General features: G+C 46.0%; 4 protein-coding genes and 1 pseudogene across 6 annotated transcripts; 3 read left to right on the top strand and 2 right to left on the bottom strand.

Moving 5' to 3' along the window:
* The first annotated feature begins 16,187 nt into the window (after positions 1 to 16,187).
* Positions 16,188 to 26,548, top strand: LOC136527152 (uncharacterized). Of its 2 annotated transcripts, none has more exons than XM_066519772.1 (14): positions 16,188 to 16,581; positions 17,673 to 17,990; positions 18,394 to 18,632; positions 18,979 to 19,135; positions 20,131 to 20,208; positions 20,547 to 20,618; positions 21,001 to 21,120; positions 22,698 to 22,862; positions 23,070 to 23,595; positions 23,669 to 23,825; positions 23,951 to 24,060; positions 24,572 to 24,684; positions 25,385 to 25,748; positions 25,953 to 26,548. In XM_066519772.1, exons 2-14 carry the CDS (start codon positions 17,682 to 17,684, stop codon positions 26,273 to 26,275), a joined length of 2,733 nt encoding a protein of 910 aa, XP_066375869.1. In that variant the 5' UTR covers positions 16,188 to 16,581; positions 17,673 to 17,681; the 3' UTR covers positions 26,276 to 26,548. The 2 variants fall into 2 exon arrangements, with proteins under 2 accessions (XP_066375869.1, XP_066375868.1); XM_066519771.1 differs by having other exon boundaries at positions 16,189 to 16,581; positions 17,666 to 17,990.
* Positions 26,549 to 27,228: 680 nt separating this feature from the next.
* LOC136527181 (cyclin-dependent kinase F-4-like) lies at positions 27,229 to 33,216 on the bottom strand. Its single transcript, XM_066519799.1, has 17 exons — positions 33,053 to 33,216; positions 31,928 to 32,133; positions 31,021 to 31,099; positions 30,846 to 30,914; positions 30,678 to 30,767; positions 30,447 to 30,585; positions 29,661 to 29,763; positions 29,530 to 29,582; positions 29,372 to 29,438; positions 28,882 to 28,990; positions 28,738 to 28,803; positions 28,553 to 28,621; positions 28,408 to 28,474; positions 28,179 to 28,298; positions 28,044 to 28,078; positions 27,881 to 27,962; positions 27,229 to 27,785 (listed from the first exon to the last, which is right to left on the bottom strand). The coding sequence occupies exons 1-17, from the start codon at positions 33,068 to 33,070 to the stop codon at positions 27,523 to 27,525; spliced, it is 1,635 nt and encodes a 544-aa protein (XP_066375896.1). The 5' UTR covers positions 33,071 to 33,216; the 3' UTR covers positions 27,229 to 27,522.
* A 35,491-nt stretch (positions 33,217 to 68,707) lies between these two features.
* Positions 68,708 to 71,968, bottom strand: LOC136525307 (protein CYCLOPS-like; annotated as a pseudogene).
* Positions 71,969 to 74,156: 2,188 nt separating this feature from the next.
* Positions 74,157 to 76,908, top strand: LOC136529192 (superoxide dismutase [Fe] 1, chloroplastic-like). Of its 2 annotated transcripts, none has more exons than XM_066522287.1 (8): positions 74,157 to 74,370; positions 74,859 to 75,080; positions 75,152 to 75,346; positions 75,427 to 75,598; positions 75,701 to 75,819; positions 75,908 to 75,934; positions 76,019 to 76,042; positions 76,130 to 76,908. In XM_066522287.1, exons 1-8 carry the CDS (start codon positions 74,215 to 74,217, stop codon positions 76,379 to 76,381), a joined length of 1,167 nt encoding a protein of 388 aa, XP_066378384.1. In that variant the 5' UTR covers positions 74,157 to 74,214; the 3' UTR covers positions 76,382 to 76,908. The 2 variants fall into 2 exon arrangements, with proteins under 2 accessions (XP_066378384.1, XP_066378383.1); XM_066522286.1 differs by having other exon boundaries at positions 74,853 to 75,080.
* A 3,511-nt stretch (positions 76,909 to 80,419) lies between these two features.
* LOC136527865 (uncharacterized membrane protein At1g75140-like) lies at positions 80,420 to 82,606 on the top strand. Its single transcript, XM_066520719.1, has one exon. The coding sequence runs from the start codon at positions 80,491 to 80,493 to the stop codon at positions 82,411 to 82,413; it is 1,923 nt and encodes a 640-aa protein (XP_066376816.1). The 5' UTR covers positions 80,420 to 80,490; the 3' UTR covers positions 82,414 to 82,606.
* The last annotated feature ends 28,548 nt before the right edge of the window (positions 82,607 to 111,154 follow it).

Genomic DNA, 111,154 nt, shown 5'->3' with positions numbered 1-111,154 from the left:
TCTTCATCATTCACTTGCCTAGGTCTCAATTCACCAACATCCATATTCTTTATGGTATTTGAAAGTTGAATGCCTCTAACATCTTCTAAGTTCTTATTCTCATCTTATGAACCCTTGGTTTTATCAAATTCAACATCATGTACTTCCTCAAGAGTACCACTTGCCAAATTCTAAACTCTATATGCTTTGCTTGTAGTGGAGTATCCAAGTAAGAAACCTTCATCACACTTCTTGTCAAACTTGCCTAATTTAGTGCTTTTCTTCAAGATATAGCATTTACAACCAAAGACCCAAAAATATACAGTGTTGGGCTTTCTACCATTCAAAAGCTCATAGGGTGTCTTCTCTTTCAATGGATGACAATATAAGCAGTTGCTACAATAGTAAGCCATGTTGATAGCTTTGGCTCAAAAGGATCGACTCACATTGTACTCACTAAGCATAGACCTTGCCATATCAATCAAGGTTCTATTATTTCTCTCAACAAGGCCATTTGATTGTGGAGTGTACTTGGCTGAAAATTGATGTTTAATTCCAAATTTATCATATAACTCATCAATTCTAGTGTTTTTGAACTCACTTCCATTGTCACTTCTAACTCTCTTGATGGTTGTTTTGAATTCATTGTGAATGCCCTTGGCAAATGATTTAAAAGTTGCAAATACATCACTCTTGTTCACTAGAAAGAATACCCAATTGTATCTTGTATAGTCATCCATTATCATAAAGCCATATTTGTTTCCACCGATGCTAGTGTATTGTGTTGGCCTAAACAAATCATGTGTAATAACTCAAATGCCTTGCTAGTGCTCATTATAATTTTCTTAGGATGGGTGTTTCCAACTTGTTTTCTGGCTTGACAAGAGCTACAAAGTTTATCCTTCTCAAACACAACATCTTTCATACCTTTAACCAAGTCATGCTTAACCAATCTATTCAATTATTTCATTCCAACATGACCAAGCCTTCTATGCCATAACCAACCTATACTAGATTTAGTGAACAAGCATATTGACAATTAAGCTTCACTAGCATTGAAATTAACTAAGTATAGATTCTCATATCTAAATCATTTGAAGATCAAATTAGAGCCATCTACACTTATGATCTCTACATCATCTATCCCAAATATGAATTTGAATCCAAGATCACATAATTGAGCCATGGATAGCAAATTGAAGTTCAAGCTCTCAACTAGCAACACATTAGATATGCTCATGTCATTGGATATTGCAATCTTACCAAGCCCTTTGACCTTGCCTTTGCCATTGTCACCAAATGTGATACTATCATAACCATCATTGCCATTGGTATTAATTGAGTTGAATATTCTTGCATCACCGATCATGTATTGAGTGCACCCACTATCAAGTACCCAATGCCTTTCTCTGGCTTTGTAATTAACCTACAAAAGAAGATCAATTCTTTTTAGGTACCCAAATTTACTTAGGTCCTTGAAGGTTAGTGACCAAGCTCTTTGGCACTCAAATAACTTTCTTCTTTGAGCCCATCCATGGTGCACCAATAAACTTTGCCTTCTCACTATTTATACCCTTAGTAAGCACATAGAAAAAATCAAGCTTAATAGAGGATACATTGGCTTGAGGCTTCTTTTTCATGCACTTTTGCTCTACATGACCAACTTGCTTGCAACTAGTGCAAAACTGACCATTGTTCTTCACAAAAGTAGTCTTGTGAGGAGCAAAGGCCGCCTTGCCTTTCTTTGGGGTATAGCCCAATCCCTCTTTGTAGAGAGACTCTTTGGCTACCCAAGCACATAGTAAGTAAGCGGTCCTCACCACCATAGGCCTTATCCAAGGTGTGATTGAGCTCTTTTAACTCCTTCTTGAGTGTCTCATTCTCAACCTTTAGTGAGACATCACAAGTGAAACCATCACTACTAGATGAGGTAGAAGTGGATATGCTACAAGAAGTGCTAGTGGGAGCAACAATGATATACTTATAGAATGATTCATCAATTATATCACAAGTTAAGCCTTTGTCACATGTTACAATATGCTCCTTCTCATTTTGCTCATCAAGTAGAGAGGAATCAACTTTTTCAAGCTTCTTGTGAGCCTTGCCAAGCTTCTCATGGGCTTCCTCTACCCTCTCATGATATGCATTGAGCTCATCAAAGGCTTGCTTAAGGGATTTTAGTTCCTTACGCAAGCTTTTGTATTCCCTTCTCTTAATGTTGAAATGTTCCTTAGCATCATCTAACATGTCAAGTAGTTCATCTTTAGTAGGTTCATCATCATCACTATCACTTTCATTTTCATTTTCGTGATCATGTTCCTCATCACATTCATCATCACAAGTTTGTACCTTAGTGGCCTTAGCCATGAAGCATGATTTAGTGTCAAAGAGGGAAGGCTTCTCATTTATAGCAATGCTTGCAAGGGCCTTCTTCTTGGTGGTCTTGTTATCATCACTATCATCATCACTTGAGGAGGTATCACTATCCCAAGTGACCACATATGAACCACCCTTCTTCTTCTTCTTCTTGATGGTCACTTGTTCTTCCTCTCTTTCTTTTCCTTCTTGTCCTTCTTCTTGCTCTTCTTGTCATCATCATCAATATTGCTATTGTATGGGCATTGAGCAGCAAGATGATCCTTGCTTTCATACTTGAAGCACCTTCTTGATTCTTCCTTGTTCTTAGATGAAGACTTCCTCCTTGCATGGTAGCCCTTCTTCACCATGAACTTGTCAAATCTCTTGACAAAGAGAGCTATCTTCTCATCATCATCATCATCATCATCATCCCATGAACCATCATCTTCATTTGATGTGTCTTGCTTGCCCTTGCCCTTAGATGATGAACCGGCCTTGAATGCCACACTCTTCTTCTTCTCATCCTTCTTCTCATTGTTCTTGATTTACTTTGGCCTTGCCCTTGGATGATGAATCGGTCATGATATCTCCTAAGATTTGGTTTAGTGTCATTGTGTCCAAATTGGTCCTCACTAGCAAGGTGACCAACATGCCAAATCTTATGGGTAAGCATCTCAAGAACTTATGAAAGGAGTCCTTATCCTCCACCTTCTCACCAAATGCTTTGAGATCATTGACAAGAACTTCTATCCGATGAACGCATGTCTAGCACACTCGCATCTTCCTTCATCTTGAAGCTAGCAAATTTTCCTTGAGAATATATGCATTTGCACTCTTTATTGCCTTGGTGCCCTCAAATAATTCTTCTAACTTCTTCCCAGCTTCATGAGCCATCTCAATGTTTTTTATTTACTCAAATGTTCTCTCATCAATAGCATCATGAATAGCACTAAGAGCAATGTCATTGTTTTGAAGAAGCACTTCTTCGTCCGCGGTGGGATTCTCTAGATCGGCTATCTCAATTTTGGTCTCCACCACCTTCCACACTCTTCTATCAATTGACTTAATATGAGTGGTCATCTTTGACTTCCAGTATGTATAATTTATGCCATCAAATTGGGGTGGCTTCTTGGTGTTGTTGATTTGAGCCATTTTGACACCGAAGGTTGTTAAGCCTCAAATCATGGTGACTACAGCTCCAATACCACTTGAAAGGTCCTAATGGCTAGAGAAGGGGGTGAATAGCCTATTAAAAATTTTCTACAATAACACTTAGCAAATATGTTAGACAATTAAATGGCGAAGCGAGTGTTGTGCTAGCCTACTAAAAGCAAGCCACATACCATAATTCTAATGTCTATGATCTCTAAGCACACAATGGCTATGTTACTACACTAAGTTAGTGTGCTCTCAAAAGACTGACTAAAGAGCCACACTAACCACTAGATTCGACACAAGCTTGCTTTTAAAACTAATTACACTAAAGAGCGAAGCAACACTAGAAATGTAAATGCAAGTTAGGGGATGTGATGATTATACCTCCATGTAGAATAATTGAGCCAATCAATCACAATGAATACCAAGAAATCCTTGTACAATATGACACAAGATTTTTTATCGAGGTTCACTTGCTTGCCGGCGAGCTAGTCCTCGTTGTGGCAATACACTCACTTGGAGGTTTACGCGCTAATTGGCATCACACGCCAAACCTTCTATAGGGTGCCACACAACCAACATAAGATGAGGATCACACAAGCCACGAGCAATCCACTAGAGCACCTTTTGACTCTCCGTCGGGGAAAGGTCAAGAACCCCTCACAATCACCACGATCAGAGCCAGAGACAATCACCTTCCTCTGCTTGACGATCCTTGCTGCACCAAGCCATCTTGGTGTTTGTGTTTCGCTATGGGTTTTGCTTGTTACTCTTGGTGGTTGCCGCCACCTAGATGGCTTGGTGTAGTGAGGAAGGTGATTGTCTCCGGCTCCAATCGCGGTAATTGTAAGGGGTTCTTGACCTTTCCCCGACGGAGAGCCAAAAGGTACTCTAGTAAATTGCTCGTGGCTTATGTAATCCTTATCTTGTGTTGGTTGTGCGGTACCCTATAGAGGGTTTGGCGTGTGAACCTCCAAGTGAGTGTATTGCCACAATGAGGACTAGCTTACCGGCAAGCAAGTGAACATCGGTAAAAAATCTTATGTCATCTTATCTGAGGATTTCTTGGTATTCATTGTGATTGATTGGCTTCATCATTATGATTGGATCAATTCTTCTACACGGTGGTATAATCATCACATCCCCTATCTTTCATTTACATTTCTAGTGTTGCTTTGCTCTTTAGTGTAATTAGTTTTGAGAGCAAACTTGTGTCGGGTCTAGTGGTTAGTATGGCTCTTTAGTTAGTCTTTGAGAGCACACTAACTTAGTGTACTGACATAGCCATTGTGTGCTTAGAGATCATAGACACTAGAATTGTGGTAGGTGGCTTGCTCTTATTAGGCTAGCGCAACACTCGATTCACCGTTTAATTGTCTAACATATTTGCTAAGTGTTGTTGTAAAAAAAATTTAATAGGCTATTCACCCTCCTCTAGCCATTAGGACCTTTCAACAATGCTTCTAGAGCAGCTCCCATGGATCGGTGACGTGGCAAGGCCACTTGGGGGGTCGATGAAAGCCCTAGTTTGGTTTTGGCTAATTGATGAAACCTATTTGGACTAATCATTGTATCTAAGTGTGTGACTAGATAGGATGGTCCAACCCAAGTAAAGGGGTTGGGTGGCACTCATGGATGGAGATGACCACATTAAATGAAGTCCATGTTAGTGGCATGGAAATGTGATGATGATCAAGCTCCGGGACTTGGAAAAGAAGAAAGAGAAAAACAAAATGGGCTCAAGGCAAAGCTGATATCAATAGGGCCATTTTTGTTTTCGTGATCAAGACACTATAAAGAGTGTGATCACATTTTGGATAGATGGTCATACTATTAAGAAGGGAGCTCTTATCAGACAACTCGATCATCTAGTGCCACTAGGTGTTGAAATACTTGCATTGCATTTTAGGCCTAGTGCACAATTGGTGAGAAGTGATTAGCTTTTGAAAAATGATTGTGAAAATGCTAACACACTTGCACATGATGGTGAAACACTTCAGAGTGTTAGCACATTTGTAAAGTGGAAGGTCCTAATGGCTAGAGGGGGGGTGAATAGCCTAATAAAAATTTCTACAACAACACTTAACCAAATGGTTAGACAATTATGAGGCGAAGCGAGTGTTGCACTAGCCTACTTAAAATGTAAGCCACCTACCACAATTCTAGTTTAGATAGTGTCTATTTACACAATAGCAAAGACACTATCCTATGTTAGTGTGCTCTCAAAGACTAACTAAAGAGCCACACCAACCAAGCAAGCAAGCTCTCACAACTAGCTACACTAAAGAGCTTGTCAACTAGTTTGCGGTAAAGTAAAGAGAGTGGTTAGGATAGTTATACCGCCGTGTAGATGAAGAACCAATCAATCACAAAGATGAATAACAATGAAGACCAATCACCTCGGAATCAATGATGAAGACAATGATTTTTTACCGAGGTTCACTTGCTTGCCGGCAAGTTAGTCCTCGTTGTGGCGATTCACTCACTTGGAGGTTCACGCGCTAATTGGCTTCACACGCCAAACCCTCAATAGGGTGCCGCACAACCAACACAAGATGAGGATCACACAAGCCACGAGCAATCCACTAGAGTACCTTTTGGTGCTCCGCCGGGGAAAGGTCAAGAACCCCTCATAATCACCACGATCGGAGCCGGAGACAATCACCACCTCCGCTCGACGATCCTCGCTGCTCCAAGCCGTCTAGGTGGCGGCAACCACCAAGAGTAACAAGCGAAATCCGCAGCGAAACACGATCACTAAGTGCCTCTAGATGCAATCACTCAAGCAATGCACTTGGATCACTCCCAATCTCACTATGATGATGAATCAATGATGTAGATGAGTGGGAGTCCTTTGGCTAGGCTCACAAGGTTGCTATGTCAATGAAAATGGCCAAAAGATATGAGCCACAGCCGGCCATGGGGCTATAAATAGAGCCCCCATCAAATAGAGCCGTTATACCCCTTCACTGGGCAAAACGCGCTCTGACTGGACGCTCCGGTCATACTGACCGGACGCTGGCCCTCAGCGTCCGGTCGCCCAATGGACGCCACGCGTCACCGGCTTCGAACGCTGTTCGTCAGATTTCAACGGCTACAAAGCTGTCCGGACGCTCCGGTAAAACTGACCGGACGCTGAAGCCCCAGCGTCCGGTCGTTTCCAGTAAGCTCCCCGAGGCATGTTTTTTCGACCGGACGCGTCCGGTCCACCTTGACCGGACGCAGACCAGCGTCCGGTGCTCAACCCCAGCGACTGTGCAGACCCGTTAGTTTGACCGGACGCAGAAATCAGCGTCCGGTGCATCTCAGGTCCAGCGTCCGGTGTAACACCGAAACTGGCGACCTCTCTGCCAGCTCGACCGGACGCAGCCTTTCAGCGTCCGGTCGCTGAGTGACCCAGCGTCCGGTCAGTAGACCGACGCCAGCATCATCTCGACTAACTCCATTTCAACTCTAACTTCATCATCCTTACTCAAATGTGCCAACCACCAAGAATTTTGCATCCGGCGCAATAGAAAATAGACATTTCATTTTTCCAAAAAACGCCGAATCCCGCCTCGCAAGCTCGGCGGGAGGGAGAGAGGGACCCAAACCCATCTCAACCCTGCAAACACCTTGCGCACATGTGTTAGCCTTTTTTTCACAAATATTTTCAAGGGTGTTAGCACTCCACTAGATCCTAAATGCATATGCAATGAGTTAGAGCATCTAGTGGCACTTTGATAACCGCATTCCGATATGAGTTTCACTCCTCTTAATAGTATGGCTATCTATCCTAAATGTGATCACACTCACTAAGTGTCTTGATCACTAAAACAAAATGGCTCCTACATTTTATACCTTTGCCTTGAGCCTTTTGTTTTTCTCTTTCTTCTTTTCCAAGTTCAAGCATTTGATCATCACCATGCTATCACCATTGTCATGATCTTCGTCATTGCCTCATCACTTGGAGTAGTGCTACCTATCTCATAATCACTTTGATAAACTAGGTTAGCACTTAGGGTTTCATCAATTTACCAAAACCAAACTAGAGCTTTCACAAAGGTGGTGAGAAAGGTAAAGAAAAGGAGGCAAAACTTGGCTTGGGGTGCTGCCATGGGGGCACCGCCACCCCTATGGTGGTGACCGGCTAGGAGGTCAAGAGCGGCGAGTTGCCTTGGGGGCACCACCACTGTGTGTATGGAGGCACCGCCACCCCTACGGCGGTGCCCACCTAGACATGGCTGAGACTCAGGAGAAGTAAAGCGAGCACCGGTGAGTCCGATGTGCACCGCCGCCCTGAGGACGGTGCATCGCCCGGTCACCGCCACGAGGAGGGCGGTGCCACCACCATTTTCTTCTAGAGACTGGTGAAATGGGTTGGTCACCACCGTGGGCACCCTTGCCCTAAGGGCGGTGCATCGCCATAAAAATCTAGAGAGGGGGTTTTCGGGCAGTCGACCGGGTGGTCACCGCCAGCCTAGGGGCGGTGCCACCGCCTCTCTATCTAGTGACCACGACTAGTCAAACTAGCAGTTGGATTTGACCGTTTGGGGGCACCACCATGTTTGGTGCCCTCGCAGAGGCTGGCTCCAAAGGGTAATGGCTTTATTTGCCTGTGGGCTTATAAATAGAACTAGTGGCCGGCCTTAGCCACTCTCTTAGCACTTCTAACAGCTACATACATCCTTTGAGAGCCAAGCACACCACTCCACTCACTTGCACACTTGATTTCATCATCTTGAGTGAGATTGGAGAGCCTCTAGTGCATTGCTTAGTGTTCTAGCATCTTGTGGCACTAGTTGGGCGATTTGGGCCGGTGGAGATCTTGTTACTCTTGGTGTTTGCCGACACCTAGATGGCTCAATGATTGGTGGATCATCGAGCGAAGAAAGGTGATTGTCTCTATCTCCGATCATTATGATTGTGAGGGGTTCTTGTGCCTTCCCCGGTGGAGCACCAAAGGCAACTCTAGTAGACTGCGCATGGCTTGTGGATCTTCATCTTGTGTTGGTTGCACGGCACCCGGTTGTGAATTAGGCGTGTGCTGCCTATTAGCTCGTGAACCACCAAGTCAGTGAATCGTCACAACGAGGACTAGCTTGCCGACAAGCAAGTGAACCTCAGAGGAAAAATTATTATGTCTTGATTGTCTCCTCAGTATTCATTGATCGATCACTTGCCATGGCGGTATATCACTTCTACCCTTCTCCCTCATTACTTTGTATTCACCTTGTGTAGTGCTTGTAGCTTGTGTAGCTCTTTAGTTGTAGTTATCTAGCTAGCTTTGTTCACCTAGGTGTAATTTAGCGACATAGCTCTTGTGTGACATACTAGAGATCATAGAAATTAGAATTGGGTAGGTGGCTTGCAACCCCAAGTGTAGTGCTAGTGCAAAATTCGCTTCACCGTCTTATTGACTAATCACTTTGTCTTAGTGTTGTTGTAGAGATTTTTAATAGGTTATTCACCCTCCTCTAGCCATTACGACCTTTCAGCCAGGTGGCGTGGCATGTGGGCCCCCTGTCATGTCCACTTGACTCCCAAGTCCTTATTTGTCACCAATTTGGCCTATTTTTGCTTAAATTTCTTGCATACAAATAATCCTACAAGCACAAGTGGAACTAGGTGAATTATAAATAAAATGCAACATGTATGATGATGATTTACCTCACTTTATCATGCTTTTGAGTGAAATATTGATGGTCAAAATGAGTGTTAGTGACCGTCAACACACACGATATTTCATCATCTCAAGACCCAAAAGCTTACCTATGTATGGAGAAAGGTGTAGTTTGTATACCCAACACCCAGGTCTGATTTAATCTCTATAGCTTTCTTCATGTCAGCCCTAAGCCTTGTTTGTCTGTAGAAGAGTGAGATCAAAGATATCGCGCCTTCTCTATCTTGCACAGTGATGGTATATGAATAGAAGGTGTAGATATTGAGTATATTTTTCTTGTGGAGAAGGACATGATATTTCATCATCTTGTGAGCCAAAATTTCCACAAAAAGAGTAAGTGTATGCTAATCACAGGAAGAGGAGTACCAGATGTGTTCACACGGATTATGTTACGGAAATACAATGACCTCCTTAGTGTTCCTATTTATGCTCTGATGGATGGGAGCCCAAGTGGTGCTCAAATATTTAGAACCTATTGCTTCAGATCTAACGAGAAGGTCCATGAGAATTTATTTCTGCTAGTTCAAGGACTTGGTCTTTTTGTGAGAGTTGTTTTTCTAGACAACATAAGTGCCTTGACTAATAATGATCAGAACACTCTTTTCCTAAAGATGAAGTATATTGATAGAATTGTAGGTTTGAGGGAGAACCTAGTATTCATGGATGAAACAAAGTCTAAGGCGCATATTGAGATGATGATAAGGTAACAAAGCCAAGAGTCTTACATTCTAAAAAGTGTACATGCAGCCAAGAACAGAAGGAAAGTGTTAGAAATCGAGTTCTTGGTACACACAATGATATACATGATTGGCAGAATAAGTACACAGAGGAACAACAGAACACAAAATGAGAGGGAAATGGGATCTCTTGTATTTAGTTTCTTGCTTGGGTTACATATGAGAAAAGGATATCCTATTTATAGTGAAGGAGGCTGAGATCAATCCAAGCTACAGAGTGTGAATCTCCTATTTTTTCTCCCCCTCTCTTCATTGATTTGGCCACCATTTTTTACTATGATTAACAACACTGCCCCTTGTCCAAATCTATGCTATGTGTATGCCTTGTTAAAAACTCCCCCAAAAACCCAGCGGGGAAAAAGGGTAGGAGAAAAGGGTACATCACATGCATCACCTATGTTGCACCTGTTGCCTCGTTAAAACCTTGCATTAGAAAACCTAGTGGGAAAAAACTCATCAAGGGAAAAAGAGTACAACAGTTGATGTTTGGATCAGTTCGTCAGGACCGACTTGTGATGTTCAGGACCATGATGATGAGCTATGGCTTGGGGCTAGTCTCCACCTAAACCCTGCAACTCTCTAAGTCATCTCATGCCAATTTCCTAGACACACCTGTGGAAGCTAGAGGCTAGCAAAGATTTTGTGAATAAATCTGCTAGATTTTCACACGACTGATCTCGCAAGATGTTTATCTCATAGCTCTTCTAGAACTCGTGGGGGATAAAAGAACTTTGGAGCAATCTGCTTTGTGAGATTGCTCCTCACATAGCCCATATGTATTAGTGCAACACAAGTAATGATATCTTTCCAGATGTAATGGGGGAAGTATCAAGACCTAGGCCACACGACTTCTGGATGTGACCGATCATCCATGTAAGCCAAACACATTCCTATGTGGGCTCATAAAGTGCAATTTTCTCTGATTGGTTGGTTGATGCAACAACCAAGGTCCGCTTCACAGACCACCATGAAATGGCTGCACCACCACAGAGAAACACGAAACCAGTCTGTGATCTGGTATTATACGAGCCAGACATATAGCCAACATCCATATACCTGTATCGCTAATTGAAATGACAAGAATTAAATCCACCAAATCAATTGGTCGAAATTTCCTTATAGCCACTTTGATGAGAGGAATTTTACTTTGCATGTGCAATATTTCTTAAAAAATCTAACCTTTTCATATGAGTTCAGATGGACATACATTGAATAAGATAATTATAGAGCTTGACCATATGCACACATCTTCATAGTTCAGAACCTTTTCTTTCTAAGCCATCTTCGTGTTAAAATAATTAATATAATGTATATATATGAAGTTGTATTGATTATTGATTTATTTATGCAACAATATGGTTTCACATGAAAATTTTATGAACTACAAAGTCATGTATCCTGTCGACTCTACAACTTTAATGTAGATCCACCTTCATTTGAGCTAATATTATTAACTTTTACACATGATCTAATATTAAAATAAACTTACATGGAAATTGTAGTGCTTGAGGAAATCTACATCTTTGTATCTCAAGAAATCATGGATGCAATGTTCAAATCTCCATTTGAGCTCATTTCAAAAAGTTTTGATATTTCTGAGAAATGCTATGCAGAAAGGAAATACCACCGAGCACCGAGTCAAACAACTGTAGGTGAAATCACCGCCAATTGAATTGGAGAAATTTAAATATAACCATTTCAATACATCTCACCATTTTTTATTGCATTAATTATTTTAAAAAATTAATTGATATTTTTTGAGCAAAAAAAATAATTGATATAATAAATTAAAAAAGATCCTCACAACATGTATGGCCGTGTGACCATGTGAGGCGAGGTTTAGGCCTGGCCCAATTAGAGCCCAACCGAATGAATGCAGAGTTGCCTTCCCCGGCACCGTCAGGCACTCAGGCGTCAGCAGTGCTTCCGAGAGAAGAAAAGATTTTGGCAGTGAAGGACCTCCACCAGACCACCACCTCTCGCTGAATCGGACCCTGCGGGCCCGCCTCGATGCCGCGCTCCATGACCATGAGCCCCAATCCCTCGCGCCCGCCGCCGCCGCCGCCGCCGTCACCGTGGCGGACAGCATCCCCGTCATTGCACCGTCAGTCCGTCACTGAATTGAGTCATTGAGTGGTAGGTTGATATTCGGCCTGTACAATCTAGGTTTTGTGAATTCATTGCTCGAGCCGTCAGTGTGAAAATGCAGTGTGTCCAGGTAGGACTGCTGTTTGCAGTGTGTAGTTGGCACTTGGCCGTGACATTTTGAGGTGCGCAAGTTCATGCATGCTTTCTGTCAATGTGTGGACTCCCTTCTGATTTATCTAAAATGGGCTTGTCATGATAATTTTGTTGCCATCATAGGATGCTCTACACTTCATGGGCTTAGATACTAATATGAATATGAATCCTAGAACGATATTACTGTTTTATAACATGCAGATATGAGAATGCATTCCCCTGATTCTGCATAGATTGAACTTATTTTACCTGCATTTTTTATTGATTTTGTAGCTCTGACTAATTCTAGGCATTTTAAGTTTGAATCTTTTAGTACTCATGTTTGTCACCAAGTTAGAATAGAACAGTATTTACTTTATGGTGCAAACAGCACACTACATTTCAGACCACAACTAATTGGTTTTTGTTTCTCAATGTTTCTCCTAAGCGCTGGAGGCTAGAGATAAATTTTATCCAAGATGCTGTTCTGATGCATGCTTTCTTCTATGAAGTTGCGCGATGGTATTCAGGTATTCTTTTCTGCATATTTGCCCTACACATTCTAAAATTGGACAGGCAATAGAAGGGGTTTGTTTGATATTCCATTCTGGAGGATAAATAATGATACCTGCTCAGCAGTCAGCAGTAAGCACCATGTCAGTGCATAGGAAAGTTTTGAGCACAGAACAATCTCTACCATCGATAGTGTAACACATTAGACACCAGGAAATCATTTTATTTTCCTTGTTTGCTAGAAATTATGTACTGCAAACAGTTACCATGCGAGTTGGGACTAGAGTAGTAGGCTTATAAAGAATGAATGAAATAGGGCAGTTACCACAGTTATTCTACTCTACATACACCATTGATCGTTCACCTCGCTCTGTGGACATGTTTGCACACCTACACTACATCAATCCACTGGAAAAAGGACTGTCTGATCTGTTGACAAAGGGGGGCGTTGATTTTGATTAGGTTGAACAATCCATGGAGAGTCTTACCGCCTGTGACCGGAAGGTCCCGGGTTCGAGTCGCGGTCTCCTCGCATTGTACAGGTGAGGGTAAGGCTTGCCACTAACACCCTTCCCCAGACCCCGCACAGAGCGGGAGCTCTCTGCACTGGGTACGCCTTTTTTTTTTTTGAACAATCCATGGAGACATTTTGAGTGAACACCAGTCTCAGACTCCCAGTGTTGTGTCTTTCATTTTTAAATCTTGAACATTTTCCTTATTTGCATAGAAGCAATTGTTTTTTGTGAATTCATATGAAGGGACTTCTTTTGTGCTTTGCTCACCTCGATCTCTTCCCTCACGATAACAAGTTGCAATGCTTTTTCCCACTCATTTCTTAATTCTCCCCCAAGGAAAACTTCTGTGACCTCTATCCTTTTATAGTTTGAACTGTTGCACGATCTGTTTTTTTGTTCACTGTTATCATGAGAACTGTTTAAAATAATATGCTGCTACTCTGAGTGTAGTTAGTTATCAGGCTGAAGTTCGTGGTTTCCAGCATGACGGATCTCTGCACCTACAAGCAAGGAGTGAAAAGTATGGAAAGGTACATGCCACGTCAACTACTCTACAGTTTTATCTTTAATGTGAAGTTCGCTGTTTCTTTTCAATGCCTCCAATTTAGGTTTGTGCCATCTGTAAAAGATAGAGGCTACCTTTAATGTGAGTGCAAAAGTTGGTCCTTGTAGATCAATCGGTGCAATAATGCAATGCAGACTTATGGTGGATGTTTGGAGCCTGCCTTAAAGCTCCATTCCTAGTTTTCCTTATGTTGATGATATCTTAAGTAGGCCTATGATTTTTTCGTGTCTGGTCTAGTTAAACTCTTCGTCTTACCAAAAATTTGCCATTGCTACCTGAGACAACATTCAGCTATCGCTGATACGGTTTGAGTTTTTTTTTTTTAATTTATGTAGCTGGAGAGGGGTCAATTGCTGACGGTACCTCCATAATTGGTTAATGAAACGAAAGAAGCAGCATCCTCATCATCCGCGGAGAAAATCTTGAGCACTACAATCTCGATTTGAGTCTTGGTTGCAACGGATTCATCTGGATTGGTGAGCATGAGCATGCTATGCCTGGTGTCTCGTTGACAAAACAAAAACGACAATGCCTATGATTAATGACGCAAGTGCATCATCAAATTCAAATGTTGAGATTAATGACGCTTTCCAGACAGCAGAGAGAGAGAGGGGCATGGGGGCAAGGTAAGTAGGTAGCGCCTGGCTGATTCTGGCTGCCTGATCTGTTGACGATACCTTCGAGGCAAAATACACAAGTGAAGCGGCTGGGCCCTGTTCTGGTTGAATTATTATGAGAGAAAAACATCGTTCCGACTGAAAAAACAAGCTGAATAGCGCGGATTATAAGGTAAGCGGAACGAAGCCCAATGTAGTTCTGGCTTAACTGAGTAAAAGATGTACAGTACGTGCTTCGCTCCAGTCTGGGGCTGTACATGCATTTGATGATGGTGGCGGCAATGCGGTTCCAGGCAGTTATTTGAGCCGTCTGTTGCTAGCTCACTGCTCTTTTTGGTCCTGTGAAATATAATAAATATATACTAAATCCGTTCTAAATTATAGTTCGTTTGATTTTTTTTACTTTAAGTTTGACCACTTGTCTTATTTAAAAATTTGTGCTAAATATCACTTTTTTTTTTTTTGTTGTGGCTTGCTTTATTAACAAAAGTTCTTCGAGAATGACTAAAATTTGACTATGTTTGTATAAATTTTTTGAATAAGATGAGTGGTCAAATTTAGGGTAAAAAAAGTCAAACGAATTATAATTTGGAACGGGGAGGCTTTTGTGTCTGAATTGTGCAGGGGAGGTTTTTGTGTTGCCTGGGAGATTTGCATGTACTGTGGTACTACTCCCTGTCATAAAATGCGTATCTGATGACGACTAGAGTAAAAGTCATAGAAAGTTAATTTTAACCACATTTTTCTCTTTATAATATATTTGCTAGAAATGAATATTATCTCATAGGTACTCTGGACAAAAATCTACTGATGCAAGTCTTATGCTCTGAACTTGTATATAATTTGACCTTTTCACATCTGGTCAAACACGATTGCCGTTTCTGGACGGGGCAGTGTTTATTTGGCTTGTTCGGCTGGTATTAAAGCCGGCTAATAAGCTGGCTGAAGCTGTTTTGTTGTGAGAAAAAAATACTGTAGATTCTAGCTGATAAGCCGACTGATAAGTTCAAGCGAACAGTTTGTTCTTTTTTTTTTCTCTGTTTTGCTGTGAACTGATAGCGGTGTAGCACAAATTTAATACTGCTGGTGTTCATTGCAGTTGAGCGTAAGTGCAAATTCAGGTATATCGTATATTCATATATACCCAGGGGTTATGTGCTCCGGGATCTTTGATTTGATACAGCTGAGTAAACGCGTCAGCGCCTTTTCAGTTAATAATAACTAACAAATTAGGATAAAGTGAACTTTTACAGTGCACTGCTTTGGACTTTGTAGGTGGCATTTGGTTTGTGATCAGCTCAGTGGTAATTAATAAATAAACCTCGTTCGTTTCGTTGAAAAAAACCGAAATACTATTCCGACTAATTTGTTGTAAGAGAAAAATATTATTCTAAGTAAAAAAACAAGCTAAAAAATATGAATTATAAGAGAAACGAACATGGCTAAAGTTGTACTCCTAAAACAAGCACATAAAAGTTTTCAAGCCACCGCCCCGAGCCGAACAAAAAAAAAAAAACCTCGTGGCATGTCTGATCCAGCTCGGCTCGTTGGTTTTGTTAATAATTACATAAATCGAGCCAGACTTTTTACTCGTTACTATAGTATACATTTTCTTTTTCTCCTTCTCCAACTGAGTTATTATGCCCTATTCATTTGACTTATAAGCGAAATTATTTTTTCTTTAACAACAAATCAGTTGATACTTTTAATCGTGACTTATCAGTCAAACGAATATGACATTAATCAACAGCAAGCAACAGTTGACTAACTCTAGGACCTAGTATTTGGATCGCGATGTGGAAGGCAGCGATCCTAGCCGTCAGCCGAGTCAAGCCAGCACGGAATCACGAGCTGATCGTCGTGCTGGCAGCATCCCATCCCCATCCCAACCGATAAATTCTCTCATCTCCGTCTTCTTCCCCTCCCCTATGCAAATCCTCGGCGGACGGCGGGACTCGGGGGTCGGGAGGAGCGAGCGGGTCGACGACGACTAGCACGCGCGTCCAGCCCAACTGCATCACGGAACCCTCGCCTCGCTCGCTAACGGTCTCCCGAGACTCCATCCCATCCCTGCCACTGCCAGGTCTCCACCACGGGAAACTCTCATCTCATCCGCCAAGTCGTCTTCCTCTCCTCCGCAGTGCACCGACCTGCCTTCAGTTGATTCCTTCATCTTCGTCCGCCTAAGTGCACCGGCGTCGCCGTCGCCGTCGCGTTGGGTGGACCTGCCTTCGATTGATTCCTTCGTCTTCGTCTGCTGGTAAGGAATTCAATTTCCGGATGGATTTTTTCTACGATCGAGTGTGCTTCCGTTTTGTAGTATGCTTATTAGTATACTTTGCTTGCTCTGAGGTCTCAACTACCACACCCAAATCCAAATCCTGCCTACTAGATGGATGGACTGCCATCCGGTTTGTTGCGGATTTGTTCCCTTTGGGGGTGGGATTTTTTTTCCGGGTTAACTGAGTACCAATTCTCCTCCTCGATGCTGCTGGCGCTGGCGCTGGGTCTGGGCTGGGCTTTCTAGATCTAATTCCCAGGAATCACACGCTGTTGCCGCTCCTCAATGCCGAGGATCACGGGGATGGAGGAGATTGCGTGCTAAGTCTCGCACGGAGTACTAGCTAAACCAACCTTACTTTCGTCAGTTACTATGTGAATGAATTACCCTATGATGACGACTGTCGAAGTTAAATTACCCTACGATGACGACTGTCGAAGTTGGGAGTTTTAACTGGGCCGAGGTAGGTAGGGGCCACGCCGCGTCCTTTCTCCTCCTGATTTCTGCGTGTGGAAGTGAAACTGAAAAATGATGATGGGGTTATAAAATCCCTGCGGTGACCTGCCACTTTTCTGGTATGGAGAGAGAGTCATCTATTGTCCTGATCCAGACCAGCTTCTTTAAAGCCTGCAGCAGCATTGGGACCTTTATTGATTGATTTCTTGTACTGGTCAGTTTGGTGATCCTGTCATGACTTTGTGTTGTGATTGTGAACCCATGGCCATGGATGTCAGTACAACTGTGCTTGAGTAAAACGACTTTGTGTTGTGATTGTGAACCCATGGCCATGGATGTCAGTACAACTGTGCTTGAGTAAAACTGTAGTCACTTTATGGAATGAAGTGAGGAAAGTCGCACCAATTTACATTTTGTGCCTTATTCATGTTGTATTTTGCCTGGATTCATGGAACTTATCCTGTTGTCAACAAAAAAAAGGTAAACATTTTTTCTTTTAAAAAATGTACTCCTGAAGAAAAAAAACTGAGCTAGTTGTTGATCAATTGTCTATTGGCAGTGGTACTTGTGAAGACAACTCTTATCTTTCTTTTGTTTGCATTATTAGAATTCAGATTATCAGGATGCCTCGAGGGCAAGGCTCTTCTGTGTCAACCAGTGAGAAGCCCAAAGTTGATCAGGCAGTTGATTCAAATGATGACAGGCGCAAACATAGGAGGGGTGCTTACTTGTTACTGGGATTGTTGATAATATTCCTTCATGGATCATGGTCTGTTTATCAGATCCAGTTTGGAAGCCTTCCTTTGCCCCTTGATGCTGAGCAGGCTGGCAAGAGGGGGTTCTCTGAAGCTTCGGCGCTTAAGCATGTTAAATATTTGACAGGCTTGGGTCCTCACCCAGTTGGTTCAGATTCCCTCGATCGTGCTATCCAGGTTGTTCATTCATGCAGCCTACTTTCACAGTTCCAATCAACACTTGGGTCTTCTAGTTTCTGCAGCGTAGAATTAGTTTCATTAAATCCACCATGAAATGTCTGAATTGTACCTTTGTTTGGTTTTGTAGATGTTAATATATTTTTCTATAAACTTAGTCAAAATTAGACTAACTAATGGCTGCTAAGCTGCTGTGAACTGGTAACAAGAAAATGCAAATTGAAGTTAGGATTCACCCATTTAATTCTGCCGGTCTCTTCTTACATGTTCATAATTTGTCATTTTCTTTCTTACCTGCAGTAGTGTTGTCTATGCACCTTATAATAACATGATCAGTAACATTATTGAAGCTGAGCATTTTTTGTGGAACTTTGTATCCTATTTTGATATGCCCATGCAATAGTATGTATATGCAGTAGCAGAAAAAATAAAGAAGACAGCTCATTGGGAGGTTGATGTTCAATTGGAGTTGTTTCACACAGATATAGGCGCAAATTGTCTATCCGGTGGTCTTTTCAAGGGAAAAACTCTCTTGTATTCAGACTTAAAGCATGTGCTATTGAGAGTTACTCCCAAATATTTACCAGAAGCTAAGGAAAACTTGATTCTGGTTTCTTCGCATATTGACACTGTTTCGACAACGTAAGGCTCAATACCCTCTTCATTAATATGTAGGAAATAAATTAACAACAAATAACTTGACATTGACTATTGGGTCTGAGTTCAAGAGTATCTAATGATAAGACATTTACAATATGTTTTGAAGGAACCATACGAATAATGGTGTATGATTCACAGTGCCATATTTTTTACCTGGTTGTTTCATTGAGCAGATTTCACTAATAATTTAGATAGCTATCCATGTAGGCATTGTGGTAACAGTAAAACATCATTACATTTTTCTTTGTACATTAATTGATCTAATTGTAGTGACATCCACATATTTTGTCCATTTTTTCAGATATTAAATGTGTTTTTGAATTTTCAGGGAAGGTGCTGGGGATTGCAGTTCATGTGTGGGAGTCATGTTAGAGCTTGCACGGGGAGTGGCTCAGTGGGCACATGGGTTTAAGAGTGGTATCTTGTTTTTATTCAATACTGGAGAAGAAGAGGGTCTTGATGGTGCCCATAGTTTTATAATTCAGGTTAGTATCTTTAAACTTCATACACATATTACACATATGTGCCGTTAGATTGCCATAGCTACCACCTGTTCAATCCAGGTCAATGTTTTCAAATCACCTAGTTGTATGGGCACCGATCTGCCGAATAATCGTGATTAGTAAATAGTCATCAATTAGGTCCGATTAGTCAGTGGCTAGTCGGCTAGTCGAGTAGTATAGTCGTCCTGCCTGCTTGTGGCTTGTGCTGCTACCCTGGATGTATATAGTATTACTGTATATGTATTAAGTAGTTAAGTACTGCTACTAGACTATAATAGCACCTGTCATTCTCTTGTAACAATTGTTGCAATAGAGGACCTCATTAAGTTGCGCTATGCATGGGTGAAAACTGTTGAGTTCTATTAACTACTGAACTGTTCCGTGTCTGGCAAACTCCTCACTCCTAAATTGTCCCACTGTGTCAATGTAAGCATTGGTATTCGTGAATGCGTTGTTTTGGGGGTTGCAGGAATTTTGGCAGGGGTCTACATTGGTAGCTGCCTTGTTAAGGGTTATCCGAGTGTTCGGCTGGCTGGCCGGCTGAGGCTGGGCTGGCCAGCCCACACACAAAACACTGTTCACCTGCACAGTATTTTCAGATAGAACAGTATTTTCCTCTCACAACAATCAGCCGGGACAGTATTTTGGCTTATTTTTCAGTCCTGCCGAACAGCGCCTATAATGCTAGTGTTTCTCATAATTTAGCGCTTGCAGGAGTAGGAGCATATGGGATCGAAGAAGTATATACTACTCAAGATGTTACCTTTCTTCTCCCCAACTTGTTCACTAAAGGAGTCCCTTTACCTTCTATTAGTGTCCTAAACAGTCCCCTCGTGACACTTCTTAAAGTGTAATAAAATTGACCAATTGTTATTCTGTTATTTTAAACAAGTCATTGAAAGCCATGTTTCACATTCATGCTGTCACCATGCATGCTATGTGTAATTTCCTGAATCCTGATGTTAACTTTTATGCAGCACCACTGGAGAAATTCAGTAAGTTTTGCGGTTGATCTGGAAGCTATGGGTATCGGTGGGAAATCCACACTCTTCCAGGTCTGTTTTAGTTCTGTAATGTTCCCCATGTGGATGTTGAGATTATATTTGTACTTGCGTCTGTACCAAAGGTTTAGACTCCTGGTGTTTAAAATTTTCTTTGTTGCTGACTGCCTGATCCTAATAAAAGGTCTTCCTGGAAAATTGGGCGAATGGGAGGTTTAGTTAGATTTGCACATGGAAGAAAATAAGAAAAATATAAGCATGAAGGTGTATGTGGCTACTTTGGTTTATAACTATTCGTTGTTTTGAGTGCTGTGGATTACAATTTACTTTGGGTCAACTTACAATCAAAAGGAGAATTACATACTTAGCCTAAAGTTTTTAATGTATGACAGGGTACTGACCATTGGGCGTTGGAAAGCTTTGCAGCTGTAGCCAAATACCCATCTGCTCAGATAGCTTCACAGGTAGCACCTCCCTCCCTCCAACTTTCTTGTGCTGACTTCTTTTTTCCCCTCTGGCCAGATTTTGCTCAATTTCGGTTGCTGTTTTTTTTTGGGGTTCAATGTGCATGGTCATGCCTGAGTTAACTGAAATCTAACAGCCCAGAGCATTTGTTAATTTTCATTTGTCCTGTTTGATTATAGAAACAATCTATTAATAAATTAGGTATATACAATTGTTTGCCATCCTCAAACCAATGTATTTGGTGCTAAAAAAGAGCTTGAAGAAAAAGGGAGTTTTTTGTTGCTTGGGTGAAAGAAGATAGTTCCAGATCTGTCAGTTTGGTGCTGCATGATAGATTAATATTGGTTGTTTTCCCAGGGGATTGATGTTTTGTAATTGCAGGATGTTTTTCATTCTGGAGCAATAAAATCTGCTACCGATTTTCAAATATATGAGGAAGTTGGCCGTCTTCCTGGACTTGATTTTGCATATACCGATACGACATCTGTGTATCATACGAAGGTTGGTTCTCTTGGCTTATCATTATTAATGCCAAACTTATCTGAGTTTTTTTCTCTTTCCGACATGTTTATGACTTTATACATATATATAAGGTTGTGGATAAAAGTTCTGACATATTGTCCATTGATAATTCTTTGTGTACTTCTGTTTTTTTAAAAATGGAAAGTAATTTTTTTATGAAGCCTCACTCAATGACTAAGCTTCTTTAATAATGTTGCTTGATGAACATTAAGAGTTTAAACTGAAATTTTGGTTCCAAATCAAAAGTAACAGTTTTAACAAAAAGGAGAAATAGATTGCAGATCAAGTTGCTTCACAAGTATTAACTGAGCTGTTTAATTCTAGAAGATATATGATGTGGCAGTGTTGAGGTTCGAGGGTAAGACACTTGCTCTTGATCAACCAGCCTTATCAGCTTCTGAGCTGCTAAGCTACTCTTGCATTGCATATAGGCATACATATTGGAAGCATCGGAACCACTGCGTTTTCCTTTTTTTTGGAACTGGGAATACAGTAGGGTAGTCCCCACTGTAATGGCTGTGTCCCTGACGTCCGAGCAGTGGTACAGGAGATTAGCGAGCAGGCAGTGTTGTGTGTTTTGTCCAGTGCTAAGGCCCTCGGGGAGATTTTGGGTTAGGAAGATGGATATGGCTGCTCTATCTTTCAAGGGCATGAATGTGTTAAAAAACTAACCCTTGCTGTGGAATTGGCTTGTAATCGGATTGTTTTTCTATCTTAATGCAATGACGTGCAGTTCTCTTGCGTGTTCGAGAAAAAAAAAAACTACTAGTTAAGCAAAAGATTAACAAAAGGATTACACTAGCAGTTGCCACAATGGCTCCGAGGCCTTGTTGGAGGGAGGGAGGGAGAGGGAGGGAATGGGGGGCTTACACCTAACAATGCTACTAGGTTTGTTCTCTTTAAAGGAGCAGCTAACTAGATCAAACCAGATTAAGTAAGGGCATATTATATCTAATAGACTAATACATAATTGACTAAAAAACTACACGTTCAAAGGAATGCTGGGCTATGCAACTTGCATATTCTTTGTACTCTTTCTCCAAGAACTGTTTTCCCAATGGGTTTTTGGATCGAACTTTTACCAAAAACATGGACTCCTAGTAGCACACCTTCGCACCAGGACTCTATATATGGGAGGAGAGGAGAGAGATTTCATTGTACAGATCGTTATTTGAACAATAAAGAAAGAGAGCCTCTCCAGTCTTGTGTATACTTGTGTTTGCATCTATTATGTGATGTGTTATAGTGATAGATGGAGAGGGAAAGGTCCTAGTCGTCGATAATATTAGTTAATATGCTGCCAGCAGATGTAAATGCCTACTTCTCTTGTTGCTGCAGCCTCACAAGGTGGCTAAGAATATATGCAACCATTTAGTTCTTAGTGATATCTAATTATTTGAATGCTTGTCATGTACCAATAGATCTGGAATGGAACATGGCCTCAATTAATATGGTAAAAATATTACAGGGTCAAAAGAATATTTGATAATCCACTTTGTTGAATCCTAAACATGTTAACTTCTGGTTTGTGATTGTTTCTATTATCTACTTTGTAGAATGACAAGATGACGCTTCTGAAACCGGGGTCTCTTCAGCATAATGGAGATAACATGCTTGCTTTCCTACTCCATTCTGCAGCATCTCCAAAATTTTTGAAAGATGCACAACAACGGAAGCAAGGAAACACAGAGCAGGATAAAGCTGTTTACTTCGATATCCTGGTATTGCAGTAAATTCTTTCCCCATTATGTGCTGCCAATGATCTTGATTGTGTGTCATGAAATCTGTCCTTGTTGGTTACTGGAAAATTCCACCAATATTAGATGAAACAGGAAATTGTTAAAACTATTTAATTTTAGATTTTGTGAAGTTCATATTGCAGTCAACTTATTTTTCCCCCTCTTCTGCCTATTTGTTCAACCTTGCAGGGAAAGTACATGGTGGTCTATCCACAGCGACTTGCTACCATGTTTCACAACTCAATCATATTGCAGTCACTTCTAATATGGGGAACATCATTGCTTATGGGTGGACACCCTGCACTGGTGTCCTTTGCAATATCATGTTTGAGCATCATTCTAATGTTGATATTTTCTATCTGCTTACCAGTTGTGGTAGCATTTGCTCTGCCCTACATATGTCTGTTTCCTGTTCCATATGTTGCGAACCCATGGTTAATTATTGGCTTATTTGGTTCACCTGCACTGCTTGGAGCATTTATTGGTCAGCATATTGGATTTATTCTCCTGAAGAGGCATCTTCGACGTGTGTATTCCAGAACAAAACCAGGCTTAACTCTTAGCACGATGGAAAATGTTATTGACCTGGAAGCTGAGAGGTGGATTTTTAAATCTGGTTTTGTCCAATGGCTAATAGCTTTGATACTAGGAACTTATTTCAAGGTTGGATCATCATATATAGCACTCATCTGGCTTGTTTCGCCTGCTTTTGCATGTAAGTTGCTGATACTGTCTATGTTAATAGCTTGATATCGCCTTGAGTGTTTATGGCTGTTGTTTATTTGTAGATGGTTTTTTGGAAGCTACTCTCTCCCCTGTTCGGCTACCTAAACAACTTAAGGTTGTCACATTGGTTCTGGGTTTGGCTGCACCAGTTGTGTCCTCTGCTGGTTTGGCTGTTCGCATGGTCAATGTAATTGTTGGAAGTATTGTAGGCATTGACAGGTAATATGTAGACACCTTGCAGTTTATCATCTCTTCGGTTAATGTTTGATGTTCTTTGAAACATAAAGTATGCTATCTAAAGCAACTAAATTTTTTTCTTAACCTCATTTTGCATTGATACACAGGAATCCTGGCGGACTACCAGACTGGCTTGGAAATGTAATAGTTTCGGTTGCCATTGCTGTTGTCGTCTGTTCCACATTTGTGTATCTTCTTTCATACATTCATATCTCAGGTAAATCATGACGTGCTAGATATAGTTACATTTCCTTTAATGCTAAAGTTATGTTCTCATTAATATTTGTGTTCTTGTTTACATTTCATTTTTTTGACTTTCCTCTTCCATTTAGAATGAAAGGGTGTGGGTTTATCTGCTAGTCTTGCACTGTACAGCATTTTCAGTTTTGTTCTTCACTGCATAGTCAGTAATAATTTAGTAATGTATAAGTATTTGCACTGCCAAGTTGCCAACAGACACTTCTGTGTTCTCAGGACACCAACATGTTGATGTATATTGCAGTTATATAACTAATGCCTGTTAAATAACCATAGTGTTGCATTTCCTGGTATTTCTTCACCTGTCAGAAAAGGGTTCCTACTTTTTCTATTTAATGTTCACTGTACTGCTATCTGGCCATGCTTGAAATTCTTAAACTAATTCACATTTTGTAGATTTATTTTTATGCATTTGCCTTTTCAGTTACCTTCCCAAAAGAAGCTTTTGTATACTGTTGTGCTTTTCTTAGGTGATAAAAGAATTCTGGGTTTACTATTATTCGTATCCTTTGGTCTTTCACTTTTTTTGGCGTCAAGTGGCATTGTGCCAGCATTTACGGAGGATGTCGCTCGATCTGTAAACGTAAGCACTTCTTATGCTACTGTTATACTACAGTGCCTCTAGCTGGGTTTATCATGATATTTGTTTATGCATACCTGTGAAATTTCGATAACAAATTTCTCCCTTGGTACCCAAACCAAAACAAGTACTCATCAGTTATGTTTTGGTAATTGGGAGCAATGCTACTTGCACCATATCCTCACTGCATCTCAAAACTAGTTATCAATGGTTTGGATGCCATCTCATTCTTTTTATTTGTGTAAGGAACATGATGAATCCTTTTGAGGGACGAGTTGAAAGTAACCATATGTGGCCCCATGATTCATTTTGTTGGGGATAGTCGCTACAACATGATGGTTTGTTGCATATTTGAGTTCCTAAATGCTTGTTCATACTCCCTCCGTCCTAGTATTTAACGTAACCACCTCTGGTACAAAGACCAAGGACACATTTAATTCTCTCTCTCAATACTAGTACTACTGCATTGATGTATGTGAGAGAGCACGCCTTATATTATGAGACATAAACAAAAAGTGGTTACGCCTTATATATTAGGACGGAGGGAGTATCTCCAATGGAATCCTGCTTGCCTGGATTTATCACAATATCCCACTATTTGGCATTAATCAAGATCATTTTAGTATTGATACCTAATCAATGGTAGTAGCTCCTTTTTGCGAATCAACAGAATATAGTAACTTGATGATCTGTATCTTCTCAGGTTGTACATGTCGTCGATACCACAGGAATAGATGACGGAAATAGAGAACCAGTATCCTATATTTCTTTGTTTTCCAATACACCTGGAAAGTTGACAAATGAATTAGTGGACCTTGGAGATGAAGAATTTTCTTGTGGAAGAAATATGACTACTGACTTTGTAACATTTACAATGAAGTACGGTTGTCGGAGTTACAAAGAGAGTAATACTGGATGGAGCAAGTCTGAAGTTCCTGTGCTCCTTGTAGAAAGTGATTCAGTTGCAGGTGGTGCTCGACAGACAGTAGTATCAGTTGATAGCAAGTCATCGACACGTTGGACGCTTGGAATCAACAAAGAGGAAATCGATGACTTCACGGTTCAAGGTGAGTTGAACCATTAAATAAATATATAATTCTGAAAAAAACAGGAAACTTTATAACTAGAGTTCATTGCTTGAGCTTGTCAGCTAGTACTGATAAATATCAGTATAAATCAGTACCAGTAGGCTTTGAACATGCTTGAAAGTACTGACTGTAGCTGATTTCCCTATCCACATCATTTGACATTTTTTCATGTATTCTGTTCAGTGGATTCAGAGAAAATAGTCCTACTTGGCGATAAGAGCGAGATAGATGGGTGGCATACAATCCAGTTTGCAGGCGGCAAAAACTCGCCGACAAAATTCCAGCTAACCCTATACTGGTCGAACAAGGCTACCGAAACATCTCAAAGAGAAGCTAAACAAGCGGCGGATGTTCCTTTCCTGATAAAACTAAGAACAGATGTGAATAGAGTCACACCACAGGTGGCAAGGGTTCTCGAGAAGCTGCCACGGTGGTGCACGCCCTTCGGCAAGTCCACTTCTCCTTACACGCTAGCTTTCTTGACGGCCCTTCGTGTCGATATTTAGTCAGCAACATTTGTTTGTTTCCCATACATAGGTGCCCACAGCTTTCGGTTGTCCTGTATTTTAGCTGTGCCTATTAGTTTTCCATCCAAAGATAGCAAGTTATATAGGCCCCACAGAATGTACACTGAAGCTGCCAGAAGTCAACAGGAGTTAGGGATAGGCATCAAATAAACGTACAATTACAGGGCAGCCTGGTGGAAACGTGCTTTGCGTTTGTATTAGTTTGTCTTATATTCTTATAAATGTAAAAGGTTTCAGATTAGTTTGTGGATATCTGTTCCTGCTCCTATTGTTCAAGGTTTTGGATTTCTTGTCCGGTTGACCCAGGCTCCATATAAATTATTTATGATCGTGAGATGCAAATTACGTGTACGGAGTCATTGCTCAGTCCAAAATTAGAATTAGGGGCCGTGGTTTCTCCCAAGAATACCGAAAAGGCCTGTGGGTTTGGTTCCCTCCTGTGCATCGTGCTTGATCAAGTTTGATTACGAGCAGTGTTTGGTTCCCTTCGGCCTGTTCGCTTAGTCGTAAACGATAGTAAATTTTTAGTTAGAACAGTATTTTTCTCTCGTACCAAACCAGCCAGCAGTAATAATCCACAACCATATACGATCGTTTCAGGTATCAAGATGTTCCTGTGGGAGAGCCAAAACAAGATGTTCGAATATCGAGATGGTGGTGTGGGAGAGCCAAGACAGCTCGCCCGCCTGGGCGAGATTGCGTGGGAACTAACCAAACGTGTACTAGGTTGTTTTTGCCTCTTATAATCCACCTTTTTTAGCTTGTTTCTTCAACCGAAACAGTATTTTTCTCTCAAAACAAATTCGCCGGAACAATGTTTTGGCTTGTTTTCTCAGCGAAGCGAACGGGACCCAAAACTGATGTTTCGCTGATTTTGAATTGTTCCTTAATGATAAATAAGTTTGCTTGAGCAAAAAACAAAAACCATGCAGTAAACAACTGAAACCAGTCACACATCGCAAAGCATAAAACACAATGTCACATGAAGACACATTCGGCCATGCGCCCAACCACCCAGGAGCCCTCGGACCCAGGGACCAGGGCGATGGGTGCATGAACCAGGACGCCTCTTATTCTCATCACTCACAAGCACGGTACTGCTGGGAAACATACACTGCTGCAAAGGAGATTGGTGGTTTATTCTGAGGTAAGTAGCCGGGAAAGAGTAGCGGTGACACTCGGGAGGGCAAGCGTTGGAGATGTTTCTTGGAGCCTCAGCTTCAGCTTCAGCTTACGAGCTTCCTTGGAAGGAGAGCCCTATCACCTGGCATCTCGTATGGGCGCCGGAAGGGGTCGGCTGGGCCATGCCATGCCCTGGATCCCACGGGCAAGGGGCGCTTGACAGTGTTCCCATGGGTTCGATATTTCAGGTCTGTAGCAAACCTCTCAGAACCCAAACCCGACACCCTGTTGGGGCCCATTGACAGCTGAGACAACTTCTCGGCAAGGTCAGGTGCACGGGGGTTCTGATCCTTGGCAGGGTAATTCCCTGCCCAGAAACCAAAGCTTGCAATGTTAGTTCAAAGTAACTAGACAAGATCCTTTCAGGTATACGTCCACAGAATGATCAGCAACAGTACTCACCATTGCTCCTTACTGCTGCTGGTCTGGACCAAGACTGATTCATCACGTTCGCCTTTGTCGCCTTATGGTTAGTGTCTGGGAGCTGCAAAAGATAATGACAAATATTGAGTTGCTGAAAATGTAAAGCAACCAGCTATATGAACAGCTAAGAAATTATATTCACCTGATGATCCAACTCCAATTTCCTTTGCACACCAGCTGCAACGTGGACAAGGCAGAAAAGTAAGAACCTCCAGAGGCAAAAGCCACAAAATCCTTTAATAAGAACTGAGTAGCCCATGCCAGCCCAAACACATACCTGCTCTTGCTGGAGCGTTATTGCTCAAGTACGAGTAATTAACTGTTGGCCTCGCATTGGGTACAGTCCCCATGGAGTATCTCCTAATGTTCTTCTGATCCACAGCTCCTTTAGCCCCAGCTACAGAAGTAGAGATCAATTATGTGAATGTGAACTTGTTCAACAAGGATGTAGTGATGTACTAATGAAAAAGAACATGAGTATGCATATCCCAAGGATATTGAGGTACCTGATGGTGGCGTTGATGCATATCCGGTGGATTTGAAGCGAAGTGAAGGAGGGACATAGAAGCATGGCTGCAAAACACAATGATGGTAAGGTTGTGAAGCAGGTTAACTCATCAACCAGTATGTAAACCTTGTCAGAAGAATGACCTGAAAGAAGGGATGCTGCAAAACCTCCACTGCTGTTGGCCTTCTTCGTGGGTCCCATGAGCAAAGCCACTGTGGCAGATAGTAATTTGTTATCCATCAGTTAATGGGACGCGTTTACAAACAGAAGGGAGGAAGGAACACTTTAAGCAGGAAAAAAAAAGGGAGTGTTGAACATTGACACTTACCGAAATAAGGCTGATTGCATCTTCGCTTGCTAAGGGAACCACTTCCGAAAGATGTATGCTTTCACACTGAAACATGACATAGCACAGTTATACCACTAACAGTCACTAATATGAAAGTATCTTACAAGAGGTATATCTCTATACCTTAGGGAACTGAAAACCTATAGATGCTGCTAGCTGCAGTCCTTCAGGCCAAGTGCGCTGATTCGGAGTGCCAAGAATGCTACAGATTTTGTAGAGTTCATCTGGTTCACTGAAGAAGATAAAACATGGAGTTACAGATAGCCTTTTCTATACAAAATAACTTCTAAGAAAGCCAGTTGCTTCCTAGGATCACTTATTCAAAATCGCCCTTCTGTAAAGTAACTTGATTGCTATTTCTGATAGAAGCTAAGCTGACTATTGTCAATTTTTCCATTGTATAAAAAATAAATATTAAAAAGGAAATACCGAAATACTCCTATCATATTTTATTAAAATGGTCAACACTAAATTCTTTCACCTATGTGGCATGCTTTTCTTAGTATAAGCAACCTCAGTTCAAATAGAGAGTGAAACTAAATATGTTCTAATGATTGACACACGCCAACCGAAACAGAGGGGCAACCAATTTGGTTTGAAGAACCATGCGTACCTTGAGCCAGGAAAAAGTGGTCGCAGTGAAAAAAGCTCAGCGATAATGGCACCCATTGCCCACATGTCTTGAAATATGATAGAAAATAAACATATTAATAAAATGGCACCAATTTACTCTCCGACTTTCAGGTAAAGCCACAAATATTTTTCACTTACCAACTGCTGCATTGTAAACAGTAGCCTGTAGAAGAACTTCAGGGGCACGATACCTAGTCAATAGTAAGCATTAGATTATTCTATTATTTTGTACACTTTAAACAAATATAAGACTTCAAACATTAACCTACCAACGAGTGGACACATATTCCGTATATGGTGGCTCAGAAGAAATTTCACGAGCAAGCCCAAAATCCGCTATCTTGATGAGCTCCTTTGTAACAAGCAAATTTTCTGAAATTGCACAAGTTATATAATAGGATCAATTATGATTGTTGCCATTAGCTAACAACATTGAACACATTCCCAGATGGAACACAGTACATGTAACAAGTTAAATAAAGAACAGTACTGCAAGATTTCGTTACTTTTATTCTCTTTTTTCCTCTTATATGATCTTATGTCCACAGCTACTATGAAAAGAACTAGAATCCATTACCCACTACCATGTATACATTTTCTGGTTCTGAAAGTGAATCACTCTGCAACTACATCATACACAGGGAATGAACAGACAACATTTACTACTGTTGCAAAGTTTCATCAGTGTATAATGATAGATAAACTACTCAACAAATTTAAAAATAACCACAGAGGGCAACCACATCATGAATACTTATTCACCTACAGCAATTTATAACTAACAAAAGGTTTCTTGAACTTTTTGTAACCTCAAGACGCAGTTCATACAGAAAATTGCAAGGCAGCTGTTCCTGAGCTTATAAGTGATAGTCCCTCCAGTCAGTCAAATATATATGGTGTTTTAGACATCAAGATTGAACTGCGTGTAGAACTATTTTGTTGTCCAAAATGTCATGTGAAAATCACTGGAGCTAGTAACTTGTTTCGTAACAAACAGGAACCATAGACCAACCATTGCAACATTAAATGTAAAAAACAAATGCAAAATCACATACCAGGCTTAAGGTCACGGTGAAAATATCCACGCTGATGCATGTGACTCAGAGCTTGAAATATTTGAAAGCACCAGTTTCGGATTTCAGTCTCTGAGAAGGGCTTCCCTTTGCTCTTCATCAGCTGATAAAGACTACATTCCTAAAACAACAACAAAGAACGTAAACTTTAGTAACCTTACAGAGTACAAGCACAGAAACGACACATGAATAAGGGCTATGATATGTCCATACCATGTACTCAAAAACAAAGAACAACATATCATTCTCTCTTATGACTTCTTTGAGCTTCACAATGTTTGGATGGTTCATCCTTCGCAAGGACTGATTAAAAAAAATAAGTAACTCAAAAGAATGCCACAGAACATTATAAAGATTAGACAGATTGAAAGCAACAATCACCTTCACTTCGCGGAGGTTTATGCACTCTTCCCAAGAATAATATTTTTTCTTCATCTTCTTGATCGCAACCTATCAGACCAGGTATCTTAATGAGGTGAAAAAGCTAACAATGGGAAACTAAACTGTGTAGCTGCTGAAAAAGTTGAGCAACAAATGGGCAAGCCTAATGACATACCACTTCACCACTTTCCTTATTGGTTGCACGCCAAACACTCCCAAATGTTCCATCACCAACTTCCTTGATGATCGTATACCTGGAACACAATGCCAAAACGAGGTAAGCAGACATCCAAAACAGCTTAGACAGGATTATAAGTTCTTATAATCATCTGGTTATAGAGGATCTTCACCTCTCCATTTTATTAGCTGGTGGTGCACAGAACTGCCCTTATTTCAGAACAGTTGTATAGTAACAAACAGGACTCATATATGTATCACAGGAGCATCTTTGGATGTTACAACACCAAAGTCACTGGAGACTCCTCTCAAAGTTATGTATGCTATTCCCATGCTTTGCGCAACAAAATCTTGAACGCCTCTGCTCTGAAATTAGCACATAATGGATCTGGTATCAGTTAATTAAGTAAAACTACGTTTTCTAATGCTACATAATGATGAATCATGAATGGACCATGTCTACATTAGAGAGTGCACACGTACCTAATGTCACGCCATCCAAAGTGAAGGCTGGTGAAAGATAGCGTAACCAATACACACCGAACTTTGGACTGACCAGACTGAAAACTTACAGCGATAAGGTAGAAGAAAGCTAGCAGAGAACAAAACCAGAACCTGTCGGGGGGGAATATGTGTGAGAACTGGAATAGGCAGGATACAGAATATGTAATGCTAGTAGCTTAGCTATTGGTGAAAGGATACCTAGAGCCTATATGCGACGGCAAAGCTCTAAGCGTTAGATTCAAGTGTCCAGAGATGTCTTGATGGTAATTTTTGCTGGCTGATTAGCACCAAGACAAAGATTACCGAAATGTTGCCAGAGAAACAGATCCACCATGCTCAAATAAGTGTGCTACAGCTGCACTGTAATCACTAGGCAACTCTAATGTCTGACAGCATGGGACCAGGCAAGGCAGTCGCTAGACGCGGGGTGATCCTCAGGTGGAGTTGACAAAAGAGATGACCAGGAAGTCTCCGTAAAGACAAAACCTCCAGCCAAGAACTTCCTCGAGCAGCGAGATGTGGGATACAGAGGAACTTGCTGCGTAGGGGGTGTACTCCATATCCTTGCTGAAAATGCTAAAACTCCAGCAGAGCACGGTGATGAAACCTGCATAATAAGTATTGAGAGTGGTAATTAGGCAACAAATTGGCAGTCTATGAGTGTGCGAAAATGAAGTAACACGGTAGGTCACGCAGAATCTGAATGCATGATCTACCTACCTAAGTTCTAATTAATTGGAGCCTAGCAAAGTAGATCACGCACAACGCATAGGTGCAAAGGAATCAGAATCAAATAAAAGAGCACAAGCATGCATCGATGCGTTGAAAATCCCAATGGATTCTTCTACAGTAAACAATATTGTATATATCAATTGGATCTAAGCTCAAAGGTCCCAACAATTCGAATTAATTGGTGTTTTCCTATCTCTCCCAAATTAGCACTAAAAGTTTGGATACAGCAAGAGCACAAGAGCTGGATTTACAGAATTACACCCACACGCTATCCACGAGTACAGCACAGACACATCTATTACAATTTACAAACCATGCAGCCCCAAAAAACAAACCAATTAGATATCTAGAGTTCACAGCAGCAGCACACACAATTTGAGCATAGACCAGTATGATGATTCACCGCTGCGTGATTGAGCATGAACCAGCACGATAACGCCCCTGAACCATGACGAGACCCGGCGGCGCAGACACACAGCTACCCCTGCCTAATTTCACAAATCAAGCACCCACGCGACCGCCAGGCACACGAATTAGTGGAATTACCCACGGCGGACCAACCACCACCCCCAATTTGAATGAAAACAGACGGGATCCGAACACGCGAAACACGCCCCCACGTCCCGTACCCGGATCTCACCGGTCGGCCACCCGCCGCACGATCCCCGTACCCCCGACCAAGACCACGCCGAATTCCCCACCCGGATGCAGCCCCAAGCCGATCCCTCGACGTCCCCGCCACCAATTCTGCATCCACAAATTCGGAAGAGCTCGGGCCGGGACGAACGACGCACCTGGGAGCCTCTCGGCATAACCGCGCGCCGCCGCCGCCGCCGAAGGGTCCGGGGGACTTTCGCACCGCCGCCTCCAGCGCTGATGGGGTGGGGGAGGAACGGGTGGGTGGGTCAACACCGCCGCGCGCGCGGTGTGGAGGAGGACGACGACGACGAGGAGGTGGGGGGACACGGGGACGAGAGGGTGGGTTGCTTCGAGGATTTTTCTGCCGCCCTCCCGGCCTCGCCTTTATTTATCTGCCCCTGTCCGGCCGCGGTCCAATGTGGCGCGTGTTTTGCGCCCAGGTCCCTGTACGACTCTGGTATCGCAGAACAGTCCTCCCTATCCCCGCGGTTTCACGCCGACCACACCTCGTGTTCAACGCTCCAATTGTACACGTTCTTGCGAGTTTTTTATAGGAAGATACAGATACTAGAGATTTTTGTACCGAGACAAATTCTCTTCAATTTGGCTAAAATTTCCAAAAAATAATTACTCTGAAAAAATATGTTTTCGTAATCTCATTATTCTTGTTCTATATTAAATTCTATATATTTGATTAAGTTCAAAATTGTGTTGCTCCTTAACATGATAATTGTTTTTTTAACCGAGGGAGTATTCTTTTTATGGGTGGTAACGTTATTTCTACTGTACTTTTTTGAGTAGTGTGTTGGAATTATGTGATCTCTGACTCGGGCCGTTACGCCCCTGGCTGAATTAGTCTAGGAAAAACCCCATACGCGCAATGATCGTAGCGTCCAAACCAAACAATGGTTATGGCCTCGGATCCTTAGGTGAGTAGTAATCTTTTAAAATGAAATGCCTCCACGAGGCGCAATAGTTTAATCACATTCACATGGTGGTTTACAAGTACATCGGTCAATAATCTAACTTCAAAGGGCTGGAAATGCAAATAATTGATATAACAGTTGTTTATAATTTAGATTAGAAACTGCTAATTACACCGCCTTTGGTGGTGGTTAGCCTCTGTTAGCTTTTTAATAATTTCATTTCATTACAGCGTTGTAGTGGATGAATGTGAGGTGATGGGCTGTGGATTGCAACATTATTAATGCTAGTGTGGATACGAATGATTTGTTTAGGTGACATGCACGATTACCTCGACTAAGTATAGTGTCCGTGCTAACGCTACGGCAACATTCGGATATATACAAATTTAAACTGAAATATATACAAACTAAAAAATCAATCTACCAATAAGTATTGATCCAATATTGATATAATTATCGAAAAGAATAATTAGTTGATATACCATAAAAATCAATCTACCAACAAGTAAATCTACTGCTGCTCGTTGTTTCCTATCAGCAGCATAAAACCTCTGCAGTAAAGCCTAACTTGTGTTGATGTAGCTGTTCGCATATTCAACTGAAGGTTATAGTTGGGCTAAAATGTTCTCATTCCATGTATCAGGAACGCCAGGAAGGCACCAGCGCAAGCAATCTTGAACGCCTAGCGTGGCCTTGATACTATTACCGTGATATATGCCCGTCTCTCAGACGTGACAGGGCAGTTACACCCACAAGCTTGATCCTAGTTCCTCTCACTGCACCCTCGGCATCACCATCCTCAGAATGGTTGAGGTGAATGCCACTTCCCTTGGCCAAAGGGTTTGTGTTATCACAGCCAGTGGCGAATCTAGAATTTTAATTTAGGGTATGCCGTCCTAAAATTTTCATATACAATTTAGTAAATGCATTTTAGCAATTCGGTAATAATTGTAAGTTTTGTAACATGATTCGGTAAATTCAAGGATCAAGTTGAAATCATCCACTAAATACATTATAAATAGTTCAAATATAGGCATAAAAGAGTACTAGAGACTTACAATGTTATTTTTCTGAATGTTTTATTTGACGCTTTCGAAGAGACATGAATGTATTGAGTATATCATCTTCATCAACTTCAAAGAAAATATATCTTGAGTTGGAAGGATTGAAAGCCGACATACAAAACAACAACTCCATATTACTCTGCCAAGAGTCTACTCTTCCAGCATAGGTTCGACCGGATCAAGGGAACGTTTAGAAGTAAGCCAGACTAAAAAGTACTGTTCGCTCATTTGTTGTGAGAGAAAAACACTCTACCATGGCTGATAAGCCAGGCTGATAAGTTAAGCGAACATGGCCGCAACATCCGAGTTTCTCTTCATAAGAGCACAAATATTAAACACAATACTAAATAATTAAGCGATTTATTATTTGTGATGTTTGAAAATTGCTATTGAGGTACACAATATTTTTTTTTAAATACGAATAGCACAAGAGACCGAATAACAAATTTTGGATTTCATCTAAACAAAATAACGAATCAAGAATCAAGACGAGTAGATGACGAACCTCCATGAGACTGTGACTATCTGATAATCTAATTAGTGCGGCCGTTCAGACGGCACGGCATGAGGCGGCGTGTTCGATCACTTCGATGTTCCATCCTCTCGCTCTATCGCCTCCGACGGCGGCACCAAGTGACCAGGCCAGGGCGTTTCATGGTCCTTTGGTGGACTTACCGCGTGGGCCGCCTCACGTGGGCCTTTCTTGGTGGCGTGATCGGGATTCCACCAGGTAGTCATTTTCTTTTCTTTTTTTACAATATAGATATTTATACATTATACGATATACCTATATATATATAATACTATGCTTGCGGGTACTGCAGGGTATGCCAGTGCATACCTGGCATACCCTGTGGCTCCGCCACTGATCACAGCTGCCTCCAATGTTCCACCAGTGACCATACACATCATTGATTGAGACATCTGCCTTCCTAAAGAATCACCCACATAAGCAATGGTTTAATTCTGCATGTAGCCAAACATGTAGCCAAACAGTGCAGCATACACCTTCTCAAAGAAATTGGGCTTCAACTTTGTAGCTATTTGCACAGAGCATGTCTTGCAACATAGAGGCCTCCACTGACCTGGTGCATAGGATAATCAATAGAGTACTGTTTACACTAAAAATTTGGGAAGAGGAACGCGGGAACTCAAAGCTTTCAGGATTGTGTCATCAAGGAATCGATTAGACGTGAATCGGTATCAGCTGATTTAGATGTGATATCAGAATCGGTTATTTTATGAATGATGTCAGCAGACGGCGTCAATAAGCTATGCTTGAGTGGCGCCAAGAAGATGTGTCGGACTCTACAAATAAGAAAAATTGGGTCCAGGTTATTATTAAGTTAGAAAGTTTTCTTTTATTGCAAGAATTGTAATGAATCGTATTTGAATAGGATTCATATTTAGGTTCCGGGTATAAATATTAGACCCTGGTTATTGTAAAAAAATGAACACTCAATCAATACAATCTTTTCGGCTTTCGCCATCGCATTAGGAGTATGAGTACTGTAGATCTCGACAAGTTCTTCAGCAAACAGGACAGCATCGACTGATCGACCTCTAGCTTGCTTGTGAGTACCGTCACGACTTGTATTGTGCTTGTAAAGCTGCATCAGCTGATTGATCTTTTATGAGCCATAATATAAGTTGGTTATCGATCTGTATCGTAGTTTGTAAGGCTGCATCAGCTGATTGATCTCTTACGAATCATAATATAGATTAAAGTTATTAATCTTGTGTTAAATAACTTGTTGTTTAATACAATATCACCCGTTATCGAATCTGTAAGATTAGTAAGATTTTCCTGGTTGTTTTTGGTTGATTCACCAGTTATCGATCTTGCTATAATTAATATTTTATTGATTATAACAAAATCACCCGATTGAGATAGAGATAGATCGGTATCATATCATCTTAATTGGTCGTCCTTTCATCTGGTCATGCTTTAAATCTTATAATTGATGGCTTAATTCCGCTAGATTGGCTGTTTTATTTCTATTTCAGTCAAACATAGTATGCATCCAAAGACATGTTTCAATCTTGAATAAACCCACTAGTTAATGAGATCTAATCTAATGACACTACCATAGCTGCATCGATCCGATCGAACCTCACTGGTAAGACTTGAGATTAGAAATTATCGATTAGTGGTCTTGTTTATGATCAAGATATGTACTATGTTCGTTTGCTATGACTGCATCGGCTATTTTAGCCGATTTGCCTATACTCTCACGCATATAGCATATTTTCATGAATCTATCAATATATAGATGGTTTTATAGATTCTTTGGCTTTAGTTTATTATCATTAGCATAGCTGCATCGATCCGATCGAACCTCACTGTTGATGATAATAGATTACACTCAAAACTATTTGTAGATTCATTTATATTAGACAGTCGATTTGTTTGCATGTTATACTCTTTTCATCAGACTTATCGGCTCGACGCTTTATATCAACCATGTTCCATTTAGCCGATGATGTTTTTCTGATGTTTCATGAGCATCGGTTATTTTGATTCATATCATTATCATTTAATATTAGCCGATAACCATTGATTTAAAGATCTTCATTTCATAGATACGCTGGATATCGACTATTTAGTTGATAGCTTTATTGAATCGGCTATTTAGCCATACATTTGGAACTGTTTGGTGCCACACCGACATGTTCCACCTTAAATTACTGATAAGATTTTCTTTCCTTGTCAATTATAGAAGCTAAGCAGATCTCTGGTCTCGTTCCACTTAGATCTTCCAGCTTGCTATGTGTTGCTCACATCGCTATATTTTTGTGTCAACAAGTACTCAAATCGATATAATAAAAACTTGCTATAGCATAGCTGCAAAAGGGTCTTATAAAAATGAAGAACATCAAGTCCAAATATACACCTGAACCATCTCTTCACCTTCAGCTTCTACTTTTGGAACATTTTCTTTTGAATGAATGCGTATATTTGACCTTGCTTTTAAGTAACCAACCGAAATTCTAAGAGTAGTAGTGTCTAAGTGTCGGGTTCATAAACCCAGGGTTCCTTGGGCCTCGGGGATTGGCTTCTACGCTAAGGCTCGCCCTAAGAGTCTAAAAACAACAGGACAAAGGGGCGGTCCAGCAACTGATCGGAAGGCCAGGCCCAAGAAGAGCAGCACCCACTTGTCAGCTACTTCGGCTCACCTATCCGACTGGAGCGCTCGATTCAGGCTCTAGCCATCTTCGGACGGCCTCTTCGATCGGAAGGCCTGCCCTGAGCCCTACTTTCGACTCTGACCCCGCGTCCCTCCGACTGAGGCTCGTAAGAACCCTGCTCACCGCTCTTCTTCGACCGATGCCCTCAGAGCCGATTGGAGCCATCCGACCGGAGACGTCCGCTCGGTAGGAACCAAAAGATGTGCGGAGAAAGGCAAGGCAAGGCTCACAAGTCAAAACCACTGTACCAGGAACCATACCCTGCACAGAACAGTACTCTACAGCCACCTAACACAAACAATATTGTAGGTGCCGACATCTTCCTCTACGGTATTGTAGGGGCCGCTAAAACTCCTATACGGTGAGACCCCCGTGTGTCTCTGGACATCGATAGCGGTATGTGCACCAGGATTTACCGTACCGGGTGAACATAGCGAGACTCCTCACATGCCTCTAGGCATCAAATAGTATTTGTAGGTACCGACGTCCACCATCCCTAAAAAAGGCAGCACAACCTCCCGTGTGCATCTAACATTTCTACAGTGACAGCAACAGTGTTGTAGGCGCCTACCACTATCTTGTGCCCGTCGGTGTGAGCAACAAGGCTCGATAGGCGTAGGCAACAAGGCTCGGCAGCATACGTACCCTCACCCTCTCACTTGTAAAGCTATCCCCTTCATCTATAAAAGGGGGTGCGCTTCCTCCAACAAAGGGGAGCGAATGATCCAAGCTCAGTTCCTTTAGATTCATTAGTCCAATAGCTCACAACCATAGAACCACCAGGTTTAGACCTCAAGCTCATAGCGGAGTCCCCATCGCTCTCGACCCTTCCGACCGGAGCCAACCAGGCCTCTTGTACATCCCATCTTTCTCCTTCTCGTTTGTAACCCCACAGTAAACTTCGAGCATCTGGGTTCAGGAATAAAGTCACCAACCGACCCTGACTGGACGTAGGGCACGTTGCCTGAACCAGTATAAATCCTGTGCCATTGAGTGCTAGGCCACCTTCGATCACAACGTACAGCAAAACTACAAATATTCACTAGTTGGTCACTTTCCGTACCGACACTAAGATACAAATGATTTACATTGTCAGGAGACTTCTCCAAAAGAGAATAAGAACACAGGCAAGTAAAACAAACCTGATTTACAAAAGGACAACCTAAAACACATACAGAATACAGCAAGCATCACTTTACAAAATTTCAAATTATTGTATACCAACATAGCAAAAAAGATTTTAGGGATATCAAAATTTCATATAAGCACCAAACTCAACTTGAAAAAAGCACCTCGTTTAAATTGCTTTTTCATCTTCCTTTCATTTTTTTGCTTAGTCATCTTTTTTATAGATGGAGTACATGATGTAGAAACATGATATAAAATTGTAGGACCTACTTGAGAGTCCTAGTTCCAAAACGATCCGTGATCAGTAACAAAAGGAGTAGAGGAATTTAGTCCTAAATCAGGTTCAGACATAAGATGAATGACTGGAAAAAGGTAAAGATTGAGAATAAAAACTCCTGCTCGAGCTCGGTAACCCTTCCTTTCCACTTTCCAAGTGGCACCGACGCATCAGGCGCGCCACCATCGCTCTGATGGTATCTGCCGCCACCAAGGACACCATGCAGAGTAAACATCACGCCTTTGTGCTCCTAGTTCCTTCACAGCTCATCCAAGAACCAAAGCTCCTGTCGACACAGAATTTTGTCCCGTACCAAGAACACACGCAGCAAGCCGGAAGGGTCCACTCGATGGAGCAGATCCGCCTAGCATCAGCGCAAGGGTGGTCGATCCTACGCAATTCTTCCGAGGCGTGCCAGTCAATTTGACCATGCAATTGACAAGGAGAGAAAGTTCATCAGTAATTAAGGGTGGAACTTGCCGGTGTTGCCAGACAGTTCCGAAAGTACGGATGTGAGAGCCGATATAGAAGGAAATCGGCTAAATAGCCGATCCCAGTATATTCATGAGAATAAGTCAGTTAGAGCTTATGGGGTTGTGTAAGAAGAATCGGTTATCATTCAGAATAAATAGCATTTAAGCAAACATTAATCAATGGCAATAAGATATCGATGATGGTCGGTTTATATTGAGCCAATGATTACAAGTAACCGAACTCCTGTTTATGTAAAGAAATAATTCAACACCACCCAACCATCTAATAAAGATAAATCTAATGAACATGTTAGATCTCATTTATCGCTATTACCAGTGGGGCATGAGGCAGAATCATGCAGGCCGTAGAAACAACAATAGACTCGACAACCCTAACTCATTACTAATATCAGTGGGGCATGAGGCAGAATCATGCAGGTCGTGATACAATAACAAGATCATAGGGCTAACATATCTTTCAACTTATCTCTACTTCAATGGTCTCGCAATGTGATCTGTTCGTGAGAGCGCTCGATATCGGCTAAACAGCCGATTCAGGCATAGCGCACAGTTAAGGTCATACATTCTCAGGAACGGATCTATCAACTAACGATCCCTACTCCACGGTGCTAACAGTGGGGTGAGAGGCAGAATCCCACAGGCCGTGATAACGGGTCATGGAATGGTTCTCGCTAATCAATAGATCTACTCAAGATCGAACATGCCTTAACCGCACACTATGCACGATTAAGATTGATATAAAACAACCGATAAAAACATAACTCATCGTTTAAGACATAGATTAGATCAGTTTTAGATTAGCAAACGATGGGTTAAATAAAATATAAGGTCGATCTAGATCAATCTCAACTGGGCAGAGTGATATTGCTATAATTAGATAAACAATGAAAGCAATAAACAATATTGGTAACTTAATAAATCTACAAAAGACTGCCATTCAAAGGTAGAGCCGATAACTTGACCTCGATCTAGTTCAAGCAGTGGGATGTGAGGCAGAATCACATAGGTCATACTTGAACTAGGCAAGAGTCGATAACTAGCATATACTAGAGTCACAGTGGGGGTTGACTGGATCGATGCAGCCATACAGACAGAGGTATAAACCATGATGGTACTTACAGACAAGCAGTGGAGGTTGACCGAATTGATATAGCCATACTCGCTGAAGAACTCACCGAGATCTACTCTACTCCTACTCCTAAGGGGTGGCTGGAGCCGAAAAAAGTAAATTGACTTTTATTTGATTGATTGGTTGTCCCTTACAATAGTCGGGGTTTGGTATTTATACCCGGAGCCTAAACATGAATCCTATTTGAGCACGATTTATTACAGACTTTGGCATAAAAATGAAAATATTCTTAATTTAAGATAACTTGGACTCTAATCTTTCCCTTTTTGTAGAGTCCAACATGTTTTCATCCTAGCGTCGAGCGTAGCCTTGTCATTATCTGCTAGCGCTGTCCGAAGAAAGCCGATTTCTAGATTTCGCGTCTAAATCAGCTGTTTCTAATCCGCTCACAGCTGATCCCTTGATGATACGATCCTGGGAACTTCTGGGTCCCTATGACTCTCCTTCCAAATTTTAGTGTAAACAGCTCCTCTCCCTCCCTACAACTCCAGAAGGCAAGAGAACACGCGGGTAGCAGCGCCGTCGGTCGTGGCAGCTGTGCTCGCGGCCAAGGGAGGCACGCCCCCCAGCTAGGCCCGCGGCAGCCGCCGCTCCAGCTGTAACACCCTAAAATTTGCATGATTTTGAAATAGGAGAATTTGATTTATTATACATTTTTGTGGGCATTCAAATTTAAAAAAATAATAACTTTATTAAAAATAAAATCAAATATAGGTCTACATACATGTATGTGCATATATGATGTTGCATATTTATTTTGTGATGCTTTGGTTTGATTGAAATTTACAAAAGAATTGAATTTGAGTTTAAATTGGAGTTGAAAATGTGTTTAAGAAAAAGAAAAGGATTTTTTTCTCTTCTATTCCTCTCTTGGAATTCTAGCCCGTTGGCCCTGTTTTCTCTTGCGGCCTTGTTTTCTCTTGCAGTCCATTCCAGCAGGCCACGTTGCAGCAGGCCAGCCTAGTCAAGTCACGCCCATGCCGTTCCCGTTCCCGCTCCCGCGTCGCCAGCCCAGCCCAGCGCAAGCCGCGCCGCCCGTGCTCTCTCGCCTCTCGCTGACACGACGGGCCTACTTGTCAGCCACGCTGTCATCACCTATCTCCCGCTCGTGTCTGAACCAGACACCAAGCTCGTCTCTACCTCCGCTACGCCGTGCCTGGCGTGACCCGCAAGCCAGGCCCGCTCATCAATAGCGCCCCTACGTTTCGTCGCCCTCACATAACCCTAAAGCGCCAGCCGCTGCCCTCGCATTGCTCTAGCCACCGCAACCCTAAGAGCGCCGCTGTTGCCGTCCGCCCCATGGAGCCGCACGTCGCTGTAGACCCGCCCTCGTCCACGTAAAGCTCCTAGGTGAGTTCGTCATCATACCCTCTCTCTCCCCGTGGTCTTCCCGTGTCCGTTGATGGCCAGAATCGTCGTATCGACGAACTCTGGCGAGGGCCAGACGAGTCCGGCAATGGCGCCGCCGCTTTGCTCGCGGCCAGCGTCTCTCTTCCCCTCCCATCTGATCTGCTCCGTCCATTTGTGATCCAACGGTGGAAATCAACCCGTACCGATTCGACAGACCGTTTTACAAAAGAGCCCCTGAAGTTTTCTAGTATAGAACCCGCCATCCCTGCACTTTTTCTAAAGAACCCCTATACTCTTTCTTTATCATGTCGTCGTCCCCGGTTCAGTTTAAAATCCGATTTTATTAATTTAAATTATAAAATCAAGTTCCATCTATTTACAGTTTTACCACTAATTTTGTTTTAGCCATAAAATCTTCGTTTTAACTCCGATTTGATCCGTTCAAGTTGTGTTAGGTTCATAATTGAGTAATCTACATGTCCATACTACTGTTAAGTATATTTTCAACTTTTAAAATCCGATGTTAGATTTAATCTATTATTTTAATAAAGAAAATCTTGTTTAATTCATGACTTCTTCGTTTAGCTTCGATTTTTGTTATCTTCGCGTATGTGTGTTCATAGCGAGATGTAGATTCATTTTACAAATATTTCATCTTGATTTTATGCTGTTGGTGTACTGTTCTAATCTATAGCCTTTGTTTGCTATGCATGATTGCTTATAGATGCTTGTATGTTGCTGTGATTTTTCGAGTATAGACGATGAGCAATTCGTGGGTGATCAAGAGTACTACTTTGACGAGCAGGATCAGCAGAAACACTTTGTTCAAGGCAAGTATAGCTTGGGATTATCCTTATTTCCTATCAACTTTAATACATTTAATTCATATTTGCATGTGTCATCTTGATAGAGATTCTCTAGAATTGAACCGATACCTTGTCTCTCATGGGATATCCATTGGGTAGCTTTGCTAGTGCTCAACTAAACCATGATCTTATAACTTGACTAATGGTATATGCAATAAACATTAAAACATGACTTTTTAGTAACTTGGAAATAGAGGGCTGGAGTATTTAGCTACTTTCTAAATGCTTTAGATTCCTCTCCCTAAGGACTTATCTGTAAGCGAACTTTTGGGACTTACAGTATAGCTGTGAGGGCTACATGGCTCTGACTTTAGCTCAGTATGAGGACCTTTTCTAGCTTGTTAGAGGTTACCTTTATTGGCGTAAGAATGGCTTGCCAAATCGGGTATAGTGTGGCCTCTGTCCCCATGTGTATAGGCTACGCGTCATTGTGCCATCGGGAAGGGGGGCTCTAAATCTGTTTACCGAGTGAATCTAATGGCCCTAACTTATTAGACGAATCTTTGAAAGGCTTCATAGTGAACCCTGCCGACCTTCCTTGGAAGTGGATCAAAAGATTAGCTACCTCGGGCGAAAGGGTAAATCACGACTCACAGTGAAAGTGTACAACCTCTGTAGAGTGTAAAACTGGTATATCAGCCGTGCTCACGGTCACGAGCGGCCTTGGACCCTTATGAAATAGATGATCACTAAGAATTATCCGTTTATGCTATTCATTATTAATGTTTACATTGATCATGTGTTTTACTTTGGGATTAAAACAACTTGCTGCTACTCTTATGCTAAAATTGTGACAATTAAAAGCTAAATGATGTTAAACCTATGTCAAGCCTTTTGAGCCCATAGACCCTATGTTACACTTGTTGAGTACGACACGTACTTACGCTTGTTTATTATCATTATTTGGATAAAAATCCAGGATGGGTAACAGATGACTATGGTAATGACGACTTTCCTGAGGATTATTAGACTTGTGGTCAACCAGTTGACGTCCCTGTGATATGGAGCTTCCGCGAGAGATTTTTTTTATACTTTCGCTACATTTATGTGAAGATTATGTCTTATTATTCGTGATGTAATAAACACTTGTGATGATACTATTTATAATTTATCGGCTTATATGTGTGACTGATCTCTAGACGCACATAAAATTATGTATCCTATTTTATCCTTAAGATCGGGTGTGACATCAGCTTTGGAAAAAATGAGAACTAACGCATCAAGCTAAATAAAAGGCACATCATAATTTACTGGATATATACCTCAGCAAGTCAGCATCATATGATAGTCATCATGTCTTGCAGGCAATAGACACAGAAAGGGCCTGACTACCACTCTTCCTCCTGTTCTTTTTTAATGAATGCCTAATCTTAGTTGATGCATCTATTGTTTTTTCTTCTTCAAAGAGCCCATTCTTGCCTTCTTTTCTTCTCCAGAGACTTCAAAGTCTGACTTATGATCTCTACGTTCATCATGACACGAGCACCCTTCAAAACCTGAAATGTTGCAATGAAAATAACTAAATAAATAAGCCATGAAACTGAATCAGAAATTGCTCCTTATTTTACCCAGGAAAAAAAAACTTCCAAGTCAACTCCTCGAAACTAATATTTCATTCTTTGAGATATTAGTTCAGTTGAATTGCCTTGTAGTTATGAGATCTGAAATGACACACCGAAAAAAGGGTGCATGTCAGCTTCTCGTGTATCAACAATTTGTCAAAGATTGCAAAATCGAGCTGCACTCACCCCTATTGAATTTAGGGTCTGCTTTAATCACTGTCCTTGCTAAGAAGAGAGATATATAAACTGATAAAAATGTGACAGTGTAAGTAGGCTGGATAAACAATACATTTAACAATTTATTTAGCAACAATATTAAAAATATTACAGTATAAGTAGGCCGTTAAAAATACATTTGACAATTTATTTAGCAACAATATCAAGATGGTAGACTTGACAACAAGTATATGATACATTCGCCCGGGAGCGTACAATCTTCTTGGATATTTAAATTTTCTCTTGTCTTGTCTAAATGTATCTCTCAAGCAGATGAGGAAAAGCAAGCGGGGCTAGCTATCCAAAGCATAAAGGCCCGGTGAAAAACTCAATCATACGTGCAGCTTTTTTTTCTGAACAAGAGCACAAATACATAAGAATCTGGTGAAAGTGAACGTGATCCAGTTACCAGAAGATAGACCAAAAAATGTACTCTAGCGGTGGCGGCATTCTTGGCAAAAAGTCTTCATGGAAGAGAGACCAAAAAGTAAGCCAAAGACTTCAAATGAGACTAAGATTTATTTAGTACCAGAGATGATAATTAAATTGACAACATAGGATTGGATGAGTTCATAAAGGTTCATTTATTCAGAATAAACAAGACAGCAACAGAGCAACAACCAACGTTGGTAGTTGCAGACTCGCATCACACAAATAGTATTTATAATAGGGTAAAATCCACTTTTCAACCCTCAACTCGCGCCGAAGTTCGATTTTCAACCTTCAACTATGAAACCAGTTAAGAAAACACCCTCCAACCATCAAAACCGGACAAAGTTGGTCCTCGGCTGGTTTCAAAAACGGTTTTCTATTTTCGGGAGGCGCCGAAATTTTATATTATTTTTTTGAGCATCTTAACGTCCTCAAATAAAAAAAAAACTCAAAACTACAAAGTTGTAGATCTCATTGAGAGCTACAACTTTGGTATAAAAAGTATTTTCATTTAACTCCATACAAATAATATATTATTGCTCTAATGCGGTAAGCGCTAGTAGACGATTATTATAGTGCTGAAATTTTATATTATTTTTTCGAGCATTTTACTGTCCTTAAATGAAAAAAAAATAAAACTATGAAGTTGTAGATCTCATCGAGGTCTACAATTTGCATATAAAAATTATCTTCATCCGATATAGTATTGAAGGATTTTCTATTTTTTAAAATTCGAGTCTCGTCACGCGACAAAACAATACTGTAGCGTTAAGATGCTCAAAAAAATAATATAAAATTTCGGTGCCTCCCGAAAATAGAAAATCGTTTTTGAAACCAGCCGAGGACCAAATTTTTCTGGTTTTAATAGTTGGAGGGTATTTGTTAACCGGTTTCATAGTTGAAGGTTGAAAATCGAACTTCGGCGCGAGTTGAGGATTGGAAAGTGTACTTTACCCTTTATAATATATTCAACTGCGCTATCTATGTTTCTTTAGAAATATAAACCATGCTCCCTGTCAACTAAAAACTTGCCTTCGGACCTTGGGTCTAGTGCGATGGCGGCTAATCCTGGACCAGAGTTTTCTTGATGCTTTCAGAGACTAATCCATGAAACCAAGAAACTCGGCAACCTGCAGAATTTACTCCCATTTTCAGATTATCAACATGCCAAAGAAGTTCAGAACTTAATTAGATATGACAAATAAAGAATTAGCATGCATACTTATTATAGTAATCTGAGCACTAAAATTCAGATCTTACAAAAACTCATCGCATGGCAGTTGCATTCCCTCTCCGTGTCTCAAAACAAAGGTAGATTCAAAGTTTTCCCCAAATTCTAAACCCTAACATCGGCGGGGATCAGAAAACTCACAGTTAGCACGCGCTGAAGGGCGTGGCCGCGGCCGCCTTGGATCGAGGCCCGCCGTCGAAGAGACCATCGAGGCGCGTGCTGCCGCGGGGATCTTGCGTGGTGGTTGCATCACCTGCTGCCGCGGGGATCGGCGCAGCGTGGAGGGACGTGGCCGCGCTGTCCTGGGATCGCGGCGTGCCGGACGTCTTCCCGTCTCTGTAGGTCACTCGGCTCGGCTGAGGTCGCCGCCACCGCCCAAGCATGGCCGCGCCGGCCCTAGATTGTGGTGTGCCGGACGTCTTCCCGTCTCTGCATGAGGTCGCTCGGAGGCGCTGGTCCTTGTACGTCGAGGCGGAGGCGGAGCGGCTTGTCTGAGATCGCTCGGAGGCGGATGATGTCGTGCTGGGTGCTGTAAGTCGCGACGGAGCAGAGGACCGTCACGGCGGCGGGGGGGGGGGGGGGGGGGGGGGGGGTCAGGCGTTGAAGCGTGTTTGAAGCCGCACGTGCATGCGTTGGAGGGCACGCGGGGTGCGGTCGTGATGAGGCGGAGTGCGGACGCGTGAGAAGCCTGGCATCACACATCAATCAGCGGCCATTAGATTTGATTTGGATGTTTTATTAGTCCTTAATTTTAATATAGACGAATTTCTGTATGTATTTTTCTGGATGTACAATGGTTGAAGGCTCAGCGGAAGACGTTTTTCTAGAAAAACCTAGTATAATTTTGATTAGTCCATTATAGTAGAGATATATGCATTACTGTCAGCAATGTGTCATCTTTTCTGCATTTGTTGTCGTAATATTTATCCTTTAGCGCGTTCCGCCTTTGAATCAATGCAACGGGCATGTTTGAGTTGACAAGCATTTTTTTATGAATTCGCATGCTTTATTGGGACAATACTCAGCCTGTTTGGTTGGCTGGTTAGTATCGTTGCTGGTTCGTGAAGAAGTACTGCTGGCTGATTTGTGTGAGAGAAAAATACTGTTCTGGCTGGAAATTTACGATCATTTACGACAAGTCACAGCCAAACGAATAGGCCGACTATGCCTCCACCAGTCTATTTAATTACACTAAGGCCCCATTTGAATCCGATAGAAAATGAGGTACACTCAATTACACTAAGGCCCCGTTGATCCTTAGAATTAAATTTATTCTAATAAATTATAATTTAGACACATATTAATTAAGCTAATATGGTTGTATATGAAATATATTTATATGCTATTGTTAGCTATGCAAGAGAGATGCTTACATGCTGCATTTCTACTATGGTGAAACGAGTTGAATAGCGTGCTACAAGTTGCAGAGTAAAAACAACACATAATTATCTATAAAATCAATTTCCATCTTCCACCTATGGATTTAAGATATGCTTATATGTGAATTTTGGAAAGTTGTGGAATCTCAAATGGTAATGCTAGGAAATGAGCGTCCGTCCACCCTGGACGCTCCGTTGGTGGACCATGACGCTGGCCCAACTACCACTTCATGTTTGCTCGGGAGTTTCTAAAAAAAGTCTTTCTGCGTCGCGGCCCTCTTCCTTCCCCACCGCGTCGCACCTCACGTGCAGATCGCAGCGCCATGCTGTCACCTGCAGCCCTGCCGGCTACCAGCGCACCCGCGCGCCCCGCACCGCCTCCTCGCTGCTCCAACTTGGCATCGCATCGCCCTCTCAACCCACCTATCACGCCGCCACGCTTGCTCTCCCGCGCCCCGGACCGCCGGACTGAGGACCGCTGGCTGTCCTTCTTCGGAGATCTGTCTGTCGCCTCCTTGAACTCGATGTGGACGCCATTTTCTTCGCTCTTCGCCCCAGGTCGCTGCCTCCGGTGAACTCCACACGTCGACGAGCCTCCATTTTCCCGAGCAGCAATGAGATGTTGCACCGAAAGCGCCTGTTGCAAACGTACGTTTTAAGTGTTTCAAAGGTATTTTGCAAGTATTTCATACTAATGTTGCAAAAGTGGATCAGGATGTTGTATATGTTGCAATGGTTGTACGCGTGTGTTGCAAGCTTCTGTTCCTAATGTTTCATCTATTTTTTTCCAGATATATGTTGTAAGTGTGTTTATCTGGATGTTGCATATGTTTTACAATGTTTTTCAAGTATTTTTTTCAAGTGTTTCAGATGCATGTTACACGTGTTTCATCTGCCTTCAGACGTATATTGCAAGTGTTGCATCTGAAGGTTTCAAAAGTCGATCGGGTGTTGCATCTTCCTCCTCACTTTCTGCTGCCTCATCTTGGTGTTTCCTCCTCCTCTCGGCTCCGGTTGGCATATGCCCCTCCCCCTCTTCTCGATGCTAGTGACATAGGGGGATGGTGTGGGCCCGCGTGGGCACACAAAACGGCGTAGGAAATGAGTATAGGCGGGAGCGTCCGGACGTCCAGGTGCATCTCCAATTTTAAGCCAAATAACCTAATTCATTAAATACATTATAATTCCTTAGTTCCTATGAAATGAAGAGATCCAAACGGCTCGTAAAGTACTATGTGGGAGTTAGGTTTTCTAAACTTTCGTTCGGTATCAAACTAAAACTCTCGCTCCACGAAACATATATATATATAGAGAGAGAGAGAGCTACTACCCTATTGCTGGCTACAAAATAACTTATTCTGTAGCCACTTTGAGTTACGATAATTACTATGTTAATTTATAAGATTATAGTAACTCCTTACTAAGTGGTTTACTATAACGTTATGGTAAATATTCCCATATGTTATAGTAACCCAACTATCATAAATATGTATTGACATTATCGTAAATTAGTATATAAAATTATCATAAAGGAGGTGGCTACATAATTGTCGGTGTTTCGGACCGGGGGGTCCTCGACCGACTAGTGAATTTGTTCTGCATGCTCCCGATTTCGGATGGTGATGCAAAGAGACACAAGGTTTATACTAGTTCGGGCAATCGGCGCCCTACGTCCAGTCTGAGGGATAGAACTTGTATTCCTTGCACCGAAGTGCTCATAGTAGGGGGTTACAAGCTAAGGGAGAGAGGGAACTAGTCCCAGGTCTCGGCAGGGTGTGAGTGGGTCGTCTGAGACGTTGCTCTCAAGCGGCTGGAATGTGTGCGTGTGTGTATGTGTTATCCGGTCTTTTTTCTCCCTCCCCTAAGAGGCCCAAGTCCTCTCCTTTTATAGTTGAAGGGAGGACGAGGGCAGTACATGTATCACTATGCGACGTCATGCCAATAGGAGTGGCACGTTCGAACCCTGTGGCCCATTCTGGTGGCGGCGTGGCCGTAGGAGCGATCCGTCCTTGGAATACTGGAGCGGCATGGTTGTCCCATCAAGTCCTGTGCACCGTGGGAGCCCCGGGAATGTCTCGGAGCGGACATGGCGACGAACGTGCAAGCCCCGGTGGATAGATTGTGCGCGAGGCTGAGGCCTGGTCGGTGCCGAGGCTTGTACTACGGTGGGGGGGTCTCGGCAGGCACGAACCCCGAGATTGCCGAGGCCCCAATGTACAGTGCCGAGGCCTTGAGCAGGCGGCGGGTCGTGGGTGCAGCGTTAGGACACAGTGGCCGGTAACCCCCGTCATACCCTGTCCCAGGCGCTGATCGTGGACACAGTGCTGGGACATAGTTACCGGTAACCCCCGTCATACCCTGTCCTAGGCGCTGATCGTGGACATAGTGCTAAGACACAGTTGCCGGTACCCCCGCCGTGCCCTGTCCCAGCCGGTACGGCGCTGATGCGACTTCGGGTCGCGTCGGCCATTCTGTGACGTTGAGCCGCTGTCCGGCTGAGATTACGGGAGTGGTTGAAAGTATTAATGAGATGTGACGCGCTGTCGGGAGGGTTGACCGAGGCGGGGGGCGACGGACTGCGGACGAGCCAGCCTCGAGCGACACGGAGAATGAGGCCTTGCGCGAGACGGAGATCAGGCTCCTTGCCGAGGCCTCGCGCGAGAGGCCTCGCGCGATACGGAGAACGCGCTTCCTACCGAGGCCTTCCGTGGAGAGCCTCGGGCGGGGCGGAGACGGCGTTCCTTGCCGAGGCCTTCCCTGGGGAGCCTCGCGCGAAGCAAAGTTGGCGTCAGGATGCCGAGACCTTCTGCTCGAGGCTCGAGGCAAAGAGGGGGAGGACCCGGTGGGCTTGGTCGTGGCGGGTGAGGGGCCCATGACTTACCTTCTAGCTTTTTCTTTTTTGATGGGACTTTAGCAACCCATTTTGATATTTTGCTTGGGGTACCCCATTCTAATATACCCGACAGTAGCCCCCGAGCCTCAGAGGGAGTGCGTGCACTCCCCTGAGGGTTTGCCGAGGCTTGGTTCATACCTGCCCCGTAAGAATTGGGGTTTATTTTTTTGAGGTTCTGGTGGGTGCGCGCGAGCGCACCTGCCGGGTGTAGCCCCCGAGCCCCTGGGGGAGTGGAGTTACTCCTCTAGGGGCTTTCTTCATTTTCGTGTCTGAACGAGTAGTTCTTATTGCATTTGTCGAGCCCCTAAGCGCAAGTTCGGGTTGCGGGGGTCTCGGCGAGGCTGTAGAAGAAAAGCCCTCTAGCCTCCGCGCGGGGCGAGAGGTTCGTCAGGGGGCCCCTGACTTTGGGTATGACCCTCATGCTTCCTTTCGCTCGGGAGGAGGGGTGGAATGTGCTAGGCTACCCTCGATGGGCACGAGCATGGACACTTCCGGTGAGCTGTTAGCGGGTAGTCCGAGTGGAGGCCCGAGCCCCATTCGCTGGGGGTCGGCTAGTGGTCCAGAGACGCACTCCAAGAGTACCAGAGGGTTTCTCTAGTGGGTGCCGAGGCCGTTCGCGGGCCTCGGTGGCTCGGTGCCTCCCTACGGTGGGATCCCATTTGGATACTTCCCCACCGGTCTCGGACACGACTTAGGACGCCCCGAGCGACCGTTCGCTCGGGCCTGGGCCATTCGTAGGCTCGTCCCGATGTCGTCCCTGACTCTGTTGCCCTAGGCGGCTGTCGAAGCCTTTTGGAGGCCCAACCTTCGAACCCCTGGACCGTAACAGGCTCGGCTCCCTTTTATCGTGTTTGTAGCGAAACCTCTAGCGCGATTTTGGGCTGTTTGTCTTTGTCTTGGGTGTTCTGGCCCTTTCATCTAATCTTCACATGTCCTTTTTGTTCAGACGGAGGGTTAGTTTGCCGAGCCCATTCTGGTCTCGGTGAGGTTGCAGGAAGAGCCCCTAGCCTCTGCGTGAGAGGGCCGTCGGGAATTCTCCTGACTTTTTATACGCCCCTCGCGCGTGAGGGTTTGTTTGCCGAGGCCCCTTTGGGTGCGAGCCCGGAACGTGGGGTCTCGGCATATTTGCAGGAGGAGCCCCCTAGCCTCTGCATAGGGCGAGAAGGCCGTCAGGGGTTCCCCTGACTTTTTATGCGACCCTCGCGCTTCCTTTTCGCTCGGAAGGAGGGGTGGAATGTGCCTCGCTACCCTCGATGGGCACGAGCGGTGGCACTTCCGGTGAGCTGTTATCGGGTAGTCCGAGTGGAGGTCCGAACCCCGTTCGTTAGGGGACAGCTAGCGGTCCAAAGACACACTCTAAGAGTACTAGAGGATTTCTCTAGTGGGTGCCGAGGCCGTTCATTGGGCCTCGGTGGCTCGGTGCCTCCCTATGGTGGGATCCCATTCGAATACTTTCTTGCCGGTCTCGGACATGACTTTAGGCATCCCAAGCGTTTCGCTCGCTTGGGTCTCGGCCCCGTACAGGCTCGCCCGCAGTCGCCCCTGACTCTGTTATCCTAGGGCGGCTATCGAAACCCTTTGGGGTCCAGCCTTCGAACCCCTGGATCGTAATAGGCTCAGAGCCCGGTTCCTTCCTATGAAAGGAACAGGCCACGGGAAATATCTTCCCTATCGGCTCGGCCGCGGGTGGCGCGTCTTTTGAGGCGGTTTCATGGGGAGGCGAAACGATGCCTGCTGCCGTAGTGGCCGAGCACGACACGATGGACGGGACGTAACTGTCCTCGCATTTAATGTGGGAGACGTGGGCCCATGGGCTGCCAAAATCGGCTCGTGGTTAACCGCGCCGGACGGGGAAGACCTCCCCAATTTCATCGCTCGTTCGTTTCGCCTCCTCCCTGCATAAATACCCGAAGAGTCTTGCCCCTCCTTGTCTTACCTTGCCTGCCACCTCCGTCGAGCCATCGCCAGAGCAGCGGGTGCCGGGAAGAAGAGGAGAGAAGAGCGAGCCTAGGGAGAAAGCGAGAAAAAAGCGAGAGCGTGGAGAGAGAGAGAAAAACTCACCACCGCGCCCGATTCCTCTGTCGCACTCATGGCCGACAACGTTGTCGTTGTCGAGGCGGACCCTTGGGATCCGTCGGACGTCACCGAGGAGATGCTCCAGTCGCTTGTCGACGGTGGACTCCTCTGCCCGGTGACTGACCCTAGTAGGCCAGAGTGGATTGCTCCGTACGACGAGCTGGAGCCAAGGCCCCGCGACGGCTACGTCATGAGCTTCGTCTCCTTCCATGAGCGTGGCCTCGGCGTTCCGGTGGACTGATTCATGCGGGCGCTCCCGCACTACTATGGCGTGGAGCTCCACAATTTTAATCCCAACTCCATCGCTCAGGCGGCTATCTTCGTTGCCATCTGCAAGGGGTATTTGGGGATCGCCCCCCGTTGGGATTTGTGGCTCCACCTGTTTTGGGCGGGGCATACTACCAAGCCGATGGGCACGTCGGGCAAGAGGAAGGCATCGAGGGCCAGAGGCTGCACTCTCCAAGTGCATCAGGACCGCCTGCACCTCTACATCCCGGCTCAACTCACGTCCTCCAACCGCCGATGGTACACGAGTTGGTTCTACCTCCACAACGACGATGGAGGGCTTCCCCCTTATACTGGGCGGATTGTGGGCAGTTGCCCGGAGAAATGGAAGTGGGGTGTCCCGAAGGTCGACCAGCCCAAGCTGGAGCCGCTCCTGGAGGGGCTGGCGAGGCTGTGGGGCCATGGTCTCACCGTCGCTGTGGTCGTGGCCGCCTTCCACCGCCGGAGGGTGCTGTCGCTGATGGCTCGGCGGCGGTGGCTGTTCGAGATGAGGCCGGGTGAGCCCGTCGAATGCACCCAGATGTCTTCCTCCACCCTCTCCGACGAGGAAATTCATCGTCGGGTGGGGGAGACGGTAGACGCGAAGTTGAGGGGCGGCAACCTCACTCCCTTCGCGATGCGACCATCATGGGGGTTCCTTTCGCTGGTAAGTCAAGTGCCGCTGTAGCCTCTGAACCTCCTCAATCTCCCTTTATCCCTTGTTTCCCTATGAGCGTTTGTCGTTTCTTCAGGGGATGAGGGACGTGCGCTCCTCCCCGCCGCCCGTTCCCGAGGACGCGGGGTAGCGAGCGATCAACCGCGCTCATGCCGACGCGCAGAAGAGGCGGAAGGATGCTAAGGCGGCGAAGCGCACAAAGCACATCCTTGCGCACGAGGCGCTGGATAAGCGCCGCCGTCAGCAACGGAAGGATGGTCTCCCATTGGAGGAATCCCCATCGATGTCGTTGTCGACGGAGGCCTCGGATGGGAATGATAAGGGCGAGGTAGGGTGAGGCCCCCTAGACCACCTTCCTGACATCGTGGAGGTGGCGCCCGAGGCGTCGGCAAGCAGCCCAGCACCCCCGGGAAGGGGAGGAGAAGCGGACCCGGGGCCGGCGGTGCCCCCCTCCGGGGCCGAGGCCGACACGCCCGAGGCACGGGCGTTAGGCAAACACGCCGTCAGCTTGGTAAGCTCGACGGTCGCGGCAGAGCCGGTGGTGGTGGAGGCGACGCCACTAGCCCCGTAGAGGACCGAAGGGGCGTCGGGGTCCGCTGAGGACCGACCGGCACCGATGGATACGGATGCGACGCCATCGCCGCCGCCTCCGCCATTGTGGATGAGGTTTGCTGTGGCGAAGCTAGGGCTGCCCCATTCAAAGTAAGTGTATTTTTGGCTGGGTTATGGTGTCTTCCATTCGCTTTTTTGGTCTCGCGCTGACCCTGTAGGTTAATTTTCTTTAGTCGGAAATGGCCTGCGGACGACCTCCCCTTGGCGCCCCTTAAGGCGCTTAAGGCGAGCCCCGGCTCCTCTGCCCACTGGGTAGCGGAGGCGCAAGCCGCCATCCAACGCGGCGCGGCGTCGGCGAGGGTCGACCCAAAGGAACCGGTTGCCCAAGGAGGGGTTGCCGAGGCGGCCCCAACACGGTCGAATGGGGCCATCGTACCCTTTGTTGCTGAGGCTCCCGGGGCCTCTAGGGCTGAGGCGAAGGAGGCCCCTACACCCATGACCACCGAGACTGCAGTGTCCACGGTTGGTGTTTCTACGTCTGCCGAGGCCACAATGACGGAGGCCGGAGCCCCCGAGACCGCCGAGGTCGTGATTGCAGAGGCCGGAGCCCCCGAGGTCACCGCGGCCATCATGATGGTGGCAAGGCCATCTGTGCAGGAGGCGGAGATGCAGGCGGTGGAGGCCTCGGCCGTGCCCTTGGCTCAGGGCCTGCCGTTGTTGCAGGAGAGTGCCCGGGAGGCGGAGGTCTACCCGATCTCCTCCGACGACACTTCCCGGGCGCGGGAGGTGGTCGGCGCCGAGGAGACCAATGCCGTGGAGTAGCCGGCGCCGCTCCTAGACGAGGGAAGCTCGGCCCTCGTGCAGGTGCGACCCGAGCCCCACGGGTGGGATCACCAGCGGGTACTGTGGCAGAGCCGGGACGACCCTGAGGGGGAGCCTCTGTTCACCCTCGAGGACACGGCCGAGGGCGGGCGCTGGAGTACCTTCAAGCAATACCACGAGCTGGCGGAGCGGTCGCTACGGACGGCGCTGTCCGTGGTGGCCGACGAACTGCCCGGAGTCGCCCAGGTTCGTGTTTTCCTTTCTCGCGCGACATTATTCTTTCCTTGGTTTTGTCGCAATCGACGACCTCTGCTCTGCCTCCTTAGGAGCTCGAGACCCGGTCCCTCAGGAAGTCGGTCTTCCTCCGGCGGGAGAGGGGAATCTGGGACCAGCTTCAGAGGCAGAGGGGCCTTCTTGCCGATGCTAACGAGCTTCTGTCGGCACGAAGCGCGGAGGTGGAGGACCTCCGCCTTTGCTGTGCCGATGCGAAGGTCGAGGTGGCCATAGCCCAGACGTAGCTTGCTCCCTTGGCGGCGTGGATCAAGGAGCTGGAGGAGGAGCTTACCCGTGCCGTCAGCGATTGGGATGCCTTTAGATCTTGGGCTGAAGAAGCGACGGCCTCGGGCAAGGCCCTCGCCGGGCAGCTGGGGGCAGAGGAGAGTGCGCACCGGCTGACCAAAGGCGCTCTAAACGAGGCCCTTGCTGCGGTTGAGGCCTGGTAAATCGAGGTTGTGGTTTTGAGGGGGACGGTCGAGGGTGAGTTTGAGTCCCCTTGTTTTGTTTTCTTCCTCTTATGTTCGCTCCCTAACTTCCTTGTATGACGTAGAGCTGGGGAGTGAAGCTTCCAGGGCGGCCGAGGCCTCTCGGGTCAAGGCCCAGCGGTTGAAGGAGAAAGCCGAGGCCTGTCAGGCCGAGACCCGACGCTGGGAGCTGAAGGCCAAGGGTGAGCTCCATGGGCTTCCGTCCCTAACTTAGGTTGTTTCTTCTCTGGCTCGATCTTATTCCATTTTCCGTGGTGCAGAGTCTGAGGCGGAGATCATTCGGGCCGCCAAGGCTTCCAGCACGGTGCAGACGGTGCTCGAGACCGAGATCGGGGAGCACGAGGTGCTAAAGCGTGCTGCCCTTTCCGCCTGCGAGGCCCTAGAGGTCGAGGGGGTTTAGTCGGGCAGCTCCCTTGGGAGCCGCTTGATTGCGCTGAGCAGCCAGATGCGCGAGCGGCTTCGAGGGGCGCTGCACACGGGTGTCAAGCGGGCGATGGCCGTCATCTCCTCTCACTACCTTGGCGTCGACCTCCCGGCCATCAGTGATGGCTACGTTCTGCCTGATGATGACGAGGAGGCCCACGCGGTGGTCGCGAAGCTGCTGGAGGCGGCGGAAGGCCCTGGCACGGCGCTGGCGACGCTCTTTGAAGATGAGGTGGTTCCTCCCCTGCCATCTGCCGGTGCTGGAGGCCCTGAGCCTTAATCTAGGCCCTGGGGGCTATGTAAAGATAGAATAGGGGTTATTTTTGTATCATAACGTTTGTGGCCGTCGAGGCCTTTATTTCTGACGTATTTGTGTTTCTTAGTTGTTTTTCTCATGTTTCTGAGCCTTTGCCCTCTGTCGCTTCTGATCAGATTTCGTTTGCAAAACACCCCTGTGGGGCCTAAGCCGTCCCTTGAGCGAGAGGTAGTGAGGGAGTGCCGTAGCCCGGGGACGTAGGCCGTCTCGTGACTCTACCAGCCTCTTGCTTAGGAAACGGACCTTGGTCCGGCGAGTCTTTACAAATGATTCGTCAGAACCTGCCAGAGACTTGGCATAGGAATTTTTTTCGAAAAGCAACTAAAAAATGGTGCGTGGGACCTAGGGGGAGTCCCCCATCTAGCCCCCGAGGGAGGCTTGGTTCTGCTGAGGCAGAGCCGAGTCTCCCTTGTTGTGTTTATTGTACTGCCGAGACCTACGGTGGGCTCGGGGGTTTCTCGAAAAGTAAAGACCAACTAAAGAGCGCTTTTTAATTGTATTTCGAGAAACGACATATACAATGCTTGGAAATTTAGGGATAAAAGCGACGTAGCTATTCTATGTTCCAAGCGTTGGTGAAGATTTCGCCCTTTTCGTTGGCCAGCTTGTAGGTTCCGGGCTTTAGGACTTGGGCGATGATATACGGTCCTTCCCATGGCGGGGTCAGCTTGTGGCGACCCTTGTTGCTCTGTGCTAGCCTCAACACCAGGTCGCCTACCTTTAGGTCTCGGCCTTGGACGTGTCGGGCCTGATAGCGCCGCAGGCTCTGCTGATACTTGGTCGAGTGTAGTAGCGCGATGTCTCGGGCTTCCTCCAGCTGATCGAGGGCGTCCTCTCGGGTTGTGCGGTTGCTTTGTTCGTTATAGGCTTGCAGCCTCGGGGAACCATATTCCAGGTTGGTGGGGAGGATGGCTTCGGCCCCATAGACTAGGAAGAAAGGCGTGAACCCCGTGGCTTGGCTTGGAGTGTTTCTCAGGCTCCAGATGACCGACGAGAGTTCGGCGAGCCATTTCTTGCCAAACTTTTTCAACCGGTTGTGAATTCTTGGCTTAAGGCCTTGTAGGATCATGCCGTTGGCATGCTCTACTTGGCCGTTGGTCCTTGGGTGTCCTACGGCCGACCAGGCCACACGGATGTGGTGGTCGTCGCAAAACATCAGGAACTTTTTGCCGGTGAACTGCGTCCCGTTGTCGGTGATGATGGTGTTGGGGACCCCAAACCGGTGGATAACGTCAGGGAAGAACAGCACTACCTGCTCGAATTTGATTCGATTGATCGGACAGGCCTCGATCCATTTGGAGAACTTGTCAATTGATACCAGTAGATGGGTGTAGCCCCCGGGGGCCTTTTGCAGAGGCCCGACCATGTCGAGCCCCCACACGGTGAACGGCCATGTGATGGGGATGGTTTGCAAGGCCAGGGCCGGGAGATGTGTCTGTCGAGCGTAGTACTGGCATCCTTCACAGGAGCGTACTAGCTAGGTAGCGTCGGCGACCGCCGTCGGCCAGTAGAACCCTTAGCGGAAAGCGTTCCCTACGAGCGTCCGAGGCGCCACATGGTGCCCGCAGGCGCCTGCGTGTAAGTCCCAAAGCAGGGTTTGGCCTGCCTCGGAACTGATGCATCGTTGAAGGACACCTGAGGGACTTCGCCTGTATAATTCGCCATTGTAGAGGGCGTAGGTCTTGGCTCGGCGCGCAAGCCGTCGTGCTTCAGTTCGGTCGTCGGGAAGCTCCCCCTGATCAAGCCAATCGAGGAACGGGACTCGCCAATCCGCGTCCTGATTAGTCTGCGGAGGTTCGACGTTGACTTCCATGACCTCGGGCTCGGCCGAGGGGGTCTTGGCAGCAGAGGGGGCGTCGGGCTTTGCCATGGGTTCCCTAGGTGGGCCCTCCTCTGCTATCGAGGTGCAGCCGATGGAGGGTTTGTGAAGGTCTCTGGCGAAGACGTTTGGGGGGGCCGGGGCCCGTGCCGAGGCCATCTTTGCTAGCTCATCGGCGGCCTCGTTATACTTTCGCACGATGTGATTTAGTTCGAGACCGTCAAACTTGTCTTCTAGGCGTCGTACCATTTTGTAGTAAGCCTCCATTTTAGGGTCGAGGCAGTTTGACTCCTTCATCACCTGATCTATGACGAGCCGCGAGTCGCCTCGGACGTCGAGGCGCCATGCCCCAAGCTCGATGGCGACTTGTAAGCCATTGACGAGGGCCTCATATTCGGCCACGTTATTGGAGGCGGCGAAGTGGAGCCGCACCATGTAGCGCATGTGTACTGCCCGATGTTGTCGCCAAAAACCTGGGTCATGCATCGCTGGTACGTGGCACCCGCGTTTCTGAGGCCGAAGGGCATCGTCACGTAGCAGTACATGCCGAACGGTGTGATGAAAGAAGTTGCGAGATGGTCGGACTCTTTCATCTTGATCTGATGGTAACCAGAGTACGCATCAAGGAAAGACAGGGTCTCACATCCTGCGGTGGAATCAACGATTTGATCGATTCGAGGTAATGGGAAGGGGACCTTTGGACAAGCTTTGTTCAGACTAGTGTAGTCTACACACATCCTCTATTTCCCATTTTTCTTCTTGACTAAAATGGGGTTAGCCAACCACTCTGGGTGGGACACTTCCTTGATGAACCTGGCTACTAAGAGTTTTTGTACCTCCTCTCTGATGGCCCTGCGCTTTTCTTCGTCGAAGCGGCGCAAGCGTTGCCTCGCCGGTCTAGATCCGGCCCGGATGTCCAGGGCATGCTCGGCGACCTCCCTTGGTATGCCCGGCATGTCTGAGGGACTCCATGCGAATATGTCGGCGTTCGCACAAAGAAAGTCGACGAGCATGGCTTCCTATTTGACGTCGAGGGTGGTGCTGATACTCAGCGCTCGGTCGTCGGGGCAGGCGGGGTCGACCGGGATGAGTTTGATGGTTTCAGCGGGCTCAAACACCCCCGCGCGACGCTTGGAGTCAGGCACCTCGCCACTGAGTTGGTCGAGGTGGGCGATGAGGGTCTCGGCCTCTGCAAGAGCCTCGGCGTACTCGATGCACTCGACGTCGCAGTCGTATGCATGTTCGTACGTGGACTCGATCGTGATGACACCATTAGGGCCTAGCATTTTGAGCTTGAGGTAGGTATAGTTGGGCACTGCCATGAACTTGGCGTAGCACGGCCATCCCAGAATGGCGTGGTAGGCTCCCCCGAACCCGACTACCTCGAAGGTGAGGACTTCCTTGCGGTAGTTGGAAGGGGTGCCGAAGCAGACAGGAAGGTCGATACGCCCGAGGGGTCGCGTGCGCTTCCCTGGCATGATGCCGTGGAAGGGTGCGACGTCGCCTCAGAGCCTCTACCGGTCGATCTCCAAGAGCTCCAGGGTGTTGGCGTAAAGGATGTTGAGGCCGCTGCCTCCGTCCATCAATACCTTGGAGAGTCGGGTGTTGCCGATGATCGGGTCGACGACCAGTGGGTACTGCTCGGGATTCAGAATACGATCGGGGTGGTCATCTCGATCGAAGGTGATCGCCTCTCGAGACCAGTTAAGGTACTGGGGGGCACCTTGACCGAGAAGACCTCCTAGTGTTCCCTCTTGTGCTGCCGCGCCGTAAGGCATGCTGAGGGCCCACCGAAGATCATGAAAGCATTGCGTACCTCGGGGAACCCGTCGTCCTTGTCTTCGTCCCGACTGCCGGCGCCCTTCTGCTTAGTGTCATCATTGGGGAGCCCGAGCCTGGCGTAGTAGCGCCGTAGCATGGTGCAATCCTCGAGAGCGTGCCTGACCGGGCTCTGGTGGTAAGGGCAGGGTTTCTTGAGCATGTCGTCGAAGGGCCTAGGGCCTTTGGAGCCTCGGGGATTCTTGTGCTCTGCGGCCGTGACCAGATCAGCCTCTAGGACCTCCTGCTTCCCCAGGCGCCCCTTTTTCTTTTTCTTAGGGAGGTGGGAGGCTGAGGCCTCGGGGGCCTCTTCCCTCCGCTTACCCTTGGTGTCGGCGTCGGGGAAGATGGCTCCGACAGCCTCTTCACCTGAGGCGAAGCTGGTGGCGATGTCGAGGATCGCGACAGCAGAGCGTGGGACGTTGCGACCTAATTCTCAGACCAAGTCCCGACAAGTGGTGCCGGAGAGGAAAGCCTGGACGATCTCCGAGTCGCCGACGCTGGGTAGCTCGGTGCACTATTTGGAGAAGTGCCGGATGAAGTCTTGGAGAGACTCGTCCGGCTTCTGGTGACAACTCTTAAGATCCTAGGAATTCCCAGGGCACACGTATGTGCCCTAGAAGTTTCCGACGAAGATCCTAACCAAGTCGTGCCAGTCGTGGATTTGCGAGGGGGGGGGAGATGCTCGAGCCAGGCTCGTGCCGAGTCCGACAAGAGCAAAGGGAGATTGCGGATGATGAGTAGGTCATCGTCCACGCCACCTAGCTGGCAGGCCAGGCGGTAATCGGCGAGCCAGAGTTTCGGGTTGGTCTCACCGCTGTACTTCGCGAGATTGGCCGACTGTCGAAACCGGGCGGGGAAAGGAGCAGCGCGGATGGCCCTACTGAAGACCCGAGGGCCTGGCAGCTCAGGGGAAGGACTGTGGTCCTCACCACTATCGTAGCGACCGCCTCGGTGTGGGTGGTAGCCCTGAGCGGGCCCCTCGTTGTCGTGGCGTCGTCGCCTGCTGACCACCTCATGGTCTCCCTGCACCTCACGTCGATTGTCGAGGCGGTCTAGAAGCACGGGGACCCTGTGGGCTATTGGCGCTCGGTCGGGCTCGGGACGAGCCGGGGCTTCCCTGTCCTGCCGAGGCGGTGTTGTGAGAAGGTTTGAGGTGCCCCCGTGCCGTCGGGAGGTGGAACTCTCAGCCTGCTGAACCGCAGCGGTCTCTAGGAGATCGTGGAGCTCGCCGTGGACCCACCGCCCCTCCGTGGTAGAAGGCTCGGGCATTGCGCGGACCAGCATTGCCGCAGCCACGATGTTCTGGCTGGCGCGATTGAAGACCGGGGGTTGCTCGCTCCCTTCGTCGTCATGGATGCAGTGATGCACATCGCGGGCTCTTCGTCGGGCTCCCCCGCCTTCGCCGCGGCCTCGCTGTTCCTGTTCGAGAGAGTCCCGAAGCTGCTGTAGAAGGAGTTGGTCTTGTTCGACCTTGGCCTGGAGCTCATGGAGCTGCTCTTGGTCTGGGCACTGAGGTCGTGCAAGAGCGACGTTCTCATTTCGTGCGGCCGGCAGGACATTGTGTGGGGGTGTGATGGCGCCCGCCCCTGGACGAAGTGGGGAGCGGCTACCTGCCCCCTCATCCTCTTCGCCTGCCCCCGGCATCCTGAGCCCGACGTGGAAACACTCGCGAGTGGGGTCGTAAGTGCCTTCGTCGTCGGAGTCAGAGCAACCGAAGCAGTAGTCGCTCGCGGCCAAGAACTGTCGCAAAGCCCCAGGGTCGTGGAGCCCGGAGAAATCCACTCCGGGCCATGCCTCGTCCTCATCCGGGGAGTCGACATGGGTGCTTAGGTCAAGACCGAAGCGCTGGTAGCGCTCTGAGGGATCCTCGTGAGTGGCAGCGTATGCGTAGGCATAAGAAGCGGCGGCATTTCTCAACCCAAAGGGGTATGAGGATGGTGCCGTTGCTAGATTCTGCTCCGCCGGGGTCAGTTCTTCAGGGAGTGGTGGAGCGGAGCTTGACGACTGGGCACCATCTCAAGCCACCGGCGATTTCCCTTTGTCCAAGCTCAGGCCAGACAGGTCCCCGGCCAGGGACCCCGTACCAACAGCTGGTCGTAGGATATCGGCGGGGAGTGGCGTGCCGCCCCGGGTTCACGTAGCGTCGGGGTGGCCCTGCTCGCGTCGTGCCTGGCGAGCGCGGCGAGAGCGGCCGCCCGGGCGCCGCCTGCGCCTGGGCTGCCGGTGCGTAACTTCATCGTCGGACGGCGGGGCTCGAGGAGTGAGGAGTACCATGTCATACTCATGCCCTAGAGACATGAACTTTAGGCTCCCGAACCAAACTACGGTGCCGAGACGTAATGGCCGTACCGGGTCTGCCATCCGGAACCTGCTGGGATGACAAAACCGACACGCAGCACCCCTACCTGGCGCGCCAACTGTCGGTGTTTCGGACCAGGGAGTCCTCGACCGACTAGTGAATTTGTTCTGCGTGCTCCCGATTTCGGATGGTGATGCAAAGAGATACAAGGTTTATACTGGTTCGGGCAATCGGCGCCCTACGTCCAGTCTGAGGGATAGAACTTGTATTCCTTGCACCGAAGTGCTCATAGTAGGGGGTTACAAGCTAAGGGAGAGAGGGAACTAGTCCCAGGTCTCGACAGGGTGTGAGTGGGCCGTCTGAGACGTTGCTCTCAAGCGGCTAGAATGTGTGCGTGTGTGTATGTGTTATCCGGTCTTTTTTCTCCCTCCCCTAAGAGGCTCAAGTCCTCTCCTTTTATAGTTGAAGGGAGGACGAGGGCAGTATATGTATCACTATGCGACGTCGTGCCAATAGGAGTGGCACGTTCGAACCCTGTGGCCCATTCCGGTGGCGGCGTGGCCGTAGGAGCGATCCGTCTTTGGAATACTGGAGCGGCGTGGTTGTCCCATCAGGTCCTGTGCGTCGTGGGAGCCCCGGGAATGTCTCGGAGCGAACGTGGCGGCGAACGTGCAAGCCCCGGTGGACAGATTGTGCGTGAGGCTGAGGCTTGGTCGGTGCCGAGGCTTGTACTGCGGTGGGGGGGTCTCGGCAGGCACGAACCCCGAGATTGCCGAGGCCCCGGTGTACAGTGCCGAGGCCTTGAGCGGGCGGCGGGTCGTGGGTGCAGCGTTAGGACACAGTGGCCGGTAACCCCCGTCATACCCTGTCCCAGGCGCTGATCGTGGACACAGTGCTGGGACACAGTTACCGGTAACCCCCGTCATACCCTGTCCCAGGCGCTGATCGTGGACACAGTTGCCGGTAACCCCCGCCGTGCCCTGTCCCAGCCGGTACGGCGCTGATGCGACTTCGGGTCGCGTCGGCCATTCTGTGACGTTGAGCCGCTGTCCGGCTGAGATTGCGGGAGTGGTTGAAAGTATTAATGAGACGTGACGCGCTGTCGGGAGGGTCGACCGAGGCGGGGGCGACGGACCGCGGACGAGCCGGCCTCGAGCGACACAGAGAATGAGGCCTCGCGCGAGACGGAGATCAGGCTCCTTGCCGAGGCCTCGCGCGATACGGAGAACGCGCTTCCTGCCGAGGCCTTCCGTGGAGAGCCTTGGGCGGGGCGGAGACGGCGTTCCTTGCCGAGGCCTTCCCTGGGGTGCCTCGCGCGAAGCGGAGTTGGCGTCAGGATGCCGAGACCTCCTGCTCGAGGCTCGAGGCGAGGAGGGGGAGGACCCAGTGGGCTTGGTCGTGGCGGGTGAGGGGCCCACGACTTACCTTCTAGCTTTTTCTTTTTTGATGGGACTTTAGCAACCCATTTTAATGTTTTGCTTGGGGTACCCCATTCTAAGATACCCGACAATAATAACTTATTTTATAGCTGATTACTAAATATACTCTCTCTGTATATATATAATATTTCTAAACACCAACCTCCAACATTCGTGTAATTACCCTAACCAGATATGCAGCGCGACACGGAGGGAGATGGTCGAACGGTTACTGTCCGATTCTGGTCGGACACCGTGATTAGTGGTTCATTCAAAACACCATCTCCCGCAAGAATGCACGAAAAAGAATAAAATAAAATAAGAAAAAGTTCATGTTAGCTCTCTCAATTTTTGTAAAAGTCTGTTTTTTCTCTCTGAACTCTAAAATTGGGTAAACCACCTCCCTGAACTTTTAAAATTGTTCGTTTTACCTCTCTGACCGGTTATAAGCGGTTTTCAAATGCGGTTTTGTCTTTTTTTTTGCCGAATCTTTGAAAAATCATAGTAAATCATAGAAAAATTATAAAATAAAAAAAATCTAATTTTGTTAGATTTCACGTGAGTAGATCTACGCAGTGAATATATAGTATGGTATGCTTTAGCATAAATTTTTTGCTGTAGCTTTAGATCTTTTTTTTTCTATAATTAATTTATAGCTGTAGTTTCTATGATCCAATTATGGTGAAATTGTTATTTTGGATTAATTATTGTATGCTTAAACCGTACTAAAAATTTCATACTCATTGCACGTAATCTATAACTAAGTTATACGTGATCCAATGAGTATGAAATTTTTACTACAGTTCAAGCATATAATAATTAGCTCACCATAAAAAATTCATCATAATTGGACCATAGAAACTGCAGCTATGAATTAATTATAGAAAACCATAGATCTAAAGCTGCAACAAAAAATTTGTGCTAAAACATGCCATATTATATGTTGATTGTGTAAATCTACTCACGTGAAGTCTAAAAAAATTGAATTTTTATTTTATAATTTTTATGTGATTTACTATGATTTTACAAAGATTCAACCGAAATAAATCTCTACAACTAACACAAAAAAAAAATACTCGACGTCATCGTCAGCGCCTAATAATCGCTCCGCTCGTTGCAATCGCCTCGCACCTCCGCCCACGGCCCACGTACGTTTACGGAGTCCGAGTCCATGGTCCGGTCGAAACCGGACCAACCCATCAAACCAGGCCACGTATCTAAAGGCTGCTACGGGTTGGTTTGTGGCCAGTTTAGAGACCGCAAAATCCGTTCAAATAAATCTTCGTCTCTGTCGCGGTCGCAGGCTGCGGCGACGAAGACGACGCGGCGCCCTCCTCCGCGGCCATCCCTTCCGCGACCCCACCCACGGCACTGCCCACTCTGGTGCCGACGCCGACGCCGACGCCGGTCGGTCGGCATGCCCCCACAGTCCATGTCCAAGGTGCTGGTGAGCAGGAGTCCTCTTCCTCTGCTCGGTGCTCGGTGCTCGGCCGCATTCTTTTTCTTCCTCTGCTCGATGCTGCTGTTTCGCGAGGCTCGGCCGCGCCGGCGGATCCTGGTGCTGCAGTCGTAGGTCACCATGCTTGCCAGATCTTGCGTGCCGATTTTTGCGTCTCCTCTCTCCCGTTTCCTTTTGTCGTTCGCCACTTTAGATGGCAACTCGATCAAATTTGACGAGATTTCCAATTTCTCCTCTCTCCTGTTTCCTTTCCGAACCGAGCTTCCATCTCAAAATGAATTAGGACGCGATTCCATATCAAATACTGAGTCACGATGAGTACGCCACCACGATGTGCTCGGACTTTGTTGACGGTCGGTGGTTGGCCGTGCGGTCACGGTGCTCGGGAGGGTCAAACGCGCAGCTCGCCATGTTCCTGCTTCCCGCGTCGCCAGCCTCGCCTCCGCAGCTCCAGCGGCGCCGCCAGGCTCGCCTAGCGGCTCCGCGTTTGCGTCCCCGGGAGTAGATATCCGGAAGAGATATCTTTCTCTGCTTGCTCTCTATGCCAGGCCATGTCCATGCAGACTTGGAGGGCCACGTCCACTAACGAATCCTATTGAACAGAGAGACAAGCACAACCACTGCACCCAGATGAAAAATAACTAAAAAAACAGATGTAGGGAATAAATAGAAAGAGAATACAGTTACACTTCAAATAACTGAGAGAAAAAATAGACAGGCCTAAATGGATTTGAAAATAGGTTAGGGCATCCCAATGCAAAATTGTTTATTAGCTATCTATTATTTTATATAAAATGATCAAATATGTCGCCGTAGGTGCTGGTAAAAATTCGTGACCCAGTGCAATGCACGGGCATATATCTAGTAAAAATGGAAAAGACAAAACCGTCTTTGAAAACCGCTTATAACTGGTTAGGGAGGTAAAACGAATGGTTTTAAAAGTTTAGGAAGGTAGTTTACCTGGTTTTAGAGCTTAGAGAGAAAAAATAGACTTTCACAGAAGTTAATGAGGTAACGTGGACTTTTTCCAACGAAATATTAAGGCTGGCCCAGCCTCTCTCAGCCCTTGAGGAGGCCACAGATGGGCCATATCTTAGTCAGCCAGCCACAGGTCGACGATCAGCACGACGAGCGAGTCCACTAGCCCGGTCCAGTAAAACAGCTACGTCAACTCTTAGTCTCCATTCTTCAACTGGGCCGTGTGTTCGTGTGAACCGAAGTGCAGCCGGGGCCCCTGGTGTCAGCGCCGCGCGGGAAGTAGTGGGCTCCCGCCATTTCCCTCCGATTCAAACGACGCGGCGGCGGCTTTCCCTCCCGCGCCCGATCCCCATTTGCCCATTTCGATCCACCCGAGCCTTTTACCGCCATTTTCTTGGCGCCAAACTCGCCTATCCTTCCCGCCAGGCTTCCCCTCCTCCTATAAACTCCCGCACGATCCCTCTCTCCTCCCCACACCCCGCCACGCTTGCAGTTACCGAGATCCAGAGAGCGACAGATCCACAACCGAGAGGAAGGAGATCGCCATGGTGGTGGCGCTGGGACCCGGCCGGTTCTACGGCAGCGGGCTACCGAGGCCGCGCTTCTTCCCGGGCGACCGTGTGGACCCGCCGGCGTCCGTCACCGACCCGCTCCTCGAGTGGGCGCGCGAGGCGCACTGGTCCATGGGCGGCTTCGGCGTGAAGCGCCTCCGCCTGCAGGGCCGCATCGAGGGCTCCATCGACAAGCTCCGCCGCAGCGCGCGCCGCGACGCCAGGGCCAAGGCCAAGGCCCGCTCCGTCGGCCACATGCCCGCCTCGCTCGCCGCCCTCGGATCCGACGACGACGCCTCCGATGGGGATTCGGAGGACGAGGAGGAGGTGGCGGCGCGGGAGCGGGCTATGAGGCGGGAGCTCGTCGATGACGACGAGGACTCCGACGGGTCCGACGAGTCGGAGGAGGAGGACGAGCCACTCGCGGCCATCGTCACCGCCGCCAAGAAGAGGCGCGCGAGGAAGCTCAGCGACGAGTTCGACCGCATCGCCGTGGAGCAGCAGCTGGAGAAGGAGAAGGCGGGTGCCGCGGCGCCGGCGAGGGCGTCGCCAAAGAGGAAGGCTGCCGCACCGGCCACCACGACGAGGGCGTCGCCGAAGAGGAAGGCTTCTGCACCTGCTGCTGGGGCGCCGGCGAGGGCGTCGCCAAGGAGGAAGGCTGCCGCAACGGCCGCGGTTCCCTCATCGGTGGCTGGGGCTAGGAGGACCTCGCCGGGGAGCAAGCACTGAGCGGAGGTCGCTGTATGTGCTGCTCTAGTTCTTCATCTGTTGAGTTGTTTTTCAGGCGATCGTGGGTTGCTAGTCTTGAAAATGTAATGTGTGGTTGTGTCGCAACTGCTGGATTGGAATGGTGATGAAATGGAATCGAATTGATGGTTATCTCTGTATTAATCCATGGAATTTTATGATCATGCTGCATTGTTAGGCCTTGCTTAACGTGGCGTCTAGTTTTACTTCTCATGTTTGAATTATTAGCTATTTAGCTGAAACTTTCACACACTTGGTAAATTGGAAATCATTTTCCCATCTTGTAATTAGACGAAGCTATGAAACGAAAATACATTTATGTGCATATGGGCAGATGCTCGCATGCTGCAGCGCTAATTTGCTACAGTAACATAACTATGACATTTAGGCGCATTACATACTGCAATACTAGAGTTATGATGAAAACAACCCTGAAATGAAAGTTGTTGATATCTTCGTTATATGTGTTGCTGTCTTTTTATGCTCTAATGAATATATCATTTGATCAGGCGAAGATATCATATAGCCATATAGGGACTCTGTCTCTGAATCAACCTTGAAATAATGTAGTTCCTGTTCTGATACCCAAGAGGCTGCCACTTTTTTTTTTGGGCTCCATTTCATGCTGTAATCAGCTTAAGTCATAGGAAGCAAACTGAAATCTCTGATCCCTTTGCTTCTTGGTATTGGTATATGTTAAACTTGTGGTAACAAGAAGGAAAGAATGGTACATTTAGGCTAGCACTTAATTCTTGCTGCCCTGCTGGATTGTGTATGTATTTGTGTCTAGGACCATTTCAGGTCTAATTCTATTAGTATAGAGAAAAGGGTCAAAAATGATTGGGTGCTCATGTGTTGGGGTCGGAGACAATTCTTTCAATCTCTTCCAGCAGCCGCTCCTTCTCTTCCGTCAAGTCCTCGTTTTGCTTCTGAAGCTCCTCGATCTGCTTGGTCTGTTCTGAATCTTTCCTGTAATCATGTTTATAAATATTTAATTAAATAGGTTTACAAAGGTGGCTTATGATTGCTTGACAAAAATTTGCATTAGAGTGTCCTTGCAGCAGTGTACCCACCTGTTCATGAAAGACAGGTTAAGTTTTAGTGATCGGACCTCCTTCTCTAGGGTTTCGCAGCGTTTAAGTACGGCTTGCATGTCAGATGGTATTACTGGTGGAACTTCTTTCCTTTGCTTCTGCCATTCTGAACCATAAGAACGTAATGGAACATCACATGCTGTATGATAATTATAACTCATTGTTCAAGACCATTTTTGAAAGAAGAGAAAACCATCACATACTTACGTGAGCGCTCAACCCTGCGCTTCTTTGTAGGATCTCCATTATCAGCTGCAGAGTTAACTAATTAGATTGTTTGGTGATTAAGAAGAAACTGCACAGTAGTATATGATATTTTAAGTGACTATGCTCATTTGACACAAGTACATATGTACATGACAATTTCATATATTTCAAGTTCCCCAAAGTATCTTATGAACATGTGTTTAGGGTGAGTGATTATTTCGAGAAATGACCATATAGCAATTATTTGGTGCCTAAAAATAAGTTATCTGTTGGATATACCTGCTTGTTCTGATGAAATGGATCCCATTCGAGTTAGGGCTGCTTTCTGCAAATGAGAAAAATGATCCATATTGAAATAATTCAACAAAATGAACTTTTGATGCTTAGAAGTATGAGTTAAACTTACCTTTCTCTCATCTTTCAAAGTATCCTTTTGTACCCTCTCTCTGTATTCTGTACATTTTGAACAAATATAAACACAATTTTATTCTCTCATGGCATGATAACAATGACATCGTTATAGGAGAAAAGATCAAGCATTCTCACATCCATGTTGTGACTCATAAGTATTTGTGTCAGGCCAAGTAAAGTTTTGCTAAACTCAAGGACATCTGTATTGATAGAAGTATACCTTTGCCTTTTGATTTGCAGTCGGTTGTTCCATTTGCAGCATTTTTTCTAGTGCTCTCACAAACAGACATCGCTTGCCCTGTAGGAGGTAGCTCATCACACATTTCAAATCCAGCTGAATGAGTGGTCATAGCTGTAGAGGATCCACTGTGCGAAGGCTCTTGAGACGCTACACCAAACCAAACCTGGTTTGCAGGAGCAACGAAGTTACCATTGTTTGGTTCCATGGGCCTCTCAACCTTGGGAAGCATCAGGGAATCCTGAACTTGGGCGGTTGTCACTATGGGAAAGAAATCTGTTCCTCCAAGAATGTTCTGTTGAAAACCGCTGAGTGTCATAGAATCCAAAAGAATTGCCTACTGAGGTGTCTTTGTTAGCATGGCTACCAAGCTTCTTGCGCTCAAGCGTGTCCTTGAGCATGGTCACCACTGAGGTAATAGTATCTTGTGCTGCCATATGTGGATTATCCAGAGGGGATGTTGATGAACTTGAAGGAGATACAAACTTTGGTGTATGAACAGGTGTGTTGCTCATTGGTGTGCTGTTTGATGTGTTTGTAAAATCTTGTTTTAACTGGTTAGTTGCTTCAATGCTTCCTATAGTTATTGGTGCCAAATTAGTTTGCATTGCAGCATACCTCCTCCTGTAAATATGCCCAAGAAAATTGAGGCAAGAACCATATATTTCATGCGGGAAGGTAATAGTGCACATGCAATCAGAAGGTCCTGCCTTAACTCTGACGAACAACTTCTAGTCATTGGTTGAGTGCTGTGGAACCAGGCCTAGAAATGGATAAAATTAGAAAAAATTACTGTTTTTTTTTTACTCATATACAAATTTGTGAATATGGTAGCAACTGGATTGTGAAGATGACTAACTTTTGCTAGAAGTAGGTCACTGGCTAGCATTCCCTTCTCTGCTGCATTTCTGTTATGGCAAAAAAGCAAGATCAATAAAACTTATAATACATAGATCATAAAGTAGAATGTGATTTTATTTTTAAGAAACTGTGGAAGGTGATGTTGGCATATAAATACACTACTTGAGCGATTGCTGGTTGTGGTTATTTGGATATTCGACTGAAGGAATTGCTAAATTCTGTGGAACCAAGTTGTCAGTGATAAAACTTTGTTGAGCAATGTCATGCTGTTGATTCGGAAGGCCTGCAGCTTCTGATGACAACCTGCATAGTTTCGGACAACACCTTGTGAATTAGGAGTTACAGTTAACCAAATCATAGGAATTGATCATAATAGGAGTAGACATTTCATGCTTTTCCAACCTTTAATTGGGTAATATGCGAACCTTTATATGCTTTCTTAAAGTCAGAGGTTTTCTCTTTAGAAAAAAATTGGTAACACGATCTATTTAGTATCTGAGGCATATGAGTTCAGATATCCTTTTTAAGATTATTAGTTCCAATTAAATTACTGATCTTTGTTTTGAGGTGTTCTCTCCACCTAAGTACACAATTTCTTTCATTGGCGTATATTTACAGACCTAGCAAATTTAGTTAACTCTGCATCATTTACCAGTATTTTACCTAGATGGCTGTCGAGGGCGATTGTTCACTGAACCAAATCCTGGGATCTGCAAATAAGAAGCCATACATTTAGGTGATAGATTCCGAGTAAGAGATTAACCAACATATTAAGTGCCACTTTAGTATTCATGTTCATATAGCTTATGGAACATCCTCTATGTACTTTCTGAAATGATAGAAGAAGTGAGTGATCCCCAGCAAAAGGGGCCATATCTTCTGAACCATGAACGATTTCATCTTCATGTTCAGAGAGAGAAGAAATGACAGGAAAATTTCAGAATTCTTGCCTCTCCATTCATAAGCCAGCTGTTGAACAATTCCTCGCTATCTTCTCTGAGACCTTGCGACATGTTCTTGAACCCCAGCATCTCCATGCTTGGCGCTGCTGCCACTCCCATTTTCTCCATCACTGCCTTGAGGAAGATCTCCTCGCTGGTGTTCCTGAACAAATCAGACAGGCCCCTCCCCTCCATCTCCATGAACCCCTCTCAACTCAACCTCCCCTCTCCTGGTGCAACAACTGACCAGATTGATAACAGGAGTCGCGAAAAGCTGTCTTTAGTAGTATTGCAGTAGTAGGGTCACTAAGGGCAATCACTTGAAATTCAATCAACAGAAGCAACGATACAAATTAGATAATATAAAATAGAATCCCACCTAAAACACCAATTAATCTTATAAAATGGTGCTTGGCAGAAGAGTTCAAGCACAGAAGACATGTACTAGTTGAGTGTGGCACTAGTTGGGACTAAACAAAGTGATGGCAGGTATCTTCCCCTTCATTGGAGGCAAAGATTCCGTTCTCCTCATTTTGTCTCATCAGTGGAAAAATCGGCCTATGAAGAATTTGGCCACTTTCGCACCAATGAACGAGCACGCACACGCGGTCTATATTACGTATACGTATGAACAGAAAAGCAGTACACTGCTTGAATTACACATCTCCTTATGCTGACATCTTCTGTAGATGGTCTGAAAAAAAAAATGCAACACAAAGATTGGACAAATGTTTCTGGCAGCTGCTCTAGATTTCTCTTTGCTATGTTCTATGTTTACACAGAAACATCAAATGTTTGAACTGTTTGCATCGGTTTTGTTTTATCTGCTTTAGAATTCCTAATTCAAGGATTAATCTGTAGCAACTTGGTCCTAGGTGTTGACACTGACAGTATCTATGATATGGGTATTAAGATAATATAATGCAGCAATTGGAGGAAGTGGATGGCCAGTCTAAGTGCCCATAGGCTTACTCGGCATTACAGCGACATGTTTGAATCATATACAATACATACTGACGGAAGGCTCAAAAGTGCCGGTTTGGAGCCTCCCTGACATGAACTTCTCACCAGATCATTTCTTTTATTACTGGTAAGGTAAACTGGCTCCTCTCGTCATGTTTAATTGTTGATATAGTTTTTGCAGCAAAAAAGCTTTGCTTTGGAAGCTTCTGCCGATTCTGACAATAACTCCTGTTTGATTTTCTTCTGTAACTGAAACACAGAGCTGGAAATCTCCAAACCGGATTTTTTTTCATTGTAATAACATTTTTTTTGGTACAAAAATTGTTGCCACATGCTCCTCTATCTGCAGCAAGCAGCCAAAGACAGATTTACTGGTTTAGGTAAGAAAGCAAAGAACTGTACTTTTCTACCTTTCCTGAATCTACTGAAGGGGGGTCTAGTATTGATGAATGAATTCACATGAATTTGCATATGATTTTCACTGACACAGACCTTTGTCTTTCCTATCCAACTTCTATTTACAGAAACAAAGATCCCGTGAGGTTTGACCAGGACAATCAACCAATGCAAGATCTCCCTCCCTCGACTGTCCGTCCAGATACATCCCTGGCTGCTTGTGTACAACAATAAACACCACGGATTAGGTGGTCTGTCAGCATCAGCTACGATCACACAGCAAGTATTCTACACCAAACTGTACTAATCTTGCAGAGACGGAGCAGCATAGCTGTTGTCCATTGCGGCAAGCCGCACCCGGCGGCACAGGCGCAAGGACGGATTCTACTGCCGGCACGCACGCGGAAGCGCCATCGGCCCCCGGTGATGGCGACCGCACCCGTCGTCTGACCTCAGATCAGAGGCCCGCATTTCTTTAATCCCACTCATGGCGTCGCCGGAGTGCCAAACTGCAACTTGCTTTCAGATCTTTGACAGTGTCCCTGACCGGCTGACACTGAGGTGTCGATGCGCGTGCCTGCCTGCATTATTCCGGACAAATAAAAAAGATATTTTTAGTACGTTTTCTAACAAACGCGGTTCATGATTGGGTGTTCATATCATATGAATATTCGAAGGAAGGATCCGGAGATGCTTCTTACAAATTTACAAATATATGCACAGTGCAGTGCAGGTTTTTGCTGTCTTCACTGCTTCAAGAGTCGTTCAGGTTCAGTCTTTCAGCTTATCGAAGAAAGCGTAGTTTCGCAACCACGCCTTCACGCGACGGTTGCACTTATGGGCCTTGCAGCTGGCCCACGTAGAAACATACTACGCCTTACAGCATTCACATGGGCTGCTGGATGAAATATGGGTCACGAATGGGCCGAGAAACTAAAGTGGGGCCCAAATCCCCGGTCCGTTTGAGCCCACAAGGCAATCCCCTCCGCGGCCGCGCTTATCCCCTCCGTCCGCCACTTCTCGTCTTGCCTCGCTCGCAACCGAAGTAGGGAAGGCTTCCCCGTCCGTCCCCCAAGCGCAGCGCGTCCATGGCGTCCACCGCGCTGGTGGCAGTGGCAGTGGGGGGCGGCATCTCTCTCGGTCTCGTCGCCTCCTCCAGCGTCGCATCCTGCTCCCTGCGCGCCGCCGGCGACTCCCGGCGGCTTGGCCGCCGTCTCGTCATCCTGCGGAGAGGAGGCACCGAGGTGAGTATTTTCCCCCGTCCCTCCTTCCTCCCCTTGCCATTCATTAGTTGGTAGCTCGAATTGGGAGGTATTCTTGTCTTTGTTTGGTTATCTGTGCGCTATTATGAGCTGTATGTAGCCTGTGGTCGGTTATTGGCCCGGTTGACACTGGGAACTGGGAAGTGGTTCTTGTGTTCGTCTGTGCAACGAGCCAACAACATTTACTTTATTTTTGAGATTATTTTCTAGTGCAATAACAGGTCATGTTTTGACCTCTTGTTGAACCATCTCCAATACCAAGCAGTAGCCAGTAGGTTATCTACAACGTCTTTTTACATTTTTTCTTAAAAATCTCAGAAGAGTACGGCCATCTTTAGCTGTAAAAATAAGGACCTGAAGCACTATCTTCATGTCAGTTGTACCATTTTTCTTTTGTCAAGGAGGCCTCTCCGACTTGATTTCAAGGCTGAGTTTGATGTGATACAGCGAATGCTTTTGGTCAGGGACAGAGGATGAGGGGACGGAATTGCCCAAAATTTCATTGCGCCAATGAGGTGGATGTGGTGACCGAGGATGACAGTGTCGATGGTGATGCTACTGACGACGAAGCAGACCTTGAAGCTGCAGCTGATGATGCCATTGACGCTGATGTTGATACCGAAGATGAACTGGATTCTTCGCTGCCTGAGGATTTTGAGTGGATAAAGCAGCAGCCACTTCCTTATCCTTTGGTATGTACTCAGCACTGATTTGCTAAGATTAGTAGCGAATGGAATGACAGATAGACAGGATGGTAATGTAGGATGCTCTGGAGCCATACATAAGCAAGGAGACGGTGGAGCAGCACTGGGGAGTTCATCAGCAGATTCACGTGGACCAGCTCAATGGCATGATCGGTGGTAGTGAGTGGGAAGGCATGTCACTGGGGCAGATGATGCTCGCCTCCTTCAATGAGGGCAGGGAGGAGCCCCATCCCCCCTTCTTCCATGCTGCACAGGTACCATTGGCCATTGTGTGCGGGGCATCTGTGGTTACTTGTGTATGCTTCAAGTGGCTAATTCTAGGCCATGTATTTAGGTGTGGAACCATGATTTCTATTGGCGATCCATGAAACCTGGCGGTGGGGGCAAGCCACCAGAACGGCTTCTGAAGTTTATTAATAGAGACTTTGGCTCCTATGAGGGTATGATCCGCCAATTCATGGATGCTGCACTAACTCAGTTTGGTTCTGGATGGGTTTGGCTTTCCTGTAAGTGATGCTGACGACCATGCTTCTTACCTTCACTCTTCTAATATGTAACTTGCACATGATGGTCAGATGAACATAAATCTTTTCTTTAACTGCTTGTAGACAAAGGAAGCGGTTTGCCTTATGTGAAATCAAGAAGCCCAATCCCATCAGACAATTATGGTAGGCTGGTCATCTCAAAGACTCCAAATGCCATCAACCCTCTTGTCTGGGGCCACTCTGTGAGTATCAACTCCACAACTTTTCCCCCCTTATATCACCATGAGTTCATGTATCCACAGGAGTCTCATGAATCTATTTCTTTGGCAGCCACTCCTTGCGATTGATGTTTGGGAGGTACAGTTTTCGCAAATGTATTTTTCCTTTCCTTTTTCCTAAAAATGCATCTTTACTAACAATACTCTTCACCTCTGGGAACAGCATGCATATTACCTGGATTATGAGGTTAGATGGAGAATGATCCTTGTAGTTTGCCAGCAGTTAAATAGCACATTTTCTCTGACATGTTTAGCTTCCATTTCATTCTTACAGGATCGAAGGGCTGATTATGTTTCTGCGATTCTAGAGAATCTTGTGTCGTGGGAAATAGTCGAGTCGAGGCTCACAAAAGCCGTTGTACGGGCAGTAGAAAGAGATGAGCATCTCCGCAGGAGAATTCTATGGAAGCAGCGTTTAGCTCAGGCGAATGGGCAGAGTCGAGGTAGGCCTCGCACTCGGCAAGGCAGACCGACAGGGAGGCAAGGAGACCAAGAAGTCGCCAGGAGCAGTCCTGTGGAGGCATGACAACGCAGCTGGTGAAATGAGGTGCATCAGACCCCCTCATCTGTGGTAAAAAGCGGCTGTTGCTGCTGCAGGCTCTCTCACAAAAATACTGCTCCAGCAGCTGCAGGTGGCTGCAGCCGAACAGGCCCGACAGTCTTGACTCTTGAGAGCTTGCATGGTCTATTGGTCTGTTGAGGCTGCATACCCTCAGTACTGTGAAGGGGTTGGGATAAGTTTTGATAGATTAGGGTAGAGGTAGAAATGTAGAATAGACAGAAACTCGCCAGGCGTCCAGAATTCGATTTGCTCGCTATTCCTTGTGGGATGTGAGTGAGAATGGAAGACATGCTTGTGTATTCTGACTTCTGAAGCATTGGTCGACGAACCAAGGCTGCAGGGTGCAACAAGGGAAAGTTAAATATATGTTGTCCCTTATCAGTCTTGTTCGTTTTGGAGAGGCCCCTTCCAGTGATGATCAGTGACCTGTGAGAATGTACCCATTTGTTAAGGAACTTGACCAGCTCTGTTTTTATTTCACTTCATTTATATATACGGCCTATGTTATGCTGTGGGAGTCTCTCTCTCTCTGCTTGCTACTCTTGTCCAGTGATATAACACACACATAAACAGAATCACTCCTCATTTACTGTGTGCAAATCAAACAAGATCCTTGTTAAGCCACGGCGTCATGATCAGAATGTGAGGCCATAGAAGCGCCTTTGCATGATCAGTTTTGCAGCAACGCCCACAAATTGATCTTCTAAACGGCTCTTAGACCGTCTTCAACAACCGCGATCCAAAATACAAGACACCCAAAATACAAGATCTATTCGTCCTTTGGGTAGCGCTACTGACAAAGGGTTCAATACCTATTTCTGGTCTTCTCCGACAACAAGACCAAAAAGACAACCCTTTCTGTAAATGGGTCTCCAGGAGAGATGATACTCAGATTTGGGTTATGCCTCTTCTAACACCCAAAATGGGTCTTCCATATAAGTACTCTGTTGGAGGCTATAGCTATTGTGTTGGAAACCCATTTTGGGTTTGTGTTCAACAATAGGTCTCCTGTTGGAGACAGCCTTACTACTTCGTTTGGTTGTGACTTTGATCAAATACAACATCTCGGTAACTACCTTTGCCATACATATATTTCTCAAACGGTAAATCTTGGTTGAGGACGGACGGACGGACCCACCTTGCGCGCGTTACAACCAATAAAAAAGGGGGTGCGTTGTTACAGCGGGGTCCTCACCCTAGGAGCACGTGCGGCACTCGTTCGGGTCCATCGCCAGGCCCCTAGCCGCACGCGCCTAGGGTTGCAGTCCTCTCTGCCGTGCCTGCCCTTGCCAGGCCTATTTTCCCCTACCACGTTGTTGCTTTGGCCGACCGGCTTAGGCGCTTAGCTAGTTGTAGGACTGGCCAAGCCACTTGCATGTTTGTGAGAGGAGCGCGGGCCCACATCTGCACGGTAGCTGAGTGTTGGCCCAATTTTTTTCGTCAATCCACGGCATCTAGCTCCATATGTTTTATGCGTTTCAGATGTATGTTTTCACCTGAGTGTTGCATGTGTTTCATCTGGATATTGTATATGCTACAATGACTATACAAGTATGTTGCTAGCGTATGTTTCAAATGTTTCGGCAGTTTCAAACGTATGTTGCAAGTGTTTTATCCAGATGTTGCATATGTTGCACTGGCTATATACGTATGTTGCCATTGTATGTTTCAAATGTTTTAGTTGTTTTAAACGTATATTGCAAGTGTTTTATCTATATGTTGCATATGTTGTAGCGGCCACACATATGTTGCAAGCGTATCTTTGTAAATGTTTTATTTGTTTCGGACGTAGCAAATGCTTTTGTGTTGCAAGTGTTGCACGACCAGGCGCAGGAAGTGGGCGTAGACGGAGGTGGTCCCGTCGGGTGCAGCGATCCCCGCATGCGTGCGGGAAGCGAAGTGGGCGCGGCGGCCCCCACGTGCATGCGCAAGCGCAGCAGCAGCGCGCGGCGACAACGGGCGGGCAGGAGCTGGTATAATGCATGTCACGTATTCACGTTCTGAACTTCTGATAAGGCCTCCGTACATACATGTACATGCACATATTTGTTTTATGTTGCGTCCATAGATTAAAATATAACTGGGTCCACTGAGCAGCCGGTGTAGCCTGGAGCACCGATATGCGCGGGGTGCGGCGCGCAAAGCAGTCCGTCCGGACGCTTAAAACAAATCAACCCGATAGCTCGTGGATTAAAAAAACGTGGGTGCATGGAACGGTCCATCCGGAAGGACGGACGCCTGTTTTACCGTATTTTTATTGAGAAATTGTCATTGCTTCTCTCCGACGAAGAAGCAGATGAATGCAGTTCACTAATGAAATTGTCGTAACCATCGTACATGTATTAAATATGTATTTGTTTAATGCATGCATAGCAGAAAATTCATAAATATTTTTGAGAAAAAAATCCCATCCCCACAAGCAGGTTACATTACGAAACATCACTGTATGAACTGCAGATCTTCTGATGATTGCATTGCATTGTTTATTATTGAACATTGACATACTCTACTTTTTTTTAAAAAAAAAATCGGGTCGTCAGATTCGGGTTAGCGTTTTTTTTTTCGAGGAGAAAAGGGCTACTACCTACTTCTATGAGTGTTATGAACATCAAAGCACGCATCTGTATTACAAAGCTTTCTGAAGCAAGATGAATTTGCTTATCGACCACTAACATTCGTCATGCTGAACCTTCCTGTTCTGTATCTGTCAGGGCGTCCTGGCATTTTCAGCCTGAAAATGAGAACCAAATGGGTTAATGGGATGCTTGGAAGGCTGTTGAAGGTTTGTTCCAAATGCACAATCTTTCTCTGAACATACTCCCAGTTGACCATTATGCATCCTTGCAATGTTTGTCTGAACAGGGAAATCAAAGGAGTAAGCCATGACCGATTACATGATTACATCACCAAAGTGAAGCAGCTGCTGGGGGAGGATTCAGCATCCACTTTCTAGGCCATGAAAACACCATGACCCATAGTTGCGTATATAGTCATCCTATACGACGCCAATAAATCTTGTCTTGTTATATCGCTTCTGATGCCATACATGTAACTGTTCGTCTCCATGGATACTCATCATCGTTTAAATTAAGGCTGTAAACTCTTGAGAAAACAAATTGGATATATCTCTGTCAAATCAGCATCTTCTCAAAAGTTTAGGATATGTCCTCTTCTTTTAGTTTGTTAGGCACACTGTCCTGAATCCTGGCCATGGCTTGAGCAACTTGTGCTATGTCTTCCAAGAAGGTGGCGTTTTAGTTTGGGGACACCTGCAGTGGTCAGTTTCAGGTTGCGTTGTTTGGGGACACCTGCAGCGTTCAATTTCAGTTTCAGATGCTTGTGCTCATATGCTGTGTGTTTCTTATCTACCAGTTGTTGCTTGGTGACAAGTTCAGAGTCTGGATTAGCTCAACAGGTGTTGTACGGCACTGAATTACTTACCGATCTTGTGGTTCAGGTTTCAGAGCCATGTGCAACAAAATTGGAACATCCTTGCTGTCTAAATAAATCAGTGATGCATGACCTATTTACCTACACTACATACTCTATGCTTATGGCGCGCAAGTTAGCAATACTATATGCTTAACCTATGTCTGTCATTCCGTGTTTCCACAGCATCCAACATGCAATAAGCAAGGTAATGGAGCAGGGCAGGGATCATCTTTTTTTCTTTTTTGTGTAAAGTTTTGTCGTTCCAAACCAAGATGTGTACGTAAACAAATGTGATAAAAGAAAGCTGGTCTGTGCCATTTTTCCAGTATGAAGTTCATGCAGGGCTGAATGAATGTGAATGGCCGATATCTGAAAAACTACTTACACTCGCCCCACTGACATCCTGCCCCCACACAAGCTGACAGTCAACGCCCTTCTTCCAGTTCCAGTTCCAGTTCCAGCACGCCGCACGCGCGACGCGATGCATAGCCGCCGGTGCGTACCACCTCGCTGACAGGTGGCCCCCCGCCGCACCCCCCGTTCCCTGCCACTTTCCCCCAGCTCACCCAGATCCCTCAATCCAGCCTCCAGCTACTCAAATAAAACCCTACTCGGCTCCCCGCTCACCGCCACTGACAGCCATGCCCCACCGCGTCGCCGCCCTCCTCCTCCTCCTCCCGCTCGCCGCCGCGTCGGAGGAAGCGCCGGTGCCGGCCGCGGCGCCGGTGGCGGGGGCGGCCGAGGCCGCGCTGTTGGAGCGGCACGCGGCGCAGCTCGCGAGGCTGGAGGAGCTGGCGGAGTCGCTCGCGAGGTCCGTCCACGCGCTCGAGTCCGCGCTCGCCAGATCCGCGGACCCGGATCCCCCGCCGCCGGCCGCCCCGGCGGCGGCCGTCGGGGACCGGCGCTCCCCGCAGGGCGTGGCGGTCACCAAGCGCCGCCCCGTCTGGTCCGAACGCTTCCACTTCGCGGCGGCCGCGCGGCTCGGGGAGGGCGCGTACGCCGCGGCGGCGGCCGCGCTGCCGTACGAGGACGCCGACGGGCGCACCAAGTACTTCGCCGTCGGGGACTCCCGGGGCCGCGTCTTCGTCTTCTCCGCCGCGGGCGACGCGCTGCTCGAGCTCGAGGCCGCCGCCGGAGGAGGCGGCAAGTCCCGCGTCACCGCGCTCCTCGCCTACCTCTCGCCGCGCCGCACCGACTGCCTCCTCTTCACGGGCCACGCCGACGGCTCCATCGCCGCGCACCGCCTCATCGAGTCGTCCCCGCACGGCGACGACTGGCTCACCCTCGCCGCCGCCTCCTCCCGCCTCCTCGTCCGCGGCCTCGACGCCTCCCCCGTCGTCCACCTCGAGGCCCACCACGCCGGACGCGCGCGCTACGTGCTCTCCTGCGACGCCGGCGGCCGCATCCGCGTCTTCACCGAGAACGGCACGCTCTACGGCACCGCCATCGCCTCGTCCACGCCTCTCGCCTTTGTCAAGCAGCGCCTCCTCTTCCTCACCGAGGCCGGAGCTGCCTCCCTCGACCTCCGCTCCATGTCCGTCCGGGAGACGTCCTGCGAGGGCCTTGCTGAAGCACTCAATGGCACCAGCGTTAAGGCCTACTCTTTCGACCCCTCTGAGCGATTCAAGGCCTATGGCTTCACTGAAGCTGGTGATCTCGTGCATGTCCTGCTGCTTGGTGATGTTTCCAGCCTCAAATGCCGGGTACGTGCCGTCAAGAAATCTGAGATTGACAACCCTGTTGCCATACAGACGATCAAGGGGTACCTTTTGGTTGCGAGCCATGATAAAATCCTTGTCTTCAACACCTCGTCTCAGTATTATGGGAGAGTCGGTGCGCCTCGGCCCCTGTTTGCCACAACCATCAAGGACATCAAATCTGTGTTTGCGGGTTCTGGTGGCGTGCTGCCCGCCGAGCCAGCTGGGAAGCCTGTTATTGCGGCAGACCGGGAGAAGCTGGTGATCTTGGGTCTTGGGGATGGCCACATTGCCATCTATAGGTCCAACTTCCCGGTGTACAAGCCAGAGAGCAATGCTGTGGTATGGAGTGGACCGGCCCTGCTTTTCCTCCTATTCTTGATTGGCATTTGGCAAGTATATGTGAAAAAGAAGGATTCTCTGGGATGGACACCAGAGGAGACATTTAACACCTCTGTAACAGCACCAACGGGGAGCCTTCTGAATCATCCAACTAGTGACCGAGCCTTTGCAGACAGTGCAGCAAGAAGTAGTGATCGGGGCTATGTAGATGGAACATCAAGAGCCAGCGATAGAAGCTATGTGGATGCCACTGCAAGAACTACTGACCGAGGTTATTCTGATGCTACTAGGGCTGTGGATCTGCGGGGTGGGGCACTGAGGAGTGCTCCAAGAAGGTATGTGTCCCCTACTAGATATGCGGGGGCATCTGGAATCCAATACCGACCTGCTTCGGCTGAGCCTGGTCTTAGGGGTACTCCAGAGATCAAGTACCGGGGCCCAGGTATGGAACCCCCTGGTTTCCCCAAGAAAAGGGAACCATTGTTCTCGAACAATCAGGCTGTAGTAGATGATCATGTTGATTGAGGCTTTGGCTAGGTCGGTGTTGGCAGTCCCTTAAATTTTGATCTCATTTTGAAGGTCCTTTGGGGTGCCAGTGATCAACATGTGCTGTTGTATGTTGTAACTCAGAATGTTGTATTGTACAAGCACATTACTGTTCCGGCCATTTAAATATGATGCTGCAAATGGTGAAATAACACATATATTATTGGTTGCATTTGTTCTTTTTTGTACTTTATACAATTCGTGCAAGGATGTCCAAGCCATTTCTTTGTTGTCCGTTTCATCTTTACTGATAAGTAAAAATTGCTAAAGCTTATGATGATCTCTTAACAGTACTGGGATGCATGATAATGCTCAACTGTCAAAGATGTTAATAATTGCTGGCTAATGTTGTTGTATTAGATGTTAATAATTGCTTACCCTCGTTGCCCGGAGATGGCGGGATCACATCGCCGCGCCTCCTCGATGGCGAGCAGGAGGTCGCCGATGACAACGTTGACATGCCCTTGCCGTCTCTGCCCGACAGCTTCCCCGTGTTGCCACCGCACCCAGCACCCATGGTGGGCACCTGGCACCTCGAGCCAGCGGACGACGGCTAGCAGGACCACAGCCACCACGCCGCCGCCGATAACCCGTTAGGGTTCAACGCCTTCGCGATTGAGTTTTAGGGCTTCCCCGATCCAGAGCCCACGGACCCACCGACGATTGTTGGTGCTGAGCCCACGGACGCCCTAGTCGTTGTCGCAGAGGATGGGGAAAGGGAGGGCCCGGTCATCGTGCCAGAGCACCTCGAGTCGGAGGATGGGGAAGAGGGCGGTGAAGAGGACCAATTGCCATAAGAGGTTTGGAGGATATTCGTCACATCAGATCATATCCACTCAAGTATGCTCAGAGTTCCGAGTACATCGTTGTATCGTTCTGCTTTGTACATAACATGGATCTATTGGATGGGATCAGGATGTCATGGGAAGAGGAGAGGTGGTATTGGATAGGCAATTTCAAGCATCTGCTGCAAGCAGCACGGCTGCCGAGAACATTTGGACAACTCAACACCCGATTAAGTTGCCTCTCTAGGTCGTTCCAAGAGCACTATTTAGACAAAGATATGATTCAATCACTCCATGCATTGTTATCACAGCTGGTTGTGGACAGGACTAGTCTCTAGCCACCCATCATTCATTACTATGCTGATGCTAGCACAACAACACTCAAATTTCTCAATGGTTGAGTTGCAGTTGTTCCTTGTCTGGTCAACTACGAAGATCTTGACTCATGTACAATATATGCTAGAGAGGATCAGGGCTGTTGATGAGGAAGAGATAAACTACCGAGATGATGTTCTGCTCCAAGAACAATTGGATGCCGTCTGCATTCGATGACTCTGAAGAGGATGGAGAGGAGCAAGAGGATGTCTAGGAAGACCAGGTTAAAGAGGACGAAGAAGATTGTGTGTATGACCAGAGGTTACTGTTACAAGCACAGGATGAGAAGGATCCAGAGACACCAAAGAGGGTTTCTGACTATGACACCCAAGATGATGACACACTTGATCGGTTTGTTCTAATAAGAGGCTTCAGCGGCCTCAAACACATCAAATCTGCACCGCAAAGATACTCCAGGTCCTCTTACTATATCATTCAATTATTTTGTTTTGAAGATGTTTGGGATTTACTCCATGTCATCAGAAAGATTTATAAGAAATTGCAAGGTTGGTTATGGGTGGGTAACTTTGAGCTACTAAGACAGGTGCACAACCTCAAAGATAGTTTTGCGCTACTACACCGTGAGCTAAACTGGCTGCTTCGGGATCACCACTTTGACTGAGAGTCGACTAGTTTGTGGAACGTTTCACACCAGAGCTTGATTTCACCAGGACTAGCATGCAGCCACCCAATGTTCGCTATTGGGTAGACTCTATTGCGGTTGTACTTCAAGCTCTGCTTGCTATGTTACATGATGAGTTATCTGCTAAATCGCATGCAACAAAATGAGAGGGGGGAGAGAGCTTGACGATGGAGAGGAACACATTAGTGTTTTGAACAAGTGAAAATGAGTGGAAGGTGACGTCCTTGCCCTCATGCCCATGGCCACTTATATAGCTACTTACAAGTGGCCTCTTGGTGGGGTTGGATTTCGCATGACACTACTCTAGCTGCTAGTTGGGCCTATTCTTGGGGAGATTTGGACCATATACCTCATGGGATCCCCCAACAGTAGCCCCTTAGCTGTTGGGTTATGAAAGGTACAACATGACCTAATAGATGCTCATACTAGACGAGGCATGGAGAAAAGAGCACGAACATGACTCTAGTCTATACAAGTGGTAACTCAGGAAGCTACTTACTCCAAGTGCCTCTATGCCAATCTCCCTAGTATCTTCATATTTGGCCTTGGGCTTCCTCGGCTGCTTCTATGACATGGATTGTTAGCTTCATGTAGATCTTTGCCTCTAGGACTTTCTCTTTGCATAGATCATCTTTGGGACCTTTTTGGCATGCAGATCTTTCGAAGTCATTGATGAGCCCCTCGAGCTGAAGTGGTCGAGGAAGGTGAAGTAGTCCTTAGTGCCAAATGAGTTGATGTAGCCCCTCAAACTCGATGATGAAGGCTAGTTGTCGTAAATGTTGATGCCAAATGTATTGACAAAGGCTCTTGAGCCATTGTACTAGCCAAAGATGATAGGGAAGCCCCTTGCGCCGAAGTGTTGGTGGATACGCCGAACATGTTAGCGAAGCCCTCATGCCAAAGTGTTGGTGAAGGCGAGTCGTTATCGACGCCGAAGATGTTGGTGAAGGCCCTCATGCCAAAGGTGTTGAAGAAGGCCCTCCTGTCAACAAATGGAGGATTTCTGATCCTCCATTTGAAGTTCTCAGGCTAATCCCTACTCCAATGGTACGGCTGCTCTTGTATTCGTATGCTCAATTACACGGGTTGTTGCTCCTAGCTACGAGGTAGATAGAATTGGTGGAAGATTGGATCCCGAACCTAAGGTCCCTACCCTCCTTTATATAGGCAGGAGAGGTAGGGTTACAGAGAGGACGGTCGGGCTAACAGATTGTGTTCCTAGTTTGTTACAACAGATTGATCCTAGCTATCATCTAGATACGCTTGTCTCGGTTTGCCTTGATCTCCATGTTGGTCGACCACGTTAGCCCTTGCGGGCCTTACCCTTGACAGCTGTTGGGCCGGTAGCTTGGTGATGATCAAATATACGGGCGGTGCAGGTACCCCTGGCCCATATCTCTGACAGTACAATATGATGAAAGTAATGATGAATGTGAAAGTGATGATTGTAGGAGTGATGATGAGGAGGGGTACACCAAGGAGGAGCTCATGGACATGTTGGAGCAAGTCAACACTTACTTTGAGATGAAGAGAGCGGAGTGCAAAGAATTGTGCAAGAAAGTAAAATCTCTTGAGCGATCCTTTGAGGAGCTCCAAGCCTCTCATGAGAGTCTAAAGGTAGACCATGAGGAGCTTGGCATTGCTCACACTAAGCTTGAAAAAGCTCACTCCTCTCTTCTCGAGCAAGCCAAGAAGAAGGAAGCAATTGTGACTTGTGACAAGGGCTCTACATGTGATTTGATTAATGAATCTTTCGAGCCTATTATTGTTGCTTTCACTAACCCTTCTTGTAGCACTTTCACTTCCACCCCATCTACTAGTGATGGTTTCACTTGTGATACCTCACTAATGGTTGAGAATGAGACCCTTAAATAGGTCAATGAGCTCACTCACGCCTTAGGCAAGGTCTATGGTGGTGAGGAACGCTTACTTATGTGTTTGGGTAGCCAAAGAGTATCTCTCTACAAAGATGGATTGGGCTATACCCTTAAGAAAGGCAAGGCGACCTTTGCTCCTCACAAGATTTATTTTGTGAAGAACAATGATCGTTTTTGCACTAGATGCAAGCAAGTTGGTTACAAAGAGCAAGAATGCAAGAACAAGAAATCACATGCTAATGTATCCTTAATTAAGTTTGATTCTTATTATTTGCTTACTAAGAGTGTCAATGGTATAAAGGCTAAGTTTGTTGGTACATCCTTGTTGGGCCCAAAGAAGAAGGTCATTTGGGTACCAAAGAGCTTAGTGACTAACCTTAAAGGACCTAAGCAAGTTTAGATACCTAAAAGAATTGATCTTCTTTTGTAGGTCAATTATAAAGCCAGAGAAAGGCATTGGGTGCTTGATAGTGGGTGCACACAACACATGATCGGTGATTCAAAAATGTTCAATTCGATTAAGTCAAATGATAGTGATGGTATTCAAAGTATCACATTTGGTGGCAATGGCAAAGGCAAGGTCAAGGGGCTTGGTAAGATTGCAATATCCAATTATTTGAGTATTTCCAATGTGCTACTAGTAGAGAGCTTGCACTTTAACCTATTATCGATAGCTCAACTTTGTGATCTTGGTTTCAAGTGTATATTTGGTGTGGATAATGTAGAGATCATAAGTGTAGATAGCTCTAACTTGATTTTGAAAGGCTTTAGATATGAGAATCTATACTTGGTTGATTTCAATGCTAGAGAAACCCAATTGTCAACATGTTTGTTCACCAAATCTAGCATATGTTGGTTATGGCATAGAAGGCTTGGTCATGTTGGAATGAAACAATTGAACAAGTTAGTGAAGCATGACTTAGTTAGAGACTTGAAGGATGTCACATTTGAGAAGGATAAGCTATGTAGTGCGTGTCAAGCCGAAAATCAAGTTAGAAACACTCATTCTAAGAAGAGCATCATGAGCACATCTAAGGCATTTGAGTTATTTCACATGGATTTGTTTGGGCCAACAACATACACTAGTATTGGTGGAAACAAATATGGGTTTGTGACTATGGATGATTTCACTAGATATACATGGGTAGTCTTTCTTGTTGACAAGAGTGATATGTTTGCTACATTCAAGTCTTTCATCAAGAGAGTTCACAATGAGTTTGAAACCACAATCAAGAAAGTAAGAAGTGACAATGAAAGTGAGTTCAAGAATACAAGAATTGATGAACTTTATAATGAATTTGGGATTAGGCATCAATTCTTGGCCAAGTACACTCTACAATCTAATGGGCTAGTTGAAAGGAAAAATAGAACCTTGATTGACATGGCAAGATCAATGCTAAGTGAGTACAATGTTAGTTATTCATTTTGGGCCGAAGCAATCAACATGGTTTACTACTATAGCAACCGTCTCTATTGCCATCAATTGTTGGAGAAGACACCATATGAGATCTTGAATGGTAGAAAACCAAATATTGCATACTTTCGGGTCTTTGGTTGCAAATGTTATATCTTGAAGAAAGGCACTAGATTGAGCAAATTTGAGAAGAAATATGATGAATGCTTCTTGCTTGGTTACTCCACTACTAGCAAGGCTTATAGAGTTTGGAATTTGGCTAATGGTACTCTTGAGTAGGTTCATAATATGGAATTTAATGAAACCAATGGTTCCCAAGAGGAAGATGAGAATCTAGATGATGTGAGAGGCACTCAATTGATAAATGCAATGAAGATGGATATTGGTGACATAAGGCCTAGAGAAGTGATTGAAGTTGAAGATGACTAAGATCAAGTACTCTCTAACTCAAATGTGTAAACTAGTGGTTCTCAAGATCAAGATCAAGCTAGTACAAATGATTCTTATGTGCAAGATCAACAATAAGTGACTAGTTCATCATCTCAACCAAATAGCCAACCAAGTGTAAGCAATCAAGTTCAAGTGCTCCAACCAACCAATGTTGTAAGAGATCATCCCTTATACACTATAATTGGAGATATTTATAGAGGTGTACAAACAAGATCAAGATTGGCATCATTTTATGAGCATTTCTCATTTGTGTCATTCATCGAGCCAATGAAGATAGATGAAGCTTTAAAGAATGTTGATTGGGTCAATGCTATGCATGAAGAGCTAAACAACTTTAAGAGAAATCAAGTATGGGAGCTAGTTATGAGGTCTAAGGAACACAATGTGATTGGAACCAAATGGGTCTTTCACAATAAACAAGATCAAGATGGGATAGTAGTAAGGAACAAAGTAATATTAGTAGCACAAGGCTATACTCAAGTTGAAGGTCTTGACTTTGGTGAAACATATGCCTCGGTTGCAAGATTGGAAGCAATTAGGGTCTTGTTAGCCTATGCTTGTGCCCACAACATCAAGCTATATCAAATAGATGTGAAGAGTGCATTTCTCAATGGGTACATCAATGAAGAAGTCTATATTAAGCAACCTGCCAGTTTTGAAGATGACAAGAAGCCCAACTATGTATACAAGTTGAAGAAGGCTTTGTATGGTTTGAAACAAGAACCTAGAGCATGGTATGAGAGATTGAGAGATTTCTTGCTCTCTAAAGGGTTTGGGATGGGAAAGGTTAACACAACTCTTTTTACCAAAAAGATTGGCAAAGACTTGTTTGTGTTGCAAATTTATGTGGATGACATTATATTGGGATCAACAAATCAAGAGTATTATGAAGAGTTTGGGAAGATGATAGCAAATGAGTTTGAGATGTCCATGATTGAAGAGTTTAGTTACTTTCTTGGTCTCCAAATCAAGCAAATGAAGAATGGTACATTTGTGAATCAAGGCAAGTACATCGAAGACATGGTCAAGAAGTTTGAAATGGAAGATGCAAAGGCCATTAGTACACCTATGAGGACAAATGGAAGCTTGGATAGTGATGCAAGTGGAAATATGTTAGATCAAAAGATGTATTGGTCTATGATTAGAAGCCTACTCTATATGACTACATCAAGGCCGGATGTGATGTTTAGTGTATGCATGTGTGCTAGATTTTAAGCCTCACCAAGAGAAAGTTATTTGAAGGCAACTAAGAGAATATGGAGGTACTTAAAGCATACACAAAATATTGGATTGTGGTATCCCAAAGGAGCAAAGTTTGAGCTAGTTGATTATTCTGACTCGGATTATGTGGGATGCAAGGTTGAAAGAAGAAGCACTTCAGGCACATGTTCAACTATTGGGAAGATCACTTGTTTCTTCATCATCAAAGAAGTAAAATAGTGTTGCACTTTCAACCGTCGAAGCCGAATATATAGCCGCCGATAGTTGTTGTGCACAACTACTTTGGATGAAGGCTACATTGAATTATCTTAGAATCAAGTACAAGCAAGTGTCATTGCTATGTGGTAATGAGAGTGCCGTGAAGCTCACGAACAACCCAGTTCAACACTTAAGAACAAAGCATATAGATGTCCGCCATCATTTCATAAGAGATCATCAACAAAAAGGGGACTTCAATTTAGAATATGGGTACCGAAGATCAACTTGCCGATATCTTTATCAAACCACTTGATGAGAAGAGGTTTTGCAAGCTAAGGAATGAATTGAACATATTAGATTTCTCAAATGAATTTCTCAATTCAGAATATGTGTTGATGCACCCCCACTTATATGACATGCCTCTCCTTTAAGCAAATCAAGGTAAAATTGATTGACATGTCATTCATCCTTTGCTAAGGACTTGTTTAGCGCATCTAGTCATTCCTATCATGTCTTAGGCTCATTCATGAAAATCAAATGAATTTGATGCTTGTATGGTACCACTGTTGCTTCTATGTTTGAAATGATCTAGTGATAGCATATGACATGTTTGTGGGCTTATGAACCTAGTGTTTGATCTAAAAAATGAGCTAAAAGTGTTTAACTCAACATGGTACAAGATAACTCTTATTTGGAGGTGTGAAGAAGCTTGTCCTTGGATCAAACTGAGTTAAATGTCTTTCGCAAGTAATCTAGATTGAATCAAATTTGGGAAAATGATCCTCACTAACAATGGTTTCACACAACCTATCTAAAAATTTGAGCTCACCTTTTATGGTCATCGATGACAAAGGGGGAGAGAAATTCACAAAGATAGGAGAGAAAACCAAAGATAAGTGCAAAAGGGAGAGATATGCTAAAAGAAAGGGATCAATTAAAATTTGAAGCACACAAGTAGGGGAGAGCAAGCTCATAAACTTATATGTTGCATTTGGACGTGCATTACATATGTTTGCTTGCATGGCATAAGTTTTTACTCTCCGATACATGCTTGTGTGGTGTATGCTAGTTGTAGGTTTGAATGATGAAATGAAGAACTAGCATGCGTAGGATAACTAGATACTTGAATTGCTTGTTTCACAAGTGGTACACAAACCTTGCTTATAATGTTGATCTCACAAGGTATCTAGTTTGTGCTTTCATGTAATTTCCAAGTGGTATCTAGCAAACCATGGTGCTAAGGATGGTGTTCAAATAGCAACTCCGATTGGTATCACATTTCAAAGGTCCATTCTTTACACCTTAGCATTATTTGGTAGACATTACTTCCCCACACTTCCAATCCATGCATATGTGCAAGCTTTCAAATCTAAACTCTTAGCACATATGTAGGGGGAGCTAATGCTACTAATTTGGGTTTATAAAACTTGTCCATATCCTTTACATATGGTAAAATGCTTGGGCAAGCAACATGAATCCAAACAGATTTAATTGAATATATTTGTGAAAAGGTTGTCATTAATTACCAAAAAGGAAGATATTCAAAGCCCTAGTTTGATTTTGGATAATTGATAAAACCTAGAACTAACTTTTGTCATGAGTGATGATTTGAGCAAGGTTGGTACAATCCAAGTGGTGGAGTTAGATGATGGTCATCGAGATGAAGGTGGCCTAAAAGATGATCAAGTGCTTCACATTTGGAAAAGAAAAAATAGAAAAACAAAAATGGGCTCAAGGCAAAGGTATATTATTAGGAGCCATTTTTGTTTTGCACTCAAGACACCATTGAGTGTCACTAGATGACATGATTCTTGCATATACATTAGGGACCTAGTGTGCTAACATTAACCCTTGAAAAATGGTTGAAAAAATGCTAACACACGTGCATACAAGTTCTACACTTTGTGGTTAGCAATATAGAAGCAAGAGTGAAGTGGTTGTGGTCTTAGAAAAAGAAAATGAGGAGTTGGGGAAGGACCAGACGCTGGCCATGGGGTGGACCTACGCGTCCGATACCTAACCCTAGCCTTCAGGCTATAGCACAGAGGTGACCGGATGCTGGACCGGTTGTAGGGGGCACGTTCGGTCAGTGGTTCTAGAGAGGACAGCGCTCGGCTTCGCGATCGGACGCTAGCGGCAACTTGTGATCGGACGCGCAAGGGGTGCGTCAGGGCCATGCTGACGTACGTTGGCGTCAGTAACTCAGCAGCTCACGCGTGTGAGACAGTGAGGACCGGACTCTGGCCCGAGTCTGGTCACTAACGAGCGGACGCATTCGGTTAGCAAAAAGACGCTCTAGATGCTTTCTGATGTTGACCGGTGTCGACGAAATATGGTTGGCAGTCTACCTAGGGGTATACCCAAGGTAGTAGATTATCAGCCCTCCCACACTGGCAATGAAGAGGTGCATATATTGACATAGATCTCGAGGCTGGGAAAACAACCGTCTGCGGTGCGTGCGCACGTCTCCCAAGAATCTCGGGCAGACGAAACGGCATAACTCTTGGGTTAAATATAGTATAAGATAGAGAAGTTACTTTTTACTAAACCCCATTGCCATTCATAGCCGCAGCCATCTTCTTCCTCTCGCCAACCCTAATACCTCCGAAATTACCACCAATCAATCCTCCGCCATTTCCTCGTTCATCAGCAAGGCCAGAGTCATGGCGAAAAGCGATGCACAGAAGAAAGCAGGAGTCATGGTGAAGGAGTGGTGGAAATCAAGAAGCAACGAGCAGACCATTGAAGACCTCATCACCATGGGGGTACTCCACAACAAGGAGCTCATAGGATGGCGTGCACCAGAGGGCGAGGGGTACCCCGATCCACAACCAGGTGAGATCATGGTGTTCGAAGACTTCTTTAAGCGGGGATTTAGGGTTCCGGTACATCCTTTTCTTCAGGGGCTCTATCTTTACTATGAGATTGGGATTTGCAATTTGCATCCCAACTCGATCCTCCTTGTCGCCACTTTCATACATCTTTGTGAAGCATATGGCGGCTTCCAGCCCCATTTCGATTTTTTCTGCCATCTTTTCTATCTGCGGAAGAAAGGAAGCAGCGGTTCAAAGATAGCTGGGGGTGTGTACCTCAACCTCCGTGACGGCATGAAAGCCTAGTACCTGCACTGCCCATGGAACACGTCGCTAGACGATTGGTACAAGAAATGGTTCTACATTCGCGAAGAGCCGAACACAATTACATTGTGCGACATGGGGTACATTCTGGAGAAGAGGACAAGCTGGTTAGAGAAACCCGAGCACCTGGGACAGATTCTAGAAATATTTGGAATGATCCCATAGAAAAAACTAGATGGTCCGAGCGTGGTCGGGAACTTCATCAGCCGACGGATCCAGCCCTACCAGAGGAGAGTACATCCTGGCTATGAATATCAAGGTAGAGCGAACCCAACGAGGATGAGGTAGGAGGCGCTTGACAAAATCGAAATCAAAGCCAGAATTAGAGAGCTATTTAACTTAGCTGATCCAAATTATGCTAGATTGAACGACATCGAGCATGCTTTCAAGCTTGCCCGACCTCCCCCAAAGGTAACTCGTCTTGCCCTGTACCTATAGTTTTATATTGTGGTAGGATAAGTGGAAACTTACTATGTTCACCCATTTTTGTTACCCAGGTTAATGATTGGGATAGAGCGTCAGTGTTTGCGTCACCACCGCCTGGAGTGGAGTGGCCACAAGGAGCTGGTCCCACCACCCAGACTAGAGTCGAGATCGAAGACGAGGATGTCGACTGGGTGGTGCTCAGAGCTGGAGAGGAGGCAGCGGCCCTAGCTGCTGGTAAGCGGCTGGCTACCCCCAAACAGCTGAAGAAGAGATCAGCAGCCACCCTGCTCACCGGGGGGGGGGGGTGCTAAGTATCAATGAGCCTGAGGAGGGCCCGAAGGAGAAACCTATCAACAAGCGTCGATAGGCGATTTTTTCCTGGTCGGATGATGACGCAGAGGAGGGAGAGGATGCAGACACCTTTCGACTTGTCCCTCGAAAGAGGAGGAAACAACTAGAGTCGATGGAGCAAGGTGTCTCCTCCGTGCCTATGGGACCCACATTGCCAACGGGGGTGAAGGATGTAGCCAGGTCGACCTTGGGAGTACCTAGGCAAGGAACACGACCGACGATGGGAGCGACAACCCGACCAAGCACACCACCGACCACTACAGCGTGAAGGACAAGTGGCGGAGGTGTCGGGCACCAAGGCCTAGCGACAGTGCTGGATGTAGAGGGAGACTAGGAGTCACCCGCACAGCACGTGGAGCAAGTGCAGCCGAAGAGACGCGCATTCGCCACATCATTCCGTGCTTCTAACATGTAAGTATTTGTAACCTTATTATAAGTTAGCAATTTGCATTGAATATGGTTGCCTTCTGAACTTTTCTCGGATGTACTAGTTTGGCATCCACAAAAAGTCCAGACCAGCTAGCCGGAAGTTTCGTGGCTCCACCAATAAGTGCAGAGCAGACTGCCCAGCAGCTGGCCACCGAGGAAGCCATAGCAGAAGATCCGTCGGGGCCTCAGCAAGGGAGCAGTCAGACAATAGTCCCTGAGCAGGTGGTCGAGGGACCAACTGAGCCGGACATGAGTGCTCTGAGCACTAGACCTACTGAGGGCAACACTTCAGCGTCGAGGGTGATGAAGCAGACCGAGGAGCAACAATCGGAGGTGAGAGCATAGCCCACATTCACCGACGCTGAAGCCCGTGGGTAGGCTTTGGTGATCGTAGAAACTGCTAACACTGGACCAGCACCGAGAGCCGAAGAAGAGCTCGAAGAGGATGAAGTGGAGGAGGTCCTAGGCCATCCGCTAGACAAGCGACAACATGTGTATGTGTCACGTTGGCGGAACGACCAATGGGTTGTCCATGAGGAAATCCTAGAGGTCGAAGAAACCAAGAAAGTTGAACGAGCGGCGAAACGGCTGGTGACGGAAGTGCAGGTAAGCTTCGCTTCACCCCCTGATCTCGCTATCTAGTCATAGCTGTCTTACTTACCTATCTGCATACAGGACTTAATGAAGACCGCAAGGTACCACAAGAAATGCTTCGACCAGATCGAGGGGATCGCTGCAAGCAACAAGGAGCTGACGACGGAGGTGGAATGCTTGCGCCAGCGACTTGAAGCCGCCACCCATGAAAAGATGGTGCAAGAGTCCTAGAACCAGAACCTGGTCGTCCAGCTTAGTAATAAAGAGCAGGAAAGAACAAGTAAGTAGCCACTTTATCACAATGACTACTGACAAGTGTTGTTGCGTTGTTGGTAGTAACAACTGTAGTGTAGGCTTAGAAGCCAAAGTGGTCCGTCTCTGAGAGGAGAACAGTCATGCGGTCATGGAGTGTGATCGCCTGAAAGAGGACAATAGAAAACTGGCGCAAGACCAGTCGTAGCTCCAGGACCACATGACCAAGATGACAGAGGAGTTAAAAGGTAAGTTTTCCAAACCCCTTTGCTCACTTTTGTTGCCTGCCATAGTTTGGCATAATATAGCGTCTTAACAGCATGTACGATTTGTAGTTATAAAAATCAATGCGAAGAAGCATCTGGAGGCCGTGATAAAAGACCATGATGGCTGAAAGGTGCAGTGCCAAGAGATCACCAAGGATCAGGACACCTGGAAAAACCAGTGCCAGGAGGTGGCAACGGGCATTTTGCCGGTCCTTAACCTCATCGATCCGGCGCTAGCAGAGGACGTGCCATGGACGCCGCAGCTGGGACTAATCGAGAGATGCCGAAAGGCATGGGGATGGTTCTAGGAGTTTGTGAAGGAGGCGGGTGAGTACACAGGCGCACATGTGCTAAGCATGGTACGTGCTCACTACCCCTTGATCGATCTTAGGCGCCTGGAGGCTTGATACCTGAAGGAGGTAGAACCAGACAAGGTTGAGGAGCTACGGATGACCTAGCTAGACTTTTCGGCGAAAATAATTGGCGACATTAACCTGTGTGGAGGCGCGACACCACCTGTACAGGGAACGCCATCAACAAGTCAGCTGGAAGCGCTGTCATTTTTAAGCCAACCGGCAAAGCCTACGGTCTCGACCAGCCAGGCATCGGCGGGGCCATCTTCTTCAGCTCGATCAATGCCAGAGTCTTTGAGACCCTTACACGATGTCAGGCCCAGCGAGCAGCAGGTGCCACGTGCCCCGACCAGCCAATAGTATAGGCTATAGCTGTGGAAGAAGATATAGTTGTGTTATTGTAAACTTGGACCTTTTCAGGCAAGCTTGTAATAACGTAACTGTATATCAGCATAAGCTTGTTTGTTTTGTAGAAAACGTATTTAAGCTTGGATATCGTGTTGGTATAACTAAGTGAGAACATGTTAGCGTTCTGTTTAGTTGTACCAGTTTAGTCGACACGTCATCCTGAAAGGTTTGTATGGCCCTGGTTTGCCTTATGGTAGAAGTGTGAGGTGCGTAGCTTGTGCACATGTAGATACACATAAGTCAAAGCAGAGAGGACCTGCCGATCACCTGTAGCATAGAGAGCAGATCCCATGCACGCATTGGGAGGAGCTAGAGATAGGGCCTGCTCCGAAAACCCGAGAAGGAATGGTGGTCGGTTTTAACTAGTTGAGTTAGAATAACAATAGACTTCGAAGTGACACATTAGTGTGGTCGGAGGAATCATAATAGCTTTATTGAATTAAATCGAAAGTACAAGAGGGGTACATATCTCAGTAGTTAAGCATAGAAATGCCTAAGCTTGTCGATGTGCCATGAATTAGGTATGTCTGTACCATACAGGTGAGCTAACCTATAAGATGTTGGTCATGTAACCTCCTTGATCATGAAGGGCCCTTCCCATGGGGTTGTGAGTTTGTGGACACCAGCCTGATTTGTCTTCCACTTCAGGACCAGGTCCCCAACCATGAAGAACCGCTCATTGATGTTCTTGTTGTAGTACCCGCGCAAAACAATAAGGTATTTGGCTGTACGTACATAAGAATCAAGCCACTTCTCTTCTGCACTATTCACTTCTAGCTCCCGTACTTCATTGGCCTTGTCTTTGTCAAAGTTCTCTACCCGTGCTGACCTAAAGGCTATATCCGCTAGGAGCACTGCCTCAGCGCCATAAACCATAAAGTATGGTGATACGTCAGTATTGCGACTGGGTTGGGTTCTGAGGCCCCAGACCACGGCTGGTAACTCTTTGAGCCATCTTCCGGGAGCTTTGTCATTTTCTCTATACATCCTCTTCTTAAGTGCGTCCAAGATCATACCATTTGCCCGCTCGACCTATCCATTAGCTCTAGGGTGCGCCACCGAGACGTATTTTACTACTATGCTCCTTTCATCGCAGAAGTCCCAAAAGGCATTCCCGGTGAACTAAGTACCTAGATCAGTGATGATGCTGTTGAGTATGCCAAAGCGGTGGATGACCTGGTCGATGAACGCAACAGCCTTTTCTAAAGATGCCTTGACTAGGGGCATGTACTCTATCCACTTAGAAAATTTGTCGATCAGCACAAAGACGCATGTAAATTTCCCAGGGGCCAGTTTGAAAGGCCCGATCATATCCAGTCCCCAGCATGCGAAGGGCTAGGAGGCTGGTATTGTCTAAATCTTGTGTGCTGGTATGTGGATTCTCTTGGTGAAGAACTGACAACCTTCACACTAGCGGACTAGCTTCTCTACATCGGCTACGGCTGATAGCCAATAGAACCCTACTCGAAAAGCCTTGCCAACTAGCATTCTCGAGGCCGCATGGTTACCGTAGGAGCCAGAGTGGATTTGGTCTAGGAGATGTTCACCATCCTCCTGGGTTATACACTTCATCAAGATTTCCTCCTTCACGTTCTTGCGCCACAATTTGCCATCGACGAGCAGATACTGCTTACTGCGATGCATCAGGCATTCGTTTTCTGTCCAATCGGTGTAACTGCTACCATCTGTCAGGTACTTGATGAAAGGTACTCTCCAGTCAGGCTCCTTAGTGGTCGGAGGTGGTTCAGTAGTGTTTGACGCCGAAACCGTAGCCACCAATGGCTGGTCTGAAGGCTTGTCGACCGTGGGATCTTCTTTGATGGAAGGCATGAGCAGGTCTTGAACAAATACGTCATGTGGGACTTTGGCTTAGGATGATCCTAACTTTGACAGCGCATCTGCTGCTTGATTTTTATCCCAGACCACATGTGTGTACTCGATGCCATAGAACTTGCCTTCTAACTTTCTGATCGATTTGCAGTATGCATCCATCTTTTCATTGGTCGTATCCTAGTCCTTGTTGAGTTGGTTGATGACCAAAGCCAAGTCTCCGTAGACATAGAGACATTTGACACCGAGCTCGACCGCAATGCGCAGACTATGTAGGCATGCTTCGTACTCAGCGGCGTTATTAGACGCCGGGAAATAAATCCTGATGACGTATCGAAGCTGCTCCTTGGATGGTGACACGAAAAGGACTCCTGCTCCTGCGCCGTCGATGTTGAGAGAGCCATCGAAGTACATCTTCCAATACTCATCAGGCCCCTAAGAGGCAGGTGTGCTTAAGTCTGTCCACTTGATGATGAAATCGACAAGTGCCTGAGACTTGATTGTAGTATGGCTTGCAAATTCCAAGGAGAAAGGGCATAGCTCCATTGCCCATTTGACGATGCGCCCATTTGCATCCTTGTTGCGAATGATGTCTCCCAAAGGGTACTCAGTCATGACCACCATGCGATATCTGTCGAAGTAGTGTTTCAACTTTCGGGATGTGATTAGTATGGCATAGATCAGTTTCTGAATCTGTGGGTACCTGGTCTTGGATTCATTGAGCACCTCACTAACAAAATATATTGGTCGCTATACCTTGTAGACATGGCCAGGCTTGTTGCGCTCGACCACCATGGCAGTGGAGACCACTCGATTAGTTGCCGTAATGTAAAGCAGGAGGGTTTCGTCTTCTCTGGGAACAGTGAGGACCAGAGGTGATGTAAGGAATTGTTTCAGCTGTGTAAAGGCAGCGTCCACTTCCTCCGACCACTCAAACTTCTCGGATGCTTTGAGCATCTTGAAAAATGGTAGTCCTTTTTCGCCTAATCTTGATATGAAACGACTTAGGGTAGCCATGCATCCGGTAAGCTTCTGAACATCCTTCACCTTTTTGGGTGGCTTCATGTCCAAGACAGCTTTTACCTTCTCTAGGTTAGGGCGTATGCCATCGTGACTGATGACGTTGCCGAGCAATATACCAGATGGAACACCAAAGATACACTTCTTTGGGTTTAATTTCCATTGGAATGTGTTAAGAGCTGCAAAGGTATGTTCGAGGTTGTCAACAAGGGTGTATGTTTCCTTGGTTTTAACAACTACATCGTCAACATAAGTCTCGACGAGGTCATCTTTTATCTCGTCTTTGAGGTAGGCATGTATGGCGCGTTGATAGGTAGCCCTGGCGTTCTTGAGCCTGAACGACATGGTCGTGTAGCAGTAGGCATCGAAGGGCGTGATGAAGGATGTCTTGATCTGGTCGTCCTTTTTGAGAGCGATCTGGTGATAACCAGAGTAGCAATCGAGAAAGGAAAGAAACTCGCAACCGGCAGTTGAATCTATGACCTCGTCTATGCAAGGTAAGCCGAAGGGGTCTTTAGGGCAGTGTTTATTGAGATCAGTGTAATCAACGCACATTCTCCATTCATTATTCTTTTTGCGTACAAGAACTGGGTTAGCTAACCACTCCGGATGATATACTTCTTTGATAAATCCGGCTGCCAAAAGCCATGTAACTTCTACCCTAATAGGCTCCTTTTTATCACGAGCGAACCGTCGTAGCTTCTGCTTGATAGGTTTGGCCTTGCTATCGACATTTAAGGAGTGCTCGATCAAGTTCCAAGGTACACCAGGCATGTCAGCGGGTTTCCATGCGAACACACTCACGTTGCTCATCAAGAACCTGACGAGCGCATCTTCCTATTTAGGATCCAGGTTGGCCTCGATAAGGGCTGTTTTGCTGGGATCACCATCAATCAGCTGGATCGCTTTGTGCTCTTTGGACTTGACATTCTTGCATGGGGCCTCAAGCTCTGGGATCTCTAGGTGGTCGGCTGGGGTCTTCTTGGCGTCGAGCGTGGTCTTAGCCATGCGAATAGAGAGGTTGTGAGCCTCTGCTATTTTAAAGCTATCGTCCTCGCAGGTATAAGCTACGTATACGTTGCCCCTGAGAGTTAGAACCCCTTTCTCGGTAGGCATCTTGAGCACCAAATACCTATAGTGAGGTATGGCCATGAATTTGGTGAGCGCTGGTCGACCAAGGATAGCATGGTAGGTGCCGTCGAAGTCAGCGACCACGAAGTTGATGTAGTCGGTGCGGAAGTGGTCTGGGGTACCAAATTACACTGGTAGCGTGATCTGCTTGAGAGGTGTGGAGCTCTGTCCAGGGAGAACACCCCAGAACTATGCCTCGTATGGCTTGAGATCAGCCTAGGTTATCTTCAGGGCTAGTAAACTATTCTTGAACAGTATATCGATGGAACTGTCACCGTCAATCAGCACTCTATCGAACTGAACCTTGTTGATACAAGGATCGAGAACCAGAGAAAAACATCCTGGCTCAGGTATTGCAACCCATTGGTCATTTCTGCTGAAGGAGATCTCGCGGTGAGACCAAGGAGGGAGACGCGGATCAGTGATGAGGTTGTCGGCGTTGGCCACGTTCAAGCAAGCGTGGGCGAGCAGCTTGCATTCTCATTTGGTCTCGATGGACACTTTGCCTCCAATGATGGTGTGGACGCGATCGGTTGGCTTGACATACTTGTGACGGGGATCTACGTCTTCATCGTCGTTGTCCTCGTTACACTGCTCCCCTGCGTCGTTAGGCTTGTCGGATGTATCCGAAGCCTGTTGGTGCGTGTAGATAGATTTGAGGACACGGCAATTCTCCATGGTATGATTTGACTTGGGATGGAGCTGGCAGGGTCCTTTCAATGCTTTGGCGTAATCTTCTTTGTAGTTGCGACATCTGCCACCTTTTTAACGATGTTGACCTTGCCGTCGTCTTCCCGAGCACGCTTGCCCCTGTAATCGTCACATCGATTACGCCGCTGATTACGCTGGTCACGGTGGTCGCGGGAATTGTTGCGCTGGTTGCGGCGATCAAAATTGTCATTCCGACCACGGTTGCCGTGGTAGTCGTTGCGGTGTGGGGGTGGTCGGAGCGTGGAACCCTTGTTGCTTCTTTGATGATTATCTTTTTAGTATTATCGGCATCCGCATATTTTTTAGCAGTGGCTAGGAGCGCTGTGACTGATTTAGGTCTCTTGAGGAGCTTGTCCCTTAGGGCATCATGGAAGCGGAGACCAGTGATGAAAACCTCGATTGCCTCGTTGTCGGAGATTGATGGGACCTTGATGCGCATCTCCGAGAAGCGTCGGATGTACTCGCGTAGTGGCTCATCTTTGCGATCTCAAATCCACTGCAGATCATATTTGTTGCCGGGTTGCTCGCAAGTAGCAATGAAGTTATCAATGAATGCTTGCTTGAGCTCTTGCCAAGAATCAAAGTAGTTCACCGGCAAGCTGACCATCCATTGGTGGCCTGCATGGCCGACGGTGACTGGGAAGTAATTAGACATACTTGCTCATCAGCCATGGCTGATCTACATGCGGTTTCATAGAGCATGACCCATAATTCGGGGTTCTCCTTATCGTCGTACTTTTGAAGTTTTTCGAGCTTGAAGTTCTTGGGCCATATGACTTGGTGAAGGTGTAGAGTAAACTGCTTCAAACCTAGAGGGCCGTGCGTAGTATCATATTCCATATGGCGATAGCTTTCGTGGGATGCACGATCATTGCCTCTTTGGTTAATGCGATCGCATAGATCGCGTTCTCTGAGGTAATGGCGGAGATCGCTATTGCCATCACGGCGATCCCGGTTGCCACCCTGGTTAACCATGCGACCGCGGTTATCACGGCGATTATCGCGGTTGTCTCAGCGGTTGTCGTTGTAACACCCCAGTGTTCTGCCTGCATTTAGGCACTACAAATCACGCATATCATGCATCATCAAGCATCCAAATCATACATGCTTAATCATGTGAATAACAATTGAAACATTGCTTTGAAACATCTGAAACATGCGTGAAACCTGAATGCTGCATACACCTGTTTAAGAATTGTTTTGCCTTGAATTTTTCTTGCTAGGTTAGTAAAACATGTTTGGCTACTATTGTAAATCATCTAGCAATGTTTAGTTAAATTTTTAGAGCAATGTTTGTATTCAAATTAATTCAAAATTTGGCTTCAAAAATAAATTCCAAAAATTAGGGTTTTGAGCTAAACATGGACTTTGATGTTACAATTCAAAATCTAGAAAGAATTTGGCTTTGGTCATAAAAGCAAAGTTGTAGAGAATTAAATTCTAAGCAACTTTCATTTTTGGTACATTTTCAAAAGAGGTCATTTTCTTGCTCAAAATAATATTTGAAAGATGGCATTTAAAAATTCCTTGAAAAATTTTATTTGGAAAAGGATCTTTCTTCTTCGCGGGCCGCCGCCTCGCTTCTGGCCTGCCTGCCGAAGCCGGCCCAGCGCGCCAGCAAAGCCGCCCGCAGCAGCGCGCCTCCCACGCCAGCCCACCTCGCCTCAGCCCAGCCTAGCCCCGCACGCTGGCTCCTTCTCCACGCGTCGCGCCGTTCGCCGCGCCACGCTCCCGACCGCGTCAGGCGACGCCCGCCGCGTGGCCGCCTTGTGCTGGCAACTCACGCCGCGCGGCAGCCGCGGCCTGAACCCGCTCCCACGTGCCCGCCTACATCTGCTGCCCTCACTGCGCACCTCCTTTCGCACTCCCGCTCCCTCAAGCGCAGCAACAGCAGCAGCGCGCGCCCGTGCTGCCGAGCTCGCCGACGCGCTCCGCCGGCGTCGAGCTCCTGCACCACCGCGCCATTCCCTGATTCCTCACGCCCGCAACTCCGCCTCGCTTTCCTTCAAGTCACGCTCGAGCTTGTGCCGCCTTCCGAGCACAGGTCGAGCCTCCCCGCGTCTCGCCACCGACGGCCATGGCGCCGCCGTGCTTGGCCGCCATGGAAGCCGTCTTCCTTCTCCTCTCCAGCCTCGCCTAGCTACCCTACCGCACTCGCCTTCTCCTCGCACATCCCGTGTGCTCGCCAGCTCGCCCTGCCGTGGCCGGAGATGGCCGCCGGCCGCTGGCCGAGCCGCGCCGCCGCGCCAGCGCGCACACCGGCGAGGCACTCTACCTCAGCCAGCCAGGCCGACCAGGCCGAAAGCGGCCGTGGGCCGAGGCCCTGCTAGGCCGCCGCGCTCCCTTTTCGCTCGGACCGCGCGGGCCAGATGTGGCCATGGGCCAGCTGTTTCCCGCGGGCCGGCCCAGCATTGTTTAAACGATTTGTTTTCATTTATTCTTTATTATTTGAAATCTGAAATGGTTTGAAAAATGTTTGGGTGCTCAAATTTGATCCAAATTTGTTGAAACAAATTTTGCTAGGTTCCTTAGCATCAGATCTACTTGGGAAAATTATTGCATGTCATTTTTGGGATACTTTTCTGTAGGATTTTATTTAATCATGTATATTGCTGACAACTTGAAAAATGTGTAGAAAAATCTATAGGCTTCAGAAAAATATGAATTCAAGTTTGATAATCTTCTTATGTCATGTACTTCCTAGGAAAAATATGTTTCATGCATGTGCTGTGGGAAAAGTTTTAGGTGTAGTTCAAGTACCTTTAATGGCTGATTTTTGTTATTTTTGCTAGAGAACAAATTTTGTATAAAACATGCATGTGATAATTTTTGTACAGTCATTGTATGCTATGAAGAACCTAGGAAAAATATTAATTCTATTGTTTGACACTTTTCACAGTTCAAAGTATTTTTATATACAAAATCATGCCATAGTTTGTGATTTTTGTGTAGACTAATTCACTCATTCAAACACCATGAAAATATGATGGTAGGCTAATTAGAGTAGTACCATGCTACTATAATTTTCTCAGATTTTTATAAGCACCAGAAATATAGATTTCTATTGTAGCCCTAATTAAAAAGGAAATAAAATAATCCTCTTTAATACAAGGTTAGTTAATAATAATAGCTTTGGTGTATCTTTGAGGCATTTCATAAGATATGTTGGCTTAACATATTAGTAGTAGAAGAGAATGCAGTAGATGACATGTGCTTATAGTATAGTTTCTTGGATGATGTTTACTACCTTGCATTTAAACATATCCATTGCATTCATCTCATTCGATGCACCGTTTGCATAATCACTTACGCGCATTGCATCATACAGGATCGCAAACCGAGAACCCAGTCGTCATACCTGAGGAGCCCGAGGAGCAGTTCGAGGTGTAGCCGCAGGAAGTGCCAGAAGCCAACGAGGAGGACGTTGAGGAACTTCCGGAGTGCCCCGATCACCGTCCGAGCTCCTTCGAGAGAGGCAAGCCCCGGAGCATTTTCTCCCGGTTTGCAATTATTTAATTAAATGCTTTACTTAATTGATGCATTACGTTCAGGTGTTGTTTGCAACCGTTGTTGCATTATACGTTGTTTACCTTTGTTATACTATATCCTTGTTAAGGACTTTAGGTGGCTTAATTAAGTACTGACTTGGGGTTCTTGTATCATATTTCTCTTTCGTCGCTCATATGGCGTGCTATTGTATGAGTGCCACTTTTTTTTGAGTGGTAATGAATGGATCATTTGCCTCTACGCGTCGGTAAGTGTGAGTTGTGAGAGCATGATCGGATACACCGCCGATCTAGGGTGAATGCTTATATGATACTGGAGTAATTACATGTTCTATGCATGTTTTACAATGGTATCTTATGTATGGGTCTTCCGTCTGTTGAGGCGATGCCGTCAGTAGGACGATGGTTCGGGTAGTTACTACCGTTGTACACATATCTGGAGATTCGTGTAGAGCGTGTAGATAAAACTTTACTGCTTTTATGCATTCATTGGAAATTTGGGCTAAAATGAATCTTCTGTAGGTACATAACAACGCTATCATGTAGAACATATTAGCTACGTATTGAGAGATCGTTGTATGCCACCGAATTCGTCGTTAGAAATTATTTATTTCCTAAGTTTGTGAGAACATACGACACGTACATACATCATGTTACTTATGCATTTCATTCATGTCAGGCATTCCTCCCCTTATAAATTGATTATCTCCTTTTGATAAAAGTTGTATCACCTAAAATATGTTTCCCCGAGGTAATGAAAGGACTTTTGCTACAGATGGCCCGCACGAAGCAGACCGCCCATAAGTCCACCGGCGGAAGAGCACCTCGACGTCCGTTGGCCCTGAGGGAGCACCGCACCACGGACACCTTCTTGAGCGAGTTTGGCATGCCGACTTTGCTTTGGAGAGTGCTCCATGATGTGGGGTACCCAGAGGGTCAAGAGCCGGTGTACTCTTGGAACGAGAGCCAGTTAGCAGAGGATGGACTTACAGTAGTGGAGATCACGGTTCCTGCTCTCGGTGATGCTCCAGATTGGGATGGTTGGCATTTGGAGTTTGAGGGTCGCACTCCAGCTGAGGGTGCGGAGGGAGCAGCCTTCCGTGTCATCAGGGACATTATGAGCAGATTTCCTAGTGAGCTTGCTGTAGCTCTAGCTGGTACTTTTCTTAGGGATGATCCTCGTGATGCCATTTGGGTTTAGCCTCAAGGAAGTGCACTGGTCAGAGGTCCAGCTGAAGGATAGGCTAGCGACAACCAGGCAATGAGTGCTATGTTCACCGCCATCAGAGCGTATGAGGGTCTCGAGAGTACCTACTGGACTTTGACTGGTTTGCATAGTGAGGATAAGCTAAAAGGGAAGAAGTAGAAGAAGAGACAGGCACGTGCTATATCTAGCTTGTAGGAGCAGTTGGCTGATATGAACTTACAGCGAGATCAGGCGGTTGAGAGAGGTGATAGAGCTATGCAATGAGTGCATACATTGACTCAAGCCAACAACAATGCAGACCGCATGATTGGACAGCTGGTTCAGGAAAGGAATGAAGCCTGGAACACAAGAAACCTTCTGCTACAGAGGGTCGATGAGCTAGAGGAATACAACGGCTACCTGCACGAGGAGTTTCATGCGCTCTACAATGGGGTTGGCCCATATGCTCCACCAGACGCCGCTGGCATGGACATTGACAACGACAACGAGGACGAGCCTGCAGTTTCACCTGGGGGCGATGGTGACGTCTCCGATCCTGATGATGGCCCCGAGGAGTAGGCTAGTTGCCTTGCGCTAGTATCTAGGTCTCGTCGCGATGGCATTTCTTTTGTTGGCATGTAATCTATCGTATGTTGCTTCGAACGTATGAGACTTGGCATGTGGTTGGAACTTGATTTTCGAATGCGATATCTGAACGCATAAAAAGTCTAGTGTATGTATGCTGGCAATGTGATTGTATGGACGCGATGTTTGCCGTTGAAGTAATTCGATTAAGTGCTGTTGTTTTAATTGGGATGCGATTGTTGTGCCTCTGTTTTATTGTATGAGTTTATTCTCTCCAGTAAATTCAGTACGGCATAAATTTTTCCTTCACTCGCAATTATTACAGCTTCACTCAAATCGTTACTTGTTGCTGAAATATGTAGATGACAAACACTCGCTAAACCACGTATGAGGCCGCTGAGCCCGGTGCTAACGGTGCGGGGACCGGTGGTGGTGGTGGTGGTGGAAACCACGGCAATGACAATGAACCTCCCCACAAACCGCATTTGCCACCTCCTCCCCCGTTTACCCCCGAGATGTTTCTCGCATAGCTGCTCGGGAGTCAGCACAACGTGGAACAATCCCAGAAGAACATGGAGGATCTTCTTTGAACCATCGCCAACAACGTTCAACGTGGTAACAATCAAGGTGGTGGCATGGGAGTGAACCAATATAGCAACTTCAAAGATTTCATGGACACCAGGCCGCCAGTATTCAAGGAAGCAACAAAGCCACTCGATGCTGAGGAATGGATCAACACGATGGAAGATAAATTCCGTGTGTTGAGGATGACGGAGGTTCTAAAAATGGAGTATGCTGCACTTCAATTGCAAGGACCGACGGGAATGTGGTGGAAGCACCATCGCACTACCTTCCCTTCAAATGCTCAGATTTCTTGGAGAGAGTTTGCTGAGGCCTTCCATGGAGCCTATATTCTACCAGGGCTGACCGAGATGAAGTTGGGAGAGTTTCTGGCGTTGAACCAGGGCACCAAAACCGTGACGCAATACCTGCATGCCTTCAACAACTTGTGTCGCTATGCTCCCGACATGGTTGACACAGATGCTAAAAGGATAGCCAGTTTTAAGAGGGGTCTCAATCCAAAAATGATGAAGCATGTTGGTACTAACAACCGCGTCAGATTCAATGACTTCATCAGCGACTGTCTGAAGCAGGAGAAGAATAACAATGCCAGCACCGCAGCCAAGACACGCAAGAGAGCCTTTGAAGGTGGTCTGTCTCAAGCTAGAGCACCTATGGGAGGTCGTCCTCCTTATCGCCCATCGGCACCTGGCGCTAGATTCAGGCCACCTCAGCTAAGAAGTTAGAATTTTCGTGGACCTCAAAAGCCGTACAAGATGGCAGTACAGCCCAACAAACTAGCCGCAACCGCGGTACAAGGCAGTTCCAAGGGAGCTGTGGAATCTGCCGGGACAGTGAGAGGACCCTGTTATAACTGTGATCAGCCTGGTCATTTCTTGAGGTTTTGTCCATACCCGCCCAAGAAGAAGAAGTAGACTTATAATGCTAGAGTGCATAGTACGACAGTGGATGAAATTCTAGAGGGAGAGCCCGTCACTGCTGGTAAGTTTCCTGTCAATGAAAACCCTACAGTTGTTCTATTTGATTCTGGATCATCGCATTCTTTTATGAGTCAAGCATTTGCACAGAAACATGGACAACGATGCACAGAATTGGGTTATGGGTACCATATAAGCTCAGTAGGGGCTGATGTTTTGACCAACCAGATGGTTCGAGGGGCAACCCTTGAATTAGGTAGCAGGAAGTTCTGAGTGAACTTGATAGTTATGCCTGGGTTAGTCTTGGATGTCATTATAGGGATGAATTGGATGAAGGATTGGGGAGCAGTCATAGATACTGGAAGTCGAGTACTTACCCTTAAGGATCCCTTAGGTGAGGGTACTTTCCAAGTACCATTGCCTCGGAGAACAGACCTGATAAGTGTTACATGTGCTACGGCAGTCATTCCTATTCATCAGATTCCGGTAGTGTGTGAATTTCTGGACGTATTCTCGGATGAGCTACCTGGTCTTCCACCAGATAGGGAGATTGATGAGTTTGGAATTGAGCTAGTCCCCGGAACAGCTCCGATTTCAAGGAGACCCTATCGGATGCCTCCAGATGAGTTAGCTGAGCTGAAGAAGCAATTAGAAGAATTATTAAAAAAAAGGGTTTATTCGGCCAAGCAAGTCTGAATGGGGATGTCCCGCTTTGTTTGTGAAAAAGAAGAAAGAGGGCACGTTGAGAATGTACGTAGATTATAGGCCACTCAATGCTGTGACCATCAAGAATAAATAACCCTTGCCACATATTGATGTTCTATTTGACCAATTATCCAAGGCCAAGGTGTTCTCAAAAATAGATTTGAGACCCGGTTATCATCAGATTAAGATTAGGCCACAGGATATATCAAAAACTACATTTTCCACCAGATACGGGTTGTATGAGTATCTTGTCATGTCTTTTGGCTTGACAAATGCTCTTACATACTTTATGTTTTTGATGAATACAGTTTTCATGCCAGAATTGGATAAATTTGTGGTAGTATTCATCGATGACATTCTGGTGTACTCCGAGAACGAGAAAGATCATGAAGAGCATCTGAGAACTGTCTTGACCAGACTTAGAGATCATCAATTGTATGCTAAGTTTAGCAAATGCGAATTCTGGTTGAAGAAAGTTCCTTTCCTTGGTCACATTCTGTCAGAGAATGGAGTTTTAGTCGATCCAAGTAAGGTGCAAGAAGTTATGAATTGGAAAGCACCGACCACAGTTCCTGAGATAAGAAGTTTCTTAGGACTAGCGGGTTATTATCATCGCTTTATACCAGATTTCTCGAAGATCGCCAAACCGATGACAAGCCTCCTATAGAAGGATCACAAGTTTGTGTGGATAGAGGAGTGTGAAGCAGCTTTCCACACTTTACGGAAACTGTTGACCACTGCTCCTGTTCTAGCACAACCAGATATCGAGAAACTATTTGATGTGTTTTGCAACGCATCGAAGATTGGATTGGGTTGTGTTCTTATGCAAGAAAGGAGAGTCATAGCTTATGCATCGTGTCAATTGAGAAAGCATGAGATCAACTATCCAACACATGATCTTGAACTTGTTGCAGTTGTGCACGCCCTCAAAATTTGGAGACATTATCTACTTGGTAATGTGTGCAATATTTTCATGGATCACAAGAGTCTTAAGTATATCTTTACCCAACCAGAGCTAAACATGAGACAGCGCAGATGGTTGGAATTGATAAATGATTACAACTTGAATGTGCAATATCATCCTGGTAAAGCCAATGTAGTGGCAGATGCTTTGAGCAGAAAGTCACATTATTTAAATGTGCAGCCATTACTTGAAGATGGGTTCGATCTAATGCATCCTGCTGTGTTACATAGTATTCAGATTAGTTGCTATTTGGAAAGTAAGATAATAGAAGGCCAGAAAACTAACAAGGGGATATTCCACATCAAAGAGAAAATAAAAGAAAAGTCGTCTCAACACTTTAAAGTGGATGAACAGGGCGTGTTGTGGTTTGATAATCGTCTTGTGGTTCCCAAGGATCGAGAGCTTAGGAATAAACTCATGGATGAAGCTCACCTTTCTAAGCTATCTATCCATCCAGGAAGTAGTAAGATGTATCAAGAATTAAGATCTCGCTATTGGTGGACCAAAATGAAGAAAGAAATTACAGCTTATGTTGTCAGATGTGACACATGTTGTCGAGTAAAAGCCATTCACATGAAACCTGCCGGTATGTTGCAACCCTTATTAGTCCCTAGTTGGAAGTGGGACGATATCAGTATGGATTTTATCACGGGTTTGCCCACTACCCCAAAAGGACATGATTCGATTTGGGTAATTGTGGATCGTCTTACCAAGACCGCTCATTTCTTGCCTGTCAAAATAGATTATCGACCACCTCAATATGCCGAGAAGTATATCGTAGAAATTGTGAGGTTGCATGGTATACCAAAGACCATAGTGTCTGATAGAGGCTCACAGTTCATGGCTCACTTTTGGGAACATTTACACAAAGGCTTAGGAACTAGTTTGATTCGCAGTACCGCTTATCATCCTCAGACAGATGGTCAGACTGAACGAGTAAATGCTATTTTGGAGGATATGTTAAGAGCCTGTGTATTGTCTTCCAAGGGATCATGGGAGTCATGGTTACCGTTAGCTGAGTTCTCTTATAATAATAGTTATCAAGAAAGCATCAAGATGGCCCCATTCGAAGCTTTATATGGCAGAAAATGTAGAACACCATTGAATTGGGTCGAGCCTAGTGATAGAAGGTATTATGGCATTGACTTTGTAGAAGAAGCCGAGAAGAAAGTTCATATTATTCAGCAGAATATGAAAGTAGCCCAATCACGTCAAAAAAGCTATGCAGATAGAAGAAGGAGACCCCTTATGTTTGAAGTTGGTGACTATGTTTATCTGAAAGTCACGCCAATGAAGAAGAAAAGGTTTGGAATCCAAAGAAAGCTTGCCGCGAGATTCGTAGGACCATATAAGATCTTGGAACGAACAGGTCCGGTAGCCTACAAGTTAGAGTTACCTGAGACAATGAGTATAGTTTTCCTAGTTTTCCATATATCACATCTCAAGAAATGTTTGCATGTTCCGAAGGAAAGAATAGAACCTCGAGGTATTCAACTCAAATCGGATTTGGTGTATCGTGAGCAACCAGTCCAAGTGTTAGACATAAAGGAACGTGCTACTCGGAATAGTGTGGTGAAAACATACAAGATACAGTGGGATCATCATGATGAGGGAGATGCAACTTGGGAAACAGGAGAGTATCTACAAAAAGCTTATGAAGATTTTTATAACAAATGGTTTGTAACCCAAATCTCGGGACGAGATTTTTATAAGGGGGGAGGGCTGTAACACCCCGGTGTTCTGCCTACATTTAGGCACTGCAAATCACGCATATCATGCATCATCAAGCATCCAAATCATACATGCTTAATCATGTGAATAACAATTGAAACATTGCTTTGAAACATCTGAAACATGCGTGAAACCTGAATGCTGCATACACCTGTTTAAGAATTGTTTTGCCCCGAATTTTTCTTACTAGGTTAGTAAAACATGTTTGGCTACTATTGTAAATCATCTAGCAATGTTTAGTTAAATTTTTGGAGCAATGTTTGTATTCAAATTAATTCAAAATTTGGCTTCAAAAATAAATTCCAAAAATTAGGGTTTTGAGCTAAACATGGACTTTGATGTTACAATTCAAAATCTAGAAAGAATTTGGCTTTGGTCATAAAAGCAAAGTTGTAGAGAATTAAATTCTAAGCAACTTTCATTTTTGGTATATTTTCAAAAGAGGTCATTTTCTTGCTCAAAATAATATTTGAAAGATGGCATTTAAAAATTCCTTGAAAATTTTTATTTGAAAAAGGATCTTTCTTCTTCGCGGGCCGCCGCCTCGCTTCTGGCCCGCTTGCCGAAGCCGGCCCAGCACGCTAGCAAAGCCGCCCGCAGCAGCGCGCCTCCCGCGCCAGCCCACCTCGCCTCGGCCTAGCCCAGCCCCGCACGCTGGCTCCTTCTCCGCGCG

This window comes from Miscanthus floridulus, chromosome 19, assembly GCF_019320115.1.
Source record: "Miscanthus floridulus cultivar M001 chromosome 19, ASM1932011v1, whole genome shotgun sequence".
Classification (NCBI taxonomy): domain Eukaryota; kingdom Viridiplantae; phylum Streptophyta; class Magnoliopsida; order Poales; family Poaceae; genus Miscanthus; species Miscanthus floridulus.
This window is presented reverse-complemented; position numbering and strand designations above follow the sequence as displayed.

Excerpts from the sequence above, each read along its gene's own strand:
- LOC136527152 (XM_066519772.1), top strand. The coding sequence starts at position 17,682 with ATGCCTCGAGGGCAAGGCTCTTCTGTGTCAACCAGTGAGAAGCCCAAA. Across the intron at positions 22,863-23,069 it reads CTGTTTACTTCGATATCCTG|GGAAAGTACATGGTGGTCTA; the intron begins GTATTGCAGTAA and ends TCAACCTTGCAG. Across the intron at positions 24,685-25,384 it reads ATGTCGCTCGATCTGTAAAC|GTTGTACATGTCGTCGATAC; the intron begins GTAAGCACTTCT and ends GTATCTTCTCAG.
- LOC136527181 (XM_066519799.1), bottom strand. Across the intron at positions 29,764-30,446 it reads TCACCGTGACCTTAAGCCTG|AAAATTTGCTTGTTACAAAG; the intron begins GTATGTGATTTT and ends GTGCAATTTCAG. Across the intron at positions 27,963-28,043 it reads AATTGGAGTTGGATCATCAG|CTCCCAGACACTAACCATAA; the intron begins GTGAATATAATT and ends TATCTTTTGCAG.
- LOC136529192 (XM_066522286.1), top strand. The coding sequence starts at position 74,215 with ATGGCGTCCACCGCGCTGGTGGCAGTGGCAGTGGGGGGCGGCATCTCT. Across the intron at positions 75,347-75,426 it reads CCTTCTTCCATGCTGCACAG|GTGTGGAACCATGATTTCTA; the intron begins GTACCATTGGCC and ends CCATGTATTTAG. Across the intron at positions 75,935-76,018 it reads TTGCGATTGATGTTTGGGAG|CATGCATATTACCTGGATTA; the intron begins GTACAGTTTTCG and ends CTCTGGGAACAG.
- LOC136527865 (XM_066520719.1), top strand. The coding sequence starts at position 80,491 with ATGCCCCACCGCGTCGCCGCCCTCCTCCTCCTCCTCCCGCTCGCCGCC.